The 126,681-nt window shown below is 43.0% G+C and overlaps 3 protein-coding genes across 24 annotated transcripts; 2 read left to right on the forward strand and 1 right to left on the reverse strand.

The window, feature by feature from the left end:
* The first annotated feature begins 51,998 nt into the window (after positions 1–51,998).
* LOC149873101 (uncharacterized) lies at positions 51,999–61,503 on the forward strand. 19 transcript variants are annotated; one of them, XM_090038763.1, is made up of 5 exons: positions 51,999–52,121; positions 52,866–52,923; positions 54,374–54,449; positions 55,863–55,936; positions 56,789–61,503. In XM_090038763.1, exons 1-5 carry the CDS (start codon positions 52,090–52,092, stop codon positions 56,828–56,830), a joined length of 282 nt encoding a protein of 93 aa, XP_089894889.1. In that variant the 5' UTR covers positions 51,999–52,089; the 3' UTR covers positions 56,831–61,503. The 19 variants fall into 19 exon arrangements, 5 of the variants coding, with proteins under 5 accessions (XP_089894889.1, XP_089894908.1, XP_089894868.1 ...); XM_090038782.1 differs by having other exon boundaries at positions 55,863–55,885; XM_090038742.1 differs by having other exon boundaries at positions 55,863–61,503.
* A 1,639-nt stretch (positions 61,504–63,142) lies between these two features.
* Positions 63,143–90,092, forward strand: HSF2 (heat shock transcription factor 2). Of its 4 annotated transcripts, none has more exons than XM_090038847.1 (13): positions 63,143–63,367; positions 74,742–74,850; positions 75,034–75,161; positions 77,158–77,282; positions 78,259–78,334; positions 82,163–82,224; positions 82,362–82,446; positions 83,501–83,670; positions 85,296–85,565; positions 86,752–86,857; positions 87,969–88,022; positions 88,815–88,899; positions 89,326–90,092. In XM_090038847.1, exons 1-13 carry the CDS (start codon positions 63,158–63,160, stop codon positions 89,607–89,609), a joined length of 1,764 nt encoding a protein of 587 aa, XP_089894973.1. In that variant the 5' UTR covers positions 63,143–63,157; the 3' UTR covers positions 89,610–90,092. The 4 variants fall into 4 exon arrangements, with proteins under 4 accessions (XP_089894973.1, XP_089894990.1, XP_089895000.1 ...); XM_090038856.1 differs by having other exon boundaries at positions 63,153–63,367; positions 86,779–86,857; XM_090038864.1 differs by lacking the exon at positions 87,969–88,022 and having other exon boundaries at positions 63,150–63,367.
* Positions 90,093–95,318: 5,226 nt separating this feature from the next.
* SERINC1 (serine incorporator 1) lies at positions 95,319–120,362 on the reverse strand. The gene is made up of 10 exons (XM_090038888.1): positions 120,204–120,362; positions 113,771–113,932; positions 112,034–112,227; positions 101,880–101,959; positions 101,537–101,674; positions 100,699–100,868; positions 100,497–100,587; positions 98,692–98,833; positions 98,358–98,588; positions 95,319–96,955 (listed from the first exon to the last, which is right to left on the reverse strand). The coding sequence occupies exons 1-10, from the start codon at positions 120,240–120,242 to the stop codon at positions 96,817–96,819; spliced, it is 1,386 nt and encodes a 461-aa protein (XP_089895014.1). The 5' UTR covers positions 120,243–120,362; the 3' UTR covers positions 95,319–96,816.
* Between the last annotated feature and the right edge of the window lie 6,319 nt (positions 120,363–126,681).

Consider the following 126,681-nt stretch of genomic DNA (forward strand, 5'->3'; position numbering starts at 1 on the left):
ACTGCAACCTTTGCAGATAGTTCTGCGGCTCAAGGATTGGGCTCTTAGGTCACCTCTAGACCCATAAATGAGCTGTAGTAGAGATCATCCTTGAATCAAGAGATTGCTTGTGACAACTTGTAGTGCAACAGCATGCATACTAGTGCAGCCTCTACGACAGACCTGTGCTAAGCAAAGAAGTCAGAATACTTCAGCAGGCTGACATACAGCATAGAACCTGCCCTAAGACTCATTGAGGCATCTTTAATAGAAAGAGTTACTTTGAAAAAATATAAATGTATCTTATAACTTTAAGTTTTCATTTCTGACATGATTAAATTGCAAAAGCTTCGGTGCACTGGTGATTCTGGTAGCTTGGATGCCATGATAGCTATAGAATAAAACCCTCCAGCTTCATGGCAAAAACCCCAAGAATACACGTGACAGGAAGATTCAAAATTCAAGTGTGCAGAGCGCTATATAGTTTGTAGTTCATCTATATGACATGAACTCCCTGCAGTGCTATCCTAAATTCATTTTAGTATTCAAAGCTAATATCATTTTATAACTCAGTACAGTTTCCTTTTCTGCATGACAAGATGCAGGTGCAATAAATATAAGTAAAAATGGTTACAAATTTGTACCCCCAATTTACATCACTTAAGTGTCCAAGTATCTGTATGTGTAGATGATAATGCTTACTGCACAGTAATTAGCTCTAAACTCCAGTAAAGCATCTTGTGTAGATGCACCCTGAATGTTACAAATTAATCCCTTTACCAGGTTACAATTATTAATTATGACCATATATTTTTGAAGTGACATATGAACAAAAATTGGAAGACCTTAAGATTAATGATCCTATCTAGGTTGACTTTATTAATTTTTTTTTAACCATGCAGCGGACAATGTTAAAACCCAAATGCATTTAATGTTGCACTCATAAAGTGACTGATATGCTAAACTAAAATCTGGCCATTTAGATTCATTTCAAAACTGAAAATTTGTCAGGACACCTTAATTAAGGCTACTACATTTCTTAAACAGCTAAATTATATTTAATAGTTACAAAATTTAGGAAAAATTGTGTTTTGCCTTGTATACAAATGTCGATACAATTGATCATATTCACTGTGTTTTCCTTTGTCTGAGCAAGGATATGATGGACCAATGATTTGAAATAGCCTGAAAAATCAAGTGAGGATTTGCCCCATCTGTTTATACAGTAAGTAAAATCAGCTACCAGCTTCTGTGTATTTTGTTTAATAGCTCATACCATACTCATCAATAAAGCATTTGGAAGTCTTTTCTTCCAACCTGTTCTTTGGAGAGCAAGGCTATTGCTGAGTAAAAAAGGAACAACTACTATTGAAGCAATGACATTGTGAAATTTCTGGTGATTATATTATGTCTCTTATAATATATTAGTGCACAAGATCAAGGCTGGGATTTCCAAAGCAGCCTGAGGAAGTTAGATATGCAACTCATATTGAATTTCAATGGGCTTTTCAACCCCTAAAGGCTCTTTTGAAAATCTCAGCCCCAAAACCAAGTGATTTTTTTGTAATCTCCTCAGAAATTGAAAAGTCAGTCAGCCTGATTGATTATTTGAGAGGGAATAAATATCAAAACTTTCTAACAAAAAGTAAGTAACTTTGATATTTGCTGGCTTTTCTGTCATTCGTATCCAGTGACAAGGTTCCATACATGTCAAGAGATATGAAACCATTCAATAAATTAAGTTCTTAAAATCATTTGAATTTATAAAGTACTTCATCTTGAAAGACCACAAATTTACTTAAAAGCTATGACAGACCAGAAGAAGGGCATTTTATGCCCAAAAGCTTGTCTAGCATCTCTCCCAACTATGCAGTTGGTTCAATAAAATATATCACCAAAAGAACCTTGTTTCTTTTTTAAATCATATGAAAGTATGTAGTTTTAGGGCAGCTATTATCCAACAGTGCAAACAATAACATGCAAATAAAGAAGGTAGCAGGCTGCAGCCCAGCTGCAGGCAGTAAGAGAGTGATTGCAAGCCTGCCTAGGAGGACTGGGCCAGCTGATGAGCATAATTGGAACTCACAGGGAAGAGCGCTAGAGAGAAAGAGAAGGTTGTGAGGCTAGAGATGGCAGCATGGAATCAGGATACTCTCTCAGGGTCTGAAAGACTGCAGGGTATGAGTTAAGCCTTTATTGTGTATGTTTTGTTTGGTTGCCAATTGATGGTTTATGTTATGTCCTGTGGGGCAGGTTCGCCCAGGGAAATAAAGACTATGTTATATGAACAGACAACCTGCTACAGTGGGTCCATCTACATGTGCTATAAACTCCATTGCAGTTCACACTGGAATCAGGAGCAGTATTTACATGAATGCCCAGGACCACTGCAATGTGTGCCAGAGCAGAGCAACTCTGGGCCGGCAGAAAGTCTGGGGGGGTCAGCCCCAGACTCCAGGTGGCAGCATCGATTGATGGAGGGGTTCCTGGGACACAAGAGTGCTACAATGTGGGCCTAGGTGGCAAGTATCCCCCTGTGCTTTAGCACCCTCATGTACCAGCCAGCCCCAGGCACCATCTACACGTGCATTTCAGTGAAGTAAATGACTCTGCCATAAGATAGTACTGTCAGTTAATTAATTTACTGTGCCCTAATACCAGTGGACATGTAGACTGTGGCATTTATTACAGAGTTAATTAGTTGATTCTGTAATAAAGCACCTGTGTAGATGCACCTAGTGAGATTTGTAGGGGAGATTTTATGTTAGTAAAGTATATGATTAGGAATATTGAGGAAAACCTTTATGCACTTGATTCAAAGTGGGCTTGTGACTTTTCTTTTTTCCATATTCAGATTGATTCTTATGGGTTAACTAACCCTGAAGTTGTACGTTCTGAAGGCTGACATGCTAAGAGTTTGGATTTGAAAAATCTCAGTATTCCTATAGTGGAATCTTGCAGAAAACTCCCAAGCAAGGTTTTGAATTGATGAGTTTTCACCTGTTCATAAGGTTAGCTAGAAATGAGAGCAGAACTAAGGTCAGAAGCAAAAGCAAAACTCTGTTATCAGGGTAACTAGTTGTCTTTCACAAAACTGGGACAGACTATGTGAACTAAAGTATTATTTTTTTAATAGGAAGCTACACAAGACACAAGGACTAAAAAACTCCAATATTGTTTTGCATATAGACTACGGGATCTTTAAAAACTACACTGTTTTACATCTCATCTAAAAATTACTCTGATACTAAGACCTGAATCAAGAATAAATATCTGACTCTCAAAGGTATACTATGTATTTGATACCTCATATGGATAGATATCTCTGGTTACTTAAAATGACAGACAGCATTCAAGTGGAAGGAAGGCGTTTCTTTTAGCTATTACCTCATTGTAAATACAGAAACACTGTGCTGGGATGTGATACGATCTGACATAAAGTAAGGTAACAGTGAAAATGAAAAGGAGATTTCTTTCAGCTTGAACAATTCCTGTCGGTTCAGGAAACCACCACATGGCAAAATGTTTTGTGAATAAATTAGCAGATTAACTACCCATATACTGTGGGCAATTTGTATTACCTTTGTGGTTAGATTATCACACTAGGTTCTGTGCTGCTTCCATGTCTGGATTGCCTTACAAATTAAAGAATCCGTCCTCTGATGCACTGTATGTCCTCAGCTCCTACTAACTTCCAGTAATGCACAGCACATTACAGGATCCATATAGCAAAATGACCACAGATGTTTGATGGACTGTAAATTGTAACTCCTGGAAGAATTTACTTCTCAATGTATTTAATGTATGTAAGTCATAGAGGTGGATAGAAACAAGGTTAAGTAACTAATCATCACCAGACAGCAGTGAAATACTCTTCTTTGTGTATATATAAAATAATTAATCATAACGCCTCTTCAATCTTCTAAAATGACAGGACCAAATTAGTCTGGTTGAAGAGAAGACTGCACAACAGACAGACTTGTGTCTGTTGAATATCCAGACACAAGAATGGACTATGCCAGTTAGGACAAATCTCCATCTAAACTCACTGAGTGAAGTCTGGTGAGTATTAGCATATACTCCAGTGGAGCCCAGGCTTCATTGTGGGTACAGGAAGTCCTGTTGAGCTACTTGAGACTTCAAGTGCAATATACATAATCCTTATGAAACAGTTCTACCAGGTGAACTACTGAAAAAATATCTCTCTGGACCTTTCCTCAGCAAGGAGCTATTATCCAGCAAAAAGCACTGTGTTTTTCAGAGGCAATAGCAACGACGAGTTAAGGTTTTGCCATATCCACATGCCACTGGTGACCGCAAATGGTGGGCAAAATGTAGAGGCAGGTGGTGAGAATGGCAAACATTCTTAGAATATATAAGAGATACTGGGTGCATCTACATGAGACACTACTGTACAGTTCTAACTGTGTACTTATTTAGTACGAGCCAGCTGCCCGTCAAGAATGACGGTGGGGGGGCAGCGGGGGGGAGGGGACTGGGATGGAGTCCCGCCACCTAACACCCCATGCTGCCTCTCTTCTGCCTCTTGCAGGAAGGAGGGTGGGGGAGCTCCCCCACCCCCTGTCCAGTCCTCACCACTGCTTGCAGGGGCCTTGGCACCACCCTGTCCAGTCCTCAACATGGCTTTGGAATCACGGTGGTGCTCCACCACACTTGTAGCACTCTGATTGGCTGTTACCGTCAGTCAATCAGAATGCGAATAAAGTGTTATGGACAGACAGACATAGGCTTTTATAATATTAGAATTTGTATTCGCAAGTACTAAATAAAAACTACTGCACAGTAGCCTAATAATACTGCACAGTAGCGTATTAGCACTGTCTGTATTTTGATGTGCTATTGCACAATACTTTTCAGCTGCTGTGTAGTCAGCTTCTCATGTAGTCACACCCACTATATTGTTAAAAGGATCGTGGCTGGATTAAATAACTGCTATTGGTAATGATACGACAACTTTTATGATGACAGGATCAAACATTAACTCACTTTTGCTATGAAATACTACTAGCTCCCCAGCCTCTACAGGCATTTGTACAGAACTCCATATACTATGGTAAGTGCTGTTTTGTTTTGCTCACAAAAATAATTTCCTAAGAGGCAAAATTTAATTTTCAGAAGTGCCCAAGTAGAACAGCAAATATGCACAGGCATTGCGTAGGCAGTAATGCATCTTACAGACATGTTTCATGAAGCATGAGGAGTACCAGAAGTTTTAGATATGCAATACTAATTTTGCACAATGTTAATATATTATAAAAATAGGTTCCATGTATTTTATATCATAGACAGTAACAGCTGTGGAAGGTGGAGTCCCAAATGGTAGGTAAACTAACATCCAATATGTGCCATGATACTTAGATTCAACATCTGCTTAAGGATTTAAAACCTAATTCTGAAACTCCTGGCTTTCATGGGTTTAAATCAGACCTTTACATGATATTTGAACATAGATTTAAGAGTGATTCATTGAGCAGAAATTACGTACGTTAGATCTTTATATATTAAAATCATCAATCTGAGGTCTGTTGAATAAACTTGACTCCCTGAACTCAAGAAGTATAAGCAGGATATTTTCCTTGTCATTTGAAATATTTCTTGCAAGTACGGTTTTTGGACATTAGAATGACAACAGCACCACCTAAAGGTGGAAATTAAAATCAAGATTACATTTTTCTTAGCCAGAAAATTTATTTGAAAGCACTCAAATGGCATTTGTTTTATTTTAATAATTATACTTACTCTTGCCGTTAGTGCATGTGGTTTGGGAGATACTACTGAAATAAAACTGCACTTTAGTGGCATAAAATATAGTTTCTGACATTGAAAAATTATATTTTTTCCTTACCCATTTTCAGCATGAAATATAAAAATCAGGCTGATAGAAGAAAATCAGTCATAAGCAAACAACATTCTTCCTTTCACATGCATAACTCCAATGAGCAAGGGGAGATGTCCTGTCAACTAAACAAAATAAAGGAAAAGACAAAGAACAAAGATGCTGACATTGGTACCTTTATTGTTTTGTTGTTTTTAAACACATATACTAAATTGCTACTGAAATAACAGATTTTGACTTCTTTGTAAGGCTGAACCAAATTTCAGTGAACTGAACGGATAAATCAGCTTTCTAAAATCAACTTTATCTCAATGTTTTAGGTCTCCCACATTTCCCACTGCAGCAGTTAGGTGAAGTTAGACCTCTAGGCAGCTGTCCTGAATTGCTTCTGAGCATGTACAATACGCCAAGTCTAGTCACTTTCTAGGCCAAGATAAAGATGCATAAGGATCTAGGTGTCTTAGCATTTTTTGCCTAAAACAGGATTGGGTTTAATGCCCTACACTCTTTACAGTCACATAAATAGCTATATGTCTTGTGACATAATAGGATCTGAGCTGTAGTCTGTTAAAAGGCCATCCTAATCAAGAAAGGAAAATGACAATTACATATAACTGTTCCCTAAATACTTCCTGTGAGGCTTTGGGCTAATTACTGACTTCTGTCCCTCAGTTCATATCTGTGAAAATGGGGATAATTATCCCTGCCTCACAAAATGACTGTTAAGATAAATGCTTTAAAAGATACAAAGTGTGTGTAGGAGGCAAGGCCATAAGTAAATATGGAAAATTGAAGGTGGGGGAGACAAGGAATTCAGACCAGTTACTATAGATGCACCTATGAAATGCATATTATTAGTGAAGGAAGCTAAAGTTATCAGTCAAAATGTATGGACAGTAGAATCAAAAACAATAACAAGCAATTCTTTAAATATATCAGGAACAAAAGAAGCTTTAGCAATGATTTTTGTCTGATATTCAGCAGGAATAATCAACTGCCAAAGATACGCAGGAAAAGCAGAAGTGTTCACTAAACAGTTCTGTTTTGTAATTGGGAAGAAGCTGGATGAAATACTAATAATACAGTGTACCAAATAATACTTTATATTTTTACATTAACTGGAGAGGTTGTTAAAAACAAATGGTAAAGCTAACTGTTTTTGTTTATTTAGTAACTAATGCAACTTATCAAATCACAGGTTTAATATTTAAGGATACATCAAATACTCTAAAATATACAGAAAGACAGATAATTATCTTCTATCAACAGTGCTCCCTTAATCCAAGTCAATCTCCACAACAGTCTTTCTGAGGGATTTTTTTATTCAAAACATTTTTGTTTTTATTCCTCCCCTCCCCTTCCCTACATGCCCACCCTAATTCATCCTTGTCTTTCACAAAGGCAAACACTTTAACCACAGAAATATTACCAGTGCTTTGAATTCTCCCGGTCCTCCCTGTATCCCCAAACAATCCCTGCTAATATGCCTTTCTCTCCTCTTTCCATCTGTAAAACATGCAGATTTATCATTGTTCCCAGTAAAGTCAGTTGTCAAACTGACTTTCTGCTGTGGCAAACTCCTTGGAGGTCCCCTGATAGGTACTTTGGGTAAAATCATGGTATTATTGCAGGGGTGGGCAATTATTTTGGGCGGAGGGCCACTTACTAGGTTTTGGCAAGCCATTGAGGGCCTCATGACAGGCAGCCAGGGGCAGATAAATATTAAATTTCTAAATTTTTTAGGGGCCCCGCAGGCTGGATAGAATGGCCTGGCAGGCCGCATGTGGCCCACGGGCCACATTTTGCCCACCCCTGCATTACTATATGGACTTAAGGATCTGCAGAAGAAAAAGCCATAGAACAGGCCATTCCTTTTCCAACACACAGTCCATCTTAAATCCCGCTTATGTCTCCCCTTGTCCCCAGCCCTTTGGGGATTTTTTTCTTCTTTTTCACTCCAGTCCTTTTTTTAAAAAAAATTAGATTCTCCCTTTAACATTTCAAACCTCACATGATTCTCTACCCAAATTACTTCAGGTAATGTACCAGAAGTAACCAAGCTCTGCAGCATTTACTTAAATAGAAAATCCTTTCCTATTACTCATTTTCATGCAAGTCTTTGTGCAAATCAGTACTTTAAAACTCTCTATTTCATTTTTTTTCTTGTCTTTATTCTTCAAGGTTATCATTCTTAATTTTGGGTAACATTTCTGTTTTCTGCTTCAACATCTGTGTCTGGAACTGCTTGTGCTTCAGAGTTGTCTTGTTAATGTTTTACTCTAAATAATCTGACCCCTTCCACCCTATCTTTAATGTTGCGCTATCGTCCTTCCTGAGCAAATAGGAGCTAAAGGATAGTCCATCTGTATTTTATGTTTCACTGAAATGGGTTGTAATCTCTTTCAGTTTTTGTCTTTTCTTTAGAGTGGAGGATGATTTTTCTTGGAAAATCTGTACTTTGTATCCACTCAACTTGCCTGCAGAGAGCTCTCTAGATATTTCACAATCTGTTCTTTTTTTTAACGTAATCCATTCTTAGTATTTACGTCTCTAGATTTATTTGTGCTGGGAGGAGCATAAAGAGATCCATGTGCTTTATCTATGAATAGTTAGTGTATTAGTCTCCAGTTTTAAAAGAGGTTTAGAGTGTTTTTTTCCAGAACTGAGTAAGCTGAGTTATTGGAATTCTATGTTGGCTGGAAAGTTTTTATCCACACTTCCCCCACTATCTGTAACTCTGCTTCTAATTTCTACCATCTTTGATATAATTTTATCAAGTTTTACTTCTCTAAAGGATTCAAGAGAGCTGATATGAACTCACCAAACTTGTCTGTGGTGATAGAAGTTGCTTTTGTCTTCTGCTTTTTTTGCCTTACAAAAAATGCTGTATTTCCAGGTCCAGTCACCATTTTTGATTCCTCAGGGTCTCCCTGCTGCTTTGCAATTTCTTCTTCTTGTAAGTTCCTTTGGAAAAGAGAACTTCTCCTACCAATCCATTTATATGCAGCTGCCCTGAAACATTTAGGGGAAAATGTTTCTTAAGCCTGAAAGTGGTTAGAAAGAAGTGATGCCTTTGGTTTGTGCCAAATTCCTCCTGAGGTTCTGGCTCTAAGCAGCACTCTACCCCAACACCACCACGTGATGCCTAAACATTTTCTCTTTATGCAGGAATGGTCACTCGAGATGTATCTATATGGCAGGGATGCACAGCCCCCTGCCCATGGGTCAGATTTGCTCCCCAGTACTGTCATTTAGTCCACAGGGCTCCCAAGAGATGTATGGGGAGCCCTGCAGACCATGGCCCTGCACACTAGATTGAGCACCCAGGTTGGCGTGAAACCCAGTCCCAGCACTCAGGGCTGAGCAGTTGTAGCATGGGACCCCACAGTTCGATCCCTTGTGAAGGTGGTGCAGGGCCTCTGGAACAGGCAGTACAGGGCCCAGTCTGGCCCATGGACCAGTCCCTCACCATTCTTCTGGCCCACAGGGCCAAAACTATGAGCATCACTGTCTATATGGTATTCAGTCTTGATATCCCTTTAGCATTTTTCTTGAAGAGGGCAAGTTGTATCCAAGTATTTTAGAAGCCACTGACATGTAATAAATCTCAGAACAATAAAATATAAACTAATGTTATATCTGTATTGTTCTGCTAAGGACAAGCAGGATGACCTGGATAATCATGAAGTTTACTTGATATTGTTGTAATTATTTTGCACTTGCTATGTGTTATAACCTTTTGTAATAGGTGGCCATGTTCGCATATGTCAGCTAGAGGTTTGCATAGTGTTTATGTAACAGGTGCTAAGTGAATAAGAGACTCTAGGGCTGCAGTATAGAAGAAACATGCGGTTGGGATTTTCCACACGGGGTTTCCCAAGAGAAAGTCCAGGGTCTGTCAGTAATGTGACAGTCACCACTCCGAGCCAATGAAGAAGTGCCACACGCGATTAGACCGCCCTGCATCACTGAGGGTATAAAAGACATTGCACTACGAACTTTGGGGTCCTTGCGCACCCGACGGAACGTACTCACGGATCAGTTCGAACTCGGAGCGACCTTGGGCCTGGCCAGCTGGAGGGGAGGACGCCAGACCCGCCTGATCCTGGCGACCTATCCTGGAAACACCTCGCCAGTATACGACAGCAGTCTCACGTGTCGCTAGGGCGCGTGAGACATGGTGAGTGTGTGCTCACTGGTGGACACAACAGCATTGATTCTGTTTTGTTTTGCACCTCGTTAATAAAGTTGAGCCTGACCACCTATAACATCGCAAAGCATGATCTGCTGTAAGCCCGACTATTGAAAGATCCTGTACCATGGCGTCACGAACAGGATGGTCGGCTGCAGATCATGACAGGGATGATCAGTCCCGCTGTCAGGCATGTCCTCGGGCGTCCGGCTGCAGGCAGCTTGTGGACGCTGATGAACTTTGGAGCCATCTGCAATTTCATCAGGCTCTCGGCCACACCGATAATGACGGGACCCAAATATTTTGTGTGTGGCTTGGGGAAGACCCCAGGAGACCTTGGGAAGCCCGTCTTACGGGCCGTGCTCTCGGATGCATATTAAGAGATCCCGCAGTCACTTTCTCTATCCCGTCAGCCCAAGGGGAGCAGGTCGCCGCAGCCAGCAAGTCCCCCCCTCCCAAATGGGATGCCACCCCTTCCCAAGAGTGGGACGGTTGTGTGGAGGCGATCGCGGCGCTTGCGGGTGACAAGGGGTGCTTGCAAGGAATCCCTCCCCCCTCTCCGTCCACGATCCCCGGTGGCTTTAGTCACCGGCGGCTGCACGCCCTAGCTGAAGACCTCAGGGTATTGAAAGAAGGGAAGAAGAAGGGAAAGAAAGTCGCATGCTTGCATGCTTGTCTTGAAACCCTCGTATACACCCTAACTGCTTGAATGATTATGAAGTGGTGGTCGTTACCATGAGCCGCGCTAGCAAAGATGGCACCCTTCAACAACGGTCAAGCGGCGGAGACAAACTGGAGCCCCCGCCCCCTGCTCCGCCTACTGTCCCACCACCATATTTAGGAGACGAGGCACCGCCTCCACCAGTGATGCCGCTATATCCGCCACTCCTTGAAGGGCAGGGCAAGACTTGTCCTCCTTTTCCAGCGCCTCCTCCGTCAGCGCCCAACTTCGTGCCAACCCCCCTGCTTCAGGTTCATCCTATTGAGATTGTAAAAACCCGCCAGGGCAACGATGGCAACATTATCACGGAGCGAACCACCAGAGACCGTGATCGTGGCAAAATGAATGAACTTATAAGCAGGACAGCCCGCCAAAGCGATGAGACGCCAACCCAGTGGCTAGGACGTCTGGTTTTGGAATGCGGTCATGAAACGCTCAGCCACCGGGAGGCTGTCGTTCTGACCACGCATGGAAGTTACAGCTTAGAACTCCTGGCCAGATCCAATGTCCTGGAAATTGCACATACCCCATGCCCTATTTCGCTCCCTGCCCTAGTGGCAGGAGCTATTCACAAGAAGCCGCATCAGGCGCATGAGGGGGCCCAACCAACCCACGCTCCGCATTCACAGCTGTTTAGCAACGCATTAGCTGGCGCAGTGTATTTCTCTATCCCGAAGAGGCGTTCCATGATTGACGCCGGCGTATCCATTTTCACCCGATCAGGAAACAAGGGCGATAGCGACGATGGCGACGACGATGACAGGGACGAACATCACTCCGACGATGACATACCTACCTCCTCCAGGCCACTGGATTGCACACTTACCGGACCAGGGGTATCACCCAATCAACCAACACAACAACCTCGTCATAGTTACGACCCATGGCCTCAGCGACATTGCAAGGACCCTCTCCAACTTCAGATTTCCCCGGCGATTTTACAAGCCGTGATTGACATCTATGCTGACAATTCAGAGCTCGCAGAGCTTCAAGCTAGCTCTCTTCACCATCAGCCACTTGCAGCATTGTACCGGTTCCAACACCGGCGACGACAACGACAGCATGAACACGCAGCACCAGCACACCCCGCACAAGCCCTGCCAGCCAAAATCACCAATTTCATCCGTGAAGCGCCACGTTGGTATCCCGAATGCACCCCAGAGGAACGTGCCCGTTTTGGGTTCCTCCTAAATCACGCTGGCATGAGGAAGGAGATACTTCGTAACCTAGATGAGGAAACTCAGAGACAGCTAGCAGTTAAGCTTGGCTTTCAGTTTACCCCCAAGCCAAAAAACTAGTATGGGCGGACACTGATACTGCGGATCCAAGCGCCCACCGGTGCAGTAATATTAGTGATCCTCCGCAGCCACAAGACATCCGCAACTTGGAAAAGCCTTCTTACCAAGTGCTTAACAACACCACCTCACACTCCCGCCCCTACACAGTCATACCAGTTGTTCACCCCATCATGAGACAACAACTGCCAATTCATTTCTTGTTAGATACCGGTGCACAGATTACCGTCATCGACCCTGCCACCCTCCCCATACTTCTCACTCGACACACCATTCATGTTGCCGGCGTTAATGCCACCTCTACAGTCCCGCTAGCCAAGGTGTGTCTCAGCAATCCAATAATAACCATAGTCGCCTCATTGGGACATCTAAATCTGCTCGGCGTATCAGAGTTACAAGCACTGCACATGAAGGATCTCCCAGTTACCAGAGCCGTACCCCATCTGCCACCTCCGTTCACACCGTGATTGAAAGACCCGACAGCCCCTCCGTGGCGGTTCACCCCTATCCGTACCAAACCTCATCTGATCCCATCTCTGCTTCCGCTCCTCGATAACCTTACGGTGGAGGGAAAAATCGAGCCAGTGCAGTACAGCCATTATGTATCCCCTGGCTGGGGAATACCTAAACCGAAAAATCCCTCTGAAGCTCGCCTGGTTGTCGACTACCGTCAAGCCAATAAACTCTCAGACCTAGTCAAGCTTGTTCCGGTCGTAACATTACTGGACCTCCAAGCGGAACTCTTACAGGTCATGGCCCAAAGCTCCTGGACTGCTACCACCATTGACCTGTCAAATATGTTCTTCAGCCTCCCTCTTCTTGATCCTGAGGGAGTCCTGTGTATGGGCATCCAAGACTGCATATTCCGCTGGAGGGTTTGCCCTCAGGGCTATTGTAACTCACCTGCGCTTGCTACGGCCGCCATGAATCAATCCCTTCAGTGTTTTCCCAACTCCAATTACAACGTGAAACTCTTCAACTATGTAGACAACATCTTGGTTGTGGGGACTCCATCAGAACTCGTTAAACATGTCACCGCCGACCTCGTCGACCACTTACGAGAGGAAGGATGGGACATCAACATTGCCAAGTCCCAGTTGGAACCCTCCTCCAGCTGCGTATTTTTGGGCACTCAGTATACTCCTCAGGGTCGCGTCGCATCGCCAGCTGCAGTGCCCACCCCACCATGGGATACAGCCTCTGACACAGGCCCCACGCCAAAGCAAGCCCAGCAGTTCTTAGGCAGCATCAATTGGCTCCGCCATCACGTTGCGCCCAAACACCTCGGTACACTTCCGACGTTACAGCGTCGATTGCGAAAGAGGACGACAAGTCATCAACCCTGGACACGGCGAGATAACCGCCAAGTCCATGACCTTATCCAAGCCACAACTTTCACACCGCTAGTGCCATTTAGCCCAATGACACCGCTTCGCGTTACCGTCGGTTGGACCCCTACACATCTTTGGGTCACAGCGCACACCTCTAAGGGCCCGGCCACATTTGTTAACCGGACCCTCCATAAGGAGCAACATTGTTATGGACACCTGGGCAAATTATTGCTCTGCCTATGTTCAGCGTCTGAACATCATCTTCACCATAGTGTTCATGACCTCTACGGCCCAGGTGCCACCCTACTCACACACCTCGATCCTACACGAATGCCGGGAGATTTCCATGGGGCTCCTTCCACCTGGCACACGCTCGTGACACACGCCCAATACGATTGGGCTGCGTGGACATGTCATGACAGTGCCACTGTCACCCCGACTATTCTCTCCCATCCTATCTTGTATGGGACTTCGCTTTCAGGAAACGTGGCCAGTGATGGTATGTCACAATTCGGTGGCGGGTTTGCTTGGAAATGTTCGCTATGTGCTGCCAGCCACATAGAATGGGCGAACTCCGACTGGCGCGACACACCAGACACACCCCTTACACATCAAGCGCAGGAGCTCGAGCTGCGGGGAGCCATCAGCGCACTTAAACATATCGCCATCGCACATGACCAGCCATTTACAACAGTGGTCCTTGTCCTGGATTCTCACTGGGTTTGTGATGTCCTTACGGGAGAAGCCGAACCAGAACGTTTTTGCCCCCAATGGGATGACATCTTTGAAGTACTCCACCGCATGAATCATCTCCCGATGATTTGACATACTAACTCTCATGTGCCGAACACCGACCCATTACATCAGGCCGTCGATGACTGGTTAGCTCTAGGTCCAAAGACAACGTCACACGATTGCATTGACGACCTCATCCATCCAGCCGCGTCGGTGCATAGGTCACTAAAACTGGTCTGCGATCCGTACCTTAAATGGCTTCATGACCTATGGGGCCATCCCGGTTCAGACACCACCATGTGGCGTTATCATAATGTAGGCGGCTGGCAATACACCACCCGTAACGGCCTACCCACACCACACGATTGGCGACGCATGCTTCAAGCCTGCCACCAATGTGCCCAGATTAAACCTTTTAGAAAGAAATGTTTCCAGGGAGCTTATAACGCTGAGCAACACCAACCTGGGGCATTTTGGCAGGTTGATCTAATGGGCCCGCTTCCCAATGCGCGCCAGCATCCCAAGGCACTTGTCATTGTCGACCTCGGTTCCCGTATGGTCGGTGCGATTCCCATGACTAGAACCGACAGGCCTCGGTGCACTCAAGCTCTGTTGCACCAATTTTCTCAATGGCAGACTCCACGAGAAATACAATCTGATGGTGGGCCACCTTTCAACAGTCACCACATTCGCAACTTTCTCACGACGCATAATATTCGTCATCACATACATCTACCGTATCACCCCCAGTCTAATGGCATCGTGGAGTGTGCCATTGGAGAATTAAAGCGTGAACTCTTATTGGAACTGAAACAAACCGATTTCAAGGGATGGTCGAAAGTGCTTCCACAAACCCTGCTCAACCTCAACGGTGGAAAAAATCTCTGGGCAGTAGGACCTCTTCAGACTCGAGAAGGATGGGACCCAGACTTCAAAACTGGGGACCCCGTATGGGTCGCCTTCCCCACCTCGACCCCCACCAAGTATCCACCTACATTTCCTGGCGTGGGCTTTAGCCCATACCTACAAGCTCCATTTAATTGACTCAGTCAATGATCGCGAGCATTTAGTACATTTCAACTGGCTAAAGCCTCGCAGTGTTTTGTTCAGCTAACAACTGTTTGTTTTCTAAGTCAGGTAACCCCTCGCGATGTCCACCCATCAACAGGACGAGGAGACCGACACCGAACCTCTCATCCACCCATCCATCGCGCTGCCACCGCGAGACCCACGGGGACTGCCCCTGTCATTCGTGGGGCTATGGGTGAGACTTGTGGGGAGACCAAGGGGATCGGGAGCAACCGCCCCCACATTGGGACCGAGTGTACCCCCACGCCGACGTCGGAAGTTATGGTTACTCTTTTTGATCTATTTTTTATTGTTAACTAATATCATTGTAATGCATTCCTTTACAAAACGCATGAAGCGAAGTTTAGATTTATCCCCATAACCCATTGCGGACAACTTATTCCTCCGCACCTCACAGGAGTGGATGTTACTTACTGGACACACGTCAGGCTCGGTTTGTGCCCATGCACCCACTTCAGCTGCAGATAGCCCTTTTTGTATAGCTGTTATCCCTGTTAATTACATGGAGTTATTTCTGAGTTTTACACGTAATTCCCCCGGTAACGAAACTATCCACTATTTAGCACGTAGAACAACTTGTTCTGTTAAAACCCTCACTTATGCATGGAAGTGGAATGGTACCCACCCGATTAGTGCCACAGGGTTGCTTTAATCTTACCCATGGGCCACCTTGGGGAGCACTGCACTCCATCGTGCCCGACCCCAATAATGTCACTCTCTCTATCCCGTTTTACGAACAGTAAAAGTTAAACTCTCCACCCTCGACACCCAGTGTTTTTGGCCGGGGTGTCACACTATTCCGTGTACCTTCAAAACGTCCACGTCAAGGAGGGCTTTTGAAGATGTTATGGCATTTCATTTGTTCTCCACAAAAGCTTTTATGACAATAGGGAGTAACTTCGGTTTATCTGCTCACCGTAAGGCATTTAAAACATTTACCAACCACTTTAGCCCGGATCTCAAGTCATTATTAGCCCTTTACAATACAAAACACCCCCCACTAGTGGGGCTAATTCCAGCTCCCCATGACACCATGTTTTACTGCCAATGGGATGAAAATTCAACCCAGGCCATTTTATATAGTCATTTTCCATATCATTCGAACGTCTGCTGTATTTTAGTGCAGGTTACCCTATGCCCTTATCAGTTTTCCAATGTCACTCATTGGACTGCCCTGCTTACGCTCCCAAATAATGCTCGGAAACGCTGCAATGTAGTTTCCACTGACCAAATCACAGGTGTCATGGGGGAACCAAAATTCTGGTCCAATATGACCCACACTGAGCGTAGAAAGTTTGCTACCAGGTGGACTCTATATGGTATGTTCGTTACTGGTGCTTCTGCCTCTGCTTTAGCCATTCAGCAGTTACAGACTTTAGAATTGTTAGCAAGACTTGCCAACGGTACGGCAGATGCTTTAGAAGTGTTTAATCGCCAGTTGCAGGACACCTCTAAAATGGCATTCCAAAACCGTCTCATACTGGATTTCATGCTAGCTAAAGAGGGTGGGTTCTGTGCAACATTGAACCTCACTGCACCACACAAGACTTGCTGTCTCGTCATTTACAACGCCTCAGAACCCCTCTCCAAAGCTATCAACCAAATCCACAAGGTAGCAGAAGACACACGCACAATCGTTCAGACCCCTTTCAATTGGCTAACAAGCACATTTGAATCACTATTTAACCTTCGACTTTCGCCATGGTTGGCAAATCTGTTAACCCCCCTGTTTACAATCTTGATTGTTATTTTAGTTGGGTCTTGCTGTATTGGCCTAGTTGTCCATTGTATCCAATGTCAGGTTACATCTCTTATGCTCATCACACTTCACAAGTATCTTCCCCAGACAAATGCTAACTCCCAAGAAATGAGGCGAAGCACATTATAAAGCTAGTTCAGCAGCCAAGTTCCGTTTTTGTTTGATTAGTTAAATTTAATGGTAATACTTACCTTGAAATGTCTGTCTTAACCTCCGTGGGCTTGCCACTTATAGAACTAGACATGTTAGGATTCCTGTTTAACTGCACTTTGAGTGTTTGGGCTTCAGCCCCATTTTCCCTTTAGGGTCTAGAGTGTGTTGAGTAAAGGGAGCAGCTCCAATGTTCACAGCTGCTCAATGTTCTCTTTGCCATATCTACTCTCATTATTGTAGCAGCTCATTTATTTATTTGTTGTAAGCCACTTGGCTCACATGGCCAGGGGGGCATGTTGTAATTATTTTGCACTTGCTATGTGTTATAACCTTTTGTAATAGGTGGCCATGTTCGCATACGTCAGCTAGAGGTTTGCACAGTGTTTATGTAACAGGTGCTAAGGAAATAAGAGACTCTAGGGCTGCAGTATAGAAGAAACATGCGGTTGGGATTTTCCACATGGGGTTTCCCAAGGGAAGGTCCAGGGTCTGTCAGTAATGTGACAGTCACTGCTCTGAGCCAATGAAGAAGTGCCACACGCGATTATACTGCCCTGCATCACTGAGGGTATAAAAGACATTGCACTACAAACTTTGGGGTCTTTGCGCGCCCGACGGAATGTACTCACGGATCGGTTCGAACTCGGAGCAACCTTCGGCTCGGCCAGCTGGAGGGGAGGACGCCAGACACACCTGATCCCAGCGATCTATCCTGGAAACACCTCGCCAGTATACGACAGCAGTCTCACGTGTCGCTAGGGCACGTGAGACGTGGTGAGTGTGTGCTCACTGGTGGACACAACACCATTGATTCTGTTTTGTTTTGCACCTCATTAATAAAGTTGAGCCTGACCACCTATAACATCGCAAAGCGTGATCTGCTGTAAGCCCGACTATTGAAAGATCCTGTAACAGATATCAGTCATGAATAAAGTAACTGAAAGATTGATATGGGTGGCATCGTTATTATCAGCAGTCAACATGCTGTATGGAAAACAGAGGTCACAGATGTCTAGTAAAGTAGGATTGAAAGGGATCTCTAGAGGTCATCTAGTCCCTGCCTGAGGCAAGAGCATCCCTATCCAAATCATCCCATACAAATGAATCCTGTCACATGACTATAAGGCATAGCTCCCTAACCTGCTACAGGTAAAGTGGGGCAATAGCCAGAGCCTACCTGAACAGGGTGCGGGGCCCAGAGCAAATCAACCCATTCAGGGCCCTGCCCCTGCTCCAATCCTGTGTTCCCTGAACCAGAAGAAGATGCTGCCATCATTGACAGCAGCAGCATTGGTGGTGGGAGGTAGCGAGCAGCTTCGGAGGGCCCAGGGCGGTCACCCCGATTCACCCCCCTCCCCCCTCCATCCCCCAGTGATGGCTCTGGCAATGGTGGCCAGTGTCCTGCTGCCATGAGAGTTGTTTAAAATATGCTTGAGAGATCCAAAGAAGATTTCCCCCCACACTACAGAGGAAAGAAAACACTCCAAAATCTATATCAATCTACTAAAGGGAAAATTCCTTCCTAACACCAAATGTGAAGATCAGTCTGACCCTGAGTGAAGGTACATGACTGTCTAGCCAGGAACATCTGGGTTTTAGTCACAGCAGAAGCAATGGCACACCCCAGTCAAAATCTCTGGTCTTAGCTGCAGCCCAGCAAGCAGTGTCTCAAAGGTGAAACCACCCTCCTCAACATGAGTAGCAATTGTGGGGGCGAGATTGCTTCCCAGCTTCATGTGGCAACAAGCAAAGCCCAGAAGCATGAGTAATATTAAATACCCTCCATTATTCTGCTCAGCAACCTGGGAACAGCAAACATGACTCCACACATCACCTCCTCTTGCTGGGTCCCCTTGCAAATCTTATCCCAGCTCCTTTAATCTTTTTTCATAACTAAGCCAGTTGTAAAGCTCTGTTTCATTCTGGTGAGGCTAGATCTGTGTTTGTGTCCAGTTTTGGGCCCACACTATAGAAAGGATGTGGACAAGTTGAAGAGAGTCCAGTAGAGGGCAACAAAAATGGTTTGGAGGCTAGGGGACATGACTTACATGGAGAGGCTGAGGGAACTGCAGGTTTATTTAGCCTGCAGAAGAGAAGGCTGAGAGGGGACTTAATAGCAACCTTTAACTACCAGAAGTGGGGTTCGAAAGAGGATGGAGGTAGACTGGTCTCAGCGGTGGCAGGTGACAGAACAAGGAGCAACTGTCTCAAGTTGCAGCAAGGGAGGATAGATTGGCTGTTAGGAAAATCTCTCTCACTAGGATGGTGGTAAAGTCACCTAGAGACGTGGTGGAATCTCCATCCTTGGAGGTTTTTAAGGTCCAGCTTGACAAAGCCCTGGCTAGAATGATCCAGTTGGGGATGGCTCTGCTTTGAGCAGGGGGTTGGACTACATGTCCTCCTGAGGTCCCTTCCAACCCAAATTTTCTATGATTCTGCTGTTGCTGAGTATGGTCCTCTCCGATGTCAACCTGCTGCTACTTGGCCTTCTAAGAGCCTTGAAAGAGTTGGTCTGTAAGATGCCCCACTGCCCTGCCCTCTGGCTAATAAATCTCAAGAAAGAAGGGAAGTAGTCTGTTGTGGGGCTGCTAATCCCCCAGCACAGACAGGAACTTGGATGGGAGATATACATATACACATGAACACGTACACATATTATCTACTTATCACCTGTCTATCCATCTATGTACTACCTATCTCACTATCTATTGTCTAGGTAGCTCTACTTTGGTGAGGGTATAAGGTGCAAATCTACTCGGCCTCCTACTAAGAGCCTTGAAGGGGCCAGTCTGTAAGATGCTCGCTGCCCTGCCACCTGGCTATCAAGTCTGGAGCAGGAATGGGGCTGGTCAGCTATGGGGCTACTAAACCCCAGCACGGGCAGGGCTGGGGCAGAGTCACTCCAGTCCTCACGGGCCCTCGGGCACAGTCCAGGATAGGGAACACTGCACATGGCATGCAAGGGACTGAAACCTGTGTGCACATGTACTGGGGTGTGTGTGTGTGTGTGCTGAAGTGTATATGTGTACTGAAGTTTGTGTATACATGTGTGCAAACACATATGAGTATGTGTGTGCATCTGTGTGTATGTGTACCTGAAGTGTGTGTGTGCACACGTGTGTACTGGTGTGTGTGTGTGTAGGAGTGTTGCCAACTCATGATTGTTGGTGTTCTTAAAGTCTACGCTTCAGGAACGTGAAAAACTTAGCTCTTTCTTTTATTTATATCTTTCTAGATATATAGAAAAAAAAAGAGCTAAGTTTATCACAGTCATATAGTCATCTCTTTCTCTATAGCGAGCCAGCCTTGTGCCAGGATAGACAGTCACGCTACAGATATTCAAGCCATCTCTTCCTTGCTTCAGCTCTCCTAAGTCACCTGTATTTCCTAGTCATTCACAAGGGCACTTGCTTACAAGCTTAATTTGTTTACAACTAAAATATTTTGAAGTCCTGCAAAACCATCTTCTCCCTTAAGCCCCATCACGAAACCTAAGGTCAACAGAGAGCAACATCCCGCGAGTACCATGGGTGTAGCAAGTTCACTAGGCAACATGTGAGAAGCCACTCTCAAAAAGTTGTTCCAATGCTCCGGACCTTCTAGATAGATGGAGAGAGAGACAGACAGAAAGAGATAAAAGAAAGAGTTAAGTATTTTCACACTCCTGAACCCTACGCTTCAGAAACAAAGCCAAAAAAATCACGAAATTGTCAACACGTTCTGTGCGTTAAACTCTGTGCGTGTGGCAAACAGCAAACGCGGGGCGGTCACGTGACACACCACCTCCCCTCGCCATCTTGAGTAAAGGCAGGGAGCCGACAAACGAACAAGCGAGGGCTGAAGCGACGTGAATGGGATTTCCGCCTGAATTAAAGATGGCTGCCCCTTTCCCCGGGACCCGGGCATCGGCGGCAGTCTGCCCTCCGCCCCGCGGAGTGTCTGTGGTGCAGGCGGCTGGTGGTCCGCCGCAGGGGCAGCGACGCTAGCGCGGGGGGCGCCGTGCCGCAGTTCCTGAGCAAGGTCTGGGGGTAGGGGGAGCGGACCCCTCCAAGCCCCAGGGCCAGGGGGCTCTCCCCCCACCCCCTCCATCCCCCTGTGTCCCTGAGCATGCTGGTGTGCAGGCGTGTACACATGTGTACATGTCTGTGTCCCAGCCTGGCCCCTGCCTGAGCTGGGGTCCGTGGCATTAGCAGCCCCGCACCTGACTGGCATTTCCCCTTCTCTCCTCACCCCTGCCTTGCGCCCCAGGACGGGCAGAGCTTCCAGGTGGTGGACGAGGAGAGATTTCATAGATTTCATAGACATTAGGGCTGGAAGGCACCTCGGGAGATCATCGAGTCCAGCCCCCTGCCCAAAGGGCAGGAAGTCAGCTGGGGTCATAGGATCCCAGCAAGATAAGCATCCAATTTACTCTTGAAGGTGTTCAATGTAGGTGCTTGAACCACCTCTGCTGGCAGACTGTTCCAGACCTTGGGGACTCAGACAGTAAAGAAATTCTTCCTTATGTCCAGCCTGAAACGGTCTTGCAGGAGTTTGTGACCGTTCGACCTCGTCATCCCATGGGGCGCTCTGGTGAACAGATGTTCCCCCAGATCCTGGTGGTCACCCCTGATAAACTTGTAGGTGGCCATCAGATCACCCCTGAGCCTGCGCTTTTCCAGGCTAAAGAGTCCCGTGGCTCTCAGCCTGTCATCGTAAGATCTGTTTTCCTGACCTCTGATCATGTGCGTGGCTCTCCTCTGGACTCTCTCAAGCTTCTCCACATCCTTTTTGAATTGTGGAGCCCAAAACTGGACGCAGTACTCCAGCTGCGGCCTCACCAAGGCCGAGTACAAGTGGAGAATGACATCCCGGGATTTGCTCGAGAAGCATCTATGGATGCATGCCAGCATTTTGGTCGCTTTACTAGCCGCAGCATCGCATTGCAGGCTCATGTTCATCTTGTGGTCAATGGTGACCCCCAAGTCTTTTTTTTCTGTAGTGCTAACCAACGTAGCACTGCTGAGCCTATAAGGGTGCTGCAGGTTTTTCCTCCCAAGGTGGAGAACCTTGCATTTTTCGGTGTTAAACCCCACGAGGTTCTCGTCTGCCCATTTGCTGAGCTTGTCCAGGTCAGCCTGGATCACCCGCCTATCTTCTGGGGTGGATGCTTTGCCCCAAAGTTTGGTGTCATCGGCGAACTTGGCCAGTCCACTCCTAACTCCAATGTCCACATCATTAATGAAGATGTTGAACAGGATGGGTCCCAGGACAGAGCCTTGAGGGACCCCACTGGTCACAGGGCACCACGATGAGTGACTGCCATCAATCACAACCCTCTGGGTCCGACCACGAAGCCAATTTCCCAGCCAGCGGATCGTGGTGGAGCCAAAGCCACAACCGGCCAGTTTGGCCAAGAGGTGATCATGGGATACCAGATCAAAAGCTTTTTTGAAGTCAAGATATATGACATCAATCTCTTCTCCCTTGTCCAAGAGCTTCACCAAGAGGATCCTGCCCTGGCACTTTAAGCACAACGACACTCAGGTAGGCTCTGGAGCGGTGAGAGACGCGCGGGTGAAGCCCGCTGCGCTCCCACTCCCCCGAAGCCCCCCAGACACCCCCTCAGCAGCCGCCGAGCCCCCTGCCAACCCCCAGCACAGCCGGAGGTAGGCTCTGGAGCGGTGAGAGACGCGCGGGTGAAGCCCGCTGCATCCCTACTCCCCCGAAGCCCCCCAGACACCCCCTCAGTAGCCGCCGAGCCCCCTGCTGACCCCCAGCACAGCCGGAGGTAAGCGGGCTCGTGGTGGGAAGGGGTTAACTCCTCACTTGCTGGGAGGAGGCCGCTGCCTGGTGCCGGGCCGGGTCAAGCCCCCGCCCAGGCCCCTACTTGGCCCAGCCCCCCAGGGAGCCACACGACAGGAGCCGCGTGAACAGGCTGCGTAAACAGGCGCTTGAGTTAGCGCGGAGTTCACACAGGGGAGGGCGAGGGAGGGCACGAGACCCTGCCTGCGACCCCCCGCAGCCATAGCCAGCCCCAGCTGTAGCCAGCCTACCAGAGGCATGACACGGATGGGCATGCGCCGCACCCTGAGGGTCCCCTCGGGCTCTGCGGCCCCTCCACTGGGCACCTCAGAGACGGCCACCCAGACGGAGCCCATGGTTCCGGGCTCCATGCAGACGGAGCCCCTGGCTCTTGACTGCGGGGGCAGCCTGTCCCTTTTTCAGGCTCTGGGGCCCGGGAGCATGGCCCCCTCCCCTTGCGGGGTCCGCTCCCTACTGGGGTCTCTGGCGCACCACCTGGAGGAGCTCCAGGCCACAGTCCAGAGTCCAGGGGCGTGCCGTCAGGGACTGTGAGCAGGAGATAGACTCCTACTGCCAGGCCCTTCTCCCCCGGGAGCCGCAGGGGAGAGCTCCGTCTCCCTCCGCGACTAAGGAGGACTCTGGGACCTCCCGCTCTGCCCAGTCAGGGGCATGGACCAAGGTGGTCAAGGGCCCCAACGCCCGCCGCACCAAGGCCACTGCCCCACCGGAGCTTAGCAACAGGTTCGCACTTCTTGCAGCCCCAGCAGAGCCCACGCAGTTGCCAGCTCCCGCAGGCAACCCAGGCTCGACCGCAGCTACTGGCCCCTCTCTCCCCAAGACAAAGCGTAAGGTGTTTGTTGTGGGAGACTCTATCCTGCGGGGCACTGAGGGGGCAATCTGCCGCCCCGACCCCTTAGCCCGGGAAGTCTGCTGCTTCCCGGGGGCCCGCATCCGAGACATTGCGGAGAGGATCCCGCAGCTTCTCCGGCCCACAGACCACTACCCCATGCTCCTTATTCATGTGGGCACCAATGACGCGGCTCGGAGCACCCCCAGCCAGGTCATGAGGCGCTACAGGGAGTTGGGAGCGGGGCTTAGGGGTCTGGGAGCTCAGGTGGTGTTTTCGTCGATCCTCCCAGTCTCGGGCTATGGGCTGAGGAGGGAGAGGAGTATCCACGTAGTGAACCAAAGACTGCGGCGCTGGTGTTATCGGGAAGGCTTTGGCTTCCATGACCACAGTCCGCTCTTTGGAGAGAGAGGCAGTGAGCTGCTGGGAAGAGATGGCCTCCACCTCTCTCCTCTGGGGAGGAGGCTCTTCTCAGCCAGGCTGGCTGACCTGCTCCACCGGGCTTTAAACTAAGCCCGCTGGGGGATGGGGGGACTACTGCCCCTGCTGGCCTGCTGAACGGCCCTTGCAAAGCCAGTGGACCAAGGCACTTAAGGGGGCACTTAAGGGAGCTCACCCCTGCCCCAGCCCTGGCACAATCTGTGGGCAAGGCAAGAGCCCCCAAGGGCACACTTGCCTGCCTGTACACTAATGCCAGGAGCCTGGGCAACAAGTAGGACGAGCTCGTCCTCCTGCTCAGTGCAAAGAAATATGATGTCATTGGGATAACGGAGACCTGGTGGGACTCCACCCATGACTGGACCACGGGTATAGAGGGCTATACCCTATACAGGAGGGATCGTGTTGACAAAAGGGGCGGGGGTGTAGCTCTCTATGTGAAGGAAAGCTACATGTCCCTGCAAGCTGATGTTGGTGACAGGCATGGACAGCTAGAGACCCTCTGGGTAAAAATTCGTGGGGAATTCGGCACAGGGGACACAACGGTGGGAGTCTACTACAGACCTCCCACTCAAAGTCCCGAGCTTGACCAGGAGTTTGCCCGGGAACTGACTGAGGCCGCTTGCTCCAGGACCTTGGTTGTCATGGGTGACTTCAATTACCCAGACATCCTGTGGGAAGATCACTCAGCTAAATCTGAGTGGGCGCAAAGCTTTCTCTCGTGCGTGGATGACCTCTACCTGACTCAAGAAGTCTATGGGCCAACGAGAGGCAAAGCGCTGCTTGACCTGGTACTAGCTACGGGGGATGACCTAATCGGCGACCTAGTGATCGATGGGAAGTTGGGTGACAGCGACCACGAGCTGATCACCTTCACCATCCGCCGTAAAGCTGGCAAGTCAGTCAGCAACACAGAAGTCCTTGACTTCAGAAAAGCCGACTTTGACAAGCTCAAGAGGCTAGTCGGTCAGGCCCTCAGGGACCATGACCCCAGGGAGATGGGAGTTCAAGAAGAATGGTTGCTTCTCAAGGAAGCGATCCTCAGTGCACAAGCTAAATCTATTCCAACATGGAGGAAAGGCAGCAAGAAGGCACAGCAGCCCCCCTGGCTCTCTAGAGACCTAGCGGACCTACTGTGGCTAAAAAGGAAAGCCTACAAAGGATGGAGGATGGGATTCACCTCCAAGGAGGATTACTCCGCGCTGGTCAGGTCCTGCAGGGACCAAACCAGGAAAGCCAAGGCTGCAACTGAACTCCAACTAGCTTCAGGCATCAAGGACAACAAAAAGTCCTTTTTCAGATATGTGGGGAGCCGGAGGAAAAGCAAGGGCAATGTTGGACCCCTGCTAAACCAGATGGGGCAACTGACAACTGACGCCCAGGAAAAAGCCAACCTATTAAATAGGTACTTTGCATCAGTCTTTCATCAGTCACACGGGATGCCCATGCCTGCTATGGGACAGGGAAATCTGGGTGAGGGGGATCCCCTACCCTCCATCAATGCTGACCTCGTGAAGGAACACCTTGAGAAGCTGGATACCTTCAAGTCAGCTGGCCCTGACAACCTGCACCCCAGGGTACTCAAGGAGCTGGCGAGCGTCATAGCCCAGCCCCTGGCACGGATCTTTGAAAACTCCTGGCGCTCTGGTGTAGTGCCCGAAGACTGGAAGAAGGCCAATGTGGTGCCGATCTTCAAGAAAGGGAGGAGAGTGGATCCGGCTAACTACAGGCCCATTAGCCTGACTTCTATCCTGGGGAAGATCTTAGAAAAGTTTATTAAGGAGGCCATCCTTGAGGGACTGGCCCAGGCTAACATTCTAAGGGACAGCCAGCACAGGTTTGTTGTGGGTAGGTCTTGTTTGACCAATCTCATTTCCTTCTATGACCAGGTGACCTATCACCTGAACAAGGGAGAAGAGACTGATGTCATATATCTTGACTTCAAAAAGCTTTTGATCTGGTATCCCATGATCACCTCTTGGCCAAACTGCCCAGTTGTGGCCTTGGCTCCACCACGATCCGCTGGCTGGGAAATTGGCTTCGTGGTCGGACCCAGAGGGTTGTGATTGATGGCAGTCACTCATCATGGTGCCCTGTGACCAGTGGGGTCCCTCAAGGCTCTGTCCTGGGACCCATCCTGTTCAACATCTTCATTAATGATGTGGACATTGGAGTTAGGAGTGGACTGGCCAAGTTCGCCGATGACACCAAACTTTGGGGCAAAGCATCCACCCCAGAAGATAGGCGGGTGATCCAGGCTGACCTGGACAAGCTCAGCAAATGGGCAGACGAGAACCTCGTGGGGTTTAACACCGAAAAATGCAAGGTTCTCCACCTTGGGAGGAAAAACCTGCAGCACCCTTATAGGCTCAGCAGTGCTACGTTGGTTAGCACTACAGAAAAAAAAGACTTGGGGGTCATCATTGACCACAAGATGAACATGAGCCTGCAATGCGATGCTGCGGCTAGTAAAGCGACCAAAATGCTGGCATGCATCCATAGATGCTTCTCGAGCAAATCCCGGGATGTCATTCTCCACTTGTACTCGGCCTTGGTGAGGCCGCAGCTGGAGTACTGCGTCCAGTTTTGGGCTCCACAATTCAAAAAGGATGTGGAGAAGCTTGAGAGAGTCCAGAGGAGAGCCACGCACATGATCAGAGGTCAGGAAAACAGATCTTACGATGACAGGCTGAGAGCCACGGGACTCTTTAGCCTGGAAAAGCGCAGGCTCAGGGGTGATCTGATGGCCACCTATAAGTTTATCAGGGGTGACCACCAGGATCTGGGGGAACGTCTGTTCACCAGAGCACCCCAAGGGATGATGAGGTCGAACGGTCACAAACTCCTGCAAGACCGTTTCAGGCTGGTCATAAGGAAGAATTTCTTTACTGTCCGAGCCCCCAAGGTCTGGAACAGTCTGCCAGCGGAGGTGGTTCAAGCACCTACATTGAACACCTTCAAGAGTAAATTGGATGCTTATCTTGCTGGGATCCTATGACCCCAGCTGACTTCCTGCCCTTTGGGCAGGGGGCTGGACTCGATGATCTCCCGAGGTCCCTTCCAGCCCTAATGTCTATGAAATCTATGAAATCTATTAAATATGGCCAGCTTCGTGCAGCAGCTTACCTGGTGTAAGTGGATGGTCTATGGACGAATGGGAGAGAGAGAGAGTCCAGTGGAGGGCAGTGGAAATGGTTTGGGGGGCTGGGGCACAAGTCTTGTGAGGACAGGCTGAGGGAAATGGGGTTATTTAGTCTGGAGAAGAGGAGGGGTGGGGGAGGGATTTAATAGCCTTCAGCTACCTGAAGAGGTTTTCGAAAGAGGATGGAGCTAGACTGTTCTCAGTGGTGGCAAATGACAGAACAAGGAGCAGTGGTCTCAAATTCCAGCAAAGGAAGTTTCAGTTAGAAATTAGTAAAAACTTTCTCACTCGGAGGGTAATAAAACACTGGAACAGGTTACCCAGAGAGGTGGTGGAAGCTCCATCCTTGGAGGTTTCTTAAGCCCTGGCTAGACAAAGCCCTGGCTGGGAGGATCTACTTGGGGCTGGTCCTGCTTTGTGCACGGTGCTGGGCTAAATGCCTCCTGAGGTCCCTTCCAACATCAGTTGTCTATGGTTTAAAGTGCCCCGCTCTGCACTGCCTTTCTCTCCTTGTCCGTCTACCTGCCGCTGAGTGAGGCATCCCTATGGACCTGATGAGCCTGACAGGTGTGTTAGATTAGCACCCCACCATTGCAAAATGACCTCAAACTCCTTCCTATAGCCACAGAGCCATGATTCTCTACCAGGGCTTCCCCTTCCCCTCCCCCTCGCAGGGGATGAATTCCCTTCCCACCCACCCCCTCGCAGGGGATGCCTCAAGATTATTTTGAGGGTGTGTTTATCAGCACTGTTAGGTGTACAGATGTGCCTTGCCAGGTAACACCCTGGCAATTTCACGTAGGAGTCTGTGGCTGGGGTTTTTCAGAGGTCTTGGCAACAGAAGAAATGCTCCTGATGTTTTTCTGGAGTTAAAAGAATGAAAACAAAGAGTTTGCATTTTCCCAGCAGACTCTCTCCAGATGTGCCTAGAGTCTAAAAGTTGAGAAGCACTGCTTCAGGGGAGCACTTCTATGCTGGTTACCACGTGCACACATCTTGGATGCATCTTTGGGTTTGGGGTCTGTCCTTGGTGTTCCCCCCCTTCCTCAAACTGAACTGAAGCCCAAACTATCTGGCATCCAGAACAGCCCTGGATCTAGGGTAGACCTTGCTTAGGTGGGAGCTGAGCGGTCACAATATAGAGGCTGTACTTGGGCAAGAGACATGGCATAGTGAAGCACGTGTAGAAGTAAGAGATGCTCAAGGCACTGAGGTTGATAGGACCGAATGTCTTCACTTTCATGAACAATGATAATTCTGAATTGATTTTTTTCAAGATGGAGTTGCTTTGAGACCATCCCACTTTTGGTTGTCTTCATAATTAGCTGTACTCTGGACCTGTTTGACCCCTGAATAGAAGGAGCAGGGGGTGGAGCTTTAACATTTGTCTGACCTGTTCATATCTTTTCCTAGCATAAAATGAAAGTGAGGCCTGCCTTGATGGTCTGCTCAGGGATGTTAATGAAACCCAAATGCTCTCCTGTAGATTTAAAGGTGGAGTTTCTACTTGGTTAATTAGTTATCCGAAGTATATGCCACTGTTTCCAACAAAGGGTGTAAGAGAATAGTAAGAGAACAGAAGAATATAAAGCAGAGGAGGGCACGAGAACAAAATGCCTTAAAAGGGGAATTAGAATGTCAACATAAAACAGACCCATTGAGTGGTATCTCTGCCTCGCTTTGTTTGCTAAATGCCTGCCCAAATAGGAAGGTCTTACAATGCCTCTGAAAGATGTCTAAACTTGGGCACTGGCAGGCCTCACAAGGGAGGAAGTTCCAGAGCTTTGGAGCTTCAAATTGATGGCCAGTGTCCTAACTTTTTGAGAATAGCTTCTCACATGTTGCCAATTGAACTTGCTATACTCATGGTACTTGCAGGATGCTGCTCTCTGCTGACCTTAGGGTTTGCGATGGGGCTTATGAGAGCTGAAGCAAGGAAGTGATGGCTTGACTATCTATAGTGTGACCGTCTATCCCAGCACAAGGGTGTCACAGGCCTAATTCAGTGTTTATACAGTGACTGAGCAGTAGTTAAAGAAAAGGTTTGTGGAGTCTTCTATGCATCATTGAGTACTGCACAGCAGAACTGTTCTGTGTGATTAATTCAGACTGATTCCACTTGGCTGAAGGGTAGCTTTTCTCTCGAGTGAAGAATTTCTTGTTTTGTGGATAAAACAGCTCAGTCCACATCTGAGGAGAAAATTTTGTGTTGTTCTATTCATTAAATGACTCAGGATCTGATCTCTTTGTTGTCTATTGAAAAGGAACAATCTTTTAAAGGGGTAAATGTTAAATTTTCCCCTTGGGTTTCACTCCAATTCACACCAATTTGGAAGTGGCTGGAGGGCCAAAGGGCTTCAAATTGATGGCCAGTGTCCTAACTTTTATTGGGTGCTAAAGTGCAGATGGAAGCAAGTGATTTAGTTTTTAAGGTTGCAAGTTATCTACAGGCAACCAGTAGCCTGCTATCTTTAAGAATGCATAATAAACAATCCCATCACATTGACTGTCTTGCTTATTATCAGCCTGCATCCATCTTTGAGGATGGCAATTGCAAAGATGGCAGCAGAGACATGCTGATAACTTTGAAATCCTGAGATTTCCTTGATTCTAGGATGTTGACTTGTACATTTTATATCCTATACTCAACCTCAGTACAAGTGCAATGTAATGCCCGCGCTTGTATTTTTGGTCTGAAATTCAGAGTTCCTTTTTAAGGCTGAAATGTTGGAGGCTTATGAATAGTTCCCAGCAAAGAGGATTGCAGTTCTTCTTCCACTGTTTTTTCTTACCCACCCTCTACCGTCTGTGCCTCACAAGATTACAACCTTTGTTTCTATATGTAGGCCTCACACTTGCCTTCTACCACCTTTTCTACCTGAATACTAAAGTAATGTAATTTATGTGGGACTACATTGCACAGCAATGTTAAAGCTGCAGCTCGCTTATTAAGCAGGATTTTACATGGGTAACCTGCAGCTGATGCTGTATGACATGTATCATTTGCATCTCTGTTTCTGGGTGGTGTATGTAAGGTGTAGAATTTTGCTTTGCAAAAACAAAAAATTCCCTTTTAAGGCCAAGTGGCATAAAAAAACCACCTATGTTCCTATAAGATGGTAATTGTGCCATCTAAATTAACATAAACAGGAGGCATCTAGAATTGGGGAATTATTTTATGGAGGATCTTCTTGCACTGGCTTCCTGAATTGGTGTGCTAGAATCTTAATTTGTGTTGGACCATGCTGCAAAGCCCAGTTTTTTAATAGAAGGGTGGTATAGGGGTAGGTTAATGATCCTCAAAGGCAGAGCAGAGGAAGGAAAGGGATAATAAGCTTTTCTGGGGTTTGGCAGTGGAAGAAAAGACGTTTAGATTGTTTTCACTCTTTGTTCCTCAACACACATTTATACATTCAGTCTAGTTTGCCAAGTGGACCCTATCTTCAGTGAAAGCCTACTTAATAGAAGCCAAAAATGTTATCCTTCACCTTTATTACTAACTCTCCCGTCAAAATCATGTTAAAGCTGGGAACCCAGTAACATACATTTGTGAGATCATAGGACTCATAGAAAAGTAGGGTTGGAAGGGACTTCCAGAGGTCATCTAGTCCAACTTCCTGCCTGAGGCAAGATCATCCCTATCCAAACCACCCCATACAAATCTTTGCTTAACCTATTACTAAAATTAGACAGTGAACTCTGTTACACAACTATAAAGCATAGTACCCTGACCTGCCACTGATAAACAGTGGGGCAATGTCAGTCCATGTCCTGCTGTTGTCAGAGTTCTTAAATATGCTTGAGAGATCCAAGAAAGATGGCAAAATCCTCTAGGTAGGTATATCTGGGTTTCAGTCCCAGCAGGAGTGTTGGCACACTCCAGCTAAAATCCTCAGCCTTGGCTGTAGCCAACACCCAGTGTTTCTGAAGAACATGAAATATTGGAAACCAAAGCTGTTCTTGATCCTGTCTATTCCTTTCCAGTATTGAAGCAGTTCTTTATCTTGGTAAAATGTTTTATTGCTAGTTTAATTAATGTCTTGTAACATAGAGTAAGCATAAGGAAAAATTTGGTTTGAAGTTGTAAATTTATATTCAGTTTGGTCTTACAAAACCTGACCTTTAATATCCCCCCAAAATAGATCTGGTATGTCTCTGCGCTTTTGCCACATTCATATTATGGCTTCTGTGTATTGTGGGAAGAGAGATGAATGTGACTTTCAGAGAGAGAGCGAGAGGGAGTGTTTACATATGAATTGCTGATGAAGGCCACCCTGACTAAAGGATTTTTTATGGAATGTGGCCATGGAATTATTCCGATTCCAGAAACCACATGATGGTTGAAGCATTATTTAAATTTAAATAATATTAAACTATGTGATATTAAATTAATTGAAAACAGTAAATTTGACTCTTCAAAGTTATCTGCAAATTATTTAGGCATTCATAACTACAATTGCTATGCTAAATAACTCATAGCATTTCATAATTACCTGAAAAAAATCAAATTGGTTACTTGGTGAGTGTGTAGTACCATTGTCATATGAGATTACTGGAGGAAGCTTATCCAACAACTTTCCCCACTGACTACACAGTTTCAGGAAAAGGTAGTGCTAAAAATCATTGCCTCTCTTCTCCACAAACAGAGGCACAGGAACTGTCTCTTAAAGAAAAGACAAGTAACTACAATATCCTTCAGAGAAGGGGAGTGTCAATAAAGGACAAGTCTAGTCTAAAAGAAGAGTTTAGAAGGAATCACACAGAGGTCTGAGGTCAACTGATTCCCTCAGCTGAATAGAAATGTTGTCACTGCCAGGCAGCTGGTTTTAAACTTTGGGTTGAACAGGAACCACATGCGAGGGGAAGTGCAACCACACCACTGTGCCTGTCCTGACACCAGCTACCTTTTACACTGTCTAGTTGTGGCCTAATCATATAGTCAGTAGAAGGGAATTTTGCCTTCAGAGTGGCTGAAGTGCCTGAGAGTTTTACTTGCACAACCAGAATCTCAGAGCATATATCATGCAGAATTTCATAATTAAAACTTGACGGTGTTGAAGCAATGTGGCCATGAAGGCAAGAGAATTGCTGTGGGTACTATCTTTTCCTGGGCCAGCTGCACGGTTGGGATAGACTTAGACAAATAGGGATCCTTTCTATACATGTGCAGGGAGCCTGCTCTGACATGCTGGAAATCCCGCGTTTCAGAGCAGACTCGATTAATCATAGAAATTAACATGCTCCAACAGACTTGTGTTATGTGTATCGGTGTCCCTGCGCTGAAAAATGGCAGTGGAGTACTTCAAACTAAAGCTCAACAAACAAGATTTAAATTCAAAGTGCACCATCATCAGCTCCTCCATGACTGTTTCAGGCTGGACATAAGGAAGAACTTCTCTACTGTCCGAGCCCCCAAGGTTTGGAACAGACTGCCGCCGGAGGTGGTTCAAGCACCTACTCTGAATGCCTTCAAAAGACATCTGGTCGTTTATCTTGTTGGGATCCTATGATCCCTGCTGACTTTGTACCCCTGGGGCAGGGGCTGGACTCGATGATCTTCCAAGATCATTCCAACCCTAATGTCTATGAAATAATATAAACACAATCATATTTTAAAGAGGACCATTTAATTCAATTGAAGACCAGATATGTAGGGATCTACTCAATTTGTGATTCCCATAGAAACTGCAAAAAAGGCAGTTTATGTGATCACCAGGTAGATAGATGCTCCCCTTATCATGGGAAACACCAAAGACAGGAGCAGCCCTCCCCTCCTCCCTCCACTGTGCAGGCCCACACCAGCTATCGAATTTTTGTGAGACCAAATCAGAAACACATCTGTCTATCCGTCTTATTGAATTATGCACCAAAGCCCATGGAGTGAATGGTTCAATGATGTACTGCTCTGTTTAAACACTTGAAATGGCAGCGTGACACTTTTCTGGCATGAAAAATAGTGATTGTCGTAAATCTGGAAGTTCTATCTGTCATCTTCCAGATGACAGTGAATCATGAACAAGCAAACCTGGAGTCACTTTCTTTTGCAAATATCTTGGTTGTTTTAAAATTTTGCAGCATATGTTTGCTGTTTCAAATAACCTTTGGCCAAGAAGAATGATAATCTCTTTAATCTTTTTCACAGTTTCTGTATGTCTGTATTTGTTTTGTATTTTTTTGGGAGGGGGTTGTCCCCTTTCATTTGCTAAACATAAGCTTTTAAATGTTGAATTTTGAGGCATTCATAAGAATTCACCCTACTGTAGGAATATGAGGCGCATCCAAGCCAGTGTGCACTGTACTGTAACAAACTGTGTACAGTCCAGTAACAAATCACCTGCTAGATCAGAAAATCATAGAAAGCTAGGATTGGAAGGGACTTCAGGAGGTCATCTAGTCCAATCCCCTGCTCAAAGCAAGATCCTCGCCAACTAGATCATCCCAGCCAAGGCTGTCTTGCTGGGTCTTGAAAACCTCCAAGGATGGAGCTTCCACCACCTCTCTGGGTAACCTATTGCAGTGTTTTATGACCCTCCGAGTGACAAGATTCTTCCCAATACCTAACCTAAACTTCCCTTGCTGAAACTTGAGACTGTTGCTCCTTGGTCTGTCATCTGGCACCACTGAAAACAGTCTAGCTCCATCCTCTTTCAAACCCCATTCACTCCAGGTAGTTCGAGGCTGCTGTTAAGTCTCCTATCAGTCTTCTCTTCTCTAGACTAAATAAGCCCAGTTCCCCCAGTCTTTCCTCATAAGTCATGTCGCCCAGCCCCCTCACCATTTTTTGTCACTCTCCGCTGGAATCTCTCCAGTATGACCACATTCTTTCTGTAGTGGGGGCCCCAAACTGAACATAGTACTCCAGATGTGGCCTCGCCAGTGCTGAATAGAGGGGAATAATCACTTCCCTTGACTTACTGGCAACACACCTACCAGTGCAACTGGTTCTTTCCATTTTAATATGATCCTAGGATATTGCTCCCAAGCATCCAGGGTCTTTCAGATTAGAGTAACCTGAACACCATATGTTTCAGAGCTCCATTATAGTAGGAGAGTAAGAAGGAAAACTTCTGTTCTGTTTGCTCAATATTCAAATCTTAAAATAACTATAAGCAGAAAAAAATTAAAAAGTGCTTCAGTTTTTAAACTCTTAACTGCTTACCTGTCTGGCTTATGGTAAGTTTCATGGCACTGAATTTATGTCTACGTCTCTTCTGTCCTGATACCCAGGGTCCTACCCAAGGAAGTAAGGCCTGCCCACTTCTCTCGCTGTCAACACCCAAGGTCTCCAAACAGATGGTATGACCAGTTCAGGAGCAAGTATGAGTTCTCCCCTTACCCTGGGATGCATTCAGAAGTTCCCAGGACAACTACCAACAGTTTGCACTGTTTGCTTGGAGGTCTTGAGTACACACCAGTAAGAATGAGCAGGCAGGTTTTATTTCCTCAGTGGTGGACCCAAGGTCAAGAGAAGAATGACATGGATGTAACCTAAGTTACTTTATGAATGTCCTGTTTTCTAAAGTAATTGTTTGTGATATTTTTGTAAACTAAGCCTACTGGTACTCTTTCTTTATGACCATTAAAAATGGAGTTTCACGATTACAGTGGATGTTCTAAATGAAAATCCTTTGTTGAATTAGGTTTACAGTAGCAGTTGGGAAATATTTTTGTAGAGATATCAAACTCAAACTTTGCTGCTGCTTTTCTTTTAGATGGCTTTCATAAGGTGATACAGTCTGACATTGGACCAGCCAAGCAAGAATGATACAGTTCTGGTAAATACCAACACCCTTTTTTCAGAAAAGGCCAGCAAGAACTGCTTTCAAAGATTAAAAGGAAAGTAAGTGTTTCCTCAATACATTTCTGGTTAATGCAAGTTTGAGTGAACTACTTCCAAGTATGTATTTCCTTTTTTTTTCTATAAGGGGAAAGTTAAGAAGTTTCTAAGCACAAATATGCCTGATTTGTGGTCTTGTACCATCTGTCATTGGTGCTCAGTTTCTAAGGGCTGAATAAGCCTCTCTGTTATCAAGGGCTGTTGTAGAATCCCAGCCAAATACAGCAACTATTTCATATTCCTTTTATAGCTGCATGTGATGATTGATGTTTGGCTGCTTCTATTCTGTGGTATTTTCATAATTTTACTCTGTGCTTTTAATATTGACATTGTAAGGAGTACTTCAGCCCTAGTATTCGAAGTTCTTCTATTGGTGATCCTGAGGAACAGAAAATTACAAGCTTATCACAGGCTTCTTCCCTCTGGACCTCATGAAACATCTAAAACAGTGATTCTTCAACCATGGTACTGCAGCATCCCGGGGTGCCTCAAGATCCTTTCAGGAGTGCTGCAGGTTGCCAAGCAGCGTTAGCGCTGTTGTGTGCAGAGATGATGCACATGATTAACTCAGAAATTTCAAATAGGAATCCTTGGTGTTAAAAGAACCTGTTTTGAGCTTGCAACATGAAAATTTCTTTCTTGTTTTCAGACTACAGAAAAAATAATAAAAGCTAGCATTTTTCAAAGGTTGAGTTTATCGAGATGTTCCTTGAGTTTAGAAAGGTTGAGAACCATTATTCTAATGTGATGTAACAGACATTCCTCCATCATCCTTATGTACTGCTAATTTTATGTAGTGTTAATCTTTTGATTATTTAGGTACCTTTGCCTCGAATAGAAAATGGTAAAATGGGACCAGAAGAAGTCCACAAAATATTTGCTATTGTCCATCAAATGCAAGGAAAACAGGATGCCTTGGATTCTACACTGGAATCCTTAAAGTGGTACGTTGAATCCCTTGATAAATGACCTTTTAAAAAAATACTATATAAGAAATTATGAAATTTTAAATTTAAGTTAGTAATAATCCTGTTAGGAAAAACAGTAAGGGAAGATTTTGCCATCTGTTAAGGGATAGTAGTTATCTTAGCTTGTGTCATGTATAGAAAATTTATCCTCCTAAAAAACTGCACAACCCCAAATTGGTCTATGGGCCTGCATTATGTGAGTGAATAGAGTCACCATCAAACTTGGTGATTACCACCACCACCATGTATTTCTCTGTCTGTGCCACTGTGTAAATATTAATCGTATTACAACCTCCAAGTTTATAATTACAACGCTTTAAATCTAAACACTCTGTTTAGAAGCGCATCGCTGACCAAACTGTGTTTATATTTTCAGTGTAAACTGTACCTTTCACTTTTTATTGCCTCTTGGTGAGGCAGAATGAGTGTTTTGTATGCTGGCTTCTAATTGGAAGAGTTCTGCAAATATTTCTGTATATGGAGAAGCCAGGGGATTGGGTGGTAACTTTATCACAAATTTAGAAAGAATAAGTTTGACAGCTTTTCTTGCCATATATTAGGATTCTGATATTGGACGGTGTGGGGGAGGAGAGGAGCTGGCGGGTTCCAAAGCCCCACGCCCCAGCGCTAATAGACTCATTTTACGCCCCTCGGCACAAAACGCCGGGGTGGGGACACTTACCATTCACAGGTGTGCCCAGGAGGAAAGAGAGGAGGCAGTCCATTCCAGTATAAAAGAGACGCCGATGGCGGCTCAAAGGGGGGAACCGGAAGCAAGCGGCGGTGGAGCGGATGCCAGTGAGTGGTCTCGGGCGAGGACACCGGCAGCACGGCAGGACTTTTTGGGGTAAGGGTAAACCCCAACGGAGCTTGGGAACTGGGGGGGAACCGGCCCAGCCCCAACACAGACTGTTTTGAGACGGAGGGAGCGGTCCGGATCAGCACGAGCCAGGGAGGGCCGTATTTTCCCTAATACCGGGGCTTGTACAGAAAGTGAAAGGGCCTTGGAAGAGTCTGAGAGGGGCAGGTGGCCCCGAAGGCCCTAGGGCGGGCCGAAGAACTTAACGGGAAGGTTCCGACTGCCACCCGGCTTGGGAAGACCTGGGCTGTTAGCGTTGAGTCGTTTCTTATTTCTTTTGTTGCGGATCTCGGATACGGGATCGGTCCAGACAGATGGTCCCCCACTGGTGGAACGGGCGAGGGTGTAGGGGCAGGTGGAGCCCTCAGGTACGTGGGACCCGGGAGCCTCATCATTGGACTGGTACGCGTTGGGTTATTAATACTGAACAAGGTTATCATCAAAGTCGTGGCAGGCGAGACCGGACGTGTGCAGCCTACAGGTGAGCGGCCCCCCCCAGTAGATCACCGGGAGGACAGCCATCGCGCGAAGCAGGGAGGCTACAGCAAGAAGGCACAACGTGGCCCCCCTGACAGAGGGTTTTTTAGCATACATGTAAAAGATTAAGGAATAATGTTTTTAGCTCTTGGTTTCCCCGTGTCCCTGCATACAAACCCATTTCACAAGTACAGATACTTTTTGGGGGGAACTCAAACTGTTATCATTTGTCTGAAACTGTCAGAATTTATCCTTGCAAAATCCTTTCAGTTTTCAAGTGATATTTTTAAAGAATTATATGATGATTGTTGCTTATCCCGTAGGTTGGATTTACTTCTAGTAATCTTATTTTTTTTTTTTTTTTTTTTTTTTGCCTCTTTTACCTCATTTCAGGTCAAGCATGCCCAATATTTGTATTAGTGAGGGCCAGGTCAACAGCTTTGGTAGCTTGCCAATGCTGTTTTGTTTAGAACACAGACGCACACATGAGGTCAACATTGTATGTGCCAACATATATCAGTCTGTCTTAATGAATGGCTGGAAACTGCTTGCTTCTGTTTGCTAGCAACAAAGCATGACAGTTTGTGACCTTTGTTTTAGCCTTTCTAGTTATACGATGAGGAATGCCAAATGTAGAGTAAAGCTCGCTGTCCCATATACCGTAGTTTTTAATGCCTGGTATTCAACTGAACAGATTTCCTACTTAAGACAAATTACTAGGCTAGAGAATGAAGTGATTCTTGAGAAGCTCTTTTTTGAAAGAGGCACCAGATTAAAATCTTGATTAATATTAGGGTTACCTCCTGTTATAAATTTTCAACAATACATATTTTTGTCTGCTTTAAATGGAGACAAAATAGTTTTGTGTTTTTTAAAAATGAATTTAAAAAAAGATCTTCAGTGAAATATTTCCCTTTAACTCTCAGGGAGAATGAAGCCCTTTGGAAGGAGGTTCTTGATCTTAGACAGAAGCAAATTCAGCATCAATAGCTGTGTGAGACAGTGAGTTCTCATAGTTACCAAGAATAAATTTATCATCTGTTTAGAATATGTCTTGTGCTAGTGTCAGTTTTATACCTGACAACCTGACTCCAAGTGTCAGGATGTGTAATCTGGTAATTATGTATGTGTACATGTATAAAGCTCATCTGTCACTTCTAACTACAGCCATTAGATGAGGGAGATTCACAAGTGAAATGTAGTTGTTCCCAGTACCCTCTTCCATCTCTTTTGTTACACAGGACAGTTAGAGAAGTCCAACATTTGGGCTATTTCTTTTTAGCTCACAAGGAAGTTATTTAAACAGCCATGGTAGTCTTAATAAAATGGTGAATTTGGACAGGAGATATAATCAAAATTGGTTTAACTTGCTTGGCTTAACATGCAATATTTTTTTCCATAAAATATGTATACCTGATGTGTACTTGTACAGCTGAAAAAAGGGAAAGTTTAACATAGGTTCTCAGTGTAAACCTGCCTAAGAAATGAGGGGGGGGGAGAGGAGAAACCCAATTCCAGTGTGAAAAATGTAGATTAGTTTTCAGATATTTGAATTTGAAATGGCTGGTTTTGCTCATGAGTTTGGGAGGTGGGGTGTTGTTTGCTTTATTTTGTTTATTTTTGTTTCTGGTGTACGTGTGGGGTTTTTTGGTCCCCCACCCAGTTCCATACCTGGACCTATTTAGATCTGTGGGAATATGCGGTCATGTTGCTGAAATATCAGTTAATACCTAACTACCTCTAACCAGGAACATTTTTATTTTTGTGGTCAAGTCACAAGAGTCACATTTATAGTTCTGCTGCGAGCTTCCCTGCTGTGACTTGGCTTCTCTCAGGTTCATAGATTCATAGATTGTGAGGCCGGAAGGGACCTTGGAAGATCATTGGGTCCAGGTTGTTACCAACCTGTAAAATTGGAATAAGTCTTCCTTTCTCCTGTCTTTTAGATCTGTTTATTTAGATTGTAAGTTCTTGTAGGTATGTATTGTCCCTTGCCACATGTCTCTATAGTACCTAGTACAATTGCTAATGTCAGTTCAGGCCTGTGGGTGACATAAATTAATATTTGGCAGGAGAAGATAAGTATTTTTAAAAGGTGACAGCAATACTTCTGTAATAAAGGTAATTTAATTGTTGATCTGAGTGATTACTATTCCAAAAGTTAGTTTCTAACCTGTTGCATACTCCCATAAATACTGGTATGTACTAACAGCAAACAGTAATGTACAGAGGTTGCAATACTAAGAGAAATGGAATTGGAGGATACTATTGGGCAATGTGCATGACTTAACTTTTGGAATTTCCTGATCCTAATGGTTGGCTACTCCTCTTTAATGTGGCATTAAGGTATTTAGTGCATTTTCCTAGAGCAGGATGTTGCAGATTGCCAAGAGAGACACTTACAGGAAACTTCAAGATAACTATATAATCTTTTAATTTAAGTAAATGAGAACACAATGCAGCTATATAATTGTATCTGGTTCTCCAAAACAATCCTTTTGTTTAACCCCCACCACCGAGAGAGAGAGAGCAAAAAAACCTTTAAAACAGCAGCAAAAAAACCCTTCACTGTACAGTAATGCATTACTTCCAAGATTATTAATGGTATTTGAAGACCTGCCTGGAATCCCTGCTGTCTATAGCATTATGGAAGTAGTTCTTTCACTTAAGTCTGTAATAGTCTACAAGATCCATTATAGCCCAGGATCCTGGTAGGATAATATTCCTGCTCATAGGCTTTTTGTAAGACAAATTAGACTGCCTTCCAAGGACCCATGCTACAGGCCTGGGGAAATGGACATGTTAAAGATGTTGCCAAGGAGAAGAGGGATGGCCTAAATAGTAGGGCTATGCAAAGCTTTGGTCGCTGATTCAATTCGGGGAAGATTCATCCCGATTCGGCAGCTGAACCTCCAAATCTGAATTGAATCAGGAGACCCTTTAATCTCTCCGAATCTAATCAGAACCCTCTGAATTGATTCGGAAAGATTAGACAATTTGGACATAGACACAGCTTTAAATGTTTTTTCTACATGCCTCAGGGTACCAGGCAGCTCTTCAACACTGAGATGGTGGGGCAGATGGAGCATCCCACAGAAGCACAGCAGGGCTCTCCGCGTGTTCGGTGGCAGACCCAGAACTACTCCCAGTCCACTTCTGGGTTTGCTGCTGAGCACGTGGGGGGCCCCTCCATGCTCCTGTGGGATGCTCCATCCACCCCACCATAGCAGTGTTCACAAGCCACGCCTGTTACCTCAAGTTATGTAGAAAAAACAATTAAAGCTGATTCTCCAAATCGGCATCAAATCTTCAGATTCGGCCAAATCGAATTGGGGACAGTGATCCAAATCAACTAATCAAATCACTGTCCCTGATTCAGGCTGAATCCAAATCCAAATCGAGTACTGTCTGTTTTGCACACCCCTACTGGATAGGAATTGGTTGGGAATCAAGTTAGTGTTGGTTCTGAATCAGGAGTGTAAAATAGGTGTGCTTCATGCTACAGCCCAAAAAATCTTTCAACTTGGGGAGAAGCAGCATGCATACATCCAAAATGTAAGACACTACAGACTTTGAAATGGATTCATTGAAAGAGAAAGTGTTTCAGGAGCGTCTTACATGAGATGTATGAGGCCCTAGTTTGAGTCACCTAAGATTTCTGATAGTTAACAGTAGTCCATTTGGGCAGGTTCTGAATTCTTGATGCATTGTGGGTATATGTGTTGGAAGAGACCAGAATCTGGAAAGCTAGCCGGTTTTCATCCTCTTCCCATCCCAGCCCCTTGCTTCCCACAAACCGTAATGAGTTGACCATCACAATTAAAGTGTCACAGGTACCATATCTATTTTCCAGAAAGGTAAATTGACCAAGTCACTTCCCTATAAACTATGGTGTCACAGCAGTTTTGTGACAGTGAAGGATAAATCAAATGCTCCTGGCTCTCAATTGCAAGCTCAACTGGAGCCACTAGTATCCTTCTTGTGGCCCTTTGAGTAAGCAGCATCAGGCTACTTGGAGGCATCAGTACAAAACTAGCATGAAAGGACAACTTTAAGATGTCTCCACGTAGATGTGTAATGTCTTACCAAGCAGTGGTAAACAACTTCATGCTGCATGTGCTGCTGCTTGTTAGTGTTTCATGCTGTAGTTAATATGCAGCTCTGATTCTGTTTCATGTCATAGTGTAGGGGTGGCTGACCTGTGGCATAGGTGTCAGAAGTGGCACCAGTAGCCATAGTGTGTAGCATGTGGGAGACTGGAGAGGGGACAGGCTACAATGACAGATAAGGCAGGTCAGGAAGGGAGCAGAGAGCCAGGCAACAGATTGGGTAAGGGAAAGGAATTACAGTGGCACTTGGGGATGGTGTGGAGCTGATTTGTGACATCCCTGCCAAAAAGGTTGGCCCCAATTGGTGTAATGAGTGGTTTCTAATTCTTCATAGGAAGAAAAACACAGATGCAGCTTGTGAATTTAAAATTTTCAGAATTCTTACTGCCCTTCAATTGCACAAATTTGTGTATGATGTGTGTGCACATAGCCAGAAAGGCTTTCCCATTCTTTAAGTGATTTTTTGGAGATTTCACTGTGTTTTTATGCTTTCACATAAAAATTAAATAATTGATAAAAGAATGTGAAAGTGCTGTCTAGCCCTTTTGGCTACCCTTTTCCCACCCCCTCAATATTACATATTTGGATTGTGGAAATGGTGAAATATTCTTTTTTTATGTTGGCAGTCTTGCTAGGTAGGCCTCCCTTTATTGGATACCGTAACTTTTGACCTCATTTCCATTTACCTCCATGTCCAATTCAGTCTCATTTCAAGGCTACTCTAAATCTTAAGAATCCTACTGCAAGAAAGGACTTCAGTATAACTTCCTGAAGTATTGGCTCTGTTGTAATTAGCAGCATTGCAGTAAGGGAAAAATGAATGTACAGCTTGGGTATGGAGAAAGTGAAGTTTTAATCAGCATATAAAGAGTTATAAATGCTTCAAACTTTATTTGAAGGCATCTGTTCTAAATTATATGTCTATTTTTTCCTCTTTAGAATATCGCATCACAATCTTGTAGCCAGATTATTGGCTTGCCACAAAAACAATAAGTCAGGCAGCCTTCAGTAATGACTTCTCTAACACATTTACTTTCAATATTTATGCTTTTTATCAAAAGCTTTCCTCCCTTTTAACTTCTGGGAAATGACTGAGCCAGATAGATGTTTGTTCCCCATTAGCCTACAGAATTAAAAGCTGTTATCCAGTACACATAACTATGGAAACTGTTTTCCAGATCATTACAAAAAGTGTTTTCTGATTTTTATATATTTTATTCATTGTGCAAAGCTGCAGTTTTAATAACCTTTGGGAATTATTTTGGGGAGAGTGTGTATCCTGTGTCTATGGTGTGTGAGAGGAGGTGGAGCAGAAATTCTTACGGACCTTTTGGAAAACTCGGGAGCTGGTTTCAGGGGCCCAGGAAGCCCCTTCTACCACCATGTGCCTAAGGCAGCATTAAATGATGTGGCTCTGGGAACAATTAATGCTGCTACTGCTCTTCTCTAGCAAATTTCCAGAGCTGGTAGGAAGCCCACAGGCTGGATGACAGCTTTATGGACCAGAGGTTGAACACCACTACTCTAAAGTGTTTCTTAAAAAAAAAAATTGTATAGTATAATGCTTTGATATCTGTTGTGAAGTAAGTTAGCTTTTCAAACAGTGTAAATGATCTGTTCTAGGCCTTTTACGATAGATAGCATAGGAAACTACAATCAACAGTCTACCCAAGAAGTAGTTGACAAGAACCAGGAAAACTATTGATTTTTCTCTCTCAAAATTGTTCTTTACAACCAACTAGTTTTTTACAGTACATAAAAACCATTGCATCATGGCTGGGTCTACATTACCAAACTTTAGAATTCAGATTCATTGCTGGTATAGCGGTACCAGTGTAGAATTATCTACGTGAGGTTTCCTGTAGATCAAGGTTAAACTTTAAGGGCATGAAAGACTACCCATTAAAATCCTTCAGTGTAAAAGGGATGGTAGTTGTTACAGTGTTTACAAAAATAGTCATCCTGGTTTTCAATTAGATATACAGTCCCTGTATTGTAATTCGACACTGTGATCCTGATGATGCTTGAAAAGATTCCTGTAGTTTTAAATATGTCTGCTAAAACCTTGTTGGTGCATTTGTGGTTTTGTTTGTTTAAACCTGTATTTCATTTTAGGTAAAAGAGATGCTTGTTTTTCTAGTACATTCTCAGCAGTAATTTTTACAGTACAATACTAAAGCTAGCAAATATTAACAAAACGGATATCATAATATGAAAGTGGAGGCATTGACTTTATATTTTTCCAAAACAATCCGGGGCCTTTAAGGGACACTGTCATGTTAAGTAATACCAGATCAGTATTTTTTATCTGGTACCAGAAGTACTTACCTGATATTACTTGTAACATTTTTAGTGTTTTCCTTTAAATTTTAAGGAAAAATTATTATTTTGCTTACTTCATTCATACATGTTCAGCTCTGACATTTCTGTTTCTCTTCTCTGTTAGCCACCTTCCCTGTTGTGCTTTTGTTTCTGGCCCTTTCATATAACATGGCAGAGAGGATTATGTTAAAATAAGAGCAGCATTGGATTAATTCATTTAACTCCCTTTTTTTATAAAATTGACTATCTTAAATCGATCAACTCCGTAGCAATTTTGAGAGAGCTTCCATTTAAATAATTTTTTCTAAATGATCCCAAATGAAATTCCCCTTTTCTATTTATTTCAGAAATCAAATAATAAGCGTAAAAGTTCATTGGCCTCTGTAGTATAGTGTGTTTGTTGTTGGAAGCTAAACTGTAAAGGATCCACTACTTTTGGATGCTCAATTGGAGATTCCTAGAGCCTGACTTCTTACATAGGCTGGACATCTGTGGCTTTTGCTGACTTCATCTGGAAACATAAGGACTGAACGCTAACAAAAATCAGGCTTTAGATGTTTCAGTAGGGACAACCAAAATTGCCATTCCAAAAATTACTGGACCTTTAATATTTTGATCTTGATTTTTGGTTGATATGCAAATAAGTAAATATGTATAGCACATCTAAGGTAAATTTAATATGTAAAATCATATTTGACAAAAAAAATCTAGAGGTGCACTGATATATCAGTTGCCTATTGGATCAGCACCAGTAGAAGGGAAATGACATTATCAGCTATCGGCTCTTTTTTGGCTGTTGTAGCTGATAATTTCATAGACATTTCGTAGACATTAGGGGCTGGAAGGAACCTCAAGATCATCGGATCCAGCCCCCCCCACCATAATGTTTACTGATAATTATTAGGGGTGCATCGATAGAGGTGGGGGGCTGATACTGATAGCCAATATTTAAGGAGGCATATCTACCGATACCGATCCAATATCCTATACAGCTGCTATCAGCTAGTAAGTCCGGTGTGGTGAAAAGGGAGGGGGAGATCAACACCCTCCCCATGGTGAGGGAGGGGGCAGGGGCAGACACTGCGCATCTGGGGTGAGTGGAGGGGCACGGGACAGAGGTGTGGCTCCTGCCACTGCTTGCACCCTGGGAGGGCAGGAGCAGGGGGCATGTGCCCCCAGATCTGCATGGCGCGGGGCGGGTGGCAGCTGCGGGGTGGAGCCAGTGCTGCATGGGGCTCTTCTCAGTGTGGGGGCTGGGCTTGGAGCAGGCTCCGGTGGCACTGGGAGAAAGCTATAGCCACCCCAGATTTGTTGCAGCTCTGCTCCCAGCCCCATGCCGCCACCCGGCACAGCCCAGGCTTTTCCTGGTGCTTGGGTGGAGGCAAGACGTTCAGCCAGGGCTGCGCTGGACAGCAGCGTGGGGCTAGGAGCAGAGCTATGGTGAAATTTGGGGTGGCTGCAGCCCACCTCATGCCACACAGGTGTGGGGGCGCACACACCCCCAGCCTCACCCTCCCAGGGTGCAAGCAGTGGCAGGAGCTGCCCCCTCTCCCCATGAGCCACACCTCTGTCCCGTGGCCTCACCCTGTCACGCCTTCCCCCTCAGCCCTGATGGGCAGGCTTAGTCAGGTGCTCCTGGACTATGGTTCAAGGGTATCATGTGAAAGAGCAGGGGCTGAAGGACCAGTCCTGCCTGCTGCAACTGGCACGGACACTTCTACACGTGCTCCAGAGGTGTCGGGGGCGGCGTTTTAATTAGAGCGGTTCCAGCAGCTGCTCTAATTAAAGTGCCACAGCGTCTCGTATCAGTGTCCCCATGCTTAAAAATGTCAGCAGGGGCACAAAATTTATTCAATGAGCTTTAGTACAAACGCCCCCACTGCCATTTTTAAGCATGGGGACATTGATACACATGGTGCAAGAGGCTGCTGGAGTGCACCAAAAAAATGGTTTATGTCAGTAGTCTAAAATCTACTGCATTATTACTAAATATCAGTTATTGGGTTGACATTGGCCAATATGGTTGGTTAATAACATCTTTATCGGTGCACCCCTAAAAAAAAATCATTTTCTTTTTCCAGCTCTTCAACTGTTACAGATTTTGTAAGTGAAATAGGTTTTTTTGTTCTTCACTCTTTTTCCATTAACTCTTTTTCCTTCTTTCTATCCCCCCTGCTTCAATCTGAAAAGAGAGATTCCTGTTGCTTAAGTGGCAAGATTAGTGTCTGAAGGCCTTTCTTGTCTTTTACAGTTGTATTCTTATCACTTTATTTGTACATACAAGGTTTGTGTTACTTTTTAGGTTTAAGGTACAAAGAATGTTTCCTTTCACTAGTCTTGGGAAATTTTCTGAGTCAAGCCATATTGCCATCCAAACCAAACTTAATCCATGTGCCTTCACATACTTCAGTGTAATTTATGCTGGGTTTCCATACAAATGTAAATTATGCTGGGATCAGGAATTGAGAGATGTACAGCTGTTCAAGGGTAATAGGCATGATTACAGTGCCTTGCCACTAGGTGTCACAGGAAAGCAGGCTAGAGCTCTGGACCTCTAACAAGTATACTCGGCATGTGCAAACAGTAATTTTTTTCCAAAGGCTTACAGCTTGGCCAAATACATGTTCCTTTCTCATGTCCTTGTGACAAGATATTTAGGAGAATTCAAAGATTCGCTGGCATCTGACATGGCCACACTGTGAGCACTTCTGCTGTGGCCCCAAACTCTTGGCCCCTGGGCTTCCAGCCACTTGCTTCAGTGTCAGCATCACTGGAACGTGGCGCTAAACATAGGTAGACTTGCTTCATGGCAGATGACTCATCCCTGATACAAAAAGTATCTTAAGCCAAATAAAGTTCCTCTACAGCATGGAAAGAGTTGAGCTTTCCATTTAAAAACAACACAGAGTTGCCATTTTTTTAACATGGGCAAATTCTCAGAATCATGCTTAATCCTCTGAAATAGCTGAAACTTTTTTGGTGAAAATTTCCAAAATAATTTAGCTTGAAATAAATACAAAGTCTTAATATTCTGCATATAAGTATTCCCACCAACAATCATGGATTTCCCTACCATCACACTCAAATTCAAAACTTTAATTCTGACATTCAGTTAGTTAGTATGCTACTGATGCATATGCTATTTTAAATTTTTTACGTAACTTGTTTGTAAAATACTCATTTACTTGGAGTTGGAGATCAGGAACTGAATGTGTGCAGTGTAGTCTACAAGCTAGAAGTGAAGGGAGTTACAGAAATGAAAGCAGTATGATATTGGGGGGGGAGGGGGTGAATCATTTGAATTGTGTTTGGTCTCTATGTTACTATTGCTATAGTAGTAATCCTCTTTTGCTTAGTTGCACTGAAAACAAATACATGTCCCAGCTTCAACTGCAGATGATGTGTCTGGAATGTATGATTTATTGGACAAAGGGAGCGGGGAGCTAATCAAAAGATATAGTAAAGGAGTTAGCTTGGGGCTGCAGAGAAAGTGGGGTATACACTGGGGACAAGGAAGTGAAGGAGGTCTCTTGAAGGTACCCTGCCACAGTCCACACAGACCATCAGTGTAGAGTTTGTGGCAAATGCTTGTACCCATTCAAAAAAACAGAAGTCAGACGTGTTAGTCTGAAGTCAGGCAGATGCTCGTTAGATTAATTGATTTAATGAAGTGAGCTCTTGCTCATGAAAGCTTAGACATCTCTGGTTCAGTTAGTCTGTAAGGTGCATCTCTGCCTTGCCTTCTGCCTGGTATCTATCAACATCTGTTTTCATAAATAAATTCATAGAGTAAAGAGGGAATATCTCTTTTTCTGCTTAATTTCACAAGTGACTTTATGGTAATTTCACAAGCTGCCGTGTGTGTTGTGTGCAGTTTTTGGCCTCCTTGTACCTAAACCAACAAAACAATTGTCACATTTTAACCCAGTGTGCTACCTCTGTTGTAGCACTCCCAAGCCCTTGTAAAGTATTTGTATTTTGGATACTTACAAAAAAAAAGTTGAACAAAGAGGTATATACAGTTCATTAGATATCTTGGTCCTGGGAATAAAAAAAGTTATTCTATTCAGTGTCTTAGTTACTCTTTCTTAGCATTTTGAGGTTGTGGGAACACAACCTGAAGCATATTAGTTGCTGGATTGGCAAATGCCCACACCACCCCCTCCCCAACCCTTAACGGTTCAAGCCTAAGATGGAAGAACTTCTTTGTTTAGCATCCAAGCTAATTTTGAGAAAAATACCAGCAGGTCTTGTGGCAGGATTGTTTTTATGTTCAGTGGAGTGTTGGTCATCCTGTGGAGATTTGCAGTGTAATGCATAAAAAATTCTTAGCTAGAAGCAGCCAGCTATTCTCCAATTATCTCTTCTTTCAGACGGTCAAGAATTCATACAATGTGTCAGGAAGTAAAGACAAATCTGAGGTGAGGAGTAGTATCATTATTAAAGATGAATATCCAGGCAGTTTGGAAGATGAATCTCAACCACAGAGAAGGACAAAGTAAGAGCAGCAAATTGACCTTTTAAGGGGAAAGAATAACAGGAACACTTAGTTTTGGGGGGCTCTATTTTTTACCAAAAGGCTTTGGCCTGCAGAGCAATTCTGGAAAATGAAGACCCAGGCCTATAGGAAAACTCTATTACTTCTTTTTCTTCTGCATTGTACTTTAAAGCCTGAATTTTCCCCAGCTCTTTCCTTTCTGGGTCTTTGCTACAATTTTAAGGGAACAGTACATATGTCTCGGTGTTTCTGTTTTTCTTAGTGCACACTGTTGAGAGTGTTTATGTATAAATAAAAAAAAATCCCATAATAAAAAAAAAATACTACAAGGTCTTGCAGGCACTGTAACAGAAAAAGGTATGAGCTGTTCCCAAAAATCTCATGTTGATTGTACTACTTCTAAATATTTGGCCTGAGAGTTTTTCCTATAAATTAAAATGATTTGAACTTCTGTACTGGATTAATATGTTAAGTAAAATAATCTGGTGTCTTGAACCTAAACCTAACACATTAAATAAAACAATCTTTTTCTTTTTGCATAAATAAGCAGTTTAGTTTGAGTGCAGTTGACACAGTTCCTTTGAAATGAGTCTAACCTTTGATTTTGCATCAGCTTTGTTTCACTGGAAAATTTCTAAATAATGTCATTGCTGTTGCTCAGTGTATGATGCATTAATGCTTTCTTATTTTTAGTATGTTAGAACTACATAATCTACTTTACAGTATAATCTAGCTTCTGTATCTGCTTGAAGTTCATTCTGTCTCAGCAGTTCTGAAATATCTGAAGTGAGGCTATTTAAGTAACTCTACAGCAAGGGTGGGCAAAATGCAGCCAACAAGCCAGATGCGGTCTGCCAGGCCATTCTATCCTGCCCGTGGGGCCCCTAAAAAATTTAGAAAATTAATATTTAGCTGCCCCCTGGCTGTCTGTCATGCAGCCCTCAATGGCTTGCCAAAACTCAGTAAGCAGCCCTCCGCCCAAAATAATTGCCCACCCCTGCTCTACATCCAAGGCTATAAAAATTAATTTTGATGTTTACTTTTTAATGTATTTGCTCAGCACTGGTCTTGCAAAGAAATTCTGACATACATTCAGTAGTATTGTTACCTAATTTAGATTTTTGATCCACTTCACTCTTCTGTAGTCAGGTTTGCTTGCTTTCCACACCATGGAAGAAATTTAGTGGTAGTTTAGGCCTCTGCCTTGTCTGCATAGAGAACGTTTGCAGATTTGAGGACCCAGCTGCCTGATTTGAAAATAAGAAGCACTCACAATGAGCAGGAAAGCTGACACATTTTAAAGTGTGTGTTTGTTTGTTTGAACACAGTTCAGAGAGAGATGTTAATCTCCAGTGATAAGTTATCACCATATTTCTTAGGAGCTATCAATGTCTTTAGCAACATATTTTCTGAATCTTTACTTTTGCATAACTTCTCATTTATTGAAGTGTCATCTCTTGATACTGCCTTCTGGCCACTTGAAACTAGGGGAATTTAATATTAGAATTCTTTTTAATCCTGTCTTTTTAAATAGCAAGTATATTGTGCCTTCTAATCAGCATGAGACCTTGGGATTTAGAGTGCAAGGCACACCCTCCCAGTTGTCCCACTGGCTGATAGTGACAATAGGACAGTAATTCTGAGATGTTCTCTTACTGGGTAGTCTGAGGCCCAAGAACAAGCTCCTAGGTTGCTTAAGAGGAGCCAAGGACAGCTGATACTAGCATAAAGGACAAAGAAGGGCCACTTGCTGCTCTGTTCTCCACTGCATGGCCTAACATCCTTCCTGTATCTTGGTGGTTATTGCTGGAATGAATGAGCTTGTTTTAGTTTGCAAGCTACACTTTGGGTTTCAAAGGATACTGAAAATGGAAGGCATTTGTGGCAATTCTGAGTCCTTCTGGAAGGCCAGGGGATGTCTCACATACCAGGCTATTTTGGATTTAGGCCATAAAATGTATGCCATGATTCTGTTAAGCACGGGGATTTTAACACTTGTGATTTAACCACTGAAAAGGGGAAAAGCCAGACAACACATCCATAGCTTTTCCCTTTTTTACTCCTCCCAAGATATGTTATCATACAAAAGTATTCTGTTATGGAATTAATAAAATTGTGAATACTTGGGCCAAATATTTCACCTGTCTGTCTCTTTCTGTCTTCAGCTGCTTGTGCCATATGCATTCTAAAGCCTTGTTGGCCCCTTGCTCATTTACATATAGCTTCATAATCTCATAAATTACTTATTTACTGTCAGTGTTTGTTTTAATTTCCATTGGCCTTCTACAGCTTGGGTTGCAGTTAATGAGTTTGATCTCTGTAGTACTTAAAAATAGAATTTGAAACACCTGAAAAGTTTTCTCAGTATGTGACTCTTCATTATGTTGTTATGTTCTAATCATAACTCCAAGGGGGAAGAAAACTGCTTTGTGGACAAAATTACATTTAATATTCTATTGTTCAGAAATTATAGTAATTTAATGCAACTTCCACATGCAGTGTTGGCTGCAAGCTGATGGTTTAATATGCATTCACTGATGCAACAGAACAGACAACCTAATTAAATTTGTTTCTAATTTCATGTGCACCTACAAAGAGAACCCATAACATAGAAAAGACTAATGGAGGGCCTTTTCCCTGAAAATGCTTTTTTGCAAGTGAGTAAACGTACCACTGTGTCATCTTAAGTTAGCTTGACTGTAAGTGTGTGCAGAGTTGGGTCCAGATTCAGAGCCCTTTGCCTTTAAAAAAGCAGGGTTACTTGGGGTATGGTCAAACATGCATATGTACTTTAAGAAATTAGGAACCAATGGTGATCTGGAGTACTGTAGCAGCCCCTTAGACTTCTTTAGTTATTCATGTACTTCTAAGCAAGCAGGATTTTTGTGGTCCTAAATTTGCAGTGGCCCTGGCCCTCAGCATTACTGTTCACAATAACAGTATCCATAAAAAACATTTTTGGCTACTTTTGATGAGAAAAGTTACCTAGTGTGGGATCCTGTGCTATATTAAAAAAAAGTGTTCAGGCTTACACCATAATTTCTAGACCTGAGTTCTATCTAGACCAGGTTGAAAATAAGAGAGGCAAAAAGAGAAGTCAAGGTTCATTGAATTGGGTACGTAGCGTCCTGACAAACAAGTACAGAAAATGTAAGAGTTGTTGAGAGCAGAGATTATGCAAGTGTAGAGAATATAAAGGAAGAATGTGAGGACATGAATGGGTATGCAGAAGACTAGGTTTTGGTGATCATTGACTGGTAGGACTGGGATGTACCACAATAGTCATCTAGCTCAATACTCTACTTAAATGCAGGATGCAGTATTCCTAAACCATCCCAGAGAAATGGTTACTGAACCTCTTCTTGAAAATTTCCACTGAAGGAGATTTCCTCCAACTTCCTACAGCAGCTTCTTACAGTTAGGAATTCTTTTTCTGAAATTTAATATAAAATGTCTTGATGACATTTTAAATCCATCGTATTGTCTCCTGCCCCCTGTGGCAAGAGAGAACAGCTGTTCTCCCTAATCTTTTATAATAGACTTGAAAGCTGTTATAATGTTCTTCTTTAATCTCCTTTTCTCCAGACTAAACATACCTGGTTCTCCCAGCCTTTCTTTATAGAGCTTGCATTCCAACCCGCCTATCAACTTTGCCTTTCACTTTTGGGTCCTCTGGAGCTTCTGTTTCTTTTTTAAAATGTGGAGCTCAGGACTGTGCACTGTCTCCAGGTGAGGGGTAACGTGCCATGTCCTATACACTATGCATCTATTCATTTAGCCCAAAATCACATTTCTTGTGACAGAATCGTGTTGCTGATTCTTGAGTGTGTGATCATCAAAAAAAATCATTCTCAGCCATACTGCTGCCCCATTCTGTACTTGTGCATTTATTTTTATTTCCCAATGTTTAGTGTATTTTGTTGTTGCCTATAGCCTAGTTCTTAAATGCGTCGAGGTCCTTTTAAATTCTAATTCCACCATCCCAGTTTTGTGCCATATTAACACTAACGGTGCAAAGGGGAGACACGGAATAAGCCAGGAAGCTGCTCGGAGGAAAACACTGACTGTGGGGGGGTGAGGTACTTCACCATATCTTATATCTATGCTAATCTATCTATCTATAAATGACTAAGATTGATCCTATTTATAAAGTCGTCTGATCTTTTACTTACTTTTAAGGTGTCTTGGGAAAACTAGTGGAAGAATTTCACTTTATTTGATATTCATTCCAGTATTTATATTTAATGTAAAACTGTCTTGTTAAATTCAAAAGTTCAAATGTTTGAGGGGGGGAGGATAGAAATTTGAGAACACAATTGGTTTTTAAGGCACTCTGAAGTTTGTTTTGTTTGTGGGTTGTTTCAAGGCTTACATTTTTATGAAATGACTATCATAACATTAAAGTAATTTATGTAGTAGAGATTTAAAAGGTATATTGCCAAACTGATTAAATTTATTTTCTCTTCAATGCAGAACAAAATTAAATAAAACCCAGGTGCTCAAATGCCAGGATTTGGTGAATCAAGATCATGTGAGTTTTCCTTTTTCTTGCTCTTCTTTTCTTCTTTGTTTACTGACGTTATAAAATGGCATATCTAAAATTTAAGCTTGTCTCCCTTTTTTGATTGAGACTGGATTTGACTAAACCTTGTTCTGTTGTCTGTGTTGGATCAGAAAAAATTAAGCATGCAGAAGCTTTTTTTTTTAGTGTTTGCAAAGACCTGTGATAAAAACTTTTTCTGTGCTATATTTATTTTCTCCTGCCCCTCTTACACTTTTATTAGAGAAATAGTGCAGACTGGAGAGGAGAAGAGGGTGGCCACTTCTGAAGAGCTGCATAGAATAAGGAATGAAGAAAGGAAATCTTTGAATATCTAAGGGCCTTGAGCTCCTTTCAAAGGTGTGCTGGGTTGCTATGCAGTGTTAGTATTGTGAGGTGTGCGAACATGATTCACAAGATTAAACCCAGAAATTTCAAGTAGAAATACATAGTGTTAAAATATATTCTATCCTGTTGTGGTCTTTGTTGCAGCAGGAAAACAGTTGTTACTATTTTTCCATAGTGAAAAAACAAGTGAAAACTAAGAGCTAGCATTTTCCAAGGAGTTTCTCAAAGCTAACAAGGGATTCCTCAAGGCTAAAAAAGTTGAAAACCACTGCTCTATCTAAAAACCTTGTTACTCCATTCCATTGTGTGGCTCCTGTATGGTGCAGATCTGGGATTGGAGTAGTCCACTATTCCTGCAGTCTGGTTTGTCTCTCTTCTGAGATACTTAATTGCCCTTAGGAGGGAGGCAAAAGAAAGGAAGAAGGACAAGTATCAAACTTGTCATGTGCAGTGTTCCTAAGTGCTGTTATGATATATTTTTATGCACGAAAACCAATACATTAATGTTTACAAAATAAGGCTGAACACAGTGCATAATAACACCACCTTTGCCCCTCTTAGCAGTTAACTCTCTACTTTTCTCCCCTTCCCTATCTTGTAAATGTAAATGACTGATTTCAGTTTAGAACCCCAGTGCCCTGCAGGTCTGTTTATACCATCTGACAAAAGTAAGCGTACAAAAGATTCAGTTTGATCTTTGTTCTATTTTTTGGTCTGCCAATGTAAATAAGCTGCTCTGTCTTTGCAAACATCTCTTAAGCTTATGTTTTAACCTTCAAACATATACCATCAACTTCTTGTGTAGGATTGGTGGATACCCTAGTAAGGAAAAAATGTTGACGGTGAGCATCAGAAATAGCTTCGCAACATTTTGTTAACTAAACAAAGCTGGTGACAGCTGCACTTGCCACATAGATAACATTCCAGCCTCCAACTGACCCATTCATCTGTAGGGTGCTGGAAAACCGGTCTCCTCTGTCTAGAAAGCAAGAGTTTGGTGTTCTGTATGAGTACAAAACATTCATAGTTACTTTGTTTGAATCTTTTTTTTTTAAGAGTTAAACATACAATTGCTTTTTATAAAAATTTACAGGAAACTGAACAAGCAACAGATTCCAGTGAATTCGGCACCGAAACAGAAGATTGCAGGTCTAGCTGTTCAAATTCAGGTAAAAGAGCCCTAGACTTAGATTAATGTGTTTGCTGCTCGAGCTTCACAGCTACATAGCACGTGTAACTTAGAATGTGGAGAAGTGAGTTAACTATTGCAACTGTACTTATTTGTGGGTACACCTGAGAAATTTTTTTTACTGGCTGGCTCACTAACTTCTTCCTCCTTTTGATCACGGTGTTATGAAAAGAGTTAGCCCGAGGGTTATGGGGGAGAGAGACCATTATTCAAAATAAAAAACAATTAACTTGCCAGTTCTGTATATAATATGAGTTCGGGGGTTAAGGCTTCCTTGCTGAATTTTTGAGACAGTTCTATCATTTAAGCTTAGTGAAGTAGCAGGGCAGAGAAATATGCCGTGCTTTTTTAGGAAGGCCTCCCAGGCTGTCAAGTATAGAGGTCTTTTGGCTTGTTGGCAGCTTTTATGTGTAAAATTGGGATACTTCCTCTCTGAGGGAGGTCTTTATGCTTAGTAGATAGATGTAGAGAAGTTAAAATGCTAAATCTCTGAATAGAATGTGCTGTTTGCTGTTGGCAAACCTATATAGATATAGGTATAGAGGAAATGTATTCCTAGTGAATAGGTATTTATAGCTGTATATGCTGAACTTCTGTCTGTAATATGGTGAAATACTACTTGGGAGGTAAAAATAATCTTGAAAGATTTTGTAGCAGCAAGAAAGAGTGAGTGTGTGTGTGTGTGTGTGTGTGCGCGCGCGCACGCACGTGCATGCATGCACACACACGCATACGCTATATTTCTATGCATTTTGATCATACTGTAGCCAAAATGTACTTTATAGAAAGTATATGAGAGTTTGTACACTAAGGCAATCTTTAAGAGGAACCGAGGCCTGATATACTTTACAGGATGTGAATGAGAAGAATGTTAAATAAGCCAGGAGGGGCAGGATGGTATGAAGAGAACGAATAGGACTTAATGAGGTAAGGAGGAAAAAGGTGCAATAAGGATTTGAAGAACAAAGACAATGGGCACGTTGAGGCAAGCAAGGAGAAGGTATGTATGTTGCTACATTTTAGACAGGATGACATGGAGTTAATAATTTCTTAAGTTCTTGGAATTTAAAGTAGAGTTGGGCTGTGGAGCTGGTGCTGAGATAGTTCAGAAGACTGAAATAAATATCCAGAGGCTTTGGATTCTTGCTGGCGATGATTCAAGAGAAGCAGCAGATTTTAAGGCCTTCAGTTATTCAAAGAACAGAAGAGTAATGGAGGCTGTCTCTGTATAGTGTGCTGCTCAGGAGCGTGCCTCAACTTATATGATGTAACTTGCATCATGATATGGCTAGTCACAGGGTATAGCTTAATTCTGAAATCTTGTAAAGGAAACTTTGATTACTGTATATCAGACTTTCTGTGTACTAAGTATGTCACTTGCCTGTTTCAACAGGACATGTGGAGAAAAGAAGAAAAGTGAGTCATTCCACCAGTCAAAAGACTGAGCACCTCTTTGTTCAGATGCACAAGGAAAGTGTTGGACTAACAGAAAGATTATTAGCTTTGGAAGAACAATCTCTTCAGAAGCTCTCTCTCATCCACTTTGTCTACCCTAGCTAGTTTTGTCATAAAAGTGGAGAATCCACAGCAGCTATCCCAACTGCAAGGAGTACACACTCAGACTCAAAGCCAGACCTCTTAAACCCACTCCTAGTTTACCAAGGTCTTAAAACTGCATTGCTTGGCCTTTAAGAAATGTTCCTCAAAGTTATGTTTAAAAAAAACCCCTCTTAATGTGTGCCTTTTAAATGGTGGAAACATGCCATGCCTGTGACTCAGCAAATCTAACTCTGAAATTGCTGTGCCAACTAACATTTGATGCTGTAAACATTACAGGAGTATCAATTTGTGGCCTTCTCCATTTGTCCACAAGCATTTTATTTACAAGTTTAGGAGCTGATTTGTCTGCTGCCTTGTTTATAATAACCCATCTAGACAAATCAATAAAATGTGAATTTATTTGAATGATACGCCTTAAAGCATTTGACATCTACAAGATTAACTCGTATTTCTACGTCTCATTTTAAAATCATAGGAATATACTTAAATTCTGTGCTATACCTACTTCAGCCATGCACTAAATAGCTAAGTTGTCATGTCAAAGGAAATGTAGAAGTATTGCTGTGCCAATCCCTTTCCATCTAACTAGAAATATTAACTCTTTCAGAGTTCAGTTTAATATGCATAGTGTTTGGCATAACGAAAACCCATAGTCCTGCATTTTCTGTTAAATGGGGCCAGGTTCTATTTCAGAGTCTGCCAAAGGGGAAAGTGTGTCACTTTTAGGCATTTTACATAACACCTGTTTCTCTGTTACAGAAGGAGTGGAAACAAATTCCAAAGACTATGTGGCTGATGTAGAACTGTCAGAAGAGATCCCTGGAGGCCTTCCCCCTCCCACCTCATCATACAGGCAAGCCAGAGAATTGGCTTCCTAAATAAACTGTGTGAAAAAACAACAGAAAAATATACAATACTGACAGTTATGTGGGCTGTTCTCTGACACTTTTATTTGACTGCAGGTCATCTGCAGCACTTCTGTATTGCAAACAACCCATCCAGAGAACTAGGACTAACTCAGCATTGGGCCATCAGTGACCAGCCTCATACTCTTCACGCACAAGTCTCCAACGGGGTTTCTCCACTGTTACACAGAGAGAAATTGGTGATATTTGAGCTACCACAAGATCTGATTTGCTCTCATTTGTGTATGTAGTAAAAATGAGTACTATGTCCAGTTCTGGGTGTCGCACTTCAGGAGGGATGTGGACAGCGTCAAGGGGATCCAAAGGAAAGCCACTCCCATGATCAGGGGGCAGCAAGGCAGGCCCTACAAGCAGAGGCTACGGGACCTGAACCTGTTCGGCCTTCACAAGAGAAGGCTGAGAGGGGATCTGGTGGCTGTCTACAAACTGGCCAAGGGACACCAGCAGACTGTGGGAGAGTCCTTGTTCACCGAACACTATTGGAAGTAACAAGGAACAATGGCCATAAGTTGACTGAGAGTAGATTCAGGCTAGATATCAGGAGGTGCTACTTCACAGTCAGGACGGCTAGGATCTGGAACCAGCTTCCAAGGGAAGTAGTGCTCACACCTACCCTAGGGGTCTTCAAAAGGAGGACAGACAGTCACCTAGCCAGGGTCATTTGACCCCAGCATTCTTTCCTGCCCATGGCAGCGGGTCAAACTTGATGATCCCTTCTGACCCTACCAACTATGAAACTATGAAATCTGAAGAATGGAAGAGAAAGGAATAAAAGCCAGAGGATGTGCACATTAATACATATTCAATTAACATTTTAATATTTATAAAAGTGAATGCATATGTCATACAAACACACCACTAGTTTAACAGGAGAAAGGAGAGGAAGGCATCACGGGAATTTCTGTAGCACTTGTTTGCTGGATACAGGCAGCCCTCAGACTTAAGACATGGTTTTCAGGAACCAATTGTGTCCCAAGTCAAAACGTTGTAACTCAAAACCGATTTTCCCATAGGAAACAATGTTATAAATGGGGGATTGGTTCCTGAACCAAGGCCTGAAAACTTACTTTCATCAAAAATAACCCAGAATTGTGTACTCAGTAATTATAGATGATTAATATAGTTGCATTAATGTATTTATATTGTAAATAGCAATCATATTGATTTGGAAGGACTTCTTTGAGGTGACTTTGCTGGACTTTTTGGAGGGTTCCTGACTGGAGTCTTCTCAGGAGTCTTGGCTACATGTTTTCCTGGAATCTTGTCTGATTTCTTAAAGAAAGTGTCCAAAGAAGTTTAGATAGATGTTCTCCAGGGAGATGGGTGACACAGCGAACTTGTTTGCTGGTGTGGTGTTGCGTCAGATCAAGTATTGTAAAGTTGAAACTGAAGTCAGAAAGTTAAAACCGGGTGTCAGTTTATAAATGTTGTAAGCGTGAAACATTGTAACTCTAAACATTGTAAGTCGAGGACTGCCTGTACTACCAAATCATTCCAGAGAGGAATTACTTTCTTTTTCTGTGTAGGAATGAAAAAGGGGAAGGAATAGGATTCCATTATTGATGTGGTATTCTTTAAATGTACCAAACAGCATATATTTTCCCAGAGCAGATTCCTTGTTTTAGCTGTATCTTCTATACATCCTCAGTTTGGTGACTGGAGTGAAAGAGGTTTATCGAAAGGTTGTTAGTGAAGATGCTGGTGAGTAATACAGTCATTGATAATGTGTCAGTACTGAAATGTGGCTAAAAACCAGTGAGTTGCATTATTCCATAGCTCTTTAAATAGTATGATAACCCTAAACTTCACAAAAATGTTTAAATATACATGTGCGAAACCATAGGCTCATAAATACTCTATTTGAAGAGATGTTTGAGCTATACGTGCCTAAAACTTATATTTTTCCAAGTTATTTTTAAAAACTAGGGAACAGATTTTATTCAGGCACCCGGAGGGAAAAAAATTACAGCTTAGCCTGAACCCAGGCAAGGGAAAACATAATTGAAAAGGAGAATTTTTCAGATTCCACTGAGCAGCTGCAAATCCAGGTTTACTGAAAATCCGTTTGCTAAAGGAATATTGTAATGTATCAATGAGTTGTACAATATTAAGGATAGAATTCTATATGGAGGGGTGTGTTAATGGTAAACTAACAGTATCTTCCAAGAATCCAGTGTTTACAAGCCCAAATTTGACACACATTCCATGGCTCACTTTATGCACTACTGGGCTCATCTACAAGTGCCCCAACGGTGCTGTTGTTACTGAATCATTAGTTGGTATTTCCTTTTGGAAGTACTAACTAATGGCGCAGTAACAGCCTGTACTGTTCTGTGCCAGCGGCGCAGTTATTTTTAGCCCTTACGTAGCCGTAGTAACGCACTACAACGAGGAAGCGTGTTACTATGGTGGCTGTGTCACAGTTTTTGCCCGCGGGGACGCTATGTTCCCTTTTTGTATTGCTATGGTGAAGTAGCATCACATGTAGATACACCCACTGTCACGCAGTTTATTCTGGGTACAGCACAGCTATTAAAAATGCACATCAAAGCAGTTTGAGATGATAAGCTACAGACAACATTGCATCCACATGAAAGAAACATTCTGCCCACTCATACTGCACTTGCTTGGCTAGGAGTGTGTTTAAGTGCCATTCAACCTTCACTTCCATTTTGCAGAAACCCTTATATGGGGTTGGATTACAGAATGCCTTAAAATAAGTTTGCCATTCAAAGTAGTGACTCTGAGAGAGTATACTGTCAATATGGTAACCTTGACTGACATCATTAAACAGATGTCAGTCAAGGTTACCATCAATCAGAAACTGTTTAATACAGTTTGACATTGGGATCTATTTCTTCAGTAGAACAGCAATATGCAGGAAAATACATTAAAAGATTTAATACTGTTGGAGTCATGTTATTGCCACAGTGGTCCAGGGATTATACAAGGGCCAAGGGTTTTCATGGGGATTGTGTTTTAGTGGACCAACTGTATGGTCGGGATAAAGAACAACATCTAATAAAGTGAATTTGGATTCATGAAATCTTCTGCTCCCTAGTTCTATAAAGCTGCATCCCTGCTTCCTGGGATTAAGTTAGACAAGCTTTTGAATGCAAGATATTCTTTATCAGGTTTGAGGAAAGAAGTGTTTACCATCTTAAGATGCAAGATTTTAAACCCTTTTTTTTGTGGTACTCCCTTGCATCCCAAACGTATTTCAATGTTAGGAAGCACTATCAAGATTACTTCTGTTGGTGCCTCTTTCAGGGAGTTTTAGTTTGCTGTGTTTGGACCCCCATTGAAAAAAACGGAGCATCAGTAATATTAACCTGCCTTTCTGTTGAGCTTTCCTATGCCTGAATATTGTGTATCTAGAATGTGTTATGAAAATACCCATGTATGGGTGAAGTAGACACCAGAATGGGTTATTAAACAACATCAAAAACTAGTCCGCTGCAATGTGTTCTGAATGTTTCCGTGTTTTTGTAGTGTACAGAGGGCAGTGGAATCTATTATATTTTGTCAGTGCATTTGGACCCTGTTTAAGAAATGCATTCTCTAGCAGATAAGGTGATTTGCACAAGGAGGAATGTGGTAAAATCAGGATGACTGCCTTTTTATAATGAAGCTGGAGTATGGGCTGCTCCGCCTGCCCTTGAAGTTCTTGTTATTTAATCAGGTTTTTTTTTTTTATTATTTCTTCAGGGCTCAATAGCTAAATTGTCTAAAGATGCCATTTGGTTTAAAAATAGATCTCCTTTAGGTCTGCATGACCTTGTTTCTGAGAGAACTGGTTTTGATGTGATCAAACTATACATGTTTTTAAAATGGATGTTGCACGGTAGAGAGTTCCCCTGTTCTTTAAACTCATTGGGCACACCCACACATGCAGGGACGTGTGCTTGCAGCAGCTCAAATGGAAGCGGCACAAATTTGTGCTGGAGATTTTTGCCTCAGCACACATGCCTGGATATGCACTTTGGTGTGGGGCAAGTTGTGATACTTGGGGCAAAATGACTCTGGCCAGCTACTTCCGGATCTGCAGCCGGGGGAGCTAGAACTTGAGGCCAGCACTTGTGCCCTGCCCCTGCTCCTGCCCCTGACTCTCAACCCATAGCCTGCCCCCTGCTCCAGTCCCCTTACTCCTGACCCACAGGGCCAGGTACGTGGGCGAGGGGTTTGTTGGGGCAGGGGAGGGTTGTGTGTGAATTGTGGGGGGACTATGGGTATAGGCAAGGCTGCTCAGGAGGAGCGAGTCCCCTACCCCCACAGGGCACAGCCTCCCCCGCACAGCTCATGGTCTATCCCACTCCTACAGGTCTGAAGGCCCAACTATGCCCCATCTATTTGATGTGGACCAGCAGATAGGCAACTGTCCCTGTTGCAAACCTACCAGTATTTTGTCTGTTATGCTGTATTATAATATAATAATTATTGATATAACTTGTTTTGCTTTGCCCCTCCTCTCCATCCTTTTCTTATATTTTCTGCCCTTTACCTGTTTAAACTAGAACAAATAAAATATGTACCTAATGTGGACTATCATGTTCAGAGTTAAAAGTTGGTAACTTATTAGTTCCTTGAACTCAAAAAGGGATTGGACAGATTCTTGGGGGAAATGGGCATTGGTAACTATTGAGCATGGGTGTTAGAGATACAGCCTCTGAATCAGAACTTCCTAGGCCTAAGATGCTGGAGGCTGCAAGTGCGAGGAATGGGGGGATGGGGAACTGTGGTCATCCCCAGTTCGCTCTCCCTTTCAGCATCCACTCTCTGCCAGTGTGTGACACAGGCCTATTTGATGTCCCAAAAGCTAAGCCTATTTGATGTGTGACACACAAGACCTGGGCAAGCTGGACCTGTGGTCTGATCCTGTAAATGGCAATTCTTACAAACTTACAACCTCCTCCTGGGCTCCCAGCTAACTAATGGGAAATGCATGTTATTTTTAAATCATGACAGTTCTGGGGAAGGCTCATTTCTTCTAAAGCAGCATTTCTCAACCCATGGGTCGTGACCCAAAAGTGGATCGTGAGATTATATGGAAGAGTTACTAACAGACTTTAAAAATGGGATCCACAAACTTAAAAAATGGATTCTCCTTTAGAGGAGAAAAATGTGGAAAATTATGTTTTTTCCCTTGCAGGTTGGCAGAGTTGCATCCTAAAAGAGGCTGCTTGAGGCCCCCCATGCCTCACACACTGGGAGTCTGGGGCACTGGGTTAGGACTGGCCATTGATGTTTACAAATGGATCCCGGTACAAAAAGGCTGAGAACTGCTGCTCAAGAGCAAAGCACGAGTATGTTTTTGCTGTGCCCACTGTTTGAAAGAAAGAAAAGGTAGTTGAAGAACAACTCCTCCACCTCCTTGTACAGGCTTTCAGAAGCCCGCAAAAGGAAGTCAGCTGAGCTTGGCACTAATTTTTTTTTCGTCAAACATGAATGTTCAAGTGGGTGAGAGAGAGAGATCTTTACTTAGTGGCAAGTGCTGGAAAGGGGGGAAGGCGAGCACGTCCCTGTTTGTGGCAGAGGCGAGCTTCCCTGTCTCACTTTGTCCTACGAGATGACTAGAATAAAGGCAGAATTATTCTAGTCCATTTTTTTTAGTAAGGGAAAAAAGGTGTCCTCCCACCCCAGCAAGATAGGTCTGGGCCTGGTCACCTCCTTACTAAAATAATTCTTCCAGTTTCCTGAACCTATTCCAGTGGTGCTCGGCCTGGTTAGCCTTCCCCCCTCCCCTCCCCCTGGTTACACTCAGGGAAGCCCTGGGGGAGACGGCAGCTTCATTTTTCCCGTCATTTGAGCATAGGACCATGTTTCATTGCAACCCATTTTACTTGAAGAGCTGCAGCTGCTCCTGTTCCCGCGCCCCTCCCACAGCAGCAGGGCGGGGCAGCCCCATCAGCCTCAAGCTCTGCCCCGCCCCCTCTGCTGCTGCTGCTCCCTCATTCGCTCCTGGCAGAGAACTGCTCCGGGTTGGCTGATGAGGCGGCCTCCTTATTTCCATAGAACGTCGGGTGGGGGAGGGGGGAGAACAAGGAGAGTTCGCAGCACAGCCCACAGGCTCGGACGTTGGGCGCGTGCGCGCCGGCTCAGCGTGGAAGACGCCAGGGTGGGGCGCGCGGATGCCTGACGTCAAGTGCGGGGAGGTGGGGGGTGGAGTAAAGCCTGCGCAGGGAGGAGGTGGGCGCTGGTGCGCATGCGGCGGCGGCGGCGGCGACGGCGACGGCGGCAGGTGCGCATGCGTGCAGCGCGGTCCGGCGGGTTGGGAGCGACAATGAAGCAGCAGCCGTCGGCGCCGCCTCCGCCGCCGTCGCCCGCCGCCAGCGCGGGGGTCCCGGCCTTCCTCAGCAAGCTGTGGGCGCTGGTCGGGGAGGCCCCCAGCAACCAGCTCATCACGTGGAGCCAGGTAACCCCTCCCCCCACGCGCCTCCGGGGGGCGCGAGCGGAGCCCCCTCCCCCTCGGAGCGCCCCCTCCTCCCTCCGGCAGTGACGGAGCCGCCGAGTGGCCACGCCCCCTTCGGGGATGTCTCCCGCCTGCCGCCATCTTGTTCCCGCCCCCTCGGGCCGGGGCGGGGGCCTGAGCGAGTGTGGGAGGGGGCTGTGCTTGAGCCTTCTGCACCACCCACTGGTCGCTCACACACGGGCATACCACGCAGGAGCGCGCATGCCCCGACGTGCACAGGGGTATGTAAACCTAGGTGGCCTGCTGCACCCACTCACTTGCACACCAGATGTAGCACCTCTGTATCAGGTTTCTGTCCAGCGTTCATTTGAATGTATGGGAGGAGACATCTGGGCCAACACACATAGGCTCATGCTTGCTTTTTCTTTTTTTTTTATTCATTAATTTGAACATGTGGGAGAGCCTGCCCACACCCCCCACACACACTCACATAGGTGCACATGCTTGCTCTTTCTTTCTTTCATTTATTACCAGCTTTCATTTGAATGTGCGGCAGGGTAGGCCCTGGCACATGTTGCCATGTATTGCACAATTCGCTGGTGAAACAGACCAGACATAGCTGCAAAGTAATAATCACAGGACAGAAATGACTCTTTAGTTTTAAAGCGAGGTAGCCAACTGCAAAGTTAGTGCTTGAGAATGTGTTCCAACTCTAGCTGGTTTCATTCACACTTATGCACTTGTAGTCAATTGCTAAATGCTTTAATTTGAGTGTGTAGGAGGGTCTGCCCACACCAACACATGCACACTCGCACTTGCTTTTTCTCTCTCATTCACTGCCAGCTGTAATCTGAATGTGTGGTAGGGCACATATGCGCAGGCCCCTAACACATTACATGTATCATGCAATAAATGTAGACCCAACACGCCTGCAAAGTAATTATCACATGATAGAAATGAATGTGTTTGGCGGTAAAGAGAAGAGAGGCAGCCAACGGTAAAGTTAGTGCATGAGTATGTGTAGCAACTCCGTAGCTGGTTTCTATCCCAGTTTAATTTGAACATGAGGCAGGGCACTCTCACTCATGCACTTATACTCTACCTACTTTGATACAAATGTGTGGGAGGGCCCACCCTGCCCCATCCCATCCTGCCCACCCACACCAACACATACATGCATACACACATGCGCTCACTTTCACTCACGCTTGCTCTTTCTCATTCATTACTAGCTTTAATTAAATGAGTGGCAGGGCACATATGCACAGGCCCCTGGCACGTATTGCATGTATCATGCAATTCACTGGTGAAACGCATAATAAATGTAGGCCAGATACTGCAAAGTAATAATCTCAGGACAGAAATGACTATTTGGCTATAAAGAGAGGCAACCATCTGCAAAGTTAGTGCTTGAGCATGTGTAGCAACTGTAGCTGGTTTTTATCCAAATTTAATTTGAACATGAGGCAGGCCATTTATGCTTGTGCACTTGTACTCATTTGTTACCCGCTTTAATTTGAACATGTGTTAAGGTAGGGAATGCATGTATATTCATTCTCTAGCATCTGTTGTGTGGTTGCCCTACCTCCCGAGTCATCTTTCTTGGCAGTGGCTGGATGAAGCAGGCATGGATAGTCTGTCAAGGCAACAGTGAAGTATTGTGTTCCTGCTTCTGGTCTTTCCTAGTCTCTGAGGTCAGTACCTCACCTGACTTTGCCATAACAATTGGTCAAAGCCACCCTGCCAGTCTGGCTTTATTACCCTAATGGTTTAATGCCATGTTTCAGCATCTGTGGCAGCCTGGGCTGCCTCAAGATCCTTTGCAGGGTGCCAGGCTATGTTGGTACTGGTAGGTGTAAAAACACGATTCACAAGTAAATGCAGAAATTTCAATCAGGAATCCCAGTGTTAAAATGATTCTGCCCATCTGTGGGCTTTTTGGGTTCTTTGCAACAGAAGAACACTTTCTGTATTTTTCCATAGTTAAAAATGAGTGAAAACTAAGCATTGGCATTATCCCTGGGATACCTTGAGTCTAAACAGGAGGTACCTGGAGTCTGAAAGGTTTAGAAACACTGCTTTAATGGCAGATGGTTTATGTTCAGGGGTGACCACTTGGAACAGGTCTTCTTGCACAGTGGACATGCTGGGGTTGATGGAATGAAAAGGATGGCCTGTTTCAGGAATATGCATGAGTCTGTGGCTCCTACTGTAAAGCATTTCAGCTATTCTAGAGGGAGGGAGGAGCAACTGTATTCTTAGTTATTAGGCTTTATAAAAATGTTTTATATTTGTATGGCATTTCTAATATGTAGGGCGTGGGTTACTTTAAAAGGTGGGTAGATATTTCCATTTATGGTATACTAACTCATAGAGTACCTACCAGTCATGTAAGCAGGTACATATTTGCTTAACTCAAATTACTCCACCTATATTTGAGGGACTACTCACATTTAAGTCCTTGAAAGATGAGAGTACAGTTGATTTTTTCTGTGGTTACAGTGCATCAGGAGTAGGTCTAAATGAATACACCCTTTTCAGTGCCTGAACAAAAAAGAATAGTACAGGTCAACATGAAGTAAAAGATTTATGGTGTTCCTCACAAATTTCTTTTCATATTGAACCAATGCGTGATATCTGTTCCATGTATTCTTTGAACAATAGAAAAAAAGTGACAGTAAAAAACTAGACTTAACTACCATTCACAAAACTAACTGTTGAGCCTGAGATATGGTAGCCTCAAGTTCATATCCATATTCTGCCTGAGCAGACTTGAATCCTCCCTTGATGGAGCAGTGCCCTAACTTCCACAGGCTATTCTGGGGTTGGGTGCTTTCAGCTGTGTTTATGGAAATTTGATATTCAACATGAGAGGGAGGGTATCTGTTTATTGTCTTCTGGCTTGGGCACTCACCTGGAAAATGATGGAGACTTTGGTTCAAATTCTTGTCCTGAATCGGGCAGATTTGTGTCCCGACCATTTGGTGTATGTCTCTTAATACTTACAGTTGGATCTTTCTGTTTTGTATAAAATACATAATAATTGGAGCAAGGACTGTAACCCCCAATGGTTCTATCTCCCAAGTGAATGCCTTTGCCCCTAGCCTAAAGAATCATTCTTGCTCTCTGCTGCAGTGAATAATAGTTTGTACAAAGTAGAACTGCTTCAGTGGGACAGAGTGAAAGTGACCCACTTTGAATGCCCTATAACAAGTTTAGCGCCAACAGTGCCAGTCTGCTTCCCTTTTCTGCTAAATCTGTTGCTCTGCTTTATGCACCCTACCCTATCTGCCGCTTCTTTCCCTCCTCCTCCCCATTCTGCCACAGGTTTGTCACCCCTGCCCTATACCATAGTAGGTAGGTCACTTGCATGGTAGGTGAGTAGGAGTGCACTGATAAAAGATTTTCTTGGCCAATACCGATAGTCAATGATTAACCAACCCTATCGGCTGATGCCGATCCAATAACCTATATTTGTTAATAGTGCAAGGCATTTTTAAACTACTGACATTAAACCTTTTGTTTGTTTGTTTGTTTTGCATTTATAATGTACACACGCATTCCCCCTGCCTGCTTTGGCCCTCACTGTCTCTGGCTCAGTGCTGGCTGGCCCTGCCCAGCTGACCTCCTGCAGCCACCGTGGAAAAGCTGCTTTTGCAAAGGTGCCCAGTACGTGATGGTGCAGACTATCCCTCATGCGGTGCCTTGCCCTGCCCATGAGCCCGTGTCTCTGTGACAGCCCCAGCACTCGGGCCCCTGCTGCACGTGTGCATTGCCATGGCAGTGGCAGCAGGACCTGGTAATGGTCCCTTTGTTGCTGAGCATGGAGCCCTGTGACTGCTCCCACTGCTTGCCGGGACCTGTAGTCTGCTGTGGGCTTGGGTTGGTGTTAGGGCACAGGGACTAAACTACACTCACCAGGGTGCTTTGGGCATGCGGGCATAATTATCACCTACAATAACAACAACAAAGACTATAGCTGATGACATCATTTTTCTTTTTATCAGTGCCAATCCAATAGCTAATCAATATATCAGTGTACCCCGAGGGGTGAGAAGTGGGTTTAAGTTCTCTCAAGTACAAGAGGGGTTTGTAGCTGGGTCTTGCATCCTAGGCAAATATCTTGGGCTTTAGAATATAACATGACTTCTCCCATTATGTTTTGTGAGTCTGTTTTGGAAAAAAATTACCATTTTAGGCTCAAACTTTCAATTGGGTCAAACAAACACATTTGCAGCAGATAAAATATTGATCATAAAAGAATTTGCCCAAGTTTAATCAGAATTTTAGGTAGGTATAAAATTCAGGTCCTTTCACACAATCTGATTCCCTTTCATACTGCTTTCTTCTTTGATGTCAAAGTGCAGTGTATTAAAGATGATATTTAATTTGCACTGTCTCATTATGAAATAATATATTTTAAGAAAACCTTTCAATGGAAAAATAACCTTTTTCAAGAAGCTGTCATATATTAATTTTTCCATGTAATTAAGCAATGCCTTTCTTTTGATAGAAGGTATTTTAAGTGTTCTGTTCCCTATATTTTCCATTTCAAAAATGCTAGACCAAATATCAGGCAGATATTTTAAATGATCTGGGTACTGCTTAGAAATCTTTCGGTGTTGCTTTACACGAAGCTGTTCTTCTAGTTCTGTTAGTTATGCATGCATGCCCTTTCTGTAAAGCAGTGAGATGACAGCTTTCACTTAGACGTGAGATCTGTTTGTAGAAAAATACTGTAGACAGTGATTCAGCTATATTTTTAATATGCTTTTTTCTTAAACATTTCTTACTAAATATTTAGCTACTCCTATTAATTGAATCACTCATAATTCTTTTAAAGAGAAACAGGAGTCCAAGAGGTCCAACCCAAGCTAAATTAAGCATTGCTTTGCTTTTTAATAGTCTTTCTTTTGCCTTTTGAATAATGTCTCTAAAGACTTCATTTGAATGTTCAACGTTTTCTAGCTTTTGGGTATTTTAGGGCTTGTAATTGCAACTTAATTGCTTTTTTGACACCTGAAATTTGTTAGACCCTTTATCTAGGAGGATTCCAAATGCCTTAACAGCCAATCTCTACATTCTTGGTTTCCAGCCTTGGGCTGTGACCCAAATTAGGGTCGTGAAGGGCCTGCCCACACACATACTCACGTGCACAACCTGTGAGCAGCAGGTGGGCGGGGCCACCGCACACAAAGTGGGCAATGGCAGCGCCCTCGCTGCCACAGCTTCCAGCAACCCCTGTGGCACGAGCTTGGGAGGTACTGTTGGTGGCCAATTTAGGGTGTCAGCAAAAAAAGGTTGGGAACCACTACTCTACACCATTGAGTGGAAGACTTCCATCTCAGGTGGATGCATAGCAGCTGTTTTGAGTTAACTGTACATTAATGTCTCACTTATTTGAAACTCCAGGACAGTTTGTGAAGGCAGAAATTAATAGTCAAAATTGAAAAGCAACCAGAACTGTTGTTTAAATGGTTTTACTTTTTCAGAGCCCAAAAAAGTCTTTGGGACTTTTATTTATTGAGCCTTAGTCTTTAAATTATTACAGCAGTAACATTTATTTTGAATTGCAGTAAATAAATATTCCCCTTAATGCAGCAGTAGAAGAAACTACAGTAAAAACTCTGTTATCTGGCATCCATGGGAAATTTGGGGGGGAGGGGGGTCCTGGTTAATCAAATATGCCGGTTATCTGAGAGTTATACTTTTGGTTTTGCTTTTGTCCTCTGCTTGTTGATGGAGTATTGGTAGCCATAGTTGCAGGATGGGTGAAATATTCAAGGATAACGTCACGATACAGCAAAAGCATGACACGGTCACAATGGCAGATGTTTACAGTTGAGACTGCCGAGTGGTGTTGCTAGCAGCAGCGTCCTGAAGCTTCCATAAACGACAGATCTATGAGAAGCGCGCGGCAAGATGCCGGATGGCTATCAGAACTTTTCCGGATATGTGAAGGAAGATTTGTATTGCCGTCTGTGACATGCCGATTAATAGAGCAATCCCGTATGGTAAAGTGCTGGATAACACAGCCTTTACTGTATATACTTTTTAAACAGAATTCATCACTTAGGATTCTAACGCTTTCCATTGATACAGTATAGGAACAGTGATTTATAGACAAATGTTGCCACAATTTTTTCAAGATGTTAAAATCTTGTGTAGTGTAGACTACTTTTGATGTTAAAACTTAAGTTGAAAATCTGGGCTGCTTGTACATTTTTCATTAGTATGCTGTGAACTACAACTGCCAATAGTTCACTGAAGTATGTGCAAGAAGTGGCTTGCTGACTTTAATGGAAACTACCCTACAACTGTGAATTAACATCAGGACTTCAGAAATTTATTTAAGTATTAATTGCATCCACTGTAGTAAACCACCATTCTCCTTCATACCTGTCAGCTTTAACTGCTTCCTTCATGATTAGTCTCTTTAGTTCACCAATTACATTTTCTTCTCTTCCTCTCCCTGCCCCCAACAACACATCTACTTTTTGGCCATTCTCTCTGTGTCATCCCTGTGGTCTGCTCTTGACTATGCAGGTCCTTAGGCACCATTCCAGCTCTGGATCACTGGCTAAGATTACTTTGTCATGTCCTAAGCTTGGCTGGCTAACTTCTAAGCCCCTAGGGGTAATGCCAGCAAGGGTACTGCTGCATCATGTGGGCATGCTAGCACACTCCCACATACTGCAATGCATGCCAATGCAGGCATGGGCCTGAGCTCAGCCCCTGTCCCATCCCGTGTATTCCCTCCAGCCACAGCATCATTTGGACACAATGCCCCTGACGCACAGAGCCCAACTTTTCCTCCTGCCCCAGGCAGAGCCCCAGACTTACCCTCAGCAACCTGTGCTGCTGCAGTGTCCTGCCTGCTGGGGTGAAGGCAGGAAGCAGTAGCCAGAGGAGGAAGGGGAGAGCCTGGAGATTTCAGCTGCTATTACAGCCAGAGCTATGGGTGGGGGGGCATATACTAATCACCTGTGGGCTGCATGCCCACTGGCCACCAGCTGGACACCCGTGCCCTGAACTCTAGCCCTACATCTCCTCAAATGGTGAACTGTTTGTTGGTTCATCTGATGCAGATTCTATTCTAAGAAGCCATGTATGATTCATCGGAGCAAGGCTGTTTGCCAGGAATGTTCAAATGATGCTCCCAGTTTTCCCTTTTAAATTTGGAGGATTACTTTGAAGGCTTTTTTGGGAGGAGAGGCAGGTGAGACTCCCAGTCTGTCTGAAGAGGATTACAGGTTGATGGAATGCCATCATTGGCACGTATCAAGGATGGTGGCCTACATACTAAGTTTAAGGTAAACTGACTGGATGCAAAGGCAAACTAATCGGATGTACCCAGTCATTTGAAATTACCCTGGATCATAGAGAAGTAGGGCTGGAAGGGACCTCACAAGATCATCTACTGTAGCCTCCTCCTCAAGGCTGAGATGGTTTAATCCGAGATGATCCTGCCAAGTGTCTGTTCATGCTGCCTTTTGAGGTAGCCTGTTCTAAACTTGCTAAGGGTGACTGAATCAAAATCGTTTATGAAGATTTTGGACCGAAAACAGATCCCTCAGGAACTTAGGTTGCTAGCTACTCCCAGCTCAATGTTAATGACTGCTCCTTGAGCATGATGATCCAGCCAGTTATTTACAGTAATTCTGTCTTGTCTATATATCCTTAACTAATTATGGATGTCCTGGGAGATGTTGTCAAAAGCCTTGCCATAGTCAAAGTATATCACATCCACTGCTCATCATTCATCCACATAATGTTTTTTTAATCATGGAAGGAAATCATGTTGTTCAGGAATGACTTGCTCATGATGAATCCATGCTTGCATTTAGAAGAGCACAAGGATTGGCAGTGAGGAGCACAGCCCAGCTCAGCCCCCTCCAGGAAGATCCTGGCATAGTCTTGGCCTCAGCCTGCCCTCCACCACTTGCACATCCAGGGGGCGCACACAGCAGTGGGAGCCCCGGCTGCCCCAGCCTGAGTCCCACTCCCTCCTTCGCCACAGAGGCCTCTATCTGCCCCTTCCTGTCCCCCTCCCCTTCCACCACAGCACACAGCTGGATGCAGCTCTTCAAGCTGCTGGGCTGTGTATTGGAAATCAAATCGATATTGGCCCCAAAAATCTCTGTCAGTGCACTCCTACTTTTTTTGCCTTTTATGTCCCTGGCCACTTGCATCTCAAACTGCTAGTGGCCTGGGACTCTCATTTTCTTCCTGCATGCCTATATGATACTTTTGTACCCTTTTTTATGGCCAGGCTTCCACCTTTTATAGGATTTTTTTCTGAGTTTTGGCTCATTGGAGAGACCCCTGTCTAGCCAGGCTGGCCTCCTGTTACGCTTTCCATTCTCCCATCGCATCAGGACAAGGGTGGGTTTGATTTAAATCAAATTGATTTAAATCACTGGTCAGGAAGCCTTGATTTAATCATTGTTTTCTACAAATGGTGTATTTTTGTTGTTTGATATAACCTTAATACATATTAGTTAGAACTCAAAAATAGATGTAGATTTTATTTTTAGAAGGTACACTTTATACATTTTAAAGCAATGATTTATTTTGATATATTTTTCAAATCTATTTTTCAGGCATTTTAAATTTGCAGTTATATCACAAAACTGAATTATGAAATTTAAGTTGTTTTATTTAAAACAACAAGATTATGTATTTTGGATATTTTCCTTCAACAACAAGTATAATTGTTTTAACACAACAAGCATGCGTATTTTTGAATTTACATAACTAAAAGTTAAGAAATGTGTTTTTAACAAAAATTTAATAAATTATTTCAGCCAGGTCAATATGAGAAACTTAAAATACTGGGTTATGTAGCAAACTCAGTATTCACCTTCCTCTGCCTGTTTATTCATAGATTGCAAAAGAAAGACGAGTTTTCCTGCTTTTTCAGATCCCAAGTGATTTCTCAACTTAGAGTGAATTAGTCCAAAGGAACAAAATCTTCTTTCTATACCTGCAGAAGAAGCTACTGCTGCTAAAAGCTGGATTATCACTTTAATAGTCTCTGGATCCAGGTGCTTAAGTAACTTCCATCAGTTCCTTGGTGTGACTTTCTTTAAAACCTCATTAGCAAACATATATTTCTTGAACGGTTCACCCTTAGCCCTGAAATGTATTGTAGTTGGTATTACAGAGGGATGATTGCTGGATGCCCATGTCATAGCCAACTCCTCTTCTTCAGCAGTTAAAGATTGACCCTAGTACCCAGTATTGAGAATATTGGCAAGAAAATGAACTGGAGATGGTGCTTGATCCATTGGATTTTTAATGCCTGTAATTTAACTTTGTCTTTGCTTATTTCTCTTTTCACGGTCTCACTCAGTTCCTTACAATTTTTAACATCATCGGCGATAAAACAGCGATTTCCCTGCACTTCGTTCATAGCTACAGAAATAGGCTTCAGAATAGTCAGCGTACGTTCTACATTTCTTTTTTAGCCCAAAGTTGAGAACTTTGGCTATGACAGTTCCATCTATTTGTCACAATTTTGTTCGCAAATTGTCATCAGATTAGGCCAGTTCTCAGTATATCACTCAAACAATTCCACTACTGAGTTCCATCTCACGTCTTGTGGGAGAATTAGTTTGGTTCCCCCTGCTTTCTTCAGAGCAGTTGCTGCAAAGTGATTGTTAGGAGAAATACTTTGCAATTTCAACAACATCAGCCTTTATTTCTGGAGCACTGAAGTCTTTGGCTAAGAGGTGCATCAAATGAGTGCTGCAGCCATATGTTATTAGCTTGGTGCTTTCTTCAGCTTCTAGATTTTTTTTTCTCACTGATACATTTACAGCATTGTCTCTGACAAAGCTGCAGACTTTTAATTTTTCTTCACAGTTATAGCTTTTCCTGCTGCTACTTGTATGTATTCTGCTGTGTGCACATTTCCTGATGTATCAGCTTGTTTCTGTAAGGTAGACAGTCCCTTCTGTTGTCACACAAGCACATATAACTGAATCATTGTGAACATTGCTCCACACATCAAGGCTCAAGTTAACTATGTTTACCCGGCTCAGGTTAACTATGTTTACCCCTAGACTTTTTGCACACTGTTCAATTTCATTCTTAGTCTATCTAGCAATATTATCTCATATAACATATAATTAGAAGTTACAATCCCTATTCTATAATGATATATTTGAGCTTTAACATATCTTAAATTAAAACTATATATAGGAGGGGGGTTAAAAGCATTAAAATAAAGAAGTTAAATATAAAAAAGGCTTTAAATTTAAAAAAATCCTTTTTTTTAATTGTTGATTTTTATCCAGCCGTGCTCCTCTGCCTTTTAAAAGGATCTTAGAGTACTGCCAGCTGTCCTGGATTCCTTTACCCCTCAGACTTGCATCCCCAGGAATCCTGCCCATCAGCTGTATGAGTTTGCTCAAGTTGGCTTTTCTGAAGTCCAGTGTCTTTATTCTGCTGCTCTCCTTCCTTCCTCCCCTGAGGATCTTGAACTGTATCATTTCATGGTCATTGTCATCCAGGTTGCCTTCCAACTTCACATTCACAACCAGTTCCTCCCTGTTTACAAGCAGTAACTTAAAGCTTCCCCCCTTATTGGCCTCTCTAACCATCTGTATCAAAAAGTTATTCCCAACACACTCCAAGATTTGGATGATTGCATGCCTTACTGTAGAGGCTGAAAGGCTGGGACACTGGTGAGAAGTTCAGTGTCACACCCAGCTGTCTGTCACACCCAGCTGTTTGGAAATGAGGGTGTATAGAGTCATATCAAAATGCTGTCTCTAAACTCTGCTTGACAGCTCCATATACCATACCAGCTGACAGCTATCTGATGAATTTTAAGGTCTTACACTATTGTAATAGCTATAAGGAAAAAGGAACTTGCTCTTCTTGCTTTGCAGAATCATATGGCTACTGTGAGTAAGAGGATCCCTAGTATTTATTTCCTGAGCTTTCCCCAACAAATATACGAGGGTGACAAAATTGTATACATTTTTATAACAGAAATACAGCTTTCAGTTTAACTGGAAAAGTATAACAATTTTGGTAATTTGCTCTCCTGCTGCTTGAAAAAGTTGTGAGCAATCGCACAGCTGTAGAACTATAAATATGCAAGTAGTTGTCCGTTTTTATGAATTGCATGCTCCAAAAGCTCTTTCCAACTGCAATGCCTGATGTATTTTTTTTTCCTAATGAAAGCTTAAAAGCTACAGAAAATTGATAGGTTAATCCCTACAGTCAGCAAAGAAAGATTCCTATTGGTTACTGTTTTGGGGGGGCGGGTTTCGAACCCAGTATATGATTAAGTAAATGATTACCTAGGCTTATGTAACTTCATTTAATAGAATTAAAAACCTAAATGCTCATGTTTTCATTCTAGAATGGCCAGAGTTTTCTGGTATTGGACGAACAAAGATTTGCAAAGGAGATCCTTCCCAAGTACTTTAAACACAACAACATGGCAAGCTTTGTGAGACAGCTAAACATGTGTAAGTTTCCCCGCATTCTTTCTCTTTGCATGTAGTTCTTAAAGGACTAATAGTACCTAAAAGCAGCATAAAATTTTTTCACCTGGCCTTCAAAAACTGGGGAAAAGAATGGGCAAATGTATGGAAGCAGGATATTTGTAAATTTCATAGTGTTGCTTTTCTCATAGTAAACTTTATTTTCAGATGGTTTTCGCAAAGTTGTTCATGTTGATTCTGGCATTGTGAAATTGGAACGGGATGGCCCAGTAGAGTTCCAGCATCCATATTTTAAGCAAGGCCGGGAGGACTTGTTGGAACACATTAAAAGAAAGGTGAGTGAAAAACCAAAAATGACCTATGGAGTATGATTTCCTTCTGTTGCCTACATATATGAATGGGTAGGAATGCAGATGGAGAAGCCTGCAGTCACAGAGGAATTTTCGGTCTTACTGCAAAAAGAAGATGAAGTGAATTGTGTTGTTTCAAGGGCCCCACTTCGTGTGTGTGCTATCATTCTGAATTGTAGTCACCTTCCTGTTCTGTGTTAAAATGTTGAGGATAATCCAATTCACTGTTGCCATTGCTCTCATTTTATTCTAACAAATGACAAAAAAGGGGGAGAAAATCGCAAAGAAGATCTGTGCTTAATTTGCATGCAGTACTGTAATGAGTATTCCAAGTACAAAGCATACTTACTTGTACTTTGACTGTGCATACAAATTCAGTACACAGTTCACATTCTAGTTATTAAAAGCACTCCTTGTAGAACTTTTTTTGAAGATGAGAGACAATAAATGCATCAGTATTAGTTAATTTGCTAAATGTTACTTGAAATGTACCCAGTAATAATGGTGATGAAGGCTACATCTGAACCTGTATAGAGTAGAATAGAATGATTAAAAAAAAAAAAAAACTTTTGGGGTTTTTATGTAACTTTCTTAGATGAAAACAAATTAAACATATTTTATGCATACATTCTTAATGTTAATTTGCCAAAAAATTTCTCTTGCCACTGTGTCATGAGAAGTAAACACACATTCAACCTAAGCACACATGCAACTCTGTTCAGTGATTTTAAATACAAATCTTCAGTGAGTGATCTGTGAAGCTGCTAACCAAAATCATTTATTAGTTGTTTTAGAATCTTCACAGTCTGCTCTGTGTTCCTACCCTCAGTCTTGTAGGTTCAGTAAAGGTACAGCTTGGGTACAATTACATTAGTTTTAGTTCTGACAGGTTTTTTTTACTGGTAATGTAAGTGATCAAAAACCAAGGAATAAAGAGAAATATTTCTTTATTTCCCTGTTTGTTTACTTTGTATTTGGTATGCTAGCCACTGTTTCTCCCTCAAGGATTTCCTGAAAGAGATTGAAAAACTTCACGTACCCATGCCTTACGTCCACCTGGAAGTAAAATGGCTTGTGTATTTTTTTTACTTTTGTTTGTTAGCATTTGTCTGTCCTGTCTACTTAGATATGAATCCTTGCAGGGCAAACTGTTTCTACTCTCCACAGTGCCAACAACCTGAATGGGCCCCAGGCATACACAGAATGCGGTGACTTGGTGGCAGCCTCTAAGTACATAAGGGGTGTGCATTAGGATCTGAGGGAACGCCTGTTCACCAGAGCACCCCAAGGGATGACAAGGTCCAATGGTCACAAACTTCTGCAAGACCATTTTAGGCTGGACTTAAAGAAAAATGTCTTTACAGTCTGTGCCCCCAAGGCCTGGAACAGACTTCTCCCAGAGGTGGTGCAGTCACCTACTCTGGGCACTTTTAAGAAACATTTGGATGCTTACCTTGCTGGAATCTTTTGACCCCAACTGACTTCCTGCCCCTTGGGCAGGGGGCTGGACCCAGTGATCTTATGAGGTCCCTTCCAGCCCTAATGTCTATGAATACATGTCTATTACTGCTGAAAAGCCATGCATACATTCCTCATCCCTGAAGACTTAAACTAAATTGTTGCATAGTAAAGTAATTCTCATAGTAATTCCTTTTTATCAGCTTGTTTTCATGTCTTCTAGATCTTGATTTTTTTTTTAGCTATTACACAAGACTGTTACTTACATGCACAGCTAGTGCTGTATTACATTCATAAAAAGATATTTAGTTCTGCTGGGGGTGTGTGTGTGTGTGTTTTACTGGAAGGCCATTATTTAAAAAGATACATATTGCCCTGCCAGTAGGAAATACTGTTTTCTAGTTCTGAACTTCAGCTAGTTTTATAAGTACTTATTTCTTTTCAACAATGAACACTGAAATAACACTTGGCAATCAATCTACATACTGTGTTAATAGATTTCCCTCCTCCCCCCACCTTAAAGGTTTCTTCTTCAAGACCTGAAGAAAACAAAATTCGCCAGGAGGATCTGTCCAAAATCATAAGCAGTGCTCAAAAAGTGCAAATCAAACAGGAGACTATTGAATCCAGACTCTCTGCCTTAAAGCGGTAAATATGACTATGCAAAGGAACTCAGTGCTAATATCAGATTATTCTAACAGCCAACAGGGCAAACCGACCAATTTCAAACCATGGGTAAAATACATTGGTGCCAGAGGTCCCTGCCATTTTTTTGTCTTTGTAGAAAGAAAGCTATATTGTATAAAACTTGTCTTAACAAAAAGCATAGGTTTAATTTTTAAATATTTTCTCTTGGTGGTTTGGAAAGGCAAGTTTCACTGAGACAAGTTCATATAAAAATTCTGGTTACACGGCTTACTGGTCTCTTCCACTATATGAGTTGCTTGCTTAATTGCTGCTCCTGGACATCTGCTCAACTTTACAATTATTAAAGAGTTTGAAATTGTTCTGTGAGCTGAATTTTCAAACTTCTTGCTCAAAATAAAAATTTGGAACAGAGTGTTTATGAAGTCTCATATTCTGCATGTGGGGTTAATTGGTCCAGTTTGCAATGGAACCGGTTTGTGGTCTTCGGTTTTTTACTTTATTTCTAGCTTCCTATGGCATATCTCTGCTAAATATTTAAACACGGGTTACTTCATTCTGTAGTTGGTCTTTATTTTCATTTCCCAACTGTTCATAAATGTATTAAATGTGATCCACTAATATGAAAAAAATCATCTTAATCTAACTGGTTTTTTTTTTTTCTTGAGTCCTAGGAGTACATTAGAGTTGAGATATTGTAGCATTACAGTTTAGAAGTTTTAGCTATCCCATATGCTCTTGCCAAATCTTTGTACTCAGTGCTCTTACTTATTTCTAAGTAAATTGAAAATACTAGGTTCCTGACATTGCCATGTTCTTGAATATTTTGTATTTTTATGCAGAGTTCAAAATGAATGTATTTAAAAAGATAGTGGTAAACATCATTGGTCCTAATTAAGGTTAGATGATGGAGTTTTACTGTTCTTCTAAAAAGGTCGATGTGAGACATTCACTAGTTTGTTGTTCACTTTTGAAACAGGGAAAATGAAAATCTTTGGAGAGAAGTAGCAGAACTGAGAGCAAAACACTTGCAGCAACAACAGGTTATTCGGAAGGTAAGGCCTCATTTGAGGTTCATGCAGATTCTTCCAGAAATACTGTAATGTGCACGAGCTTCTTTTGTTCTTACTCTTACTACTTCCATATTAGGCTGTGTGAAATCTAGCTTTCTTCAAAATTAATGAAACAACTCTTTCATCTATGTAAAATGAGCTGTAGCTCAGGCTGTGAAAATCTAAAGCAAAGAAAGATGCCATGGATATGTTTTTACCATGCTGCCTTTCCCTGGACAGAAGACTTTCCTCTCTTGGGGCAGTTCTGAATCGTCCCATTCTCATTTTAGAGAAAGCCCTACAGTGGCCCAGCCCAAACAGAATTTTTATATGGAGTACATTCTGCACTAGCAGCATTTGACTTTTGCTTCCAAAAGCATGCTAGACTAGTATTTCTGGCCACTGATTACAAACTTACCAGAGGAACATGAATTCTACTGAAACTAAGATGCAATTAAAAACTTGAAATCAGCCATGTTTAGTACAAAGTTATCAAACAAAAAAACTGCATCACTCAAAAAAGTCCCCAGCTCTTAGAGATGGATCTTGTTTCTGCTTTTAGGGGAACAGCAGTAAATCTGTTGCTCAAGCATTTGTTCTGTCCCTCGCCAATCCATATATTTCTAATAGGTGTGAAATTAATAAAATAGATTAATATTAAAACAAGGCCTTGATTTCTTTCTTTGTTTTTTCCTGTAACACATCTGCTTATCAAGAAATAAAAGCAAGGCTAATTTAATTTGTACATGTTTACAAAAAATATTTTAAAAATGTAGAGCATGAATTTGAGCAAATATGGACTAGCCTTTATTACACCTTTTATTTTTGTAATAATTGCTGCTTTTATGGGAGTCAAAATATTTGCAGGAGTTTGGGGTTTTTTAAACACCAAACTTTTTTCCATGTGACATCTTGTATCCTTTGACTTGTAGTTGACAAGGGTTTTTTTTTTCTTTTGTATGTTTCTATTCTGCAAAGCTATTCTGATATTGACAAATGTATTAACTATACCTCAGCTTACAAGTTTCATGTGAAATTTGTAATTTAAAAAAAGGCTTTGTTAACTCATTCATTAGTAATATAAAGCATGTGCTTATGCATCTCCAAATAGTGTTACATCTATGGTGCATTTACCAATGGAAGCCATAGTAAAAGTCCCGTTTTGTTTTGGTTTTTTTTCTTATTTAGATACTGATAAGGATCTCATCTATACGATACTGGTTGCTGTTCTGACCATGTAAATTTATTGTAATCATTTAGCATTAAAATTCACTTCTGAACGTGTTTGCAAGATAAAACAGTTTAGCATTACTTGATAGAATATCTTGTGGGATATTAGGTGGTTCATTGGAATTACGTTACTAATGTAGCACCACCCTAGCTTTATTCTGTTTAGGCCACAGGTAAAAATTACTTTCTGGACTATTTACATTTCTGTTTGCTTACTGCGTTGCTGTTCTGCAATCTGTGTAATAAAGGCTAGTACTGAAGTAGCAGAGTAGTTTCATATACATAGTTTGAGCAAATTACAGTTGTAAATGCTTGATTTAACAACTATAATTGATTTATCAAGTTACACCCCTTATTTAACAATTGGTATTTTTAAAAACTTGTAATAAGCCTCATAGAGTTCAGTTACATGTCCTTCATGTACCACTGTCCTCTGTCAACGCATCATATACTCCCTGACTCTTGATTTCTACATCAGCGTATCTTACTTTTCACCAACTGCATAAGTGCATGTTTTTAGTAAATTTTCATACAGTTATATTTTCTAGCAGCTTATTCATTAGAATACTTTTCTTTTTAGGAATTAACCAAATCACAGTCTTCGGTATACACAGAATGGTTTGGTTCAAAAAGCTTCCTTCCTTTAGCATTTCCCATCTGAAAAGGCCTGTCTTCTTCCTTCCAGTCTTTACAAACATTATCTGGGAATATCTTAATTCTCTTTGCCCTATTTTCCTTTGATGACTTTGTATAAAGATGCTAGGCAAACTGTATATGATCAATACTACATCTAAGGTGTCAGATCCAGCCTATGGAGGGGCTGGACGTGTTCAAGTCAGCAGGTCCAGATACTCTCCACCCCAGGGTGTTGAGGGAGCTAGATAGGGTTATTGCAGAGCCCTTGGCACGGCTTTATGAGCGCTCGTGGTGTTTGGGCCAGGTGCCAGATGACTGGAAGATAGCTAACGTGGTCCCCATCTTCAAAAAAGGGAAAAGAGAGGACCTGGGCAACTGTAGGCCCATCAGTCTTACCTCTATCCTTGGGAAACTCTTTGAGAAGATCCTCAAGGAGCACATCTGTGATGGGCCAGCTTCAGGGATGATGCTCAAGGGCAACCAGCACGGTTTCATTAGGGGCAGGTCATGTCAGACCAACCTGATTGTCTTTTATGATCAGGTCACAAAGGCAATGGATGCAGGTGTTGCCGTGGACGTAGTCTTTCTAGACTTCGGCAAGGCCTTTGACACCGTCTCCCACCCCATCTTCATTAAAAAACTAGGCGACTGTGGCATTGATGCCTGCACAGTCAGATGGATTGCAGATTGGCTTAAAGGTCGTACTCAGAGGGTGGTGGTGGACGGGTCATATTCGACCTGGGGGGAAGTGGGCAGCGGAGTCCCCCAGGGCTCAGTCCTGGGGCCTGTGCTGTTCAATTTCTTCATCAGCGATTTGGATGACGGGGTGAAATGCAACCTGTTTAAATTCCCTGATGATACCAAAATTTGGGGTGAGGTGAGCATGCTCGTAGGGAGGGAAAGACTGCAACAAGACCTGGATAGGTTACAGGAGTGGGCTGACAAACAGGATGCGTTTCAATACTGACAAGTGCAGGGTGCTGCACTTAGGCAGTAGAAACCAGCAGCACACTTATAGAATGGGAAACTCCCTTCTTGAGAGCATGGAGGCAGAAAGGGATGTTGGAGTCATTATTGACTCCAAGATGAACGTGGGCCGACAGTGCAAGGTCACGGTTGGCAGGGCTAACCGGACCTTGTCATGCATCCACAGGTGCATCTCAAGTAGAGCCAGGGAGGTGATCCTCCCCCTCTATGCAATGCTGGTCAGGCCACAGCTGGAGTACTGCGTCCAGTTCTGTGCACCCCACTTCAGGAGGGATGTGGACAACATTGAGAGGGTCCAGAGGAGGGCCACCCACATGATCTGGGGACAACAGGGCAGACCCTACATTGAAAGACTGCAGGACCTGAACCTGTTCAGCCTTCACAAGAGAAGGCTGAGGGGGGACCTGTTGACTGTCTATAAACTCACTAGGGGGGACCAGAAGGGTTTAGGGGAGACGCTGTTTCCCCTAGCGCCCCCTGGCATGACAAGGAACAGTGGCCACAAATTATTAGAGAGTAGATTTAGATTAGACATCCGCAAGAACTACTTCACAGTTAGGGTGGCTAGGAGCTGGAACCAACTTCCTAGGGAAGTGGTGCTGGCTCCTAACCTGGGGATCTTTAAGAAGAGGATTGATGACTACCTAGCTGGACTCATTTGAGTCCAGTCTTTTTCTCCTGCCCAGGCAGGGGGTCGGACTTGAAGATCTACAAGGTCCTTTCCGACCCTAATTCTATGATTCTATGAATGTAGGGCTCGGCAGTATTTGGCTGCAGGTACTTGTGCTGCCCTCTTCTGACTCCAGGTAGGTCGTTCTGGCTTGCAGCTAGAAGAAGTTGGCTACTGCTGCCATATACAGCTGATCATTCCTACTGTCTGAAGTATTAGTAGGAGTTGCAAAGTTAAACATGCTGGCTACCCACTAATCTGAAACAACTAGTCATAATAATATTCCTGTTTTGTTTTGTTTTTTGTAGATTGTACAGTTTATTGTCACTCTGGTGCAGAGTAACCAGTTAGTGAGTCTAAAGCGAAAGAGGTAAGTACAGTATTGGAAATAATAGTCGTCTGTTACTAGCTAGCTGAGTTTCCTTTTTTTGCTGGCCTGTCTCTTGCTTTCAGAAACATTCTTCATGGTTTAGGCATTTTCACACAACTCTGGTTTCTCTGGTTTAGGCCACTACTTCTGAATACCAATGGAGCTCCAAAGTCAAACCTGTTTCAGCAGATTGTTAAAGAACCAGCTGACGATGCCCATCACGTAAGTTTATTTTAAAGTATTTTATTTGAGCATGTGCCAGCTGGAGGGAAGGATAGAAGGGTAGACAGAAGTACAGTAAAAGGTCTGTTATCTGACATCCATGGGGGATGCCAGTTAATCAAATATGCCGGTTCTCTAGCGGGTTGGAGGCGTCTTTGCCTGTTCAGGCCACCGTGCCTCCTGCCACGTCCCGTGTGCCAGGGCTTTCACTCCCTGGCATCAGTGTGCCGGAGGGACAGGGTGGGGGCCCCACACAGGCTGCTTTGCCTTGGACCATGGTCCTCGAGAAAGAGGTGGGACTCAGCAAAACTGGAAGTGCCACACTTGGGACTTCCGGTTTTGCTTTTGCCACGTCAATCCACTGCTGTAAACAACAGATGCAGTCTATGACAGATGCCAATTGATGGAGCTTTCCAGATGGTAAAGTGCTTTTACTGTAGCAGAATTGGTGAACAGAGTGACTTGAGAGTAGCTGCAATTGGCTCTACTGCCCAGGTAAAGCTGGAGCAGGAGAGATGCTACTGGGGAAAGGTAATTGTTCACTCAGGCAAATCAAGGAACTTCCAGTGAAAGCTGCAAGAAGGAAGCAGTGATGTTCTTTTTGAACAGCTTCATAATGGTAGAGTAGGATTAGTGTTCCCACTTCTGTTAAAACATGCATTATACTTTTTTTTTACTTTCACGTTAAACCCATAACACTGATAATGTTTTCCTTCTGGTAACGTACTGTCTAACCAAGTTTTATTTTTATTTAATTTGATCCTTCAGTGTTCTAATACCTATATTCCGATAATTTGGAATGTTACAAAGGCAATCTCTACAAAATTAGAGGTGTGAGCTCTTTAAGTTATTTTTTGTCTCAAAACAAGTTTTACCAAACTTAAGTATGAATTTTAAAAAGTCTTGAAATGTATTATGTTCCAAAGGGTTTTTCTGGAATTTTGAGTAGTATTTTTTTTCTAGATTACATATTCATTTTAGGACTCCTGAAGTATTTCGGTCTGCTTTCTCATTAGATTGTTTTCCTTTAGATATTTGTGTTTATAATTCTCAGGTACCACTCAACAGAACTGAGGGCTTAAAACAGAGGGAACAGATTTCAGATGACATAATTATTTATGATGTCACTGAGGACATTGGTGATGAAGAAAATGCCATGGGTGATGAAGAAAATGCTCCAGTTACTCCTGAATCAAACGAAGATGCCACTTCTGACTCTTCCAAGTAAGAAATCTGTATAAATTAGAGTACAGATGGAACTTGCTATCATACAATATAGATAAGGTATTTTCAGATTTAAGCTCATATAATACGGTTCAGATAACCTGTATAATTCAGACTGCTTCCTTGACTTAAATGGAAAGTGCAGCTATATCAATTCATGTACATGGTTATCTTTCAATAGCCATTTACTGTGCAAGTATCTGGCCTCCAGATCTGTGCATTTGTATTAGAAGATAAAGGGCAGTTGCTTTTTTACTGTGGCTAGTTCAGCAAAAACAAAATAATACTGAAAGCTTTAGCTTTTCTAAAGATACCATCTGCACACTTTCTCAATTTGTCTTGGCTTTTAAAAGTAAGTTTAAGTTACTTCAGCTTTTAAGGTTTTTATCCTTTAGTATATGATAGCTGACCTATGTCAATCATGTATAAATAATGTCCTCCAAGTTGGTCATTCCACTCAAATGTTTTTGATGGTAGTCGCCAGCACTGATCCATTTTGTCAGTTCTGTAGTCCGAAGGCTGGCTGTACATATTTCCATTTTACTTATTTTGTGCTACGTAAATTTGTTTTTCTGAATCTACAGTGTGCTTTTTCAGCTACCAGAAGATGAAACTTTTATTTAAAATCCAGTTTTATTAGTTGACATTGGAACTACTGAGTTGATGTTTGGCAAATGGATGTTTATGAATACAATCCTAAACACAAATCTTAATAAAGGAATTAAGTTGAGTGGTAATTTTCGGGGGGGGGGGTGTTTTTGTTTTTAAAAAGGCATCAGGACCAAATATCTTCTTCATGCTGTTCTTCACCTTAATGAAGGCTGCATGCTTCTGCCTGACAAGGGGAATTTAGCTTGTCAGCCCTGACAAAGCTTTATCTTTTGCCATGTTCAGTTTTGCTATTTAGTGTCTATTTCCCTTTATAGTCACCACTGGAGTTTTACTTGTGGTTCCTGGTCAAGTAAAACAGCAACAACCTTGCAGAAATTGATACTGTTGGTAGATAGTCATGTGTAAAGTTGGTTTGTCTAGAGCCATGTAATCTGGCCGTGGGTCTCCCCATGGCTCCAGAAGTTTGCCAGTGCAGAAGCGATGGCAATTAACACTGCCACGGCTTCCAGGTCTCCAAATTTCTAAGCCTTGCACAGCTGGCTAGGCCCTGTAGGTAGAGATTGGGCCATGGCTGGAAAATATCAGGCACCACTGGTCTAGACTGATATAATCAGTCTAACTCCAGCTCATAAGAATTAAGATTTCTAAAAGAATGATTCCAGTGTAATTAACCCCAGGAAAATGCCTTGCATGTACTTGAAACTCTTTCTCTCAGAGCTGCACCTGAATGTGTAGTTGTGAAAATTTACTATTGCTTACAAAATGTACTATGATACCTCTCTCTTGATATTTTAGTGCATTAAGTTTATTAAAGGTTTGCTTCTTAAACTTCAGGTATTTGATACAAACAGACATTTATTTTGGTACCAATCCTGAACTACTTACGAAGTTCATACTCGGTTATCTAGACAGCTGCTAACAATGTCTTCAGAATAATACTGTCTAACCCTTTAGCAATCCTGTGTTCTGTAGCCACTTTTATTTCTGTAACTTTTTTCTCTTATGTGTTACAGCTGTAGTCATTCTCCTGATATTGTAATAGTAGAAGATGATAATGAGGATGATTATGCCCCTGTAATTCAAGGAGATAAAAATACAGAACCAGTCACTATCCCAGTCAACGATCCTCTTAGTCCTGTCAGTGACAGTACAAACCCACTCATGTCAAGTGCTGTCCAGCTGAATAACCAGTCAACTCTAACTGCAGAAGACCCAGTGTCAATGATGGATTCCATTCTCAGTGAGAATGGAGTAATTTCACAGAATATCAACCTTCTTGGAAAGTAAGTAGTTTCCTCTTAAAGAAATATTAAGTGTTAACTTCATTTTTTGCCACATGGTTGCTTCTAATTATTTTCACTGAATGATGCTTAAATATATTTGGCAAGGCGTCTTTTAAAATTAGGTTTGAGGTCATTTTTCTGTAATTCAATATCAAAAAAAAATCTGAAACCTGTGTAGAAATATCAAGAGGCCCAGTCTGTCTTACCTATGTTTCCTTTCTTGTTACCTCTTTCTTTACCTCCATGTGTAACTTTTTTAATAGGTTTCTCTCATCCAAAGGGTAACAGTTGGCCTTTGTTACATTTCTTCTTGCTATTAGAGAAACAATTCCTTTCTGAAATGCTGTATTGACATTTTTTTTCATTGTATTACTCTAGTGGTCATTGCCTTCCAACTTGGATGAATCTTTTAATGTGTATTTCACATGTGTGTTTACTCTTTCAGACCTGCCTTATACACCATAATGTAGCAAATAAGGGTACAACTTGCCTATGTTTCCCTTCATTTCTTTTTATCTTCTACATTTCACATTACTTTTAAGGCTGGATTTTTTTCCCTCCTGCTGCAAATGAGCTCCCCTCTCAAACCTTTGCTACTATCATTGCTGTTTAATAATAAACATGACAGCCCCTATAGTATCCTTTGTGTTGCATAGCAAAGGAACAACTTGTGTTTATCCATCTAATTTTGAGCGAACCAAAAATTATTTTGTTGTCTTCTGAACTATTGTTGTAGGCTTAATTTTTCATCCCTGCATGGAACAATTTGATTATGTTTATCCCACAAAACCTACAATATTTTTATAGCATAAACTACAAAATCAATACTTGTTTTCAGTTCTAAAACTTTTCAAATTATATTTGGAAATCATTTAAAAAAAAAAAGTCCTTCTGCTCATAATTGTGGATACAGCAGCAGCATTGTGAGTGTGTTTAAAATAAATAGTGAGTATCATGTACAAATTGATAACCCTCTCTGGATGGAAGGCAAGGCTAGTGTATTTGTTACAAGCAGTCATGGTAGCGGTCATATATGCCTGGTCCAAGCAGCTGAAGTTCAAAAATCACTGTAGAAAACTTTTGTAGGTACATCTCATTTGATATTTATCTTACATTAGTAGATTCAGTGCTGCATTTCAAAGCATAAATGTATGTTGTGTTTTTTGTGGGGGGTTCTGTCTTCTAGAGTTGAACTCTTGGATTATCTTGACAGTATTGACTGCAGTTTAGAAGACTTCCAAGCCATGTTGTCAGGACGACAGTTCAGCATAGATCCAGATCTTCTGGTTGATGTATGTATCTTTTATGTCCCCCTCTAATCTTTATTTTGTAGTGATCAAGATAATTAAGGATATTTGCATGAAAAAAATATATTTTCTGTGTTATTGTTTCTCTTGAACTTTAAACAGTAAGTACTACACTGCTGAAGAGCATGCTCAAAATGCTGCAATTATTTATGCTATGTAGAAGTGTTGAGTTCATTAGTATCATCGTTTTACCTCCATCGTCTTGGACAAAAGTAGACAAAGGAACAAGAGATCAGCATTTATCTCTTGCTCTTCATCTGTGGAGTAGATGGTCCAGTATGTGTATTTGCATCTACTCTGGAAGGAGAGAGGTTGTGAGAGCCTCAGACTGTCTAGGTCTAGGTCCTAGGGATCCAGTGCATTGTGAGGTTTGCAGATGTTTGAATGGAGAACTTCTTTCCAGTAATTCCAGCTTGTGCTAGAAACAGCACACTTAGAGAAGAAGAATGGAATAAGGGGGCGGCGGGGAGATAGAAATCTTAAGTTTAAGGCTGGTATCTAAAAATCTGCTAGTAGCGAGAATACATGTCCTGGTGAAACTGCATGCAAATAGAGGGAGGTGATCCAGAAGTACAACTGTTAATAGTTTGTATTAGTTAACATTTTCAACTGAAAAATTTAAGTTAGGAGTTAACAGGATTCTTTGTGGTATTTGTAATAGGTTGTACCACAGTTTCCAGTCCCAACGCTTTTATTCTTTTAGGTCCTTTCCTATCTTTATTTCCCTTAAAATTAGCTGACCAACAACATGGCGGTTAAACAGTATGAGTTTGGCATTTCTGGAATTGACTAATTTGACCGTTCTGAGCCGGGCATGTACAGACACTGCCACGTAAACCTGAAAAAGTATGTTGCTGTGCCCTGAAGTCACAAAATGCAACAGCCAGCTCTTCTCCACAGATCTTTTCTCAATATATATATTTTAACAAATTGGTACTATAGCAGATTTCTAAAAGGTGGTCTGAATCTGTAAGGGGCCTAGGGGCATTATCATAATTATACTACAGGTTTTGCCCCCTAGTGGCACATGCTTACACTGTTCATGCATACCAAAGTGCAGAATTTTTAAAACTTTGATGTGTTTTGTCTTGTTCAGCTTTTTACAAGCTCCGTGCAGATGAATCCCACAGATCATATCAGTAATGCTAAAGTAAGTTTTCAATTGGTATTGTCCAAAACGCAGTTGTGAGAAACACAATTTGAGTTTATGGACCACCTGTCCTAGAACTGTTTTCTTACTGACTTTTAAATTTTTTTGCATTTGAACAATACTTCTCCTTACATGGGTAGGAAGGCAGCAGTTGAACTTATTTATTCCTGTCCTGCTGACTAGGAGGAAAGGCAAAAAGTGGCAAAAGTTAAGGGGAAAGTGACTGGTATGAATGGGGGTGCGATATGCTCTTGAAATTAGTAACTATATAGCACCATTTGGAAGAGCTAAAAATACAGAGGGGTAATAGGAATAATATATGGAAAAAGTGAGGCTAGAATTGAAGTGGAACTGAGGGAATAAGAGTCAAGACAGCTTGATTTGTTTCCCAATTGCTTAGATAATCCTCCCTGAACTTGCTTCTGTTCTGGAACACGTAACTATTACCATTTTGTTTTCTAGACTAGGATCTATTAGTCATGTAATAAGTATACCACAACTTTCACATAGGTCAGGGGTTGTCAACCAGGAGTATGCATACCCCCGGGGGTACTTGGAAACAGGTTAGGGGGTATGAGTGGGCAGGCAGGGATGGAGTGCTGCCACCCACCACTCTGCACTGTGTACCCAGAAGGGGTATGCTCCTTTAGAAAAGGTTGAAAACCCCTGAAATGGGTTATTGTAATAATTAATCAGGTAGCTTGTCATTTTCTACTTTTTTGTTACTTATATCTAGACAGCAGTTCATTTTAAAACTGGTCTCAGGTGTATGTTTTGACTTTCTTTTTTCAGTTGGAGACCAAGGGAATAGAGACTACAAAGAGCAATGGAGCACCACCTGCTTCTCAGGATGCACAAAGTTCTAAGCCCAAATCAGGTTGGTACAATCTATGGTAGATGTTTTGCAAGAAAAGTTTTGAAGTTCAACTGAAACTTGAACCAAACGATGCTTCTAATCTGGTGCTGCAGTTACTTTAGTTATGAGCTGTCTGCCTGATATGTTTCATGCTGACAAAAAATAACCAGAACATTACTAATCTGCTGTTTGCTCTTGGGAATCTTGTGTTGCACCAGGTGCGAGGACAAACTGAAGGTGCTCTTTCAGACAAGTCCGAACAGAGAATTTTGATTCACCTCATGGTAGTCCTAAGCTGTATATGTGCAATGTTTTTTAAAAATCAGACTTCAATATAAAAATAATTATCATGGCTTGTTGCTAATGTAGGGTAAATTAAAAACGTGGCAGTTAGGACTAAGAGACACCTAGTGATATTCTTGTGTATTGCTTTTCTTTCCCTTGTAGATAAACAGCTCATTCAGTATACAGCCTTCCCACTTCTTGCATTCCTTGATGGGAATCCAGGCTCAGCTGTTGAAGGTGGGACCTCTGCAGCTGAATCCATGTCTTCTGTTGACAAAGAAGTGGACGAGTTTCTGGAGAGCAGTCTGGACCCTGAACCAACTCAAAGCAAATTAGTAAGGCTGGAACCCCTGACAGAGGCAGAAGCAAGTGAAGCCACACTCTTTTATTTATGTGAACTTGCCCCAGCACCAATGGATACAGATATGCCATTTTTGGATAACTAACATAATGGACATTCTGTATATATTCATCAAGATGGAACTATTTATTTAGAGTATGGCTTGGTATCTTTTTGAATTTTTGTAAGTCACTTTTGTTTCAGATTCCACAGTTCCTGTTTACGCAAGGAATCTTCTCCCTACACAAAAAATGGTATTTAAAGAGCTGTTTAACTGGCTTTGTAGCTATCTAAGCTGTCCAGCAGTTAACATACAAGACGTCAGACCAAGTCTATCCTCCTTTATTGTTGTCAGATACTTGGTATTAAGTGTATATAAAAATATCCCACGTAATCAAACATTGTGTCAGTAGTAAAGCTTTGTTTTATGTTCTCATACTTTTAGTTCTATGTATGATTGAGTGAATCAGTAATGATCAGCTAAGAGATCAATAGTATTCTGAATGTTTTCTTTCTATACCTGGGTTTGTTGTTGTTTTTTACTTCTGTTTAAATAAATAACTTCAACTTTTGGGGGGGGATCAGGACCTGAAGTGGACACACTTTCTTATTGATTGTTGGGAGTGGGAGAATGGTACTTGCATTTTGGTGGACTCATTTCTGCTTTAGTTTTATTGGGAGCAAACACATATTGTATTCAAGATGATATTGAATTTTTAAGATGCCCCTAGACATGGGAAAATATTTAAATGTAGATTTAGACATAAGTTTTATAACTGTCCATATCTAGAATCCAAATAGATTCATAGATGCTAGGGTCGGAAGGGACCTCAATAGATCATCGAGTCCGACCCCCTGCATAAGCAGGAAAGAGTGCTGGGCCTATATTACCCCAGCTAGATACACATCCAACCTTCTCTTGAATACCCCCAGAGTAAGGGAGAGCACCACCTCCCTTGGGAGTCCGTTCCAGACCTTGGCCACTCGAACTGTGAAGAAGTTCCTCCTAACATCCAATCTAAATCTGCTCTCTTCTAGCTTGTGGCCATTATTTCTTGTAACCCCCGGGGACGCCTTGGTGAATAAATACTCACCAATTCCCTTCTGTGCCCCCCTGACGAACTTATAGGCAGCCACCAGGTCGCCTCTCAACCTTCTCTTGCGGAGGCTGAAAAGGTCCAGTTTCTCTAATCTCTCCTCGTAGGGCTTGGCCTGCAGGCCCTTAACCATACGAGTGGCCCTTCTCTGGACCCTCTCCAGGTTATCCGCATCCTTCTTGAAGTGCGGCGCCCAGAATTGCACGCAGTACTCCAGCTGCGGTCTGACCAGCGCCCGATAGAGGGGAAGTATCACCTCCTTGGACCTATTTGTCATGCATCTGCTGATGCACGATAAAGTGCCATTGGCTTTTCTGATGGTTTCATCACACTGCTGACTCATGTTCATCTTGGAGTCCACTAGGACTCCAAGATCCCTTTCCACCTCCGTGCCACCCAGCAGGTCATTTCCTAGGCTGTAGGTGTGCTGGACATTTTTCCTCCCTAGATGCAGCACTTTGCGTTTCTCCTTGTTGAACTGCATTCTGTTGTTTTCTGCCCACTTGTCTAACCTATCCAGGTCTGCTTGCAGCTGTTCCCTGCCCTCCGGCGTGTCCACTTCGCCCCATAGCTTAGTGTCATCTGCAAACTTGGACAGAGTACATTTCACCCCCTCGTCCAAGTCCCTGATGAAGACATTAAAGACCCCACTGCCCACACTCTTCCAGGTCGAAACCGACCCATCCACCACAACTCTCTGGGTGTGACCCTCCAGCCAATTCTCCACCCACCGGACTGTGCAGTCATCTAAGTCACAGCCCCTTAACTTGTTCACCAGTATGGGGTGGGATACCGTATCAAAGGCCTTCCTGAAGTCCAAGTATACGACATCCACCCCTCCTCCTGCGTCGAGGCGTTTTGTGACCTGGTCATAAAAAGAGACTAGATTGGTCAGGCACGATCTGCCTGCCACGAACCCGTGCTGGTTTCCCCTCAGCATAATTTGTCCTGCCGGGCTCTCACAATGTGAGCCTTGATGATTTTTTCAAAGATTTGGTCAAGGATGGAGGTGAGACTGACTGGCCTATAGTTGCCCGGGTCCTCCTTCCTCCCCTTCTTGAAAATGGGAACCACATTGGCCCTTTTCCAGTCCTCCGGGACTTGACCCGTGCGCCACGAGCGTTCAAATATTCCCGCCAGTGGCTCTGCAAATGATGTCGGCCAGTGCCTTCAGTACCCTCGGATAGAGCTCAATAGTGCGGGATTACCCTAAATTTATCTGCTACCACTGTGCTGGGGAACACAATGGTGTGGAGGTGGGTGGCTTTCCTCCTCGTCTCCTTCCTTTTGTTCTTGGTTGTGCAGGGCAGCGGTTCCCAACCTTTTTATGCTGCAGTCCAGCAAACTGCACTGTGTGGAGCCCTGCAGCCAAAACACAGGTAAAGCTAGTACCACCTCCCAGGCAGAGGGGTGGGCTAAACTGCTGTCACAGGCCCTGTGGGAGGAGTCGCAGCCTCTCTGCCTGGCTCTGTGGGGCTGTGGTTTGCCAGTCCAGTCACTTCTGGTCCAGCAGCCAGCCCAGGGGTTGGGAACCCCACTCCCTGAGGACAGTATTGGAGAGGCATGTTCCTTTTTCCAGCACTTCCTTCCTTCCTTCCTGGTTCTGCCTCCCCCACTAGCTGGGACTAGGAGCTAAAAGGAGGAATTTTCTGCATGCTGCAGCTGTCCCCAAAAGATGGTATAATAGAAGTAGGAAAATGTCTTTGTTAGAAATGCTTTGGCCTTGTGCCTTTATCTTTAACTCGAAACATTCACATTGATGAGATATAGATGAGGTGTTAAGGGTTGTCTTTTTGTTCTCTGCATCTTAGTTACTCAGTCCATTTGACAACTTAAATTGTGTTATACTTCTAGTAGCTCAAGCTGAAGTCAGTGCCACCACAGACTTAACTTCAGCATCTGAGGGTTGTTTTTTAATTAAGGAATTGCTTTTAAGATCAGGAAACAAAGAACAACAAGAGCTTTAAAACTGCTCCTACAGAGCACATATGGAGGAAGCTGTTAACTCCTAGTATATTAGGCATCCTTTTGTTTGTGAAAGATGGTGGATATTTTTCAATAGCCTAGGCAGTTAATATGTAGACACTGCTTTGGTCCATAGGAAGGGTGGACGTCAGTATGTTTGGAACCAGCTATGGTGCAGGAGGTGCCAGTGCAGAGGAGGTTTTCCATCTGTCTGCTTTTCAGGGCTCTGCTCCTAGACTGGCTGCCAGCCGTGGCTGAAAAGCTCATCTGCCCTGGGTGGATACTGTTGGCAAAAATCACTGAATATAGCCAAGTCTGTTTCATTCCTCATTCAAGAGTAGTGATGGATTATTAACAGTAAGCCACTCTCATGAGAGGTATTTTGCATGCCACCTCAGGACCATTTGATGGCACTTCTTTCTTCAAGGGTTCCAAGACCCTCCTCAGGTGCTCATCTCCCCAAAGCTGTTGGCACTTCCTGAGGTTGCCAGGTTAATTAGCCAGCACTTGGCATTGCCTGATACAGGTTGTACTGCTTATGGTTGTAGCAGTAATAGGTTGTCAATCCTGAGTTTGGCAATGGGGGAACAGACTGTGTCATTTTCCACTGCTCCCCTGCTATCAAGCTTCCCAGCCTGTGAGGAGCCCTGCAAGCTGGATACGCAGGTCAAAGCTTAAGCACCCCAGGTACAGAGGGTTTAAGTCATGGGTTTCCCAAATGTATGCTACAGGGAAGGGAGGGTACACTTTTTTTCCCCTGAATTAAAGTTGGTAGCATACTTCACTATCACACCCCCAAAAGAGGAGGGGGATGTGTGTGGTGTTTTTTTTCAAAACAACATCTTCCATTCACCAGAGATCATACAAGTGCTAAGGTACAGTTTTTTTTCAAAGACCTTTTTCAGCCTCAAGGCCCCCTCCATCACTTCTGAACTTCACAGCACACTGATTGAAAAGAAAATCACTGAGACACCCCTATATTTAGGAAAAATATGAAAAGGGGAAGACTTGAGACTAAAAAAGTTGAGAATTACTGATCTAGCAGGAGCAAGACCTGACATTTGTTTTTTCTATTGCCTGCCCCCTCCCCCCTCCCAAGCCTTGGCCTGTATCTCACTACTGAGGCTCCTGCCAGCCCTAGGAGCAGGAAAAAGGTGGAAGGAATAAGCCATACTAGTAGAACTGTGTTTGCTGGGAGCTCTGGGCAGTGGAACAGAACAGGGCATTGCCTGAGGATGGAAGAGGCTGTAGTTACTGGAGTAGCTGCGACAGATGCAGGGTGCTGCAAAGGGAAGAGAGCATTTACTTTCCCACAGGGCCTTGCAGCACATCCTTTGGCCTTTGCTGCTTTAAAAAAATACTAGATACTCATTAGGGTCATTTAGTAGCACAATGTAATATGTACTGAGGAAGTTTATGACTGTGGTAAGTGAGTTTTAAAAAATTAACGGTAATATATTTTATGAGAAGGAAAAAAAGAAAAATCCCATCAACAGCCTACAGGCAATGCTATCATATTGCTATTACACTGCAAACTGAAGCAGCTCATCAACAAGATCATTTTTGTGCTTAGTGCTACTGCAGGTGCCCTTTGCTGCCTGCAATTGTAGCTTTAACTGTGGAGGCAACTTGATGATGTGCCAAAAAGAGAAAATATTCAGAATCCATTGAATCCAGCCAAAGAACTGGTTTTCACCATTAAGATTTAAACATCCTGGATACAGATCTCATATTATTTTTAATATATTAATTGGGCTATTACTAGATTTGTAGACAGAACTGAAGTCAAGCTGCATATAGAGAAATACATGGATTTGAAGATGCTCTTAATACCTCAAGCAGTGAGGGACCACTCCAGATTTGCCTTGCAGTTCATTTTAATTCAGGACCACACCAACCTGCTTCCTGAATATAGCCAAGTCTGGTTAATTTGGCATTTAAGGGTAATAGTGGATTATTAATAGTAAGCTACTCTCATGAGAGGTATTTTGCATGCCACCTCAAGACATACTGAAAAAACATTTTTACATTTGTAATTTTTTTCATTTGAGGCACAAGTTCTATTCATACCAGCTTACTCTGAAAACTGTATGATCACACGGACACAAACAAATTCAGTACACTACTAGATGAGCATTACATTCTTATGAGGAAGTAAAATAACAGTTTTTTTTTTTTTGCTCTGTACTCTTACATTCGTAAATGAAGACTACCCTTCTGCAAAATGGACTGGTTGTCTGGCCTGTCAAGCCAAGAAAAGCTGAAGAGTATCCAAATACACCGTAAACATCAGCTGGCTTCTCTATAAGATGAATAATTATCAGGAGCAAATTCCACTGTGATTCAGTATCCACGTACATACGGAAGTGACTCGAGTGCTATATACACATCCAGCAGTGACAAACTACTCCAGTGACTAAATTACACGGATTTTACTCAGGATTTATGCTATCCCTTATAGACCTTAAACTGGTTTCTGGTTAATGTACGATTCACAATCTGAAACCTCTCCTTAGGCTTAACCATGCAGGCCCTTGTGCTTTGGGCCAACAGCACAATGGCTACCACACTTGCCCAGAAAGTGAAAAATCCAGGATCTATTTTCTGTACATGCTGCTCCTCCCTCCACACCCACTTGGCAGCAAAGAGTGAGAGGACCATGGGGCCTGAAGGACAGCAGACACAGAATCTGATTCTTTAGAGCTGAGGGGAATCTCCTCAGACTTTAGTTATTGAATAAAAATAGCCACATCTTTATCTGAATTCATTTATTGATAGGTAATAAGATACTCAAAAGGACTGTATGCTAATGATCATCTGCTTCCAAAACTTAAGCCTTGTTTTTGACACAGTCTTGCTTAGTATACACCATTCAGTGTTTGTCAGCAGATTTCAAATAAAAGCTTTAAACACATGTACAATAATTAGCTACATGATATCAGTAGAAACACCAAACATGAGTACATGAAGATGACTGCTGAAGGTTCACTCTCAACCAGATTGCCAAAGTCTCAAGATGTAACAATGGAAGATACAAATACCACAGCTCATGTACTTTAACCACGAAGCACAATAAGCTTTTCAAAAACTGCACAGAACTATGCAAGTTTTTTGTTTTTTTTTAAAACAGACCCAATAGTAAACTCCTTGATACCCAGTCAGATTTTCCAGGTACAAGTCCATCGCCAGCAATGGGCATGCCGGGGACCACTAGCAGAGAGATTAAGCAGAAGCTATTAAAATAGGTCAGGTTCTAACTCCCTGGATTCAAGGAAACTTTTTGTGGCTAGTTGCAGAATGCAAAACTCCTTAACTACTGTAACTTCAACTGCTTTTTCTCCATACTTCTAACCATCAACACATGCCACCACATCCAACCATCCTTTTCAAACACTTGTATCTTTCCTCACTGATTTACTTGAAAGCTCTTCAGAACTTTTTAGATCCAAAACAAATATAAATTGGCCAAAAATGGCACACAAACACAACAATAAATTACCACTATCCCATTTACACTATTAAAACCCCTCCCTAAAAAAAGTGTATTGTAAACCCATGTCCAACATCATACTGTGATTAATTCAGTGCCAGGTGCATATTGTTTTCCAGCATATCCTCTTGTTAGCAATGAGACATAAAACTTTTGTTCTCACTAGCTGCAAGGAGGACATCAGCTCAGAAAGCCCATGTACAAGCTTCTGCAATTAGCATTCACTACATTACATGCCAAAAGTCAGACATTCTGCCCAAAGCAATACAAGCTGTCAGACAAATGTGTAACATGCACCATTTGGGATCTAATTTCTCAATACCTCTTGAAGGCTGACTTTGGAATCAAGGCAACAAGGATTGTCAAAGGCAGCCCCAGCTTGCTACAATTTTGTAAGCAACTCCACCTAATGAAGGCTGCAAGCCATTTTTTCTTGCACCCTTTGCTATTAGAGAAACAATGCAACTGGAGAACTAACACAGAAACGTTTCCAAATTTAAACCTACCATTCCCACAGCGCTAAATCTAGAGCAATCCTATGAATTCCAATATCCTAGCAATTATCAGCGAGCTTGGCTAGAAAAAGTCTTAAGTGAAATGGCAAAAAGACATGATTACAAAGTTAAATCATGCAGAACAAGGCAGGATACACTAGATGTGGCTAACCAAGCGCACACTTATTTACAACTACATTTGGAGTTTGGAATACTGTTAGCTTCAAACAAGTGGCAAAATTAAATACTTCAGGGAAGAAGCACTGCTCAGTCAAAGTCACGGTTTGTAAGAACCAGTGGAGCAACTAGAGTCCACACATACAGCACAATCCCAATCCAGCTGGAAGAGATCTTCACCCAGACTGATGGCCACTTACTAGTCATTGTCTCATAGGAGGAGTCAGGACTGCAAGGAAAAACACAAAAATGTTCCATTAGAAACAAGTTCCAGGACATGCAACTTTTGTTCTCTGAATCCAGACTGATTTCAGAAATCATTACCTAATGCTTTATTTCCAGATAGCTGACCCTTAGTTCAAAATTTTAACCCCCTTAAGTAATGCCTGAGCATCACTGCAAAGAGTAACAGTTTGAGGCAGTAAACTGACAAGTTATTTAAACCAATTTTAAATTAGGATGTAAAATCAGTAGGCAAGGGAACCTTTATTTAAATAGTCTATTTTAATCTTGTTTTGTATTTGCTTTCTTTGGACTATATACAAAGCATTTGATTATCTATATAATATATTGGATTTGAGGTCACTGGATGCAGTAATAAGCTAGTCAAAACAGCTACAAAACATATCAGGCATCACAAGTGAATTAACAGGAGTATATGGCAAGCAACTTAATGACAGTATTTGTGGGTGGATAGGAACTGGGTGGCATTTACTGACTCTGGAAGTGACTCTAGCCTGACTTGCAATCCTACTGAAAGGGTATTCCCAACAATGCTTGACTTTTTTTTTTTTTTGCGTGCATGTCAAGAGTCTTTATAGTTATCCGACCCGAAAACCTACCACCAACTTCAGTAGGTTCTCTGTGCTAGACATTTAATAGTGCATTGAAAGGAAAAATCCCTTTTACAGAAATGCTGCCCCATAATTCATGTCTGTGTATACACATAAGCACACTAAAAATAAGTACGTAAAAAGGTAGTTTTCTGGTAAGTTTCAGAAAGTGGATACATTTCTCGTTGCAGATCCCAAGTATCTTCACGACTGATTGCCGTTTTTGCCTGTCTGTACCTAGCACTGGTGTTAACTTTGGGTTGTGTACACACAATTTTTTTTGTAGTTTAAGAGACACCACTTCTTGATTCTTGAGTATTCTGTGAAACCCAAGAGTTTCAGACCACATCCTGACTTTAAATGCAATTTAATATTTTAACAAACAAAATATTATTAAATCTTTGTGAGCAAACAAAACCCCTTTTTGTTCAAAGTATATGAACAAATCTGAGAGTTCCTACACTTACGATGCAATGGACTGGGTCACAGATAAAATTAGGCTCTACCATCCTTATAGTTAGTAACCTGCTCTAAGATTAGCTTCACTGAGCAAACAGGATTACTCTGGTATAGTTAAGAGAACCAATGCTACTGCTATAAAATAGAAGCTTACATTTGTTTTCAAAAACAATTAATTTAATATGCAGTAGAAAATGATATGAACCTTAAGATTTCCCATAATAGCACACATACCAAACAGAAGATGGATCTTTTTCAAACCATCTGAAATTATAACACTCCTCCAAAATTGTAGTGCCCTACTGTTCAATCCAAGTACATTTTATTAAATACATGTACCTGTACCAGTTGGTGAGAGTCATCATGATATACAGCGAGGCCAAGAAAAGCATGAAATGAAAGAAGGAGTAACTATATGTAACTCCATCCCTTTCATTGTCTATGGCCCGATGGACACCATCTCCATCATCAAGGGAGCCATCACTTCTGGGTACTCCATCTTCTATCAGTGTGGATTCATCACTGGTTAGTGTCAGTTTGTTAACCTGGCTGTTACTGGATGTCCGGATGCTGCATTGTAAGAGAATTAATACAGTAATCAACATTTTAAAAATTAGATGCTAAAATATAAAAAGAGCAAAACCTACTTAAAAACCTGACTCATTATTCTTACCTTGAATAGAGGACACACAACAGAAACAAAATAAGTCCTACGATTCCTTGGGCATCCCACCATTGGACAACCTGATTTTGGCTTGGAACAGTGGTGTTGTTGTAACCAATTATGCTGAGCAAGCTTGGATTGCACTTCCTGTCTGTTGGGGAGAATACATTAGAAATTAAGCAAAACAAGAGTGTAAAACAATTACTTATACAAAGTACTGAAGACAGCGGTATAAGGAATTTTTATGAATTCAGAAAGCAACTTAGTAAACATTACGTTGTATGAAAAACAAAGGTGGTGTTTGAGGAAATAAAGGGAAAACATTCTGAAGAGAATGGTTTAATTATAAATAAAATATCCATGGAGTCTTTTATGGCTCCAAGTGGCTCCTAAACTGAAGCGTAGGAAAAATACACTGTCTTTTTCTACAGAAGAGTGCTTAACCTCCAGCCTGTGGGCCAAATGCACTCCACAAAGCCATCACATCTACCCCATGAGGCTCCCCATAGGTCAGAAAAATTTAGCGGGAGGGGTGGGGGAGGGAATGGTGGCAATTAATATGGCCACCCTCTCCCCTTCTGAATTCCCAAATCCCAAGCACTGCACAGCAGGTTAAAAACAGGGCACACTTCATTGCCCTGCTAGACCAGGCCCAGGCTATGCCCTTCCTGGCTGGATCAAAGCCAGATCAAGCTCATCGAAGAAGGCAAGCCCTGAATTCTCCATATGTGAAACAAGCAAACAAATGCTAGCACAACCTCAGAAAGAGATCTCTCTCACTCCATAAAATAAAGTAGGCTATGCCTGGAATGAAACAAGGGCTCCTGCTTCAGACAGCATATATCATACAGTAGTGCATCCTAATACACTCTTTCAAAGATCTGAACAGGGAGGAATTTGTTTCTTCACTTTTCTTTTAAAGACTAGGAAGTCCCATACAAACTCTATGTTAAAGATGCAAACAGAAGAGTCTACCAGTCAGGAAATGACAAACTGTCATTTAAAGCATGTATTATGATAAAGCCTTTTCTCTCAAATTCAAATATCATCATCCACACAATACAAAAATGGATGCCTCAACTGTATGAGAAGCATAAAATGTATCCATTGGCTGTGGTAGACACAGCATTATGTGCACATCACATACCTGATGTACCTTTACCATCTCAAGGCAACCATTAAGAAGTGTGGCACTGACACCACAAATTGGAGAGGGGACAGGACAGGGCTATTTGATGACGCTTTGTGAAAAAAAAAGGACATCATACTTTGAGAAAAACTGTCTCACCCTGGAGGCAGAACAACAACAGAAATGGGAGGAAAGGAAACAAGAAATTCACAGTTCAGCCCTCCCTTGAACTACCACCATGGCATCTGTCAGTCTGTGGCTCCAGAATCAGCCTTCTTAGCCATCAGCAGACTCATCAACAACCCTTTACTTAACCCGTGGAAGTGATCATCCTTGACCGTGAGGGATTGCTGCTGCCACTGCCAACATACAGGCAGTAGAGTGCAACAGAGAGCTCTCTCTTTGTAGCCTAAAATTTTCATCCTCTCATAATTTAGTACTCTATTTTACAGCAGCAGTTCCCCAATCTGTGGTAGGGGTACAACCTGTCAGTGGTACGCATTAACAGATGGATTATATTTACTTTTTATGGCAAAACCTTGCTGGTGGTACTTAAGGTTGTATCGTTTTTAACTGATGCTGCACAACCCGTCAGAGTTTGATAACTGCTGCTTTACAGAGATGGCACACTTCACCTTTACAAAGAACCACCACCTTTTACAAGCATACACTTTGCCAGACTTACCTGGTTCATTGGTCATAGCTGACCAGGTTAAGTACATTGTGTAAACAGTGATCACTGAAGACTGCAGCAAACCAGATCTTGGCTGAGATTCCTAAAATACAGTAGACACATGGAGAAACCCTTAAGACAGGCAGTTAAAGTAGGTGCTTATATCTATATTAGTACCTTTTAAAAAAATTACACAGAAAAACAAAAAGCATACCTGAATCTTAGGCAAAATTGACATTACAGAGGCACCAATACAAAGCAGCATATTAACACTGATGAATGCTTTATTCTCAGAGCAGCCTTCTGGATGAGTGTAATAAACATAAAACAGGATGACAGCTACCAGAGACAGCAGATAATTTACAGCCGTAGCTGACAGCAAAGCTGCAAAAGAGAGAAAGCAATTAAGTAGGCTGAAAAATGTGGAGCAATACCTTTTAATATTTTCTTGACTGTGGGTTTTTTCTTTTAAAGTAGAACATTATAAAAAAAACTGGAACAAGACAATGGCTATAGAGAGATGCCAAGTACTGAAACTTAACTTACCTAATTAAAACCATTAAAATGATAACTGGAGGAGGGATCTTTTTTATACTGTATCTACATAACACCTGGCAGAATTCTTCCTAGTGTCTCAAGGCACTATCATAAAAAGTAAAATACCACTAATCAACAGGAAGTTTGGAGCACTAACAAAAAACTCAAATATAGGAACAAGAAGCTGGATAAGGCAAGTTGAGGAACCTACCTAAATTAAATTAGATTGTTGCTGGCCCTTAATATCAATAAGTCAAGTCATGGGTGGAGCATTTTTACAAGCAGCTTATTCCTGAATAACCTTTTTCAACAAGCCTGAGAGGTTATATAACATCAAGTGAAAGACTCCAACTTAGCATAAATGATACAGCCTAACTCAGAGAATGGGAAGAAATTCTGGTTTTGAAACCAGCATCTTTGCTTATGAGGTATTTGGGTAAAATAGCATTAACACACTGCATTCTTACATCTCACTAAGTTTAACGCGCACTGAACTGTAGTACTCTCTTCCTCACCTGCATACCAGCATCTTGAATTTCCTTCCTCCATTTTTTCAACCCAAGATTCATTCCAGGAGTGGGCAAAATCAATAAGCAAGACCAGCTGAATAAGAATGAAGCAGAAGGCACCAGCCATGCCTACATAAAACCACACTGAGGACAACAAGGTAAAATTAATTCAGAGTAATGGAAGATTTACTTGCTTGTTCTTAGAAGTCTATTTCCTATGAGTATGCAAAAAACCCTACCCAAACCTATATAGATCTTTTACAGCTAAAATATCAGCATGCACTTACTTTGTTTTAAACAGATTATGACTGCATAATATGGAATAAAATGGAATCCAGTGTTATCTTACCAGTAGTAAAAGGTCCCTCTGGGATAAAAAAAGCCCCAACGCTAATTGCTACTGCTGTAGCAAACTTAAAAAACCAGAATCTAAAAGGGAAAAAGGAGAAATAGAACCATCAATAATTCCAGGGGAAAAAAAATGTACACTAAACTTAAATAGTTAAACATGTTTTAGGGCCTAGAAGTTCAGAATTTAAAAGTTCTTATTTTCTAGCACATTTCTGATTTCTTTTCCTTGCTGGGCAAATCTGAAAACTGTATTTGCCAACTGCTCCTAGGAAATATTGCTCACTGAATTAAAATATCTTTTGTGCCAAGGCAATGAAAGGAATGGAGTCTAATTAGGATTTATTTTTTGTTCTCTTTACAACCTGTACCTGAATAACTGCAAAGTTAAAAGCCAGTTTCAAATTCAAGTTTCTTAACTAAATAGCATTATATGGTAAGCCAGAGAGGCCTATCTGTATGGAGTTTAAGAGTCAGAATAGTTTTGTCTGAATTGTTTTATATTTAAAGTTTTAAGCATTTCATCAGGGGATGTTGTTGGGAATAAAATACATTTGTGGTCTTAAACTACAAATACTTTTAAAAAAAATCTGGCCCGTGTATTCATGATGGTTGGCTTTGGACCCTAACTGAACATTTGTTATTGAAAATTTTGGATTGTTGCATTAAGAAGAAGTCTGCAATTACCTAACTTCTTTAATGACTTGCAGCTAATAAATTGCAGCTACTGAGACTGACAAAGTTCTTTGGGTGAATCTTAGATCTTTTATTAGACCAACTTAAATAGTTGGAAAAAAAAAATTCTTAGCGAGCTTTCAGGTTTAAAAACCTTCATCAAGCCTCTGCAGTTGGTATATGCTCTAGCTTAGCACTTCTGAGAATCAGGGAATAGAAAATGAAGAATACATAGTCAGTAGACACCTATACAAAGCTTGCTTTAACCAATTTAAGACACGTAAAAATAAGTACAGGCATTCTGGTCCCTGCAGCATACCACAAGCCACAAATCTTTAGTACAGTCAGTCACCCATGAGCTGCCTTGAGATCCTTTCAAGGGTGCCACACTACGGACTAAAACACAAGGCCTACACTATTAGGCATGCATACCAGCTTCACAAGGGAAACCCACATATTGCAAACCGGAATCCACAGTTTTAAAAATATTCTATCTGCTGCAGTCCGAGTTCTTTGTAACAGAAAAATTGTCTTGTTATTATTCAAAAAAATTATCAAAAACTAAGAGCTGGCATTTTCCAACCTTTTCCAAAAGTTCTCAACCTTTTTAGACTTAAAAAGGTTGAGAACTACTGCTTTAGTACAATAAAACAGAAGCTTCAAAATGCAATCTACAAACAGGCAGTTAGACAGGCCAAAGCTACCATGGAGCTGAGGATGGCAACCCAAGTAAAAGACAATAAGAAATTGTTTTTTAGATCTATAGGGAGTAAAAGGAAGGCCCAGGGAGGAATAGGACCCCTGCTAAATGGGCAGAAACAATTGGTGACGGACAGAGGGGACAAGGCTGAACTCCTCAACGAGTTCTTCGCCTCAGTGTTCCTAAGCGAGAGGCATGACAAGTCTCTCACTGGGAGTGTAGGGAGGCAGCAGCAAGGCACCAGACTTCCATGCGTGGACCCTGAGGTGGTGCAGGGTCACTTGGAGGAACTGGATGCCTTTAAATCGGCAGGCCCGGATGAGCTCCATCCGAGGGTACTGAAGGCACTGGCCGACATCATTGCAGAGCCACTGGCGGGAATATTTGAATGCTCGTGGCGCACGGGTCAAGTCCCGGAGGACTGGAAAAGGGCCAATGTGGTTCCCATTTTCAAGAAGGGGAGGAAGGAGGACCCGGGCAACTATAGGCCAGTCAGTCTCACCTCCATCCTTGGCAAAATCTTTGAGAAAATCATCAAGGCTCACATTTGTGAGAGCCCGGCAGGACAAATTATGCTGAGGGGAAACCAGCACGGGTTCGTGGCAGGTAGATCGTGCCTGACCAATCTAGTCTCTTTTTATGACCAGGTCACAAAACGCCTCGACACAGGAGGAGGGGTGGATGTCGTATACTTGGACTTCAGGAAGGCCTTTGATACGGTATCCCACCCCATACTGGTGAACAAGTTAAGGGGCTGTGACTTGGATTACTGCACAGTCCGGTGGGTGGAGAATTGGCTGGAGGGTCGCACCCAGAGAGTTGTGGTGGATGGGTCGGTTTCGACCTGGAAGAGTGTGGGCAGTGGGGTCCCGCAGGGCTCGGTGCTTGGACCAATACTCTTTAATGTCTTCATCAGCGACTTGGACGAGGGGGTGAAATGTACTCTGTCCAAGTTTGCAGATGACACTAAGCTATGGGGCGAAGCGGACACGCCGGAGGGCAGGGAACAGCTGCAAGCAGACCTGGACAGGTTAGACAAGTGGGCAGAAAACAACAGAATGCAGTTCAACAAGGAGAAATGCAAAGTGCTGCATCTAAGGAGGAAAAATGTCCAGCACACCTACAGCCTAGGAAATGACCTGCTGGGTGGCACGGAAGTGGAAAGGGATCTTGGAGTCCTAGTGGACTCCAAGATAAACATGAGTCGGCAGTGTGATGAAACCATCAGAAAAGCCAATGGCACTTTATTGTGCATCAGCAGATGCATGACAAATAGGTCCAAGGAGGTGATACTTCCCCTCTATCGGGCGCTGGTCAGACCGCAGCTGGAGTACTGCGTGCAATTCTGGGCGCCGCACTTCAAGAAGGATGCGGATAACCTGGAGAGGGTCCAGAGAAGGGCCACTCGTATGGTTAAGGGCCTGCAGGCCAAGCCCTACGAGGAGAGATTAGAGAAACTGGACCTTTTCAGCCTCCGCAAGAGAAGGTTGAGAGGCGACCTGGTGGCTGCCTATAAGTTCGTCAGGGGGGCACAGAAGGGAATTGGTGAGTATTTATTCACCAAGGCGCCCCCGGGGGTTACAAGAAATAATGGCCACAAGCTAGAGGAGAGCAGATTTAGATTGGATATTAGGAGGAACTTCTTCACAGTTCGAGTGGCCAAGGTCTGGAACGGGCTCCCAAGGGAGGTGGTGCTCTCCCCTACCCTGGGGGTATTCAAGAGAAGGTTGGATGTGTATCTAGCTGGGGTAATGTAGGCCCAGCACTCTTTCCTGCTTATGCAGGGGGTCGGACTCGATGATCTATTGAGGTCCCTTCCGACCCTAGCATCTATGAATCTATGAACAGGAAGAGAGCACAAGATACCAATGACACCACCAAGGCCTCTGGACCCTGCAATGGCAGAAAGTTATTACATGAAACAGGCCCAGGGGGAAAACAAAAAAACAACAACACCAACAACAGGAAAGGAAAACAACGGTCCCTCCTCCAAATTCCTTTTGCATCTCAGATACAGCAACTGGTTTAACCCTAATCATGTACACAAGACCAACCAGCCAGGCTATGGAAGGGTCTTTCCAGTATGACTGGGAGCCCCAGTACACCCTACCCAATCTGCAATTCTTCAGGTGAAAAAACTTGTTCTTTTATTACTATTTAAATTTTCCATATTCCAAGACAAATTAGCCAAAACAAATTCCAAATCCAAGAGTCAGTCCAGAACCACGCCTACTACTGGCAAACATCCTCTACCCTCATCTGGGGCTTCAGAGGTTTCCAAATCCTTTGGCAAGCATCCTACTTGCAGACCCAAGCCCGCAGGTCCCCCTGAGTTTGCTTGCCCTCAGCCATATGGCTACAGGAGCAAGCTGAGGAGTCTCCCCTTTCCATAAAGTGGCATAAAGCAGAGACCTTCCCACTCCAGCAGCTAAGTGGGAGGTTTACTATACATGACCTTGGCAGATACTATTCCCAGTGCCAGGAGAGCGGTCGTCCCGGGGTGGAGCTAGGAAGACCACCTCCGTGGTCACACTATTTCCCTTTCCAGACAAGCACAGAACTATGCTTGATCTGAGCCCACAAAACAAGCACAAAACCAGAAGCCAAGTCATGAATTTAGGGTGGGGACGGAATCACTGGCCTTTTGTAGATGTGTACTGTTTTCTAAACTGTGTGTACTGATTCACACCACAGAGTCTGAATCAAATTTCAATTCGAATTAAGAGTTAATAGACTACCAGCCCCTTAACAGACCCAATTTGCAGTCGGCTGTGTGTGGGCTCATGCAATTAGCATTGGAAGCAATTAGGCAGGGATAACATAAGCCTTTTCAAGCACTGCTCCATTGTTACAAACCTACTGATGGTTATCTAAAGTGCTATTCCAGAAGCATAATGAGTGCAACTAACCTGAGTACAACTTATGACTGTCTCAGACAATATGTTGGTTGGGGGGGGGAATCTTGCCCCTTTCTTCACAGACTAGTAGCCCATGTGCTTGGGCCGAGCTGGGGCTTAGGATAGTAATACTTTGTCACAGCAGGGTGCTGTTGGCACCTCTAACTTTGTATCCGATAGCCTCTGTTGCCTTGCAAAAATCCAACTGAATTTCCCTTGCAGGGACTGATCGTTTTAATGCTTATCTGCCAAGTTCCTAAGGATGGTTTTTTCCTAAAAACAATGCCATATAGGCATGTTAATTCATTCAGTTTAAACTGCCCTGTTTGGACTACCCTAGTCCGCATTAACTTTAATCCTCCTTCAATGAGAATTAATTCAGACTGGAGCCAATTTTAATTCAGACTACAGTGTCTACATGCATCTAGTTATGGCTGTAATCCGGATCAAACCTTGAAAAACAAGGTCTATAGATGTCCATCTTGGCCTACTACAAGCAGCCAGAGGCCCTAAAGCCTGCGATTCCATATAAGCATGGGACAACAGGAATAGAAGGCATGCTAGCAGCATTCCTTGTCACTTCTCCCCTTGAGCGTCAAGCCCATACATCCCCTTGACAAAACCTGATCCAACTCTCCACCTCACATGACAGCCATAACTCACTGAGACCGCTTTCTGCAACTCTGACTTCTACCACTTGGTTCTGCCTGCATCATCAAGCCAAGCTAAGCTAAGCCTGCAGTTGGTGGCTGCCAGCCAACCGATTTGAAATGCATCACTGGTTACTGGGCAGAAGGGCAGGGATTCCTACCTCCACTCCCAGTCACGAGATCCTTGCTGAAACAAGAGATCTTAAACCGAACGTAGGCAGAGTTGATAGATAGGTAAGGGGACAATGCCAAGGAGAGAAAAAAAACTGGTGAAAGGGAGACAGGAAGGAGCCTGGGATGGAAATTCTCCACAGAGCCTACCTCTGCTCCTGACTCTTTTACCCAGTTCTGTGTACAGCTGTTTTTAGTACAGCTCCCCTTCAGCTGCATACTCCCCAGGCTGCTGTTGGGAATATGCCACCATATAAGTTCCTGCTTGTTTGAAGCCTCTAGAGTCCAAATCAAGTCCGGCACTATCGTCTCAGGTTACGGATCCTTTTGGCACTCACCCTAAGAACTGGGACCTGTGGTCTTAACTGCCTTCTCCCTGGGACTTCCCGAATTCCCCCATAAGCTAAGCACACCCAGAATTCCTGCCATGTGGCTTCTCAGGGTTCACAGGTTAACTCTTCAGGTGTATGAGAAAAGCATACCAAACAGACTTTGCATAACTAATCTTTTAGACTGCACTAGAAACACAAAGATTGGAGGGAGAGGGGATGGGAAACCCTGCCACTATAACCAACTGAAATACCATATGCATTGGAAAAAGTGTATTTTCTCTCTTTTCCTTCTTGGAAGCAATAAATCATTTTTTGCTAAAGCTTTAAAAGAAAAAAAAATATCAAGCCTTTATGGAAAAAACTTAAGATCAAATGGTTAAAACAATTATAACAGCCTGTCTTCAGTAGCTTGTAACTGGAGCTATGAGACCTCAGCTATTGGTGGAACTACAGTACACTGAACATTATAAAAATCTGCCCTGCAGACAAATGTCTAATATTATACACACAAAAAAAACAAAAAACAAAAAACAAGCAATGATATAAAAAGGAAAGTTTAACTAAGCGATTCTCAACCTCTGAGCACTTTCTTTTCCATGCTATTGCCACCACACTCTGCTCTTCATGGCCCCCATGTTGAGAACACACGATCTAGTTCCCCAGGGGCACAAATTTCTGCTACTGTGGGGAAGACAAAAGAATTGGAAAGGCATGCTACTTTGGAATTTTAAAAAGCAATAAACCCTACTTCAAATCTAGACTGATTTAGATCATTAATCAGGTACTTTATTAGTACCAGTTTCTGAACTTGTGCAGTTTTATTCCTCCTTAGAAGTGACTTTGATTAAAAGAAATAAATGAACAGAGTAGGTTCATCCTGACATGTTACATATTTGATCCCAGATCCCTTTCAGAATACTTAGAAGTTCATTCTACATAACCAGTGTAACTGCTGTGATATTTCAGTCCTGGGATATAGCCTAAAATTGTAAAAGCATTTTAGCAAACTCCACGTAATCCTCACAGTTTTGTCGGGTTTTGTTTTGCTTATGCTAACAAAAACAGGAACCATTAGAAATCAGTCATTTTACTGTTATGAATTTGCACAAAGGCGGTGACCATTCCAGCTAATTGAGGTCTGATGGCTGTAACTTTTGCATCACTGAGAAAAGCTGACAGATTAAATTTGAGTATGTACAGAGCTTCCAAGTTCTGTAAGTCTTGCTGTGATTTAAAGACTACAGCTGAAACTAAATACATACCAACTACAAAAAATAAAAACATGATTTACATAAAAACTACCCTTAATAGGTATCACTGAAGAAATCACTGATGCTCACGGTAATGACAGAAGCCTCATTTATGAATTATTTAGTAATAAATCAAAGCCCTTTAAAGTGACTAGATGTTTTTTTCATTGTACACAATGTGTTATATTATTCTTCTTAGTAGCCTGCCAGAATCTATATTATTCTTCTTAGTAGCCTGTGATATCACTAAAACAGCAATGCAGTTTTGGGTTGGAAAGTTCAACCTCAGAAACACACATCATCAGGAGATTCCTAGACAATTTTATCTACCACAAAAAATACGGAATTGGCATAGAAGAGTTCCATACTACAACAGATTTGTATACACAGTCAGGTGGATTTTTGGTTGTAGCCGTGTTGGTCTAAGGACATATGCAGGCAAGGTTCTTTGGGCAGATGCGAGATATCTTTTATTAGACCAAATGAGTAGTTGGGAAAACGTTCTTAGCAAGCTTTTGGGTACAATCACCCTTATTCAGGCATAGGAAGTCTCTGCTGTTCTGAGACTCCAAGGAATGAGAGAAGCTAGAAGTGTGACAGGATGACAGTGAGAATCTAAGTAGGTGCAAATTAGGAAAACAAAAAGGTAGAGGAGGGAAGGGAGGGGGGAAAAAAAGCAGGAGGAAAAAAAAAAGTCAAAGGTGAGTAAGGGAGACCTTACAGTAGCAATAATTCAAGGTAGAAAAGAGGCTGTCTATGAAAAAGGAAATGAATGGAAATTAGGAAGATAAAGGGCAGAAAAGTAAGGGAGGGGAGAAAAGTAGACCAGCTCAGATATGGAAGGTACCTGGTGAATCAGATGTCAGGCAGGTAAGAGCACTTTTGAAAACAGGTTTTAGGGCATCCTCAGTTTAAAACTATGCCAAAAAGACTTTATACCCCTGTAGAGGAAGGGTGAAAAGATTCAGTAAGAGAAGGGTGTCAAATTCACCTGTCTTGTGGGATGGATAGCAGGGTGTGCGATAGCACCAGCTGCAAGGGTTAATGCAGCTATCACTTGACCAGAGCCACCAACACATGTCCCCAGCAGCACTCTATACCTGGGATGTCAGTGGTAGACCCCTTACCCTGTCTGCCCCACTCCTCAATCTCCAGACCCTCGGGAGCTCTACGAGCCAGACAACATGGCTCTGTGGGCTGATTCCAGCTCACACTGTATATTTAACACCACTGAAATAAGGAATTGGTACTACTAGGTAAAGTGCCCATTGTTAGGTTTGTACATTAATTTTAGAAGAACTATGTTCAAGGCACTTGTGTTGGCTGAATGTAGCAAACAGCTGCACTTCTTGTTTATATAAAAAGCATGATGAAAGAGTTATTCGAGATACTGGCTTAGGAGTAGTTTGAAGGCATATTCCCAGGATGGAAAAATAAGGAAAAGACTATTTTTTTAAATGCCAGTTTGATCTGACCTATTCTGTCTCTCTCAATAGCTATGTTTAATACTGATGGGTATATACTGTAATAATTTTATTTATCGATAATAGAAGTAGAATTTTGGAAATATACAAACAACAAGCATGAATAACATCTACTTTCCCCTGAAATCCACGAATTAAGTTCTGTGAAGTTTTAATTCCAGCAGGCTTGGGCAACAAAGAATTCATTTTTAGAGAAAACCATGAGAAGAATCAAGCACCCCAACAAACCACTTTGCAAACATGTCCAACCTCATACTGAAGCGGGCTTAGGGTTTTCTATTATGCTGAATATAAAATAAAAATGACCACCCCGTCTTTATTGCTCAGATGTTTGTAGGCAATACCAAGTGAATTTTTTGCAATTTAATCACCTTGGGGTGATCACACCCAGGAAGTCTAGGTGTTGGCAGTTTTGTGGCTGTTGTGGAACTAGGATTACATTTAGTGACTTAGCCGCCTAAAATCTGTATTAAGTGCCATTTTGATGTTTCAGAAGTATAACAGGGTATCAGTCATGCTGTTTCTCTTTGTCAAACTTGCCTACCTATAGCATTTCTTTGCTAACTGAACTATCAGACTTTCTCCTTCTTAAAATAAATTAATACCATGGCCAGTGTAGGTACCAAGCTCGAATCTTACTGATATTTTTGGCATACAAAATTGTTAACTAAAACACGTCATTAGAGAAGCAGGGCTGAAAGAGACCTTACAAGGTCATCTGCTCCAGCCCCAGGTCAAGGCATGATCATCCCTGACTAAACCACCCCAGCCAAGTGTCTGTCCAACCTGCTCTTGGAAGGGAATATGAAGCTAAAGAAAGAAGATTCCACAATTTTGAGTTAGCTTGTTAAAAATGCATAATCACTATCAGAATCAGGAAGTCCTTCCTAATCACCCACCTGAATTCTCTGCTACAGCTTGAGGCCACTGCTCCTAGTCCTGTCCCCTACAGCAACAGAAAAAGCCCATCTTCATCCTCTCTATAAATCGCCTTACAGGTATTTGAAAACTTGTCTAATCCCCCCTCCCCCCACATCTTTTTTCCCCAAAAAATAACCCTAGCTCTTCCAGCCTTCCCTCATAAAACTCTTGCTTCCTAGGCCCCTCATCATTTTCATCGTTTTATCCATGTCCTTGAAATGTGGGGCCCAAATACTCTAGGTGAAGCCTCAACAGTGCTGAAGAGAGAAAGAATCACTTCCCTTGATTTGTGACATTCCTGTTGACACAACCCAGTATGCTACTGGCTTTTTTGGCAACAAGAGCACACTGTAGGCTCAAATTCAGCATATGGTCTACTGTAAGCCCCAGGTCCTTTCCTGTAGTACTGCAGCCTAGGCAATCATTCCCCACTCTGTATTTATGCATGCAATTATTTCATCGAGTGGAGGACTGCATTTGTCCTGGATGAAGCTGATTTGCTTGATTGTGGATCATTTTTCCAAGCTATCCAGGTCATGCTGGATCCCAGCCCAGCCCTCCAATGTCTACAACTCAACCCAACTTGTCGTTATCTCCTGGGTGTCACTATGCTGGGGTTTGCTATTTTAACATACAACTGCATGAAAACTGCATTGTGCAGCTTAATGCAAAGTCCCTAGATAGTCAAGTTGAAAGGAATGTGATTTCTATAACACAGTTAGTGGGTAACTGGCACTTCTACAAGCTTGTTGGACCTCCTGGAATTCCTAAGATGACAGTTTATCTTGGATAGGTTAGAGGCAGTATGTTTACTTTCAAGACATGTCTGGATAGACTTCCCCCACCAATAGAATTCAAACACTAAGATTAAGTTGCACAAGTGATAGCACTATTTTGCATTATTTTACACACTAAATTTGTTACGACTTCCCTTGAAACATTTGATTTATGAGCTTGCTATATAATTCCAGCTGCTATGAAACTCATTTCAAAGAGCTGATGTAACTGGAATGCTTCACTACTGGACGCAATCTTCACAATAGCTATGCCATGCACATTCATCCTTGTATCTTACCCATTATGCACTGCCGCTCTTGGATCACTGCTGCTCTTCACCTTGATCATCAATAAGGAGAACAGAAGGAAGAACATTGCCAAACCAAAGCACACACGATACACTGCTTTGTACCCAACTAAGACATCGCAATTCACGTGGCCATGCACACCAGGAAGAGATGTTCCGATCCCTCCATCACAAAAACCAGGAATCTATGATTAACACAAAAGGTTTCAGTGATCTGTGAGATTTCTATGAGCAAATTTTGAATTTTAATAATTTTTCAGTATTCATGAACCTGTATATTATTTCAACCACCTCATATACATTGATTATCCGACATTCTACAGCTGCATGATGCATGCATATAAGATTATCTATAATTCAGTGCATGGGTGAGAAAGTTTTTGAAAAAAAAAAGAATATACAGAAAAAAAGGCTTAATCATACAATCAGAGACATCATCAATTTTTTGGAATCTACAATGAAAGTTCAATTTGCTGTTTCAAAGCAGCAGATAATAAGTAATTACTTCAGGGCTCTACTAATTACTATGCTGGTGATAAAAATCCACAAACCATGCACTGAGAAGACAGCCTTGCTTAGGTCCATTTGAAATTAAAAAAAAAAAAATTGGGAGGGGGAGAAGCGTAGCAAGACAACCAATAAACATTTCAGTAAGTTGATAAAAAGGAAAACTGGAAGCATCTTTTTTCAGTCTGTACCAAGATACCAGTAAACCTTTAAAGTGATACACTATATAACCATGTTTATGGTGACTGAAATTACTTTCAGACTTTTCAAGGCAACTGAAATTACTTTGGCCCATGTTCTAAAGTAATTACTTATTAAACAAAAAAAAAGAACAGTTACAAATAGTGTTTTAATGAAGGATAAATCACAATGCACTCCTTAATCTATACCCAAAAGTATGATATTTAGCAGGGATAACAATGATCCAGAAAACTGAAGAAACAAGGACACATTTAGTATAAAATGTCTGTGTCATATCAGAATGAAGTTAATCTTTGAAGGAGCTGGATTAACTGTCACATAAAACATCTAACTAATTGAAAATGAAAGTCTATCACAAAAAGTGTTTTATGTAATATACCATTAGTGATTTAACCTATAGTTTTACTAAAATACCACAATGGGCACCTCCAAATGAGCATGCATATGCATTATGCAATACTGCAGACCCATCTGTGGCCCAGATGCTGGCCCCAGCCTCTCCTACCCCACCTGGGACAATGTGCCACATGCACAGGGGTTCCCCTTGGACAAGTAGAAGCAGCACATATTGTTGTTCTGAACTCTCTGATTTCTACTGCCAAAAAAACACCTTAAAAAGTGTATCAATAGATAAAAGTAAGAAAAATGTCAGATTTCTATGAACTAGGTTTATGTATCAAATTATTACATATAAAGTAATCTCTATGCACACATAAAAACCATGTGCTGCAATCTTTATTTTACATGCAAATACATCTGAGCAGCTCTGGACCCAAGAACTAAACTTTACTTCCAGAGGATATATAACAGGAGAACTGTCTGTATTCTATCAGTAACTGCTTATCCTTAAAACAGAACATGTAAAACATTATACACTGAATGATGACTGTATGCAGGCCTGTTTACCGGTAGCAGAACAAGTATTTTGTAACTTCAAGTCAGTCATGCTTTTATGGTGCTGTCTGGCCATTGTGAAATATCCGTTCTACCAAAGCACGTTAAGCAAATAAGTAATCTGACCTTCTTCAGCTGTTCTTCCATGCCTGGTATTAACATCACACAGGCAACAGTCACTCCAAGAAGCAAAAAGAAAGCATAAGTCAATCTTGTTATGGTGGAGTTGTTTCCACTGGGGCAGCATCGACACAGCAAACATGGAGTACTGCCGCATAGGCATGGTATCTAAGGAGAAATGATGGAGCAGTGTTAAAAAGGATCAGAGTTGTTTATGTTCATATTCAAATATTTAACCAGGTTGCACAGACTGCTAAAATTACTGGCAGAAAATACTTTAAGATCATTCAGTCCACCTCCTCAACAATTCAAGATTATTCCCTATAACATTCTATAAACCCTTCTAATGTTATGAAGCTCATCAGGACTGCATCACTGCACGAGGAAGATTATTTTTGTATTTCAAAAGCTGCTGTTAACTTATTTGGTAAAAGAGTTCAGAGTTTGGTTTTTTGGGTTTGATAGTTTTTTAATATTGCACAATCTTCATTTATTTGTGTATAAGTGAATTATAAATGTATTATTAAATAATAGTCAAACCAGGCTTGCTTACCAGTTTACTGTTCTTGGGATTTAACCTATATGCTGACATTACATATTCTGTATGAAAACTATCTGGTATGTGTCTGTATGACAGCAGGCAAAAAGACAGACAGGTCACAATTGCTACCATGACTTCTGAGCATCAAGTAATACACAGTTAATGAATCAGAGTCCAATCTTTTGACTGAAAAAAAATAAATGCTATAAACACATTGAGAATTCAGGTGACCCTCAGTTATCTAACAAGCAATTTGCACAATTTAGAAAGGGATATAAAGTACAAGAACAATATAAAAATGGAAGAGACTCTATTCATAGGTAACAAATATTTATAGTTGCTCAGCATTCTTCTCTCCCTTTGTTGCTGATACCCTGGGAAAGCAAGTTACATCTAAGGGCAAAATAAATTAGATGAGAACACAGTTTACCCTACATAGAGGGGAAAAAAAGGCCACTTCACATTAAAAATCTATATTTTAGCCTTTAGCAATGTTCTCACGTGGACAAGCCAATATTTTATTAAAATGAGAGAAGGACTTTGTTAGGGAATGTCAAACACGTGATACCCAATGAATATGGGTTACCTCAAGTTACTTTATTTCTAAATACATTGTTCATCCTAATTTAGTTACCAGGGATGACCATTTTTACATGGTGGCAAATCTATCCAATCTTCAGTTGTCACATAATTTTGCAGCAAAGGTGTTTGGTTAGTACCATCAAGATCAAGCAATGCTGGTTCTCTGTAGTCTATATTACTGCTGTTACTGCTGACTTTCCACCCCTTCCGTATTGCTGTTCTTCAGGATTGGAGCAGTCAAAGAGCTACCAGACTACTCTATTACAAAAGCATCTTTTCAAATGAGCCACAGAAGTGTCTTGGTTGTGCAATCCTATTGTCTTCCCTCTACTACAGATTCATCCTGAAAAAGCCTGCAGTACTCTTCTAGTTCTGCTATTGATTTTCATCCATTATTTACAGCTGGAGATGTGTCTGCCATTTTGTGAGACAACTGACTGGCAACTGTCATAGAGTGTTTGTGCTTGGTGGGTGCTTGAACCTAGAGCATCTTAACCTGCTTCCTACTTGAAGCTCTAACCCCAACTTCTTCCCCAAATAGCCTCTATCAATCCTGAATGATCCAGAATCTGTGCCCTGCCCCAGAATCATCTGCATCTTTCCAAAGGTTTATAAGTATCCTCTGGTAGCATAAGGGATGGCAAAGATGGGATTTACCTGATACTTGTCAGAAAACTTTGTGCAGAAACTGTTGTAGAGAGTCACCACTCTAGAAAACTATCCCAATCAGCAGTCTTGAGTACCAAAATGACTGCGGAGGCTGCCACCTCCTACTCATTAAATGAAGGGATCTTGTAGGAGTGCGTATGCAGAGACATACTAGAGGCTAGCAACAGCACAGACAGCAATATTCTCCTTGCCGGTGCACTGTAAGCAGTGAACTTTCATGGAAGCCATAGCTTTGTTTTTACTAGTGCCTTTTAGCTATAATCTCAACTTCTGGGGGGCAGGAGGGAATCTTGCCTTAAACACAACTCCCATCCATGTGAACTCCACACACATGAACACCAAATGCACAGTAGTTTTCTACACATGCATTACTACTACTACTGTGGGATCACATCCTTATTTCAAGGAAATATAGTAAGAAAAAAGTATTGATAACCAACAACCACTTTTCCCCCCCCTTAAAACTAGGTAGGTTTCAAGAAGACCATGAGTAACATACCAATTCCACCTACAAAACTCCACTCAGCAATAAGTGTGACAACTAATTAGAATTGATACCACTACTTTATACAAAAAGATGCTCAAAATATCAGAGGAAGATTTTTTCCTGACATACTACCGTATGAACCACTATGTACAAATGAATTTACTTTTTTAGGCCTGACAAAGCAAAAGCTGGATAAAAAACAACTCTGTGAAGGTGTCAGTTGTTAGGAAGCTGTTCAGGAGAATAGACTGCCACATGCAAGATACACTGGAGCATCTGAAGAAGTCATGCCTATGGGGGTGGAATTTTTGGCCAAAAGGACACATGAGCAGGCTAATCTAAAAACGTTCCATGCTATTCTTTATTCTTATGTTTTATAGATTTCATAGACATTTGGGCTGGAAGAGACCCCGGAGGATCAGAGTCTAGCCCCTGCCCCAGGGGCAGGAAGTCAGAAGGGATCATAGGATCCCAGCAAGATAAGCATCCAAATGTGTTTTGAAGGTGTTCAATGTGGGTGCTTTAACCGCCTCAGGTGGCAGTCTGTTCCAAACCTTGGGGGCTCGGACAATGAAGAAGTTCTTTCTTATGTCCAGCCTGAACCCGTCACAGTGGAGTTTGTGACCGTTCGATCTTGTCATCCCTTGGGGGGCTCCGGTGAACAGTTGTTCCCCCAGATCCTGATGAGCACCCCGATAAACTTATGGGTGACCATCAGATCACCCCTGAGCCTGCGCTTTTGCAGGCTGAATAGCTCCATCACTCTCAGCCTCTCATTGTAAGGTCCATTTTCCTGACCCCTGATCATACACATGGCTCTCCTCTGCACCCTCTCAAGCTTTTCCACATTCTTTCTGAATTGTGGAGCCCAAAACTGGATGCAGTACTCCAGCTGCAGCCTCACCAAGGCCAAGTACAGTGGGAGAATGGTGTCCCGGGATCTGCTTGAGAAGCATCTATGGATGCAAGCCAGTGTTTTGCTCACTTTACTACCCACAGCATCACACTGAAGGCTCATGTTCATCTTGTGGTCAACCATGACCCCCAAGTCCCTTTCATCTGTACTGCTAACCAGCATTAAGACTACCGAGCCTATAAGGATGCTGCAGGTTTTTCCTCCCAAGGTGGAGAACCTTGCATTTTCTGGTGTTGAACACCATCAGGGTCTCGTCCACCCATTTCATGAGTCTGTCCAGATGTGCCTGGATGTTAACAAATAATATTTTGGTTTCTGGTTTAAATAGGTCCCTGAGACACAGAATCATAAATGACAAACCCAGTCAGACCTGTTGGATAAGCATGGCTTATGCATACTGCACATTATTCTTATATTGGACAATGTCATTCAACTCAGGTGACACCTGAGGGCTTACAGAGATCAGGACAGTCTTCATACCATGCATCTACCCCAACAATTTAAGTACCCAAGCCTTTGACTGAGTAAGGCAGCACTCAGGAAATGTAAGCAGAAAAGCAGGTTTGGGCCATTTGATTTGAGGGAGCAAAGAGGAGGGAAAATGAGCTTAAGCACTAGTAAGATTGTTTGAGTAAGATAACACATAAGTGAGTATGTATTTGTCCGGAAAGCTGCAACCTGGATCTGCAAATCACTCTACAAAAGTGACTGAAAAGATTAAAAAAAAAAAAAAAAAAAAGAGCAATATTTATTTTAGGTTCTTCAAGTATTCAGTACAGCAAAGGCTTTGTTATCCGGCACCCATGGGGAATGGGGAGTGCCGGATAACCAAATACACCGGTTATCTGAAAGGCAAAGACATCAGTTTAGGCTGCCGCTCCTCCCGCTGCATCAGAGAACCAGGGGATAGGGAGGGGGGCCCCAGGCACACTGGGGAAAGGCTGATATACAGGCTGTGGAGGCTTGGCAGCACAGGCTGCTTTGCTCCAGGCCATGCGGGCCTGGTAAAACTGGAAGTGCCACAGTGGGTTTTTGCTGCATCGACTTGCATGCTGGTTAGTAAGGTGCCGGATTACATGGCTTTTACTATAGTTGTTTTATCTGGAATTCAGTCATTAGAAAAGCTTTATTTTTTGTACTGGAAAAATGAGGTATGTTAAAATTTATGTTAAAATATAATTTAATTAGCTTGATAAAACACAACTTGTCAGCTAACACAAACTAGCATTTGAAAAAAATCGTGTTACTGCAAGGTTAAGCATGAGCAGCACTTTTTTTTCTTTTTGTTTTTTAAGAAGCAAACGTTAATTTGCACTACTTTATAAACACCCAATTCTCAGATCACAGCCCTCCCAGAATATGAATGTTTCTTTACCAGTGCATACATATGATGTTTTAATTTATGCCTGCATCAGCCTAAAAGCTTGGTAAATTGAATAAAATAATATCATGCAACAATAACACTGAAGGACAGCAAATTTAGATTGGACATCAGGAAAAAAATTCTTTACAGTGAGGGTGGCCAAAATATGGAATAAGATTCCAAGGGAGGTGGTACTATCTCCTTTCTTGGAGGTATTTAAGAGGAGATTGGACAAACACCTAGGTGGGTCATCTAAACCCACCACTCTTTCCTGCCTAGGGCAGGGGGTCAGACTCAATGATCTAATAGTTCCCTTCCGACCCTAAAAATCTATGAATCCATTAATAAAATAGTTAAATTAACAAGAGATTAGAGAATCAAACTGGCTTTTCTTGATCATACACGAGAGAGAACTGCTCGTTAATTTTTAATCATTATGGAGCGTTTTGCATTCAAGTCAGCGAGTCGGCATTTTAATGTAGCACTCTGTACACTAGCTTTGCCAAAACAAGAATGGAATGAAATGGCAAAACCTCCTAACTATGTGAGCTGACTTTGCACCCCTCACTTCCACTAGATTTATTCCCCACCCCTACGAAAAAATAGGTTTGCACCTTACAGACTAACTGAAATCAGACAAGCACAGCATGAGCTTTTGTGAAAAGCAGTTTGCCTCTGCTTCCTTTCAGCATCCAAGGAAGCAAGCGAAAGCTCACTCTATGCATCCCCACTTCAGTTGGCCTATAAGGTGCAAACCTCCCCCATCTTCTGGATGGGAAATAAAACCAGTCGAAGTAAGAGGCGGGAAGTCAATCCATAGTTGGTCTGTGACTGGTACAAAGTGACTCTGCCTTCTGCCTGACTTCTGGTTAATGACTCTGCATGAGGGGAAAGAATTTGTGGGGGAGGGAGGAATACCTTTTACTGGCCCCATTGCATGGCCCCATTGCATGGCTGGGATGCACTCAGACAAGCTTTCCAACCCAAGACGCCCTTCTCCAGGTGTCTCTTTATCACCACATACTGCCCCCACAACATCTAGGGGTCCTGCTCCCCCACCCCAGGAGCCAGTGGGATCCTACCTAAGCTGCACATTTCAAATCCCTTGCCCAAGAGAGCTTTCCATTAACCAGCCTCCTGGGAACTATGAAATATAGTAACCAGAAGGAAAGAACTCAACATCCTGCTCGCCATCAGACACTAAGTTTTATCTGAGCCAAACTGGCACAAAATGAGCTTCTCCAGCCAGGAGATCTCACCACACCATCAGCTCTCCTGTAAAATATGAATTGTCATTTCCACCTGGGAGAAATTTTACAGTCTCTGCACTCTCCTTGCCTGAGGAAGGGCAAATGTGTCCAAAAGCTTGCAAATAAAAAAACACTTATGTGCAGGTATCTAGCTGGTCTGATAAAAGACACCACCTCTATCATGACTTCCGATTCCCTTTAAAATCTCAGCACTTTGCTCAACGGGCGTGACTCAGAAGCAGGGGGTGGGGGTCAGTTTCTAAGTCCCGGTAGCAATTTAACTCAGCCCCGCCCGAGGGCTGCTGCTGCTCGCGATCCAGCCTACGCTTCGCAGCACAAGGGACATGAAAGACTCTCCCTCCCCCCCGCGCTGACGTCATGGGAGGCCGAGCCGGAACGGCAGTAAGGGGCAGGTTGCCAGGTTCGGACCGGGGCGGCCTGTACCACTGGGTTCGCAAAGGTCCGTGCCATTTGAAGGGGGCGGCCGGACCACTGGGGAGAAAGGACAGGGGGACCGGCCCATTGGCGGTGGGGGGAGGGGAGCGGCCCCCACAGGACCGAGCATAAGCCCCGAGCACAGCGCTCGGGAAGGGAGAAGCCGAGCGGGGCAGGTCCCCCCGGCCCACGTTACCCAGCTGGCCACGGAGCAGAGGCCCAGGACGCCGCCCATCTTCGCCGCGCTCTGAAGCCACCGCCGCCAAGATGGAAGCGGCTACAGCCGCCGCGCTCCCCTCCTGCTTATGCCTACTTGTTTACCCTTCGCGCGGGTACTTCCGGCGCTAATGCGTCACTTCCGAGAAAATCGAGCGAGGGGAGAGAGAACCCCGCCCACTCGACGCTGGTCAGCCGGAGTTCGGCGCGGAGTGGGCGGGGTTTAGGAGTGGGCGTGGTGATCGAACGTCTCATTTGCATGGCCCCGCCTCTCTCCTTCGGGCCCCGCCCCGGGGCATGCGCCCATGGGCATCAGTGGGCGGAGGTTGGTCACTGATCTGGGCAGCACGTGCTGTCGGGTATACGATCGTTACCGTGTGTGTGCAAGAATGTCACCCTTGGGAGGATGTACAACCAACGCTCAAAATGTACCATCCTTTTGGAGGGAGCTCCTTGATGCAGCACATGCAAAACCCAAGTCCTTCTTGGAAGACCAGGGAGTTACAGTGTACGATAAGCTGACTATGAGCCAACAGTGTGCCCTTGTTGCCAGGAAGGCTAATGGCTTCCTGGGCTGCATTGGTAGGAGTGTTGCCAGCGTAGCAAACAAATGTTTTTACAGCCAGTGCTGCTACTGGATAAATTTGTATTTGGTGGATTATTGGGGTTAAATTAATACCAGGGTGACCAGCAGCGATGCATGCAAGACACTTCCCAGCCTGAATTTTATTCAGAACTGGAAAACAATCCAAAAGACAAGGTAAGGGTGCAAAACAAAATGGAAATTTATTACAGTAAAACTTTATCTGGCATGAGTAAGTTAAGTGGGGTGCCGGTTATCTAAAAATTCCAGTTATCTGGGCTTGCATGCGGTGGCAGCGACAGCATTCATACTCCCCCCGCACCCCGCATCCGGCCAGCCAGTCACTGCCTGTGCAGCCTACAGAGGGGAGTCACTACCCTTGCTCCCCCCGCTCCCCTCCAGCCCTGCTCTAGAAATAGTCTGGTTAATAGAATATTCCAGTTAATAAAATGCCAGTTAACACAGCTTTTACTGTATAAACCACAAGGAATGGGAAAAACAAGAGAAGAGGGCAATAAAAAAGTGGGCAAATAGCAATAAATACAATATACTTTAACAATTGTCCCAGCATCAGTAGGTCTATCTCAGAGCTGCCCTATACAGGGTGTGGGTGCTGCTGTATGTTTTTCTCCAAGGGAAGTCTGCTTCTGGCCTACTCTTGCTTTCTCACCTGCCACATCTGTGATGAAAAAAAGGTTGATTAGTATACTTGGATGACAGTTTTGTCCAGCTAGTTTCTGCTGGCTATTGAAAGAAAGGTTTGTTGGCCCAACACTTGGGGGTCTGTACTGGGAGCTCCTCTGCCCCTACACTCCCGCCTCAAGCCTCCATGTCTGTCCATGTCCAAAATCCTATTGGATTTGTACTGTCAGCCGGGTGTCAGTTTGTTAAGAATTGCCCCACACATCCAGTACCTAGCTGAGGGCCCTGCATCTCATGCCAGGAACCCTGACAGTCCATCCTGTACAAAAATCAAAATGTGTGGCAGCACATTTCTGTAAAAGCTGCCTCTTATCTATCCCTGGTGCTCACATCGCAACTCAATGTCCATCAGCCCTTTCCCTCAGTTCTGGGGTCCTCTCGAGGGTTCCTGCTGGGTCCTCCAGCCAATAAGGGTCAGCACTCACCATCCAGCTGCAGTGTCTCTGTCCAGCTGATGAACCCATGTGCTGTTGGTCAGAGTTAAAAGAGTTTTCCTGTCGGGGATCGGAGATTCCTGCCGGCCCAGCTTCCAACTGGTGGGATATCCTTCCCTAGCCAGGGCTTCCACAGCCAGATGCTGTGCTATTTATCCCAGCGGACACCATCTGGTCGGTCAGAACTGTAAACCAGGCACCTCAGTGGTTTGCTGCTCCCTTGGGCACGACGGGTGCTGAAAGGACCCACTACCACTGTGCTGGTAAGGTGAAGGGTGCAAGCAGGGTTTTTCGTCCCCCCATCTTGCCTGCTCTACTACACCAATACCAACAAGAGATGCAGGTGATCAACAGCGATGCAGAATTATACTGTACCGAACAAGCAAACGGCTGCAAAACAGATCAAGTAATCGTGAGTCAAGGTCGAAATCCAATGTGAACAAATCTGAAGGTCAAATCAGAAGGCACAGATGTCCTAGAAGATTGAGTATTGCAATGGAACTGCTTCTCCCTGTCCATGAGGTGAAACAGATACCACTATTAGCACAGCAACCAAACAGCCAGGCACTGATGTTCAAGCTCACAAAGACACAAGACACACTGCTAAAACCTTTGAACAGAATCCAGACACACACAACCATCATGACCACAATTGAACACCACTCAAATGCAACCACAAATGCATGCACAGAGCACCAAAATGCAGGTTTCTATAGACTGTAATCACACCACTTCCATTATCCAATCATCTAAGGTAAAGGACCTGTCACTCAGGTGTCAATCATGCAGTAACCAATCAATCTCACTCACGTTTGATACATACACCTGTTCCTCACCTTGACCTCAGAACCACTCATACTTTTTCCACCACTCATACTGACGTGACTGCGTGTGCCCAAGTGATCTAAATGGGACAGGAGGTCAAAAGTTTATGATCTTCCAGAGACTTCTATACAAAGTAACCACTGTGCATGCTAATTACTGTCTACATGCTGGCTCAATGCTGTCTCAAAACTCACTGGTAACACCGCCAGATTGAGGGAAGTGACTATTCTCCTTGATCTGGCCCTGGTGAGGCCACATTTGGAGTAATATGCCCAGTTTTGAGGGGCCCCCCGCCCCGAAAGGATGCAGACAAATTGGAGATAGTCCAGCAGAGGGCAACAAAAATGGTGAGGGGGCTGGGGCACATGACTGATGAGGAGAGGCTGAGGGAACTGGGCTAACTTAATCTGGAGAAGAGGAGATAGAGGATTTATTAGCAGACTTCACTACCTAAAGGGTGGTTCCAAAGAAGATGGAGCTGGACTGTCCTCAGTGGTGCCAGATGACAGAACAAGGAGCAATGGCCTCAAGTTGCAGCAAGGGAAGTTTAGGATAGACTGAGAAAAGTATTTGCTATATGTTTCTCAGAAGGGTAGTAAAGCATTGGAACAGGTTACCCAGAGAGGTTGTGGAAGTTTCATCTTTGGAGATTTTCAAAACCTGACTAGACAAAGCTTTGGCTGGGATGATCTTGCTGGGGATAGTCCTGCTTCGAGCAGGGGGTTGGACTTACTAGATGACCTGTTGAGGTCCCTTCCATCCTTAATTTTCCATGATTTTATTTTCCAACAGGGCCAGGACAACCGGGGCAACTGCCCCAGGTGCCAACTTGAAGGAAAAGCCAACAACGCCCCTGCACACACACACATACAGTTGCCTCCAGCAGCCACTGCCAGTCGTGTGGAGGCAACCAGAAGCCACTGCTGCCTCTGTGCTCCAGGCACCAGGCCACGTTGCTGTGTTGCTAGCATAGACAAACTAAGGATGCCTGAGTTATGTCAGTCCCCATCTTCCACTTTCAGGACAAGGAAACAGGCCCATTTTGCACGTTCTACATCCAGCTCTTCCCCTACATTCTCATCCTTATGTTCCATTGTTGCAAAATTTTGTAAGGGGATCACTCAATTTAATCAGAAAAAACCCAAACAAGCCAAGCTCTGTCTCCAGTGCTTCAAGCTGGGAAGCAGTTGCTTTATCTAACTGTACTGAAGGAGGGGGAGAGGGAAGCTTCCCGTTGTGTAATTTTATGTAAATAGCATATATACCAGTTTGATGTTAGGTAAATAACATGGAAGTAGACTTTTGCCTATTGCCTTTAATCTTGTGTGTCTTTTTTAGTTTTGCATTGCCTTAAGAAACTCCATTTTGTATTGCTCCGTAGCTTGACATAAATACTCAACCTTTTACTCTTCTGTATACTGTATGGATGAGAGTGCGTTTGTGGAAAAAGAAAACATCAGCTGGTGACTGGCTGAAGAATGCAGACAGATAAAAGAAGAAACAAGAAGAATCTGTCCCAGAACAGCAAGAGAACAACAGCAATCGACCTTCAAAAAAGAACACAGTGATAACCCAGCAAAAGCCCAGAGGACTGGGTGAATTGACAAGGCTATAAAAGACGGGATGAGACATAACGATATTGGGTCTTGTTCTACATGTCATCCTGGAGCATCAATTCATTTGATGAGATGGACCAGCAGGAGCCTTGCTCCTACTCTTGATGGCTGGCCACTAAGTTGATCCAAGCACTGATAAAACCGGTAATGTATACCAGCGCAGAAGAGAAATTGGGTGCTTAATCAATAAACACGGAATCTGCCTTATCCTCCCTCATAAGGTATCGCTTGTGATTTGAGCAATTGGGAATTTGCGCAACAGTAATACTCTGGGCAAACCCTTAATGATTTCTTTACCAAACTCTTCAAATACCACTGGTAAAATATTTCCATCCAGACTGTTTGTCCTATTTGACTCAGTCTTTTAGAAGCTCTTGATTGTCTAACAGCCACTAGGAGTTGAAAAATAAATTCATAATGAGAAAGAAAAATAGTACAAAGTAAACGGCCCAGTTTCTGCAAATGTGAAAGTTAACGTAAAAGAAAAATATATGTCTATCATGTGACAGCCTCTATGAGTGTGGAGTGGCCCATTTGCATATATATCACTGCAGGATCAGGGCCCAGACATACCTACATCTGCTAGACAAAGGATAATAAGATACTGTAAGTTAAGATTCAGAATATATTATGCTCACATACAAAAAAGCCATTAAATTACATTGTCCAATTTCTTTGCATATTAATAGGAAGGACAGAGTTGTTTTAACTGTAGAAAAAGATGAAGAAAGAATTGTCTTAGTTTACAGAGCATCTAGAAGCACGGAGTGCTACCCAAGGAATAGGGAATAAACATGGTGTGACTTCATTTTTAAACAAAAATGGCTTCCGAATAACTTTCTGTTTCATACGCAAAAACAAAACATTATTGTCTTAACAGAAACTTTTCCAGGGATCCTGGTTTTCTCTGATTTAAAAAAAAAATCACAAATTCTCTGATAAAACCCCCCAAATCCACAATTAAAATGAAATGCCACTATATATCAAGGTATCAATTAAGCACAATGTTTTATTGACATATTTACAATTTTAAAGCAGTTTGGAAGCCTACCAGTGCCTCAATCACTATAATAAAATTAATTCTAAATACCTGTAAATTTTGGCATTTGATTTTGGGTTTTTTATCATAGAAAATCAGAGCTTCCCGCATCCCCTTCATTCACCAGGACTCAGGTTCAGGCCCCTCACTCCCAAGCCACAGCCCCCCAGCCCTGTGGGTGTCCCTTATTCCCCAGCTACAGCCCCCTGACCCTGCTGGTGCCCCTCACTCCCTACCCACAGCCCCCTAGAACCTCCTATACCACAACACTGAAGAATCTTGGAGGAAAGCTTGGGCAGAAAACAGTTTCCCAAATAAACACCTTCTCTCCAACCCGACAATGCAACAATCAGGCTTCAATTCCATGGAGTATGTGGACAACCTTTACTAGGATACACACTGGACATGGCCAGTGTGGCCATCTGATACACAAGTGGCGCCTAAAAACCTCGCCTAGCTGCAACTGTGGAAATCCTGACCAAACCATGGAGCACATAATAACATCCAGCCCCAGATACAAGTTTGAGGGCGACATTCTGGAGTTGCATTTGCTTTCCAGTAGGGCATTGGTCTGGTTGGGGAATTAGGAATTACAACTGTGACAATAACTCGTGTACCTAAAGCCATACGAAAGAAGTCACCCCAACCATAGTCCCCCTCACCCCTGCCAGTGCCCCTCACTCCCCACCCACAGCCCCCTGGGCCTGCTGGTGGCCCTCACCCCCAACCCACAGCCCCCCCACAGCCCTGCCAGAAGGGGCCCCCAGTTGCCAGGGCTATGGGGCCAGGGACCCCATAGCATCCTGCCCCCTGCAGCAGTGCCCGAGCCCCAGCTGGTGCCTGCAGAAGCTGGCGGCTGCTGCAGTAGAGCAGCACATAGAACCCAGCTCCCCCTCTCCCACAGGCAGCATGGCCAGTGCAGAGCCCTTTGGGGGCAGGCGGAGTCTGTCTGCTGTGGGTTTGGGCTCTCTGCCCTCCCCCCGGGGCCTCTGTGGCCCAGCAGGTGGGACCCAGCACAGCAGGGTAGAGCAGGGCTGGGCGGGGAGGCTCCTTGCCACTGCAAGCTCTGTGCTGCCATGGCAAGGCACCCTCTGCTCACCCAGCAGTAGCAAGGTGCACAAACCCGTACCACCGCCCCTGCTTCTGCCAGCCAGGAAGGGTGCCGCACCAGGGCAGTGGAGGACTCACAGCAGCGAGAAGCTTCTCTGCCCAGTGCCACTCTACCCTGCTATGCCAGATCCTGCTTGCTGGGGCCATGG

The sequence above is a fragment of the Crocodylus siamensis genome, chromosome 1 (assembly GCF_052110815.1).
Source record: "Crocodylus siamensis isolate JL-2025a chromosome 1, ASM5211081v1, whole genome shotgun sequence".
NCBI classification, from domain to species: domain Eukaryota; kingdom Metazoa; phylum Chordata; order Crocodylia; family Crocodylidae; genus Crocodylus; species Crocodylus siamensis.

Excerpts from the sequence above, each read along its gene's own strand:
- LOC149873101 (XM_090038742.1), top strand. The coding sequence starts at position 52,090 with ATGTGGAGCTCAGGACTGTGCACTGTCTCCAG. Across the intron at positions 52,924-54,373 it reads ATTTGGTGAATCAAGATCAT|GAAACTGAACAAGCAACAGA; the intron begins GTGAGTTTTCCT and ends AAAAATTTACAG. Across the intron at positions 54,450-55,862 it reads GTCTAGCTGTTCAAATTCAG|GACATGTGGAGAAAAGAAGA; the intron begins GTAAAAGAGCCC and ends CTGTTTCAACAG.
- HSF2 (XM_090038847.1), top strand. The coding sequence starts at position 63,158 with ATGCGGCGGCGGCGGCGGCGACGGCGACGGCGGCAGGTGCGCATGCGT. Across the intron at positions 78,335-82,162 it reads AACAACAGGTTATTCGGAAG|ATTGTACAGTTTATTGTCAC; the intron begins GTAAGGCCTCAT and ends TGTTTTTTGTAG. Across the intron at positions 85,566-86,751 it reads AATATCAACCTTCTTGGAAA|AGTTGAACTCTTGGATTATC; the intron begins GTAAGTAGTTTC and ends TCTGTCTTCTAG.
- SERINC1 (XM_090038888.1), bottom strand. The coding sequence starts at position 120,242 with ATGGGCGGCGTCCTGGGCCTCTGCTCCGTGGCCAGCTGG. Across the intron at positions 101,675-101,879 it reads AGAGGGACCTTTTACTACTG|TGTGGTTTTATGTAGGCATG; the intron begins GTAAGATAACAC and ends TGTTGTCCTCAG. Across the intron at positions 98,834-100,496 it reads AGCTATGACCAATGAACCAG|ACAGGAAGTGCAATCCAAGC; the intron begins GTAAGTCTGGCA and ends TCTCCCCAACAG.